The 117,102-nt window shown below is 42.8% G+C and overlaps 5 protein-coding genes across 10 annotated transcripts; 3 read left to right on the top strand and 2 right to left on the bottom strand.

Annotated features, from left to right (window-relative positions):
• Window positions 1–671: 671 nt before the first annotated feature.
• On the bottom strand, window positions 672–8,895 carry pnisr (PNN-interacting serine/arginine-rich protein). Of its 5 annotated transcripts, none has more exons than XM_064945299.1 (12): window positions 8,808–8,895; window positions 7,870–7,991; window positions 7,517–7,699; window positions 6,893–7,143; window positions 6,622–6,784; window positions 6,161–6,420; window positions 5,807–5,959; window positions 4,219–4,318; window positions 3,498–3,551; window positions 2,766–2,951; window positions 1,469–2,675; window positions 672–1,002 (listed from the first exon to the last, which is right to left on the bottom strand). In XM_064945299.1, the coding sequence occupies exons 2-12, from the start codon at window positions 7,955–7,957 to the stop codon at window positions 972–974; spliced, it is 2,676 nt and encodes an 891-aa protein (XP_064801371.1). In that variant the 5' UTR covers window positions 7,958–7,991; window positions 8,808–8,895; the 3' UTR covers window positions 672–971. The 5 variants fall into 5 exon arrangements, 4 of the variants coding, with proteins under 4 accessions (XP_064801371.1, XP_064801368.1, XP_064801370.1 ...); XM_064945296.1 differs by having other exon boundaries at window positions 1,469–2,678; XM_064945298.1 differs by having other exon boundaries at window positions 1,469–2,678; window positions 8,813–8,854.
• Window positions 8,896–13,515: 4,620 nt separating this feature from the next.
• Window positions 13,516–60,434, bottom strand: LOC135519998 (ubiquitin carboxyl-terminal hydrolase 45-like). Of its 2 annotated transcripts, none has more exons than XM_064945300.1 (18): window positions 60,169–60,434; window positions 59,008–59,116; window positions 58,132–58,301; window positions 57,826–57,926; window positions 57,414–57,514; window positions 32,764–32,915; window positions 31,239–31,334; window positions 30,803–30,933; window positions 22,221–22,308; window positions 19,302–19,383; window positions 18,973–19,064; window positions 18,480–18,536; window positions 18,227–18,352; window positions 17,508–18,141; window positions 16,493–16,590; window positions 16,197–16,283; window positions 15,853–16,000; window positions 13,516–14,666 (listed from the first exon to the last, which is right to left on the bottom strand). In XM_064945300.1, the coding sequence occupies exons 2-18, from the start codon at window positions 59,108–59,110 to the stop codon at window positions 14,536–14,538; spliced, it is 2,397 nt and encodes a 798-aa protein (XP_064801372.1). In that variant the 5' UTR covers window positions 59,111–59,116; window positions 60,169–60,434; the 3' UTR covers window positions 13,516–14,535. The 2 variants fall into 2 exon arrangements, with proteins under 2 accessions (XP_064801372.1, XP_064801373.1); XM_064945301.1 differs by lacking the exon at window positions 60,169–60,434 and adding an exon at window positions 59,491–60,161.
• Window positions 60,435–61,950: 1,516 nt separating this feature from the next.
• tstd3 (thiosulfate sulfurtransferase like domain containing 3) lies at window positions 61,951–66,972 on the top strand. Its single transcript, XM_064945302.1, has 4 exons — window positions 61,951–62,191; window positions 62,371–62,556; window positions 65,898–66,057; window positions 66,659–66,972. The coding sequence occupies exons 1-4, from the start codon at window positions 62,065–62,067 to the stop codon at window positions 66,714–66,716; spliced, it is 531 nt and encodes a 176-aa protein (XP_064801374.1). The 5' UTR covers window positions 61,951–62,064; the 3' UTR covers window positions 66,717–66,972.
• Window positions 66,973–74,122: 7,150 nt separating this feature from the next.
• LOC135521217 (glial fibrillary acidic protein-like) lies at window positions 74,123–80,712 on the top strand. Its single transcript, XM_064947148.1, has 11 exons — window positions 74,123–74,343; window positions 76,738–76,897; window positions 77,346–77,495; window positions 77,693–77,812; window positions 77,905–78,000; window positions 78,671–78,805; window positions 78,903–79,013; window positions 79,190–79,300; window positions 79,508–79,632; window positions 79,765–80,208; window positions 80,379–80,712. The coding sequence occupies exons 1-11, from the start codon at window positions 74,123–74,125 to the stop codon at window positions 80,470–80,472; spliced, it is 1,767 nt and encodes a 588-aa protein (XP_064803220.1). The 3' UTR covers window positions 80,473–80,712.
• Window positions 80,713–90,983: 10,271 nt separating this feature from the next.
• Window positions 90,984–96,722, top strand: LOC135521218 (PR domain zinc finger protein 13-like). Its single transcript, XM_064947149.1, has 4 exons — window positions 90,984–91,157; window positions 92,630–92,761; window positions 92,858–92,978; window positions 95,254–96,722. Exons 1-4 carry the CDS (start codon window positions 90,984–90,986, stop codon window positions 96,720–96,722), a joined length of 1,896 nt encoding a protein of 631 aa, XP_064803221.1.
• The last annotated feature ends 20,380 nt before the right edge of the window (window positions 96,723–117,102 follow it).

Consider the following 117,102-nt stretch of genomic DNA (forward strand, 5'->3'; position numbering starts at 1 on the left):
TGAGCTGGTGGAAGAACAAGGCCTCTGTCTACCCACGTCTTACTAAAGTCATGACAGGGAGACTCTGCTTAGTGGCCTCATCATTTCCCTCTGAGAGGGTCTTCTCAAAAACAGGACAAATAATTACTGAGAAGAAACCACATCAGGCCCTTGAAAGTGAGGCAGCTTGCATTTCTGAATGCAAATCTCTCATAAAAGCAAAATATGGTCAGCATTGCTGTGTGCTGCTGGTTGTATGGCAATAAAGGAGAGAAAAGAGGGTCCATCTGTAACAGAACTGCACATTCAAGAGTGGCCTTTTACAGTACCCAGCACAAGGTGCACCTGTGTAATGATCATGCTGTTTAATCAGCTTCTAGATATGAAACACCTGTCAGGTGGAGGAATTATCTTGGCCAAGGAGAAATGCTCACTAACAAGGATGTAAACAAATTTGTAGACAAGATGAGAAACTTTTATTTCAACTCATGAACCATGGGACCAACACTTCATATATGTTGCATTTTTTATTTTGTTCAGTATGGATGAATTTGTAGTGTTCATATAGCAAAATGTTCATCTTTGCCATTAGAATTAAATACAATTAATAATGGCATGTTATCAATTGCACTTAATCCAAATTACTGCAGGTTTAATGACCCCCCCCCCCCAAATAAAGAAAATACTCAGAACAAGGGATAATTTCAGTTTTATTCAACAATTTACATTAATATGTTTATCCTGTTAAGCTTTTTAAAATGACACATCTTTCCAAGATTCTACTGACTACAAAGCCTCCGAGCTTTGCATGATAGAAGGCAAAAACCTAACATTCAAAATGTCCTGTTTGCCGACTTATTTAAAAATAACATATTTACAAAGATAGGTAGGGGGGAAGTTGAGAGTTCACCTACACCATTGCCTCTATAATGAGACAAGCCTGTTAAACTCATGGAATTTAAAAGTGCACAGATCAGGGAGCCCTGCGCTCCTCAACGCCTACGCCTGGCGGGAGACGTGGACCTGAAACAGACGCAAAGGGGAACATTAATGGTGCTGCACCATTCACACACACACGCAAAATGACACACAGGCTAAAGAAACAGTCACACCCTCACTGGGGCCCTGTTAACATCAGCTCATCACAAGGACAATATATTGCATTGATTTCTGAATGAACTTGGTCACTCTCCTTTGGGAAGAATAGTTACTACATTCACACAAGGCACTAAAATAGATTGATATGCTGCACATGCCCAACAGGGGGCACTATGGAGACAGAGGAACAGAAACTTGGCTACAAATGGTTCCTTTTTTTCTCCTTACACATCATGAAAAGATTAATGATTTATCTTTGTAAGGTAGCCTTGATCCCTGACAGAGAACAAGGAAAGTTGTACAAAATAAATATTACTGGGCAGTCCACCTCCAATATGACAACAGAAACATGATACAACAGAAAAATAAATGGTAAAAAATGGAATACTACCTTGATCGTGACTTAGACTTGTTTTTGCGGCTTGCCTTCTTACCAGACTTGTGAGATTTTTCCGTTGATCTTGAGCGACTACGTTTGGATTTCTTAGACTTCTTTTCCTTGCTAAGCTCGGGGGTTTGGGACCTGCTCGACTCCGAGTCGGAGTACCTCTTGCTAGATTTGGCGGAGCCCTTCTTGCTAGCCTTGCTACCCTGATGGGAGTGCTTGTCACCTTGAGGGTCTGTGTGATCGCTGCTTTCTTTCCTTTTCTTGGATTTTCCATTGCTTTCCTCCGCCACCACAGAGGTCACCTCCCTATCCCTCTCTTTCTCCTTCCCCCTCTCCTTTTCCTTCCCTTTCTCCTTTTCCCGCTCTTTCTCTTTGGCTTTCTGCCTCTCCTTCTTCCTATCTGACTCTTTCTCCTTCTCCTTCTTCTCTTTCTCCTTCTTGTCATGGCTGCCGCTACGGTCTTTCTTCCGGTCCCTATCCTTGCTGGAGGCTTTCTGCTTGTGCTTGCTGCTGTGACTGTCCCTGCGGTCCCTGCTCCTCTTCCTGTCTCTGTCCCTCTCCTTGTCCCTGCTCTTGCTGCGGCTGTGACTGTCCCTGCGCTCCCTACTCCTCTTCCTGTCTCTGTCCCTCTCCTTGTCCCTGCTCTTGCTGCGGCTGGCCCTGTCCTTGGACCTGCTCTTGCCTCCCCTGCTGACCCTTCGCTCTCGAGAGTGGCTTCGGTTCCGGTGGCGGGCAGAGCGTTCTGCGCTGTGGTTCCGACTGCCCTTCCTCCTCTCTCGGGCCTTGTCGCCGCTGCGCTCCCCGTGACGTCTATGGGAGCCGCGACTGTGGCTGCGCCGGCCACCGCGGGCCCTGTGCGAGGAGGAGCGACTGCGCCTCCTCTTCCTCCGGGGCGAGGAGGAGGGCGAAGAGGAGCGTGAGGAGGCTGAGGATGATGAGGAGAAGGAAGACGATTGGCTGCTGGCACTGCTGGAGCTGGAGCTGCTGCTGCGTCCGTTGCTGGGGGAACCGCTGGTGCCCCGCACTATGCCACGCTCCTTACCCCGACCCACCTGCCTGACCTCGTTGCTAACCTCAGGCTCACTGCGGGACCTGCGTCTCTCTGCTGTGGGTTCCGCCTCCCTCTCTCTCACTTCCTGTTTGTGGAGGCTCTCTAACTGGCCCTCATCATAATCCCCCCTCTCTCTGCTCACTCTGTCCAGTGCCATCTCTTCTGGAAGACAGACAGAAAACAAAACATATGTTAAAACTCAAAGACAACGTCACCGCTGCTTATTGATATTGCCTTTAGTTCCCTCACCACGTGCGTGCTGCGCCTCCTGCGCTTGTCTCTCCTGCAGCTCCCTCTCCTTACGTCGGAAGGCGTCTATCTTCTCCCGGATACGGTGATGCAGCTCCTCCTCGTCCGTGTCGGAGGACTCGGACGCCTGGGCGCTGTGCTCCTCCTCGTCCTCACTCAAGTCCGAGCCATAGTCGCCAAGTCCACCTGCCACAACAGAGCCCCCAGCTTTTTGAGCAAGACCGCTGCAACTAGCCATACACCCAACCAAGCTTCCCATCAAAGACGAGCCTACTGTCTGTCTGTTTTCAACTGAACTTCATACTAGAAACCCACTGACACCCCACTTACTGTGAGATGGCATGCTCTTTAGTGTTCTGATAAAAAAAAAATGTTGTAAATCTAAGGCTAAGACACTCAAACTGCGCTGTGAAGGATTGCAACATTTCAGAAACATTCCCCAAATTCCCAGTTTTATCAGAAATCCCGGGAGAAGAATTCCAGGTTGGAGGATTCCATGACAGCTAATTCCCTTCCAACCGGAATAAATAAATAACAAATACTTCTGGTAATGTTTGGGGAATTTTGCAACCCTAGCTGTGAGGTGGACCCTTCCCTTCGGCTGCCTCAGTCACTCTTCTGAGCTACTAAAGCAGTGAGGGGACAGGGGTTTGAGCTCTGAATCTTACCCAGCAACACCCCCCCCCCCCTCCCCCCAACCCCCCCGCCTGGAGGAAAAGAAGGGGAACTCACCAATGCCGATCAGAGAAGTCAGTGCACTTGACTGTGCCAGCTGTTTGGCAGGCGCTTTGATTCACATCAACAACAGGAACAACATGTTAAAACACATAGAGCCACCATAGAGACAGCCACCATAGAGAAGTCTCTAGAGAAGGGGGGCACAGATAATGCACTATTCACAAGAGCGGTCTTTGGCAACAACAACAAAAAATTAAAATAAAATAAAAATAATGAGAAAACGGAGAGAAGAGAAGGGGTTAACAAACAACATCTGTCACACACATTCAAAGTCAAGACAGTTGGAATAGGGCAGAAGAACCACTCTGTACTAATGCACTAGTGTCAGATAAACGGGGACAAGTCACTTGAATCTGATCTATAGGTGAGTGTATGTTATAAAGTCAATGGGTTCAGAAACAGTCATTCAGGAGGAACTTCAGGAGCAGCAACCAGGGAAAACAGTTTAGGTTACTGTTGTTTTGTTTTAAATACACCAGCTGCTCGGCTGTCTTTACCAGGGCCATTTTCTTTTTCTTCCGTTGCATTAGCAGAGAATGGTTGAAGATGCATATGATCACATTTGGAAAATACTCCCAAGTTTGCCACTCAATTACCCTGACTTACGGAGATGAATTGAGTGATGTTTTCAGACTATATAAAACAGGCTTAAACATGATGTCTTTGAGACAGGCACAGATGATGCGTGGGCTCGAGGAGACGGGGGTAAGCAGACCTTTGGTGGCTTTGCGGTGAGTCTCTTTGGCCACAGTTTGGATCTCTTCGTTGGTGACCTCCAGCAGGATTTCCGTCAGCAGAGTTTTAGTCACAATCATCTTTGGAGAGAAATGTGAGAAAAGGCTCTGACATGAGTTAATGATAATCATTTGTTTGTTAAAGAGGGCAATTTTTTTGCAATCTTGGATAGGATGTTTTTGTTATATTTTGAAATTAGTGAAAACAGGGACCACTAATTTCAGAGTCGCAATTAGAGCACCAGGGCTCTATAACATAACACAAACAAATGCATAACAAAAGACATCCTAATAGGGCTGGACGACGTGGCCGAAAAATTACATACAGATTTGTTTCAAACTTATAGACGATTCACGATATATACATTGTTGTTTGTTGTTCATGGTTTCTCCAAATAAGCTTTGTTGTACAATTAAAAAGGTCCAATACATTTATCTAATGAAGTCAGGGCTTGTGAAATTATACCGAGGCTAAATGTAAGCCTTCCACAACCCACTAATAATTAAAAATTTTATCAAGAGTTTATTAACCTGCTTTTTTTGCAATAACAACTGATCTGGACTTCAAGTCTGTCTATTAAAATTTCCTTTTTGTTACAAATTTAACCACAACCATGGACAATGCACTTCTTGTAGCAGGCATAGAAAACTAACGCAGGTCAAACAATCTCTCAAGCACAAGCCCACGTGCTAGTGAATAGCTAGCTAATCTTTATATTTCAAGTTAACTTGGATCTATTTGCTAGCTAACAAGACAGAACAGTTGAATTGCTATGAACACACTTCTGTCCGTCTCCAACTGTTTGAACAGCGTGCTCGCCTGTCCATTTTGTTCAGAATGGCATACCTTATTTCTCAGAATGAGAATAATTTGCCAACTCCTTTATAACAGGTGCTTTATGCTTATTGCAAATGTATAAAACACAGACTAGACAGCTAGTATAACGGTCTTTGGCTGAAATGCTGCTAGTGGTACCGCAATGCCACGCCTACAAATTGAGCATAAATTTTCCTGAATTTTCCTGTTTTTTATTACAGTAAAAAGTATAAATGTGTTTCGGTGTCCATATGACCGATTCTGTTAGACCAAACCTCAAATCCAAATAGTAAGTTGAAACTGCTTGTCAGATAGGAAGTGATCTCTCATCTTTGTTGTTGTGAGTGGCTTGGTGTGTAAACACAGAAGAAGAAGCGAAGCGAGAGGTTTCGCTCTCGCCAAAATCTATCCAAATTTAGCCCAGTGCGTTTCTATGGTCATAAGTTTGTCGCCTGTCATCCCGCCTTTGGGACGATTCCCATTGTTAGGGAGGAGACATGAGCATCTCATCATTATATACAGATCCCTGGTATAAATGGGAAGGTACACACAGAACAGAAGGAGCAAGACTAAACAAAAAGAGACGAGACAAAAAAAAAGACACAAGTAGCCTACAAGCCAACAAACGCTAATTAAAAAAAAGTTGACTCTTGCGATACAGGCATTTAGAATATCGCGCAAGAATTCGATATATCGCCCAACCCTACACCCACCCCAACGTGTCAGAATGGCAGCTGTAAGCAAAAACTGACCAGCTGGAACTCTCTCTCCTCCTCAGTCATCTCTGGTTCGCTCTGGTCCTCAGGGGGAGGTGACGGGCTCCTGCTGGCCAGCTCCTGCTTCCTGGTCAGGACCCGGTCCTCATCTTCCCTCTCCTCTTCATCACCCTCTTCATCATCACTGTCCTGTTACAGGGGAGGGAAAGGGGTGGTAGGTCAGATATACAAAGATACGACAACAATACGACAACAGGACCTCCTGAAAGCTCACTAGTGTCACAGTTTTACAGGAATATAATGAAATTATTTGGGGGATATTTCAACCCACTGTTCATAAGGTTAATGGGATTCATGACGCCATGGAAACAAAAAGTGATTGATGCTTACAAATTTACTCTTGCGGGGTAAACGAGGCCCATCTCCTCCCTCGTCCACCGCGTCGCTCTCTTTGTCTTCATCTTTAGCCATTTCGGCACGCTGTTTCTCCATGCGCTCCTTCTCCAGCTTCTTCTGTTTCTCCCTGTCCATCTTCTCCAGGCCCTCTCGGATCCAGGCCGGCAGGGTGCGCCTCTTCACAGCATCTGAGAGGAGAGCCAGGTCATTGGATGCTGTGTGTGCGTGTCTGTTTTCCTGCGTGCCTGGGAAAGCTAATTGAAAAAAGTAGAGATCAACACAGACACAACACATGGTGAGATACAACATTTAGGATGTTGTGGGTATTTCAAGGCAAAGAGAGTTGAAGCAAGTCTCTGCCTCTCTGACAGCAGAAAGTGTCCAGGGATGAAATCCTGATCAGCGGCCATTTAATGAGGACGTTTTTGTACCAAGGTGTTGGTGAAGATGCTCACCGAGGGCGGCAGCAGGAGCATCTTGTTTGGGGATCTGGATGGGGGACCTCTGGCGATCCCTAAAGCCAGGGGGCCTGTCCCGTCTGTTCTGTGGGGGACCCTGTTGCCAGTATGGAGGGTGGAACCCTGTGGATGTGGGGCCGTAGGTGGAAACCGCCCCATGCTACAGAGAGAGAAAATGAGAAATGAGGACCATCCAAACTAGTTGAATGACGGAGAGACCCTATACAACATCAGCCATGGAACTCTAATGTAACTGTGTGGTGTATACCTGATAATCAAACTGGTTTATGGCCATTGGGTTCATGGCGTAGTTGTCAGGCTGACCCCCGAAGCCGTGGCTGTTCTGGGGGTAGACCCTGTGGTGGCCTTCAGAGAACTCCAGACTGTCCTGGCTGTTGCTGTCCTCAGAGGGAGCCACCACATCCATAGGTCCAGTCCCCATAGGTCCTGTTCCTGGGGGGATCCACACCTGGTCTATGGGAGGAGGAGGAGGGGGGGGCTGACTGTGCATCCCCCATTCTGTAAACAACAAATGTACATTGTTATTGTTTATTAGGATCTCTTTAAGCCCACCAAAAGGCTTGTCTTTACAAGAGACCATTCAAAAATCAAAAACATACACTTGCAGTCATGCTATTCTAACATTAAACTACTGGACTGCAGGGGAACTAAGTTGATTGGGGCACAGCTCTGTTAATGTGGTGGATGTGAAATTCTCCCATAACATGTTCGCTGGAGTACATCGGTGACATCACATCATCCCTGAGATATAATGACAAATTATGTACAGACTGAGTATAGCAAGCATGATTGTCTTGCAACGTGAGAAAACAGATCACCGACATAAGCCTTCTATATTCTCCATCCCCAGAAAATTATGCTTAGAGTTTACCAGGTTGCCACAATCTGCCAAAATTGGCGTCGCCCTGGAAGGAGCCATGGTTATTGGGCATCACAGGATCCATGCCAGGGATGTCCTGTCCATTAGGATGAATGTTCTGTTGGTCTACTGTAGGGCCTGTTGACTCTTTCTGAGCAATCCAGGCCTGGGCCAGTGCTGCCCAGTCCACTTGGCCTGCAGCACACAGAGAGAGACAAGAGAAGCGTTGTTTGGGGTGTCATTTTGTAAAATTGTATATAATGCAATGATTGAGCTGTCATTCTGCATGGTCAAAGCAATGTTACACCAATCCAATCTTGGATAATTTCCACTTGTACAGTGCTACATGCATACAGGTCACCCACTTGGATCTTGCTGGTGCTGGAAGGACTGCATCCACTGCTGCTGGTTCATAGGCCATTGCGGCCAAGGCTGTCCACCCTGGTCCCACATTTCTCACCCTGTAGTTCCTACGCCTGTAGCCTGCCTAGGTGAGACAGAAGCATGATATGACATTACTGTAATTGAATAGTGATATTCTCAGTGTGAACCGTCCATGCGAACTGCACGTATGATGACTGGCCAGGGCAGGACGTCATTGCGAAATAAGATTTTTTCTTAAGTGACTTGCCTAATTAAATAAAAGGTTCAATAAATACAAATAAATGTGTTAGCAAGCTAGTTATGTAGCCTCAGTTATGTAAAGTTAGCTACATGAGGCGGTTCACCCAAATGGCTTGGATCAAACAAGTAGCGTAAGCATCGATGCAGATGCTTTTTTGACAGTGCTAAAGCCAACGAAATAAATAAAGGCAAAGCTAAATTGCTAACCTTGATAGCTAATTGAGATCTGCGTAATTGTGGCTAGCTAGTTAGCTAGCTAACATTCACGCCCCTAAGTTAACTGAGGCGGACATGGATGTTTGCTGGTGGCGCTCGCTAGCGAACGTTTACACTTCACGCTACAAGTGGATTTCATTTACATTGCATGCACTTAATTTGTGATATCTAGGTAGGTAAACACTCGTTATATAATTTTATATAAACTACTGTGCATTATCAGTCAATTTTTTCCCCCGAATTCCCCAGGCTCTGTGCGAAATGCAGCTGGCTAACAGTTAGCCAGCTAACAGTTAGCTATCGTCAGCTTGCTCGTTTTCCAAGATTCGGGTTGGAAAGTTAGAAAATAGCTAGCCGTGGTTTGGACACTTCAAAGATCAGTCACTAACATCGCCCACTGTAACATCTGCATGATGAGAATGCACACAAACGAAACATCATAACTAACGTGAGCGTCTCCCACCTCACCGACTTGGTTCTTCGCCGTCGAGCACTCAAAATGGCTACGACCTGGAAGTAGTCTGGCCGGCAGCCACAGGAGGCGACCTCACCACAACCCTCTATGGGGCCAAAAGTAGGCCTGCTGATTGTAAATTATGGCCAAAAGATCATGAAAAAGTGACAAAACAATCAACTTAACAATTCTGCATAAATGATGTACTGTCATTCTTCTGGTACATATTACAAGCTATTTCCAAATGACAATTTGTAGTAATTGTGGCCAAATTGTATTTATTAGAGTAATTGTAAATATTTTAAAGTTAATCTTTTCATGATATAGGTATGCTAAATCTAACTGCCTTATATATGTTTTTTAAGGGTAGCATTAGTGTAGCTTAATTTCTTCCAGTGTGAAGTAATTGTTAGCTTGGTACACTATATTTTCAGAGTAGCTTCCCCAACACCGGAAGACATATTCCCTTGAAATTAACATTGAGAGGTATGGATTGGAATAGATCAATAAAGAGGAGATGGGGGTGGAACCGTATCGTGAGTTTTACACACACACCTATGGCCTGATTAAGACCTATTCACTTGAAATGAACACTGGAGAAAAAAAGTCATGGTGTAGAAAAAAGAGGAACGGAGAACAGGTACAAGGAGACAGAGCTGTGGGAAAGAATGAGCGTCTTAGAAGAGGAGAGAAAGCGTTTACACGCACCTTTTTTCCACCTCTTTCACCTCTACTCCACTTCTTTTTGTTTGCATTCTTATTTGTCTCTGTATTCTCTGTATTCCTCTTTGCCTCAGAGTGGTTTCACGATGATGCTCCTCGGAGCATCTGCCAGGGTGCTCAACAACCTAAACTCCTCTGGTATTGCCTACCCTTGTCATCTCAATGACTACAGTGGCTGTTTTATATTCTCTAGTCCTGGACTAAAAAATGTGCATAACTAAGAATCTCTGTGTGCGTCCAAAATGACACCCTATTCCCTAAATAGTGGGAATATGTCTACACACCTCACAAGCTACAGACAACACTCACTCACTCACTCACACACAGATGCACTGCCACACTGACAAGTGCGATTCTCATCTGAGTTCACTCCAGCCAGGAGAACATGGGCGTGTATTTTTTTGCTCAGATGTTCAGCAGTATCTGACCCCAAACAGGTGACGATTTGAGACTGAATTTCTACGTGAAATATATGTCCAAGGCCCCTGCTATAGTGTCCTGTACAGGGATTGAACTTGTATATCGAGCTGCCATAGGCTACAGAAGATAGGCTCTGACAAGGCTAATGCAGGAATCCTGTGATGGCCCTCTATCTACAAATCTAGCTGTGAGTGTAAAATGTGTTGCATATATCACAATAGTTACAATCCATAAACAGCTGCCCTACTACATGGAATTCTATGGCTAAGCTTCTAACATTCTAATGTCAATGGCATAATATGGGCAATTTTTAAATAATGGTTGTAGCTGGGGCTTTCAAGGTTGGTTAAATTATATATAATTTAAAAGGTAATTTCATGACCTTTCAGAACCACTTTGAAACTAATTTTGAAATGAACCAGGAATTATTTTTTAAAGCAATTTATAGAGGTAATTCTGATATGTACCCGAGGCTCAAGGTCAAAGTTCTGTTGACCTGAAAATTCTGAAAATCTGTCTGATAGATAGTTGGGAATCTAAGCTTTCTAATGATATCTGATGAAAGGGTATACGTGAGCAATATATAATGTATATACCACTATTGTTTGCCAAATCTTACATTTTTTTCTACTAATAATTGCCTATCAGATTTGCCACCAATGCTCCTTATAGGACACATCACTGCACTCTATACTCCTCTGTAAACTGGTCATCTCTGTATACCCATCGCAAGAACCACTGGTTGATGCTTATTTATAAAACCCTCTTAGACCTCACTCCCCCCTATCTGAGATACCTAGTGAAGCCCTCATCCTCCACATACAACACCCATTCTGCCAGTCACATTCTATTAAAGGTCCCCAAAGCACACAAGTCTTTTCAGTTCGCTGCAGCTAGCGTCTGGAACGAGCTGCAAAAAACACTCAAACTGGACAGTTTTATCATCAATCTCTTCATTCAAAGACTCAATCATGGACACTTTTGCTGACAGTTGAGGCTGCTTCGCGTGATATATTGTTGTCTCTACCTTCTTGCCTTTGTGATGTTGTCTGTGCCCAATAATGTTTGTACCATGTTTTTTTTGCTGCAATGTTGTGTTGCTACCATGTTGTTTTCACGTGGTGTCGCGACCATGCTTTGTTGTCATGTGTTGCTGCCATGCTATGTTGCTGTTTTATAGGTCTCTCTTTATGTAGTGTTGTGGTGTCTCTCTTGTCGTGCTGTGTGTTATGTCCTATTATTCTTATCCCCCGTCCCCGCAGGAGGTCTTTTTTTGAGGCCATCATTGTAAATAAGAATTTGTTTTCTTAACCGACTTGCCTAGTTAAATGAAGGTCAAATAAAATAACATAAATTGTCTCATCGTTTTTAAAGAATGACATGAAAATATTATTTTTTCACATTTCTTTCATTAGACTTGTACACAGTGAATTGTCTTCAAGTGGAGAGATGAAAGAAAAGATGGAGATGAAAGGGTGATAACACACAGAAAGCTCCCATTGCTGCACTGCTGTCACACATTTCCAGCTCTAGGGACAATGACCTTCACGAAAATCACTATGAGACATTGTCACCCCAAGTGAGCCTTCTAGTAAAAACAACAATTTTTACTAGAAACCTCTCAAAAAATTACATTAGAAGATTTTATATATTGTTATACGATGTAATGTAATCTATTTTCAGGGGGAATGGTTTTGTTAAAATATTTCATCAGTTTGTAAGATAGACATTATGCATTGCTTGGAAAGAACATTAAAGGAATAAAAAATCAATATCAATAATTATTGCATTCAAATTCTTTGGGACCTGAACTTATTTAGCAAGATTTAGCAAGCAGCTGAGGACAAGGGGGTTTAGAAATACGAATACAAAGAAATACGCATCGTAATTATAGATGGACATACATTTAGAATTGAATCTCCCCATTCAGTTCCCTGTTTCGGTAGTGCACCCAAATTGAGACCATGACCAGAGGGGAAAGAGAGAGTGGGAAAGAGCCCAGTGAGCACCGACAGACTCATTGAGGCTATTGGCATGATCTTTATCAATGAGAGAGTCAATGCCATTGGAAAGTATTTTTTAGTTTTTTCCCCCAGGTTAGATGGAAGTCATATTATACAATCTGTGTCTACCCTCTTTCCGTAGACCTAAGCTCTTGGTTGCATTCGAGACAAGGTCATTTTTATTGATCTCAGTCAAGATCTGTAGCCTGTCATTTCTGTAATTCTTGTGGTTGGCTATTAAAAAGATGGATGTTTCCCTACTGCACGAGGCACTGTTCAGTTCCAATGGCAAACAGCTGTCTGTATCCAGTAAATGCAGCCATCTGGTGGACTGTCTGGGACAGAGCACATCTATCTATCCAAAAATCCCCTATCTTCAATTGATTGAATTCCGTCCAGTACTGTGATTCTGTCTAAAACCTCTGAAATAAACATTTGAAACACAAGACGGCAACAAGTCAGGACAATAATGCTATAGACTAAAATAAACACCCATGTACTGTATGCTGCCTAACACAGATGCTGACGGAAAACATGGCAAAGAACATGAGAAACAAACCCTTGGTACACGTGACCAGTTTCCTGAAAGCAATACGCTTCCAAGCTTTAAGGGGACACACTTCGATTTCCGCCTTCCATGGCAGTGACTAAATGTTACGCTGAGCCTGAGCACTGTCCCTTTGTACTGTACTGTTGTAAGAGATGAACACTGCAGCGGTCCCTTGTCACTGGTTTCCATGACCACCGTGACAGAGGAAAGAGGACCAGGCCCTTTCATTAACTGAGATTAAAATCATATCTGATCCTTCAAGAGAACGTCCCCAAGCAAGAGCCCCTGCTTTTAAAAATAGACCAAATACATGAAAAAAGAAAAGAAAACCGTGCTGTGTTGTTGGTGGGTGGCTTGACACTCTGCTTTAATGTTTTAACAGCGTGATTGGGATGTCAGTGTGTACGGGACCAGGAGGGTGGAAGATGGGATACTTTTAGACGTTGCCCTTTTCTTGATTCCACACCCACCTCCTCTTCACCAGCTCGCGACATGTTCCTCAAACAGCACTGCTTTGCACCCGTCACGGCACATCGCCGCCACCGACAGAGTGAATATGGCAACTATGGGATTCACTGTGACAGCCCCTGACTAATGGCCAGCACCGTCTTCACACAGTAAAGAGGGATGAAACAGGTTCCAGTGTAAAAACAACAGCCGTACTCATCCACTATCAAGTACTTTCCGTGGCGGAGGAAAAAAAGAGAGAGGATTCAAACATCCACCCAAAATAAGAACATGCAAGCTGAGCCTTGTTGGTTTCCCATTTCATAAATTAGATTTATTCTTTATATATATGATTTCACATGAGCCAACGGTGTTCCGAGTTCCTTACTGAAATCGATTGGTATTTTCAGAAGGAAAAGAAAGCCTGAAGAAAAACCCTGTAGCACCATATCCATATATGGCTTAGTATTGTGGTAATTCACCAAATTTACATTTCACACAAGCTGTCTGTATGCAAATATGTGTTCACCGTAATTATTTGTTCTTAACATGCAGAAGCATAATAATCCAAGAGTGTAGGCACTGAGTATTTATTTGTTTTTGGGGGGTGGGTGGGGGGGGGGGACAAAAAAACATATTTTTAATTACAGAAATCCTTCACTTGACCAGAATAATTTGGCAATTTCCCAACAATCGACAGATTAAATATCTCCATTTCATTCCCCACAAAAAAAATGTTTGCAGAACAACTAAACATAAATGGTGAGACACATTTGAATCCCAAGATTGATCAACACACGTTAGTTTAACTACAGCAGAACATATGAGGATAAAAAGACTAAATTAAATGAAAACAATCGTTTATTGTCCGGGGAGCTGGCATTCATATATGTAGCAATGTCCCTTTGTTAAACGTCACAATGTGTTTGTATCTGTGTGGTTAGAGATTGTTTGTGCACCCGTGTGCATATTTAATAGAACTAGGATTTGAAAAAAACAGTGCCGACCAACACAGTAATGTATTGGTCTGAAACACACTCGGATGGCCTGCCACATGATGGACCTCTCCTTTCAGGAATAGTTTGAGATCACATTCTTTTGGTACTTTTGTATATGTTTCCCATAATTTTATATCATTTCTCTTACCAAAACCTATTTTGGCAATCACCATTTAATGATAGTCACACATTCGCATGTTATACAAAAAATACAATTCATATTCACCACAACAGGCTGTAAAATATAAATAACACAGCATTTTTTTGGTACATTTAATCAAACATACTATTCTGCCACTCTCTCGCTCACTCTCTCTCTCTCTCACATACAGAAGTATGAGCAATGGTATGGGGACGTTCAGTAAGTGGACCAGCGTGGTGACCCTTCAATGCAGAGCAGTCCAGTAAACATCACAGTGACTTTATGTCCCTGACGAACTACCAATCCCATCATGTAGTACGTGCCATGTTTCATGCTCTTGGGAGTCAAAGTTTAGAGAGAGGTATACATAAAGCAGGTCTCTCGCTCTCTTTTTCCCCTCTTCCTCTGTCTCCTGAGACACCAATGACTGTTGGGCAGCTCCGTGCTCTGGCAGTCACAGCATCTCCTCGTAGAACAGCAGGTAGGCTTGAGAGTTGAGGACCCTGGACTCTGGTACCGCATGGACATTGGTGTCACTTACATAAACCCACTGACCCTGTGTGGCACTGTTTGCTTCCCTTGGACCTGAAACACAGTAAAGACATGTTCATAGCAACACTGGTATGTAGGTAAGACAAATTAGACCAAGCATGTTTCATAATCATAACAAATCAAATGTTATTAGTCACATGCGCCGAATACAACAGAATACAGGGAAATGCTTACTTACAAGCCCCTAAACTCTTACTGTTTGCACTAAGTCTATATTAAACTTAAAGTGGGCAGACATTACAGGTTTTTAACCTGATCTACAGGATCCTGGCACATTTTTCAAAATCGTAGGAAATCGGAGCAAACCGTAGGTAAAACATAACGCCACAGCCCGTAAAGTGTAAGCGCATACCCAATTTGCGGTTGAAGGCTCTCAAGGGCACTAACGGTGTCCCGATAATTTGAAAATATATAGAATATATTCGGCCGTAAATCAGCCAAGTGTGAGTTCTCCCACTGTACCGCCGTGGAGGCCGCCAGGTGTACACTACGATTTGACTGAATTGTTAAATGCGAGAGGTTCTCTGATGGTTAGAGCCCGTAGACCGGGCAAAAGCCGTGTGGTGTATTTCAGCCTTTACCTGACGGAAGGTTACAGCAGGGTGAGGAAAACATGTATTGAAGCGAAAGAGAAAAGCAGTGAGAAGAAAATAAAGAGGGGATAAAAAGATGAGCATTGTAAGAAGGGATGTGTTGACACGAGGAGATGGATGGTGGACGACAGCGGCGTTGCCATTTGATGGAGGCAGACGAACCGTGGTTACCGAGGTCCCTTTGACCTCTCTACGGTGGCTCACCAATGCTGCCAAGACAATGTCACCTCAAGTTCTATACTAGTTAATTACCAGCGAGGACAACTGCTCACACAGACCTCGGTCACAAAGACATTTTGATTACAGTTGAGCGTCGCTGAATGGCAGGCGCTTTCCTTGAGTATGGAAAGGAGAAAATACATCTATATAACGCTGGATATCTATACACACTACAGCGCTTTTTCTCTCATAAATGCCGCCTTCAAGGTTACGCAGAGTGAGGCCTTCACACAAATACAGTGCGTTTGTATGTGTAAGCGACACATACTTTTTTTACAATCATAGAATTCCATGCTTTGGTCAATATATATATATATATTTGAAATGTAAACGCATTGACAGACTCTTAAGACAAAATTGGTAAAGGAATAGAGTGTATTTTATGGACAGAAAGATAGCGTTTTTACCTGCCATGTTTCTGCGGTGTGGCTGCTCGGTTCTCCTCTGGGGCCAACGGACCTTTACGTATGCTGTGTAGTGGCCCCCGCGCATCGACCCGCTGTGTTCCACGATGCCATACAGGCTGTAGAGCACACGCTCCCCTGCCACCAGGTTCTGCCCAAATAGAAACACACACATCAATGCACTCAGGATGAGACATTGAGCAGTGCCAAGCGCTCAGACAGAAACAGGAACAAGCACAAATACTTATCATTTGAGCTACAGTGTCCAAGGACCCATATTCATTTCAGTGTGAGTTTTTTTTTAGTAAAGATAATGTCCCTGTTTTCACGTGAAGAAGAGTGAGTACCTTGCAGGATGCCGAGCAGAATGGCGCCAGGTCCAGGATGAGAGGGAAGTTGACGTGACGGTTGACTTTTCGTAGGTTCATCCCTGCCTTCACACACATACACACACATACACACACACACGCACGCACACACACAATCAACCCCAAAGATATCAACACACAATAAGACACAGTAATAGCCTACACCATGATCACAACAATTTAGATAAACAGGAGAACACAACGTAATTCACATGAACATGATATATCATGTACTATGATGTAAAGATGTGTACAATAATGCATAATATGCTAACTTGATGGAAGCGTTTCAGGTGCAGAGTGACCACCGGGGGCAGCGAAGAGATCAGCATCTGTTTGCGAGCGCTGGTGTACACCTTGTCAGACTTCTTCTCTGTAAGCAGTGTTGCAAAAGGTACACAATTGTCATACTTGGGTAAAACTACCTTAATAAGAAATGACTCAAGCAAAAGTCATACAGTAAAATACTACTTGAGCAAAAGTCTAAAAGTATTTGGTTTTAAATATACTTAAGCATCAAAAGTAAATGTAATTGCTAAAATAAAAAAAGTATAAAACATTTCACATTCTTTAAAGTAACCATTTTCCAGTCCTGCTAAGCATTTGAAATGTAAAGAGTACTTGTGGGTGTCAGGGACAATGAATGAAGTAAAAAGTACATTCTTTTCCTTTGGCATTTAGTGGAGTGAAAGTTGTCTAAAATCTAAATAGTTAAGTAAAGTTCAGATTCCCTAAAAAAAACTACTTAACTAGTGCTTTAAAGTACTTGTACTTAGGTACTTTACACCACTGTCTGTAAGCACATATAGACACCACAATGTCACTTTGTGAATGGGAATTTTTCAAATACATGATTGCTCTGCCTGATACAAGTCAGCGTAGCCTAAATGTCTGCATTTGAATATCTGTGTAAATGCATGACATGGATAGGTGCTGAATAGCCATGCATTTCCATAACACCTACTGCTGTCACTATCAGGTCAGAATCACAACAAATTGTCTTTAACAACTGTGGATCTCCAGGGCTCCCGAGTGGTGCAGCGGTCTAAAGCACTGCATCTCAATGCAAGAGGCTGGTTCGAATCCAGGCTGTATCACATCCGGCCGTGATTGGGAGTCCCATAGGGCGGCACACAATTGGCCCAGTGTCCTCCGGGTTTGGCCGGGGTAAGCCGTCATTGTAAATAAGAGTTTGTTCTTAACTGACTTGCCTAGTTAAATTAAAAAAATACATTATATCTTTCAAACCAGAACAAGTTCTCTATCAAACTGTGTATGTATTTTACTAACCTACTGAGGTGCTCTTCCGCAGTTGTTTCTGCCGGCGGTCCGTGCAGCTCTCGCACAACAGCTTGTTGTTGCCCATCAGAAGCTCCACAGAGGTGAACTGGTGAAGGCAGGACTGAATGGAGCACTCCTTGGAGCAGGGCGTGTAGCTGTGGGACAGTGCCTTGAATGCCCCCTGGTGATTGGAGTGAGGAGACTGTTGAGGGTGTTGAGGTTGGGGCTCCCTCTGGTCCTCAGGACAGTGTGTGGAGAGTGAGTACCCTGAATCAGGGCCCAGGTTCATCTTATGCACTGCACTGACCAGCTGCTCCACAGCACCACCCTGCTGGGTCCTGGGGGAGAGGGCAGGCGGGGTGGGTGACTGGGTAGGAGTGGACCCTCTGCCACAATGGCTGTGGCCCGAGGGATGCCGGGGGGTCCACTCGCTCTCCGAGGCCTCGCTGTCGGCGTCGTTGCTACTGTCCTGAGGGCCTGAGTCTTTATCGCTGCCATCCGATAGGCTGCTGGTGGCGGCCATTTTGGAACCTCCTGCGGCACGGGCCATTACGGAGTGGGACTCCTCCTCGGGGTGGTCTGAGGGGCTGTCTGCCCCCTTCTCCTCCACAGAGCCAGGGGACTTCTGGCCCTGCTGCTGCTTCTGAGGGAGGTAGACACACACAGTCAGCAAAACCCACCCACGGACTCAAACTACACTTACAGACAGACACAAAAAACACACACACCTGTCCGCTAAGTTTCCTGCTGTTCTTATTGAGCACTGCGGAAAGCATCTCGCCACCGTGGGAGACGTGAGCTTCTTGCTCCCGACTGCTCTTCCCAGTCCTGCCCGGGTTGGACGGCTTGGACATCTGAACAGCACCAGGACATGACACAAAGATAGAGATGAAACCAACATACTATACACTTATCACGTATGACCAATATGGCAGAAGCAGACTGGACACTATTGCAAAACTAATGCAAAGACATGCTCACCCGCTCCTCAATGACGGGCAGGGAGATGTCAATGAAGGCTTCCTTCACTGTGGAGATCTGTGGGAAACAGAGGACAGGCACCCATAACACTCACAATCAATGTACGTCCTGGCTTTCAGCTGGGAGCAACTACAGTCCTACTGAAAAATGAACGCTGCTCATTGAGGAGTGGTTTAAAATGGTTTAATTGTGTATGACACACACAAAACATATGGCTCAGCTGGTAGAGCACGGCACCTTGCAACACCAGGACTGTGGGTTCGATTCCAAGGGTCAGCCGTACATAAAATGTATTTAGCGTGATTGTAAGTCGCTTTGGATAAAAGCATCTGCTAAGTGGAATATATTATAACTATAGTTCTATGATTAATCACCATTTAGTAATAAGGAATACAGCCACACTATTCCGTGGTTGACCACACACACCTAAATGCACCTAGATTCCAGTAACCATAAACAGAAAGGACAGACAATGAATCAATGAATCACTTACATGCTCACACTCCTCACACATGATGGTGTTGGTCAACTCCCCCACAAAGATGCGATCCACAAAGTTCATCGTCACACCCTCCTTCCCGTATGCTGAGATAAGAGGAAATAAAGGTGAAGCAAATAAAAACAGCAAAGTTCAGCTACAATCATGCAGAATAAATGGACTTCAATCAATGCCTATGTTTTATCATGAAACATGCTTTGTGGTTCCTTTGGCTGAGGAATTTTTCCATAGTAAGTAAGCCATTGAACAGTACATCAAGCTGCCACGAGATGGCGCTATCGATTTAGGTCAAAACTAAATGAGGGTGCGAATGGAACAGGAACCTTTGACTTGGCGTTTGGTCTCATCATCTGCAGTCTTCTCTGTGGGGTTGTTGAAGGATTTCAGAATGCCCGCCTTGATCCGCTGGGAATGTCAAACACTACATTGATCTCATAGAAATGCAACTTAAGTAGATAGAAAATTGGAGGACTACAAAATGGAGGTTTTACACAACAAAGGGTGATTTATATAAGAGCTACCATGGGAAGCCAAGGAATTGAAACCACTACAAAAATGATAGTGGGTTTGAAAATACACATTAGTAAACGAATACACACTTCTTCCAGAGCCTTCTGTGTGTGTGTGTGTGTGTGTGTGTGTGTGTGTGTGTGTGTGTGTGTGTGTGTGTGTGTGTGTGTGTGTGTGTGTGTGTGTGTGTGTGTGTGTATGTACACAGCGGCCGTGTGTATACTTCGTATGTGTGTACTTCTCCTGTGTGTGTTTGTGTGAGTAAACTGCGCATGCGTTTGTGTGGAGCGTGTCAGCCAGCCGTCTCTGACACTCTCGGTGGCGGGGCCGTGGGCAGTGATTGAAGGTGACATGGTCAGCGAGTGTGTCGGCTAGTAGAAGAAGAGGCACCAAACACAGTAAAGCACCAATCAATAGATAATTGGCCGTGGTCTGTGGACCCGACTAGTCGCCCCCTATTGTCCCCGGACCCACACACTGGACTGGCTATTTAGGTCAAAAACCTGGTTAATCCCAGCTCTGCAGCCCCCCCTGCACCCCCCTGTACTCCTCTCCCTAGTCAGTCAGACCCTGCTGAGCCCCACACTAATTAATCACCAGCAGGACACCCCCATCTGCCCCCCCCCCTCCCCACCTGAACCCCACTACCCAAAGTAACAGTGTGTAGGCTCAGGTTAAGGGAAGCGGGGTGAGGAAAGAAAAGGTTGGAGGGGTGTAAACTAAATTAAGATGGGCCAAGAAGGACAGGCCATGCCCTGAGAGGGAGCATTACCTATCGTCTCAGCTAATTGGTGATGATTGACTGTGTGCAATTAGCATATTTAGACTTCTGAAACTAAATGGCCAATCAACACAAATACTTGGGCCTCCTAGGTTGGTGTTGACAGGCTATGGGAGAAATGGCCAGTCACTCAGAGTGTGTGTGTGTGTGTGTGTGTGTGTGTGTGTGTGTGTGTGTGTGTGTGTGTGTGTGTGTGTGTGTGTGTTTTGGCACGTTTGTTTGGGCTGATTCTGTGCAGTTGAGGACATTTGAGTTGGTGCAAGCTAAACACGATGAGTGTACCTACAATTCCGTTTTGAGTAAATAAAACGTGTAAGTGTCAAGATGATGTGTATACAATATTTATTGGGTTGTATATGATGTGCAGGTCAATTTATGGCAGATGAGTGGCAAACCTGATTAGAAGCAACTGCTTCACATTGGCTGTTCTTTACAAATGCTGATTTGAATTAAAAGAAAATTGGTACCTAAACACTGTAAAGCTGAAAAGTCTGTGTACGCTATCCCTGGTGCAGTGAAACGTCTGTGTACGCTATCCCGGATGCAGTGAAATGTCTGTGTACGCTATCCCGGATGCAGTGAAACGTCTGTGTACGCTATCCTGGATGCAGTGAAACATCTGCGTACGCTATCCCTGATGCAGTGAAACGTCTGTGTACGCTATCCCGGATACAGTAAAACGTCTGTGCACGCTATCCCTGATGCAGTGAAAATAATGTAAGAAATCCAATGAAGCATGCTTCACGCGACATCTTTTTGAGTGCGAACCCATTACACCTTTTTGCAGGTAAATGTATTGTAAATTCATCAGACAGTAGATGTAAAATGCATATAAGCGTATGTTTGAAATGTTTTTATTTTATTATTTCACCTTTACTTAACCAGGTAGGCCAGCTGAGAACAAGTTCTCATTTACAACTGCGACCTGGCCAAGACAAAGCAAAGCAGTGCGACAAAAACAACAACACAGAGTTACACATGGGATAAACAAACGTATAATGAACAAACCTATAATGTATAATGAATGTATGAATAGGGCCAGCTCCCCACCCTTCACCCCTCCCCCCCGGACTCCCTGATTTGAGCGGGGGAGGTGACCCTCAAGCACAATGGGGCGACCCACAGCTGCGTGTTTCCCAGATCACACAATGACGCCCGTTGTGCCACTTGCAAGTCCAGTAAGTGGCACAACTGTCAGTGTTCACAAGTTTAAAAAGAACCAGGGGGGAGTCCCAGCCTGTACCCTTGTCCCCCTGTCACTGGCCCCGGGCTGACCACTCCACACCCGCTACTCTCCTCTCTTTTTGGGGCTGGCTGAGCCGCTGGTGGGGTCGAGGGGCCAACTGACTCAGCACCGGGCCGGGCCCACAGTGATGGTGGGCTCCCCCTAATTGCTGAACGGGGGGGAGACTGTCTGCACTTGCCAGAAAATATGGTACCATAAGGTTAAAAGACAATGGCTGGCCGAGGAGCAAAGGCAAAGACCAGACCCTGCACACTGTCATCCACAAGCACACAGGTGAATGTCTCCCACGGCTTTCAGTCTGCTCTCCGTTGGCGATTGAAGTGTGCTTCTCAATTGCAATCAAAACATTGGCTGTTCTTTTGCGTACTCCTACTAGCTTGGACACCACCCTACATGTAGCTTGGCTGCTGGTATCATAGACACCGTTCTCATAGAGAGTAAGGGGGCTTTATGTCACCATGCTCATACTTCACAAGTCACAGGGTGTGTTGGAGAGCATACATTCTGCTCAGTCACTTGACTGATCTACAAGAAGAAGAAAAAAAGGCATCCTAAATAACTACTCATTACAAACGATTCGTAGATGGGTCAGTCTGCTCAGTCAGTGTGGATCTCAAACACGGCCTCTGGCACAGAGCGGGAGCCATGGTACTAGGCCGAGTGGAAGAAGGATGTGGTGTTTGTAACGTGGGTCTATAGTCTCACCTTAGTCTCCTCTACTCTCATGGAGTCCAGTAGGTAATGGAGCAGCTCCTGGCTGTCCTGCTGCTGGTAGCCCTTAAAGCGTGGAGCCCTGGTGAGACGGAGAGAACACAGTCAGAACATATACACTCACACAGAAAACCATGTCAAATGCGTACACATACGCACACTCTTGTGTAAACATAATTCTGTATTTTATTGTTTTGTTTTTCTCTTCTCTTTTTTACAGAGATTGACAGATCTTGAGAGAGGGAGACAGTTGAGATGGATGAAAGTTAGAGGTGGATGGCGGATCTCTAGGGCCAGTACATGTGGTCTGAAGTGGGCAGCTCTACTGCTAAGCTAGACCAGTCACATGTATGTTGTTGATAATGGATAATAGTTTATAAAAAATGAGTAAATCTAGGACAGGCAAACACAAATCAATTGGTACACCAACACTCACCAACCTACACAGGCATGCACAAAGCAATCAACCACATGCATAAAGCAATCGGCTGTATCACTAGTGCATACAGAGACATCAATGAGAGTGGAGAAAGGCCATTATTTTTTCTCAAGGACTTTTCGTTGGTTCATCCATTCAAATTTCCTCTCCTCTCTGCAGCTTTCTGGTGCTTAAAGGCAGCCTTTGTTTCATTCCCACAGCTTTCATTAAACCAGTTACGGTCACACACACATATATACATGCATACCCAGACAATGACCTCCTTCTGCCTTCGGGTGTTAAGCAAGATTCCAAGTAAAGACGATGACAATGACATACATTCATTACTTTATGGTGTACATGAGAATGTCTTTCTTTTCGTGGCTAATTGTATGACCTGTGCAAGTATTTGCAAATTAAATTTGATATTGCAGGTGAAAATGTCTGTTGGGCTTACCAACGGCCTACTGTGCAAGCCAATTCAGAATTTCTTCAATAGAAAGCACTTTACTGTCTAGAGTACACATATCTCCCATCATCATCATCATTCCCCAGCAGCACATGTAGTTAAGGGTGAAAACGTATGGCGATGGTGCCAGTGGACATCCTGCGTGTTCACGCCTCAGCACTCGTAGAGGGAACTCTCCTTGAGCCTGTCCCTGGCCACAGCAGGACAGATGTAGGGACAGATGCTACGGCCAGATGGGCGTCCAGGGCCAGAACCACCACCACAACCTGTTGTGCAGCGCCAGCCACAGAACAGGTTGGCAGGAAAACATGCAGCTGACCCGAGAGAAGCACTGACCACTCCTGACCCAACACTATCGGAGCGCACAGGGTGATAGAGGGTGGCAAGTACATTCGTTGCCTCTTTGATCCCAGTCTGGCGTCTGACCATCTACAGTGGCCTGGGAAAGTATTCACCCCCCCTCGGCATTTTTTCTATTTTTTGCCTTACAACCTGGAAATTAAATGTATTTTTTGAGGGGTTTGTATCATTTGATTTATACAACATGTCTACCACTTTGAAGATGCAAAATGTTTTTTATTGTGAAACAATCAAGAAAACTTGAGCGTGCATAACTATTCACCCCCCCCTCCCCAAGTCAATACTTTGTAGAGACACCTTTTGCAGCAATTACAGCTGCAAGTCTCTTGGGGTATGTCTCTATACGCTTGGCACATCTAGCCACTGGGATTTTTGCCCATTCTTCAAGGCAAAACTGTTCCAGCTCCTTCAAGTTGGATAGGTTCCGCTGGTGTACAGCAATGTTTAAGTCATACCACAGATTCTCAAATTGGATTGAGGTCTGGGCTTTGACTAGGCCATTCCAAGATATTTAAACGTTTCCCCTTAAACCACTTGAGTGTTGCTTTAGCAGTATGCTTAGGGTCATTGTCCTGCTGGAAGGTGAACCTCCGTCCCAGTCTCAAATCTCTGGAAGACTGAAACAGATTTCCTCAAGAATTTCCTTGTATTTAGAACCATCCATCATTCTTTCCATTTTCCCAGTCCCTGCCAAATAAAAACATCCCCACAGCATGATGCTGCCACCACCATGCTTCACTGTGGGGATGGTGTTCTCGGGGTAATGCGAGGTGTTGGGTTTGCGCCAGACATAGCATTTTCCTTGATGGCCAAAAAGCTCAATTTTAGTCTCATCTGACCAGAGTACCTTCCTCCATATGTTTGGGGAGTCTCCCACATGCCTTTTGGTGAACACCAAACATGTTTGCTTATTTTTCTCTATAAGCAATGGCTTTTTTTCTGGCCACTCTTCCGTAAAGCTCAGCTCTGTGGAGTGTACAGCTTAAAGTGGTCCTATGGACAGATACACCAATCTCCACTGTGGAGCTTTGCAGCTCCTTCAGGGTTATCTTTGGTCTCTTTGTTGCCTCTGATTAATGCCCTCCTTGCCTGGTCTGTGAGTTTTGGTGGGCAGCCCTCTCTTGGCAGGTTTGTTGTGGTGCCATATTATTTTCATTTTTTAATAATGGATTTAAATGGTGCTGCGTGGGATGTTCAACGTTTCAGATATTTTTTATAACCCAACCCCGATCTGTACTTCTCCACAACTTTGTCCCTGACCTGTTTGGAGAGCTCCTTGGTCTTCATGGTGCCGCTTGCTTGGTGTTGCCCGTTCCTTAGTGGTGTTGCAGACTCTGGGGCCTTTCAGAATAGGTGTATATATACTGAGATCATGTGACACTTAGATTGCACACAGGTGGACTTTATTTACCGAATTATGTGACTTCTCAAGGTAATTGGTTGCATCATACCTTATTTAGGGGCTTCATAGCAAAGGGGTGAATGCATGCCACACTTTTCTGTTTGTTTAAAAAAAAATGAAACAAGTTATTTTTTTCATTTCATTTCACCAATTTGGACTATTTTGTGTATGTCCATTACATGAAATCCAAATAAAAATCCATTTAAATTACAGGTTGTAATGCAACAAAATAGGGAAAACGCAAAGGGGATGAATACTTTTGCGAGGCACTGTATATAACAATGATCACCGTCTCGATCACTGGAATACCTGTTCGAAGGGCGTTAGCCAACATGTCTGTACGTCCTATTTTAACGCCCCTGAGCAGCTCACCACAGAGAAATGTGTCCTCCTAAAAGGCATTGTAGGGGCTTCATTGTCCCAGGTTTGGCATCCTGATCCGATGTCATATCCTCTCTACATACAGGTAAATGACCCATCCAGATTGGCCTGCAATGCAAATGAAACCAAACGATTTACCCCTTTGAACCGGTGAACCATTCTTCCTGGCGTGCTCCCAAACCCAATCAGAACAGAGGTATTCATCCTCTAACTGGCAGCAAGTGGATGGGCCTACAGTCTGGGTCATCTCTGCCATGTGCTGATGGATGTTGACGTCTAGCCCCGGAATGGGTGACGGGAGCTGGGGGAGAGATGAATGGCCACCTGCCCCCAACACAGGTCATGAGTAGGAGGTCTAGTGGACCAACTCAGCCCCCCTTCTCTACCTCTGTCCCTTTGCTCTCTCTGCCACACGCAAGAGGGGTGGAGGGGGGGATCACATATGTCCCTCATTTCATTCCCTTTAAAGATGCCAAAACATATAATGGAATATCTTCCTTCAAATGTGTACAAAATGAGTGTTGGGTTTTAAAGCATGTTTTCTTATCATATGACCAACTTGTCTGAATACTTGAGCTGTTAGCTTGCCACCTCTTTTGTATCCTGTGTAAAGGAAGTGTAAGAAAGTAATTGAACGCAAATGGGAATTACAATGGGGAATTTGGCTTTCTATCAAGCAAATCGTGTCTTGCATGCATGCCAAACACACTCATCCCCAACTCGGCTTATCTAACAGCTCAAAGACAAAGCGGGTTGGACTGGTGCAGGATCTGGTCGGCACACAGTGATAATCGGGATTAAAAGACAGACAGAGGCACGCAGCAGTCTTGGGGTATTTTGTTCCGGGAAAGGAGCACGGAGCAACGACGGGTGAGAGGCAGACGAGCAGCTCCAATGGGATCAGTGGGAACGGGGCAGTCTAGAAGCTCATCCCAGTGGAAGAGAGGCAGAAGGGCCCTGTAGCGCTGCTCCCAATCTGGCCCTGACCAATGCAGACAGCTGCGGTGCTAATACAATTAACAGCGGATGAGTTAGTACCAGACGCAAGGCAACCCCGGCACGTTGCACCACCTCGACAGGCAGAGGGGCGCCTACACACTGCCACACACACATTCAAACACCTTCAATACAACAAACTCAGCAAAAAAAAGTAATGTCCCTTTTTCAGGACCCTGTCTTTCAAAGATAATTCTTAAAAATCCAAATCACTTGACAGATCATTGTAAAGGGATTAAACACAGTTTCCCATGCTTGTTCAATGAACCATAAACAATTAATGAACATGCACCTGTGAAACGGTCGTTAAGACACTAACAGCTTACAGACGGTAGACAATTAAGGTCACAGGTAATTTAAAACTTAGGACACTAAAGAGGCATTTCTACTGACTCTGAAAAACACCAAAAGAAAGATGCCCAGGGTCCCTGCTCATCTGCGTGAACGTGCCTTAGGCATGCTGCAAGGAGGCATGAGGACAGCAGATGTGGCCAGGGCAATGAATTGCAATGTCCGTACTGTGAGACACCTAAGACAGAGCTACAGGGAGACTGGACGGACAGCTGATCTTCCTCGCAGTGGCAGACCATGTGTAACACCTGCACAGGATCGGTACATCCGAACATCACACCTGTGGGATGAACATATCAACAACAACTGCCCGAGTTACACCAGGAATGCACAATCCCTCCATCAGTGCTCAGACTGTCTGCATAAGGCAGGTCCTCACCAGACATCACCGGCAACAATGTCACCTATGGGCACAAACCCACCGTCACTAGACCGGCAAAAAGTGCTCTTCACTGACGAGTCAAGGTTTTGTCTCACCAGGGGTGATGGTCGGATTCGCATTTATCGTCGAAGGAATGAACGTTACACCGAGGCCTATACTCCGGAGCGGGATCGATTTGGAGGTGGAGGGGCGGTGTGTCTGGGGCAGTGTGTCAGAACATTATCGGACTGAGCATGTTGTCATTGCAGGCAATCTCAAAGCTGTGCTTTACAGGGAAGACATCCTCCTCCCTCATGTGGTACCCTTTCCGCAGGCTCCTCCTAACATGACCCTCCAACCCTCTTTCAACCCTCTGTTCTGTGAAGGGAGTCGTACACAGCGTTTTACAAGATCTTCAGTTTCTTGGCAATTTCTCGCATGGAATAGCCTTCATTTCTTAGAACAAGAATAGGCTGACGAGTTTCAGAAGAAAGGTCTTTGTTTCTGGCCAGTTTGAGCCTGTAATCGAATCCACAAATGCTGATGCTCCGGATACTCAACTAGTCTAAAGAAGGGCAGTTTTATTGCTTCTTTAATCAGACAACAGTTTTCAGCTGTGCTAACAATTGCAAAAGAGTTTTCTAATGATCAATTAACCTTTTAAAGTGATAAACTTGGATTAGCTAACACAACGTGCCATTGGAACACAGGAGTGATGGTTGCTGATAATGGGCCTCTATACGCCTATGTAGATATTCCATTACAAATCCGCCATTTACAACATTAACAATGTCTACACTGTATTTCTGATCAATTTGATGTTATTTTAAAATGGACAAAAGATGTCCTTGTTTTTGAAAGAAAAGCACATTTCTAAGTGACCCCCAAACTTTTGAACGGTAGTGTACATTGAGTCGCTTTCCCATTGACACACACGTTCGCATAATAAAAGCCACTTATCTATCCAGCACAAGCATGTAAAAAAAACACTAATCTATTATCCATGTAAAAAAAAACACATCTTTAACATAAAAAAATCAACACTTATCTGACTTATAGAACACCCTGGCTCATATGTAATTACATTCACAGTGTCACAGCGCCACAAGCAATAATTTCAACAAAAAAAAAAGACATTCCTTTTAATAAGTGTAGGTCTATTTCTTAGCGACGTCTCACTCTTCTGCCATACTCACATCACTGAATGCAGCTTTTTATCTACCTCCCTACACGTATGAGTGCATTGAATCCTTTTCATATCATTCACGTATAGACTACTCCTCACAAGGACAGACAAAAGCATGATATGGAACATCAGAAATGGAATGAATGCCCTGTATAGGCAGCTGCAGCTCTGTGGACATTATTTATCAGGCATTGTGAGACCAGCTGAATGTGACCTTCCTCTGCGAGAATGCCTGGTCTTCAATGCTTCACCGGCAGGGGATCGTCCATGCATGTACAGACCTGTGTGGCCATGTACCTTTGTGTGGCTGCCTACTAGAGATGTGGCCCATTGTTGTACCCTGCTATTTTCCTAATGCGTTGGACTTACACACAGGTTGGTAGAAACAGCCTACAAGTAATGAAAGAAGGTCAGTCAGTGTGCATGTGTGTGTGTGTGTTTGCGGAGTGCATTTGTGCAATTGTGTGTGTTCGTATTGTGTATGTACAATTTTATAACTGAATGCTAGTGTAAGGAAAATGGGGGGTAAAAGTGTTCCCGTGTAAGCATACGCAAGCTTTGCTGACAGCCCAAAGTCGTATGACAATTTACATCAGAATAAATTGTAGCGCTTTTTCCTCTCATGCACCATACACACATCCCCCACCACAGCAGCATAGGCCCAGTTGGCGGGTCTGGGTACAAGCTGAGTCTCTCACTGGCACCAGATACAGTGTGTGGTGTTGACCTTCCAAACCGCTGGGCCTGGCGCTGGTCCGAGCCTGACCCGTCCAGCTGGCGCAGGAGGCCTGGCTTTGGGTATAGCGGGGCAGCCAGAAGGAAGTGACTCAGCTGGTCAAGGGTGAACACAACACAACACACACTGGGTCTCAATCTTCCTTAAATACCAAGGACAAACACACACCGTGGGGTCCTATCCATGTAGCCAGTTTAACAAAACAGTGTGTTGTTAAGCAACTAGGGTGCACATTCCCAGGTCAGGGCCGTCAACACGCCGCTGAGCTACGAGACCTCTGATAATAAAGACGAGGATTGGACATGCACACAGCCTAGTGTGTACATGGCTTCATCCATCCCGAAGGTCAACACGCCGCGGGAGAAATATCATAAAACAGCATCAGGAGAATGTTCCTGTATAGAGGAGCGACTCTTGACCCTGCCCCACTGACATGCAGTTACAGACAGAATGAGGAGGGAGGTGTAGAGTTTGTCTGTTAAGGACGGGAGAGCGATGGCAAGTCATAGGTGTGCGTGGAGACATGGAATGAGGTGTGTAGCATGTGCATTTGATTGTGCCGAGTCAATTTGTGCATGGAAGAAGGGTTTGAATAAAGGCATGCGTCGGTGTCATGTGCATGTGAGTGTGAGGAATGAAGTGAGGTCCACTGGATGAACGTGTGTTGGTGCACGTGCATGCGTGTTGTGCCTATGTGCACGCCCGGCTGAGTGCATGTGCGCTGCAGGGTAAGGTGGCACCAGGTGAGGGGTGGCGTTGCTCTCACACTCACACACACCTGGGCAGATGAAAAGGCCAGGTGCTTGGACACACCAGAGGCACCCAGCCGGCCGACAGTCTCCGCGCTCCAGCCACCCGAACGTTCCCCATCCCACCCAGACACAGCCAACTGTACAGAGCCCGGTCCTACCTAACCCAACAGGCTCCACACACCACAGCCAGCCTGGGCCAAACCAGCCGTTCAACATGTTCCAACAACAAGAGCCAACCAACCATTCACCACACGTTTAAAGAGAGACCTAACCAACCGTTCAGCATGTTCAGAGGGGACCGTGTTCATAAGCTTTCGCCATGAAACTGGGAGGGCTGCCTGGGCCAGCCACTCAGCCGGTTTACCATGCTCAGGTTCAAACACCTACACAGGTGGTGCGGTGTGTTAAAGAGAACAAGGACATGCCATGCTGTTTTGATTGCAGCTGAAAGCAGAGTGCACCAGAGCCATTTTGTGCAGTGAGGTCTGTTGTTCGTTTCGTGTGGAGTGCGTTGGTGTTAATGGGTTTAGTGTTGAGCAGCGTTGGGTGCACTGAAGACTGGATGGACCAGGTGCTGGTAGGGTCCAGCAGGTTGAGACATCCTCTTCTCTGAAGTGGTCGCCATGGCAGCTTGACAACAGGGCAGGTAAAAGCTGTGGCCCCTGCCTGTATTGTGTGGTTGACTGTTGCCACTGCAATGGAGAAGTGCCAGACCAGTTGGGGCACGCTGACCTCGATCCTTGGGAGCAGGGCAGCTTGTCTGCATATGAGGCTGTGTCCAACATTGATGCATCGCCAACGCTGCAACCACAGTGCAATGTTTCTGCGCAGCGGTGATTCCATCACTCAAGTAAGGAAGAATTGATGGCAACGAAAGCTATTGATATCTCTTGGTGATCAAGTTTGTCATTAGTACACAATGAAAGAGAACATAATTATGAAAGCTTTAGCCAACCTTTTACAGGTCTGTAGTGCCTCCTCTGGCACCCTACAGGGCAGCCCTCATATGTTCTTTTCATAACATATATTTTAGGATGGACCAGCACAGGAAGCAGGTTAAGTCCACACCCATGGCTATACAATAGCCTGTACTGGGTTCCGGCACCATCAACACCAATGCTGCGAGATGGCCAAAACATAAAAGACAAATGTGTAGACTCTTACTTCTGGCAGAGCTGGTTGAAAAGGATCTTGGGGTTGACAGGGCCCTTCCCAGACTCCTTCACGCTGTGTAGGAAGAGGAACATGGCCGAGGTCAGGGGCTCTGGGCTGGGCAGAGTCACCGTCAACGCCCCCTGAAGGACGACCCCAGGAAAGGAGAGAGCGAGCGAGAGAACATATGAGTGTTAGACAAGGCATGTATTTCATACATTGTTGCACTACCATGGAAAGGCTGAAGGGGCTCGACTGCATTTTACAGATGACTGGAGACGTGGGGGGTGGGCTACAACATGACTTAAGGGTTATTTACGATAGCCTGTATGCTAATAATAAAAAGAACCACCCATATAGACAGTAATAAGTGGCTTCCTGTGCCATGTACAGTAAAAGACTACAGTGGTGGACTGGACCACACCAAGCGGATGAGGGTGGAACGTACCACGTTTGACTCGGCAGGGGGGCAGATCTTCAGCTTGTATCCCTTCTCCTTCACATCCTGTATCAGGTCGTTCAGCATGTGAGTCTGGGACAGATTCTGATGGACAGAAATCAGCTGTTACAAACGATTTACCATTAATTTAGTCATCATCGTTTTCCCCTGCATGGACAGGACAGAATAATTTCTGATCAGTTAGAAGAATCATGAATTAACATCTTCCTGCACTTCTTCCTTTTTATTTCATCATCCCTTCACACAAAAAATGATAAAAACTGAAAAATATTACAAATGCAAAAAAAACTGGAAAGTCTACAATTGAAAAAATCTCTTAATTCTGAGAAACTGGCAGGTGTTAGCCTAAATACCATTATGCTAAAGAAGCCCTTTCCAAAGAAACGATGAGCTGTGACTGAAACACAGAAAGGATTGCCCAGAGCCACCATTGTCCCATCATATTACTGCAGCATCTCTTTTCTTCCCTTTCAAGCGACAGTTGTTTTGTCACATCCTGGCAATGAAGACAGTTGCTATAGAAAAGACACAATGACTTCAGCAGTGTGAGCTTTCTCTCTGACAATTATGTTGTTTCACCAGCAAAATTGCAATTTTGAAGGAGACAATGAGAATAGAAAGAGACAGAAAAAGAAAACGTGTAAAGAAAGAATGTTCGGTCTGGTTTCAATCACAAGAGAGCTCCAGAAGGTGATTAACAAAATGGCAGAAAACGGAAAGGGAATGTAAGTTTCAAATCCCCAAGACCAGACAGCCAATACGCACTGCAACATAGAGAATGTGTTCCATACCAGTCCTATTCTCCTGTGGATAGATGAGCCACACATATGCATTTAAAATACCCTTGTACGATATATGCATAACTTGACCTTGTCTATACAGTTGTATTGTAAAGACATTAAAAAAATATGACCGATGGCATTATGGCAGAACCTGTTTATATGTGTTGCCGATGCCTGGTATGTTATGGTATTTTACTGTAGGGAGGAGCAGCACTTGACATGGCAGTTGGTAGTTTGACCAGCCGCCATGTTTACAGTACACCGTTCCCTAGACCAGGGCTTCCCACGCCACATCTATTTCTAAGGGCACAAGCCCTGTTTATGACACCTCTCTTGTTGAGGGAGACAAAATGTTGCAAGTTTAAAGCTCATTTCCAGCAATTCCACATATTTTGTTATGGGGTGCAGACAACATGTTGCCGTTTTAAAGCTAATCTTCTTGCAATTCTATACATTTTGCCATGCTTAATGTTTATTCATGTGATATTTGAGCGACTCAAACATTAGAAAAAAAATCTACGGGCTAACAAACCTAGCAAGAAAGTGTTAGCGGACATGAGCTAGTTGATCTGGACATTTTTGACAAGTTATAAATAGCTCTGTAAGGTATGCAATGACTTTCATTACACCATGACCTCGACATGACCTTATCCCTATGGTTGCATTCCATAAGCAGCCGCACCAGTGATGTAATGTTTACGGTATACAAACAAATCTCATAATGACAGCACCTGCATAACTGCGTTAAAGAAGCAGGTGTTTCCGAGGTTGTTGATGCCTTTGACCAGGACCAGTGTGCTGTTGTTGACCAGACTCTTCCCTCTGGACTGGTCTGCATAGTCGCTGGGCTCCTCTTTAAGCTTGATCATTTTCGATGTGGTTCCTGCAAGGCACAAAGAGGAAGGATTGTTTAACTCCAATACACAAGGTTTTTGTCATTTTTAAACTCTAGACTGTACTCGTGCCTAACTCAAGGTTTTGTATTCGATTACTAATGAGTGCCTGACATTTTCAAATGCAACTATTAAGCAGGTGAAATGTACAGTGCATTCGGAAAGTATTCAGACCCCTTGACTTTTTCCACATTGTTAAATTAGTCTTATTCTAAAATGGATTAAACAGTCCCCCCCCCCCATCAATCTGCACACAAACCCCATAATGACAAAGCAAAAAGGCTTCAATTTTTTTGGGAGCAATATCACATTTACATAAGTATTCAGATTCTTTACTCAGTACATTGTCAAAGGGTATGACGCTACAAGCTTGGGACACATGTATTTGGGGAGTTTCTCCCATTCTCCTCTGCAGATATTCTCAAGCTCTGTCAGGCTATTTTCAGAGATGGTCAAATCAGGTTAAAGTCCTGGCTCTGGCTGGGCCGCTCGAGGACATTCAGAGACTTGGCACGAAGCCACTCCTGCGTTGCCTTCGCTGTGTGTTTAGTGTCGTTGTCCTATTGGAAAGTGAACATTCACCCCAGTCTGAGGTCCTGAGCGCTCTGGAGCAGATTTTCATTAAGGATCTCTATATACTTTGCTCCGTTCATCTTTCCCTCAATCCTGACTAGTCTCCCAGTCCCTGCCGCTGAAAAACATCCCGACAGCATGATGCTGCCACCACCATGCTTCACCGTAGGGATGGTGCCAGGTTTCCTCCAGACGTGACATTTGGCATTCAGGCCAACGAGTTCAATCTTGGTTTCATCAGACCAGAAAATCTTGTTTCTCATGGTCCTTTAGGTGCCTTTTGACAAACCCCAAGCGTGCTATATTTGTATTTATTATGGATCCCCATTAGCTTCTGCCAAGGCCATATCCACAATGCAAAATCCATGAGTACGTGTGTGTATAGTGCGTATGTTGTCATGTGTTTGTATGCATGTGTCTGTGCCTGTGTTTGTGTTACTTCATGATTCTACTGCTTGCATCAGTTAGCTGATGTGGAATAGAGTTCCATGTAGTCATGGCTCTATGTAGTACTGTGCGCCTCCCATAGTCTGTTCTGGACTTGGGGACTGTGAAGAGACCTCTGGTGGCATGTCTTGTGGGGTATGCATGTGTCTGAGCTGTGTGCTTGTATTTTAAACAGACAACCATTTTGAGCCATGAGAGATTGACATGCATGTCATTAATGTTAGCTCTCTGTGTACTTTTAAGGGCCAGCAGTGCTGCCCTGTTCTGAGCCAACTGCAATTTTCCCAAGTCCCTCTTTGTGGCACCTGACCATACGACTGAACAGTATTCCAGATGTGACAAAATCAGGGCCTGTAGGACCTGCCTTGTTGATAGTGTTGTTAAGAAGGCATAGAAATGCTTTATTATGGACAGACTTCTCCCCATCCTAGTTACTGTTGTATCAATATGTTTTGACTATGAAAGTTTACAATCAAGGGTAACTCCCAGCAGTTTAGTCATCTCAACTCGCTCAACTTCCACATTATTCATTACGAGATGTAGTTGAGGTTTAGGGTTTATTGAATGATTTGTCCCAAACACAATGCTTTTAGTTTTGGAAATATTTTTTACTAACTTATTTATTGCTACCCATTCAGAAACTAACTGCAGCGCTTTGTTAAGTGTTTCAGTCATTTCAGGTTGCTGTAGTAGCTATCATGTATAGTGTTGAGTCATCCGCATACATAGACACACTGGCCTTACTCAAAGCCAGTGGCATGTCGTTGGTAAAGATAGCTTTTTTCAATGGGCCTAAAGAGCTACCCTGGGGAATTCCTGCTTCGACATGGATTATGTTTGAGAGGCTTCCATTAAAAAAACACCCTCTGTGTTCTGTTAGACAAGTAACTCTTTATCCACATTATAGCAGGGGGTGTAAAGCCATAACACATATGTTTTTCCAGCAGCAGACTATGATCGATAATGTCAAAAGCTGCGCTGAAGTCTAAAAAGACAGCCCCCACAATCATTTTATCATCAATTTCTCTTAGCCAATCATCAGCCAATCATCATTTGCGTAAGTGCCGTGCTTGTTGTGTGTCCTTCCCTACATGCGTGCTGAAAGTTTACTAAAGGGTTGGTAACATACTGATAGGTAGGCTATTTGAGCCAGTAAAGGGGGCTTTACTATTCTTGGGTAGCAGAATGACTTTTGCTTCCCTCCAGGACTGAGGGCACACACATTCTAGTAGGCTTAAATTGAAGTGGCAATATCATCCGCTATTATCCTCAGTAATTTTCCATCTAGATTGTCAGACCCCAGTGGCTTGTTATTGTTGATAGACAACAATACTTTTTTCACCTCTTCCACACGGACTTTACGGAATTCAAAAGTTAAATTCTTGTTTTTCATAATTTGGTCAGATATACTTGGATGTGTAGTGTCAGCGTTTGTTGCTGACATGTCATCCCTAAGTTTGTTTATCTGGCCAATGAAAAAGTGATGAAAAGTAGTTGGCAATATCAGTGTGTTTTGTGATAAATTAGCCATCTTGATTCAATGAATGATGGAGCCGTGTTGGGTTTTTCCCCAAAATTGAATTTAAGGTGCTCCAAAGCTTTTTACTATCAGTCTTCATATAATTTATCTTTGTTTCATAGTATAGTTTCATTTTATAGTAGTCACATGATTTCTTAATTTGCAGTACATTACCCAATCAGTTGGGCTGTCACACTTATTTGCCATTCCTTTTGCCATCCCTCTCAACCATACAATATTTAAATTCCTCATCAATCCAAGGGGTTTTAACAGTTTTTACAGTCATTTTCTTAATGAGTGGGTGCTTATTAGTATCTGGAATAAGCAATTTAATAAATGTGTCAAGTGCAGAGTCTGGTTGCTCCTCATTACACACCACAGACAAGCAAATATTCTTTACATCATCAACATATGAATCACTACACAACTTATTGTATGACCTCTTATACACTATATTAGGCCCAGCTTTTGGAACTTTGGTATTCCTAGATATGGCTATTATATTGTGATCACTACAGCCTATGGATTCAGATACTGCTTTCAAGCAAATTTCTGCAGCATTAGTAAAGATGTGATCAATACATGTTGATGATTTAATTCCTGTGCTGTTTGTAACTACCCTGGTAGGTTGACTGACAACCTGATCCAGGTTGCAGGCACTGGTTACAGTTGGAAGTTTTTTCCTGAGTGGGCAGATTGATGAGAGCCAGTCAATTTTTAAAATCACCCATAAAATATACTTCTCTGTTGATATCACATACATTATCAAGCATTTCACACATATTATCCAGAAACTAACTGTTAGCACTTGGTGGTTGTCAGGAGAATTCTATACTCCTGTTCATTTACCAATTCAATTAGATTACCCTTCGTCTGTTATATCAGGATTTGTAAGATACTAATAGAAAAGAAAACAGACTGAGGCCCAGTCTACCAAGGTTAAATGTTTATTCACGGAAAGTTCTGACGTATACAGTACAGGACCTTCAATTTATAGTGACACACATACTTCCACACCAACCATCAAATCCGCCCGCCAATTGAGCCTAGGAGAGTACGTGAGAATAGTGTCTTCCTACCCTCCCCTAAGATAGGGAGAGACCTGGGACTGGGAAGTTCTCAGTGTCCCAGCCAAGGTCGCCCCGGATCTGGGCGAATTGAGCCCGCAGCAGCGCTCACAGCAACTAAGCCCAACAGAGCCACAGGATCCAAAATAAAATAAAAGTATATAGAAACACTGTCAGCTTGACAAAAACAATAAACCGAAGTCTAACGTTCAGCGTTTAACAACAAACATACTTCGCGCACAGATGACATCAGGGATAATCCACCCCCAGAAATATTAACACATCTAACAGGGACAAGGTATTAAGGTCGAATACTGTAAAAGGCTGTCATGTGCCTTTTACTGAGGAGTGGCTTCCGTCTGCCCACTCTGTCAGTGACCCCCCCCAATTGCTCAGTTTTGGTGGTGGTTCCAAACTTCTTCCATTTAAGAATGATGGAGGCCACTGTGTTCTTGGGGACCTTCAATGCTGCAGACATTTTTTGGTACCCTATGCCTTGACACAATCCTGTCTTGGAGCTCTACGGACAATTCCTTCTACCGCATGACTTATTTTTTTTATGAGGGATTTTTTTATTTTAGAATAAGGCTGTAACGTAACAAAATGTGGAAAAAGTCAATGGGTCTGAATACTTTCGAATACACTGTATATGCACTGACAAATGTTTTCGCTAAGATGCGCTTACTGTTCATTTAGTATGTCAAGTGCAGTGAAAATGTGTTACGTTTTTTTTGCATGTTCTCACCTTGCAAGAGTTTGTCCATATCAATGTAGCAAAGGCATTTTGAAACTTTAATCTGCATGAGCTACATACGAGTCACGTACGAGCCAAGTTCTCTGAGGTCGCCAAAGAAAAATCAACACCTAAAGTGTATCTCAATCTCCTGTGAGACCAGAGCCTAATAGTTTGTTCAGGGAGCCAGGGGTTGCATTCAACCCATTATGTGCTGGGGTGGCGTCTTAGTGGGGGCCAGTCCCGGTCCCAGCAGCACACAGACACACACACACCAGAGCAAACTGGGAGCATGGTCTCCTGCGGTGGAAGTGGGTTAACGTGCGGCAGGCCAGGGCGGCAGCTGGAAAAAGAGCTGGGTCATATGGGAGAGAGCAGATGACAGCTGGAGAAGTTTCCGCTGTTTAGGGAGAGATGGCTCTCTGGGCCAGCTGTTACTCCTTCATGACCGTCCCAACTCGGCAAGAGGGAGGCAGTCGTCAGTGCAGAGCAGGCCAGCAGGGACAAGCACAGAGGGTTGGGGAGTACTTAGGAGACTGACAGCTCTGTGCACTAGTCTAACACTCAAACCATGGGGTGTGGCTGGCTGAGACAAACTAAGTACATCTCTCTATGCTTAGAAATAGTTGAAACACAGGGCAAATCAGGGCCTAAGAGGCGAACGAGTGATAAGATACTTCTTCTTGACACATCTTACATCATTAAATACACATGGTTGTCTTGATGAAATCAAACACAAAACACACACACAGAAGATACACTACACTACAGGTATGTGGATACCTGCTCGTAGAGCATCTCATTCCAAAATCATGGGAATCAATATGGAGTTGGTCCACACTTTGCTGATATAACAGCCTCCACACTTCTGGAAAGGCTTTCCACTAGATGTTGGAACATTTCTGCGGGGACTTGATTCCATTCAGCCAAAAGAGCATTAGTGAGTTTGGAAACTGATGTTGGGGGCTTAGGCCTGGCTTGAAGACGGCATTCCAATTCATAGGTGTTCGATGGAGTTGAGGTCAGGGCTCTGTGCAAGCCAGTCAAGTTCTTCCACACCGATCTCGACAAACCATTTCTGTATGGACCTTGCTTTGTGCACGGCGCCATTGTCATGCTGAAAGAGGAAAGGGCCTTCCCCAAACTGTTGCCTCAAAGTTGTATGCACAGTATCATCTATAATGTTATTTTATGCTGTAGCGTTAAGATTTCCCTTCAATGGAACTAAGGGGCCTGGCCCGAACCATGAAAATCAGCTACAGACTATTAGCCCTTCCACCAAACTTTACAGTTGGCACTATGCATTAGGGCAGGTAGCGTTCTCCTGGCATCCAGTGGTGGCAAGCTTTACACAACTCCAGGCAACGCTTCACATTGCGCATGGTGATCTTAGGATTGTGTGCGGCTGCTCGGCCATGGAAACTCATTTCATGAAGCTCCCAATTAACAGTTATTGTACTGACATTGCTTTCAGAGGTTGTTAGTAACTCGGTAGTGAGTTTTCTAACCGAGGACAGACGATTTTTACGCACTATGTTCTTCTAAACTCGGCGATCCCATTCTGTCAGCTTGTGTGGCTGTCATTGTAAATAAGAATTTATTCTTAATTCTTAGGGATAGCCCCCTGTTGTTTTCAATTTTTGCCTAAATATCATAACCAAATCTAACTGCCTAGTTAAATAAAAGGTTAAATTTAAAAAAATTATAAACAAAAAAACAAAACAAGATATACCATTCTACTGCCAATGTGTGTCTATGGAGATTGCATGGCTGTGTGCTTGATTTTATACACCTGACAGCAACGGGTGTGGCTGAAATAGCTGAATACACTAATTTGAAGTGGTATCCACAAAAGAAACGCCCTCTCACTGTCAACTGTGTTTATTTTCAGCAAACTTAACGTGCAAATATTTGTATGAATACAACAAGATTCAACAACAGACATAACTGAACAAGCGCCACAGACATGCGACAAACATATATGGAATAATGTGTCCCTGAACAAAGCAGGAGTCAAAATCAAAAGTAACAGTCAGTATCTGGTGTGGCCACAAGCTGTATTAAGTACTGCAGTGCATCTCCTCCTCATCGACTGCTCCAGACTTTCCAATTATTGCTATGAGATGTTACCCCGCCCTTCCACCAAGGCACCTGCAAGTTCCCAGACATTTCTGGGGGGAATGGCCCTAGCCCTCACCCTCCGATCCAACAGGTCCCAGACGTGCTCAATGGGATTGAGATCCGGTCTCTTCACTGGCCATGGCAGAACACTGACATTCCTGTCTTTCAGGAAATCACGCACAGAACAAGCAGTATGGCTGGTGGCATTGTCATGTTGGAGGGTCATGTCAGGATGAGCCTGCAGGAAGGGTATCACATGAGGGAGGAGGATGTCTTGCCTGTAACGCACAGAGCTGAGATTGCCTGCAATGACAACAAGTCAGTTTGATGATGCTGTGACACACCGCCCCAGACCATGACGGACCTGATACCTCCAAATCGATCTTGCTCCAGAGTACAGGCCTCGGTGTAACACTCATTCCTTCGATGATAAAAGCGAATGCGACCATCACCCCTGGTGAGACAAAACCTCGACTCGTCAGTGAAGAGCACTTTTTGGCCTACAAGCCCTCAGTCCAGCCTCTCTCAGCCTATTGCGGACAGTCTGAGCACTGATGGAGGGATTGTGCATTCCTGGTGTAACTCGGTAGTTGCTGTTGCCATCCTGTACCTGTCCCGCAGGTGTGATGTTCGGATGTACCGATCCTTTGCAGGTGTTGTTACACGTGATCTGCCACTGCGAGGACGATCAGCTGTCCGTCCTGTCTCCCTGTAGCTCTGTCTTAGGTGTCTCACAGTACGGACATTGCAATTTATTGCCCTGGCCACATCTGCAGTTCTCATGGCTCCTTGCAGCATGCCTAAGGCACGTTCACACAGATGAGCAGGGACCCCAGGCATCTTTCTTTTGGTGTTTTTCAGAGACAGCAGAAAGGCCCCTTTATAGTGTCCTAAGTTTAATTGCCTACCGTGTCTTTTTCCACAGGTGCATGTTCATTAATTGCTTATGTTTTTTAAATCTTTATTTAACTAGGCAAGTCAGTTAAGTTACAAATAAGTTAACAATCAGTTAACAAATTCCTTATTTTCAATGACGGCCTAGGAACAGTGGGTTAACTGCCTTGTTCAGGTGCAGAACTAAAAAACATTTTTTACCTTGTCAGCTCAGGGATTCGATCTTGCAACCTTTCGGTTACTAGTCCAATGCTCTAACCACTAGGCTACCTGCCGCCCCGGTTCATTGAACAAGCATGGGAAACCGTGTTTAAACCCTTTACAATGAACATCTGTGAAGTTATTTGGATTTTTACAAATTATCTTTGAAAGACAGGGTCCTGAAAAAGGGAAGTTTTTTTGTTGTTGCTGAGTTTACATGCTAGGACCTAGTACAAACATTACAAGCAATAAACAATTAACAATTCTTCCAGCAGCCCAACATTTCCTACTCCGTTGTCATCAGTGTCATTTGTGAAGGGAGAGACAAGTGGTGTTCCGTCACATTAGGCATTAATGAACAAAACAAGTGAGAGGACCCAAGGCTGACGAGATGAAAGAAAGCACCCTCTGTGCCTGTTTTCCTTCCTGCCCCTCCCCCCTACCCTAAACCATAACTCACACCATTTACACAATTTATCCCTTTTTTCATGCTCCGGGAGAGAGCAAGCTGCTTAACCGTGAACTAACACACACTTCTCACGAGTACCTTAATCGGTGTTACAAGACTATCAGATAGGAAAAGGTGGGTGCCGTGCTAGCTACCTGATTGCCATTTTGCTTTACTGCCTGTCCGTCTCTCTCTGTTCATTTGTGATTTTCTAAATGGGAAGACATGAGAAATGTGATCATCTTAGGTGCTCAATGTCAGTATGTGACATCTTTATGATTATAATTATGTGACATTGTTAATATTTGGGTGACAGTATATGGGGCTACCTGCAGTACCGATTTCATCATATAAATGGTATCAAACGGAGATTGCCATAGCTGCATGTACCATAAGTATACCAAACCAGCATGAGCTTGGTTAGAGGTTAAGCTACCTTTGAGGACTTCACTCTGACCAGACAGACAGACGACTCAGTTAGCAGTGGACCACTTACTGCTGCCCTACTCCCCAAGCCAATGAGGCAGTCCTCTTCTGGCTCTGACCCAGCATTACAAGGGCAAGGTGAGAGAGACATGGACGAAATGACCCTTAACCCAAGGTTATCGTTGTGAAAACAATCAAACCTCCTGCCCACCCTTTCCCTGCTAAAAACAAACACATAGGCCTTGCACATGCTCCCTGAAGAAATCACTCCTTTGTAAAAAGGTATTTTAGGCTCAGCACAAGATAAAAAGCTGTGTTCAATGAGCAGCCAGTCAGTCCCACCACTGGGTTCTGCCCAACTGAGGGAAGAAGGACCTTGACAAGCGTGACCTGGCCGTCTGATGTTCAGACACATAGCAGAGTGGAACCTGAACACTTTTAACGCACACTCAGCGTAAGTACTGAAAACATGTTGGGTCACTTTAAAAAGATGGAGAACAAGCTATAGGATGAAACATTTTGGCGCAGGTACAGACGACTAGCGCTAGCTACCGCTACCAAGTATAAATGTATTTTACAAATGGATACTTTGAGTCAAATATCAATACCATAGAGTATGACCCAGTTTGTAAACCCACAACAGAGATCAGGACAAGTGTGTAACTATGGCAGGCTGAGGATGTAGACGGTCTCGCCCCAACCCTCCCTGCTAGATCTACTCTACTGCGACAGAATCAGTTAGTGATCCTGCTAAAACATCGACTGAGAATGTCAAACATCAAATATTGATGATAATTACTCTGATTTATGGCAGATGGATATCCTTTGCCTGGCACTATGATGGTCTCTGTGACCAAGCGGGGCGGGGTTCCGCCTTGGGACCATTCAATGGAGTGTTGGTCCACCCCAGTCCAGCCAAAAGCATCTGTCCCTCCAGCCGCCACACTGGAAACATCTGGAGGCCTGTCTGTCTGGAACTAAACAGCCATCAGGGAGGGGCCCATATGTCCACACTACACAACACATTGCAAACAAGTGTGTACAGGGTAGTTCCTGGTAGAAAGAGAACGAGTCAGAGAAATACGATACGTTTTTTCTGGAATCTGTATGCGATGGGGAAAATGTGACGAGATGGGTTTGTAGCTTTGTGAGAATGTACCTGTTTATACAAGTGTGTGTGTGTGTGTGTGTGTGTGTGTGTGTGTGTGTGTGTGCGTGCGTGAGCATTCCGACCAGCTCCTTGGCTAAGGAGAGGGGGGAAAACTGGGCGGAATGGGAATGCCTATGGACACACTTCATCTAGGACCGCCACTCAAGGTAAACAATGTTCAGGGAGCCATCTGCCCAGGAAGGGTGTGCGGAGGGGGGGGTGCAACGAGCAGAAGCATATGGAAAAGCAGATTTTTCCTCCCCCTGCAGCAGTCGGGAAGGCAAATGTCAGCATGCGCTGCGTCCACGCTTGACTGTGCCGCGCTCGGCACCACCACCTGGCCCTCCTTGCTCAGCCACCGAATATGGGCAGCAGTGACACTGTGGAGCTTGTCCCCAGGGCAGACTAAACGATCCCAATGCCTGCCTTCCCCCCCTCCTGCTGACTCCCTCCTCGACTCAAAGCTCTTTTTCACACAAGCGAGAAAGAAAAACGGCTATTGTTTGCTTTCTTTATGAAAAAAAAAACCCGTATCTCCAAGAACTTGAAAGCAATTGGACCAGAAAGCAGGCAAGCCTGAAAGTTGCATTCATATTGAGACTGAGGTTTCATTTATATCTGAATTTGTGGAATACTAATCGCAATAATTCAGCAGCGCAAATCTAAGTCCATAATTTAATGCAGGCAATACATGAAACAACAGTTGGACACACTGTGCGATGTGTGCTGTCACTAGATGCCGAAAAGGCTTCTGACAGGCTCAAATGGCAGTATTGTGGGCGGTCTTAAGGAAATTTGGTTTGGGAAAGCATTTTATCGATACGGTTCGTGGATCGTATGCTAAACTTTCTGCCATGATGTCTACAAATGACATACAATCAATATTTTTTTGTGGATGTAGACAAGGGGATGGTTTATCCTCGACATTCATTCTCTCTCTGGAGCCGCATTTGTGGCAGAAGGTAATTGCTTCTCCTATAGCGATTCAATTATCCTCTCATATCTCTAAACACGTATGACATCATCTTAGATATGATAGACATTGAGAATTCAGTCTCATCTTTATTATCCACATTTGAAGATTGGTGTCAGGATATACGTCAGCATTAAATGTCACTCAATGAAGCAGACAATAAAGTTTCACTTCACTCAATAAACCCTGTTAAAACTCAGTCCACTTATTTGGGCATTAAAGCTGCAATATATAACTTTTTGGGCGACCCGACCAAATTCACATAGAAATGTGTGTTATAGATATGTTCTATGTGCGCTAATTCTATGCTTGCCATTCTTAAGTTTAGTTTTTGCGTCTTTTATTTTCAGTTTTGTACACCACCTTCAAACAACTGAAAATACAATTTTTTGGTTATGGGACAATATATTTCACAGTGGTTTAGATGATACAATGATCCTCTACACCACATATGTCAGAGTCAAGGCCCGCGGGCCACATCCGGCCCGCGAGAAGGTTTTTTACGGCCCCTGGGATGATCTTGATTTATTATTAGAACCGGCCCGCAGACCGCAGCAAGCCGGCAGCCCGCAGATCTTTTACACGCACCAATACTACATTTCCCATAATGCAACGGTGACGCACCGAGCAGTAGGCTGCTTCATTTCAATATTTATTGGCACAGCAGTCGTCAGCATCACAGTAAAATTAACTTTCAGATACCCATCAAAAATGGCAAAACGGAAGGTGGACACTGAGAACCGGGGTTTCAAACAAGGTGGGAGTCGGAGTATATGTTCACGGAGGTAGCTGGAAAACCTGTGTGTCTTCTGTGTGGAGAAAGTGTGGCGGTACTGAAAGAGTATAATCTGAGACGACATTATGAAACGAAACACGCGGACAAAAACAAGAATATGGACATGGAACAAAGGCTACAAAAGGCAGAGGAATTAAAACGAGGCCTCAAATCTCGACAGGCTCTGTTCAAAAAAGCCAAATCACAAGGCCAGGCTGCTGTCAAGGCCAGTTTTATTTTGGCAGAAGAGATCGCTAAATCAGCCCGGCCATTTACGGAGGGGATTTCATCAAAAACTGCATGATTAAAGTTTGTGACGAAGTTTGCCCAGAAAAAAGGCAACTCTTTTTAAATGTGAGTCTGAGCAGAAACACCATTGCCGAGAGAGTAGACCAGTTGTCCATCAATCTAAAAGAGCAGCTTGTGAAAAAGGGAAAAGATTTCATTGCATATTCCTTGGCTGTGGATGAGAGCACCGACATTTCTGACATTGCCCAGTTGTCAATTTTCATCCGCGGAGTGGACTCCAGCCTAAGCGTGACAGAGGAGTTTTTGGCTTTACGTCCTATGCATGGCACAACTACGGGGCATGATTTGTATGAAGAGGTGTCAAGATGTGTAAATGAGATGGAGCTGCCTTGGGAAAAACTCGTGGGTTTGACAACCGACGGAGCACCTGCGATGTGTGGACACAGGAGCGGACTGGTGGCGAAGATACGGGAAAAGATGCAAGAGGAAAACGCGACAGGTGAGCTGACAGCTTATCATTGTATCATACACCAGGAAGCGTTGTGCGGTAAAGCCTTGAAAATGGAGCATGTAATGAGCATCATCACGCGCACAGTTAACTTTATCAGAGCCAAAGGTTTGAATCACCGCCAGTTCAAGGCATTTCTGACGGAGTTAGAAACGGAGCATGGTGATTTGCCTTATCACACAGAGGTGCGATGGCTAAGCCAGGGAAAGGTGCTTCAAAGATGTTTCGAGCTTCGTGAGGAGATTTGTCTGTTCTTGGACAGCAAAGGAAAGACACAACACAACTCCGAGACGAAATGTTTCTGTGTGAAATGGCTTTTCTGTGTGACATTACGAGTCATCTGAATGCAATGAACTTGCAGCTGCAGGGTCGGGATCATGTCATCTCTGATATGTACAGTACAGTGAAGGCATTTAAAACCAAACTGACTCTGTGGGAGACGCAGATGCGGAAAGAAAATTTGAGCCACTTTCCCAGCTGCCAGACCATGAAAGAGAAGCTCTCTACCAGTGCGTTCCCGAGCGCACAGTTGGCTGATAAAATAGGTATGCTTGCCGCTGACTTTCGACGCCGATTTGCTGACTTTGAAGCACAAAAAAGCAGGTTGGAACTGCTCGGTAACCCATTTGCTGTTGACGTGGAAAGCTCACCACCAAACCTCCAAATGGAGTTGATTGACCTCCAATGCAATGATGCACTGAGGGCAAAATATGCGGCAGTGGGTGCTGCGGAGTTCGCCCGTTTCCTCCCGACACAATGCCCCAGCTGCGCATCCAGGCTGCTCAAACGTTGTCTATGTTTGGCAGCACATACCTGTGTGAACAACTTTTTCTTTGATGAACCTGAACAAAACATCACACAGAAGTCGACTTACTGCTGAACACCTCCACTCAATTCTGAGGATTTCCTCAGCTCAGAGCCTTACCCGAACATTGATGAACTTGTGGAAAAGATGGGACACCACCAAGTATCACCCTCAACCTCAAACAAGTGAACATTACTGTGCAATCACATATTTAGAGTTTTTACTCAGTTCAAGTTTAAAAGTTAAAGTTTAATATTTGTTTTCACTGCATGTTACTTCTCCTTAAACAAAGTGTTGTTTTTGATTAATAGATTTTTGCACTTTATTTTATTGTATTTCAATCCAATTATATTTTAAAAATATTTCAGTTGAGTGGATGATAGAAAATTGCTATTATTGTTTTTTTCTTTGAAGTAAATTTAGCCCACTTTTGCTAAAATAGAAAATATAGGCTACTGATGGTGCCTTGAATACGGTTTCTTTCATTTAATGTTCATGTTATGGGGATTTTTATATAAAGGAAATTTGTCTTTTGTGTCTGTTGAAAATTAAAGATTACTGACAGAGCCATAAGAAAATATTGCTTTATTTATCTGATCATATTGGAATATATTTGTTAGGTTTTCAGTAGGTTCAATTAGGTTCACTAGACTATATGCGTCATTTAAAAATTTTTCAATGAACATTCGAACAGTCCGGCCCTCGGCTTGTAGCTAAATTTTTTATTTGGCCCTCCGTCCATTTGACTTTGACACCCCTGCTCTACACTATACTTGCTTGTTTTGTCACAAACTGAAACTAGGTGAACTATTAGAATTTTAGCAACCAAGAAATGCCAATTTCGGCATAGTGCATCTTTAATATACAAAACATCTCTGCATGGTTTGGTGAAGTTTAATTATGAGAACATTTACAAAGAGGTTGAACGAGATCGAAACATTTGGGAGAAGATGCCTGCTTCCTTACCAACAAGGGTTGCTTCCATAAAGATGAGTGTTGCCACGTAGCAATGACAATTCCACTCTTTCCAACACTAGGTTATTGGTTAAGGATTGATAAACTTGTACGTAAATACCTTTGGAATGGAAAACATCCAAAGATCCGGTTTGAGGTACCGGATCTTGCCTTACCAAAATGTTTATATTTCCCACCAGTCCTTCCAGATACGCCTACTCATGGTTAGATCAGTCTACATCAGTCTCTTGGAAAGCTTTTGAGGAGGAACTCATTTTTCCTATTAGATTACAATACGTGTTATTTTCTGGTATAACTATTAAGAAATGCATGTTAATTCTATGGTTCCATTATCTCTAATACTAAATATAATTTTGGGTGGGTTGAGAAGTGAATAGGTGTAACTGGAAGAGGCATCTCCATACCCCTCTGTGGCATAACCAGGCTGTTACTTCAGGTAATAAAGAATTTGAGTCAAAAGTCTGGGCTGCAAAATGGGTCAATAATCTAGAGGAAATACATGTATTTAACTCAGAGGGTCTCCTTAGTTTTCAGTTTGCCAGGGTCATCGTTCTTTCTTCATCTTAGACTAGGGTCAGCACCTATGGGATCCCATGGGGTACGCGTTTGGGAAGGAACCCTGTGATTGGATGGGAATGTTAAAAAAAATTCACTGAGGTTGTGTCAGTTATTTACTCTCATCTTCAATTACTAAAGCGGAAAGATCTTTCAATTGTTAAAGCGTGGACAAAGGATATGACTATTGATGATGAGGCTATTGATTGGGAGAATGTCTGAGAGAATATACACTGCTAAAAAAAATAAAGGGAACACTAAAATAACACATCCTAGATCTGAATGAATGAATATTCTTAATAAATACTTTTTTCTTTACATAGTTGAATGTGCTGACAACAAAATCACACAAAAATGATCAATGGAAATCAAATTTATCAACCCATGGAGGTCTGGATTTGGAGTCACACTCAAAATTAAAGTGGAAAACCACACTACAGGCTGATCCAACTTTGATGTAATGTCCTTAAAACAAGTCAAAATGAGGCTCAGTAGTGTGTGTGGCCTCCACGTGCCTGTATGACCTCCCTACAACGCCTGGGCATGCTCCTGATGAGGTGGCGGATGGTCTCCTGAGGGATCTCCTCCCAGACCTGGACTAAAGCAACTCCTGGACAGTCTGTGGTGCAACGTGGCGTTGGTGGATGGAGCAAGACATGATGTCCCAGATGTGCTCAATTGGATTCAGGTCTGGGGAACAGGCGGGCCAGTCAATAGCATCAATGCCTTCCTCTTGCAGGAACTGCTGACACACTCCAGCCACATGAGTTCTAGCATTGTCTTGCATTAGGAGGAACCCAGGGCCAACCACACCAGCATATGGTCTCACAAGGGGTCCGAGGATCTCATCTCGGTACCTAATGGCAGTCAGGCTACCTCTGGCGAGCACATGGAGGGCTGTGCGGTCCTCCAAAGAAATGCCACCCCACACCATGACTGACCCACCGCCAAACCGGTCATGCTGGAGGATGTTGCAGGCAGCAGAACGTTCTCCACGGCGTCTCCAGACTCTGTCACGTCTGTCACAAGTGCTCAGTGTGAACCTGCTTTCATCTGTGAAGTGCACAGGGCGCCAGTGGCGAATTTGCCAATCTTGGTGTTCTCTGGCAAATGCCAAACATCCTGCACGGTGTTGGGCTGTAAGCACAACCCCCACCTGTGGACGTCGGGCCCTCATATACCACCCTCATGGAGTCTGTTTCTGACCGTTTGAGCAGACACATGCACATTTGTGGCCTACTGGAGGTCATTTTGCAGGGCTCTGACAGTGCTCCTCCTACTCCTCCTTGCACAAAGGCGGAGGTAGCGGTCCTGCTGCTGGGTTGTTGCCCTCCTACGGCCTCCTCCACATCTCCTGACGTACTGGCCTGTCTCCTGGTAGCGCCTCCATGCTCTGGACACTACGCTGACAGACACAGCAAACCTTCTTGCCACAGCTCACATTGATGTGCCATCCTGGATGAGCTGCACTACCTGAGCCACTTGTGTGGGTTGTGGACTCCGTCTCATGCTACCACTAGAGTGAAAGCACCGCCAGCATTCAAAAGTGACCAAAACATCAGCCAGGAAGCATAGGAACTGAGAAGTGGTCTGTGGTCACCACCTGCAGAACCACTGCTTTATTGGGGGTGTCTTGCTAATTGCCTATAATTTCCACCTGTTGTCTATTCCATTTGCACAACAGCATGTGAAATTTATTGTCAATCAGTGTGGCTTCCTAAGTGGACAGTTTGATTTCACAGAAGTGTGCTTGACTTGGAGTTTCATTGTGTTGTTTAAGTGTTCCCTTTATTTTTTTGATCAGTGTATTTCACTCAAAAGAACCCACACCATCAGTTAATTCATTTGAAGCTCATAGGTCATACTTGACACCACTTGTAAGATTTCATGCGAAACAGTCTCCAAGTCCAAACTGTGACCTATGTTCCCTCAATGAACTTGACACATATAAACATATGATATGGGATTGTTCTGATGAGTTCTGGAGGACAGTATTCTCTCTGACACGATTGATAAAACCGTGCCCCTTGAATCAATCTCTCTGTTAATGACAGATCAGGTATGCAACTGAATGACAAACAGCGCAAGGCTTGGCTGACTGGTGCCAAAAAACGTGTTCAGCACTGGTTGCCACCACATGACCTTCATATAAGGAAATGGTTGGCTTATTTTCAGGACATTTTTATGTTGGGAGTTAAACATTTGTTCTAGTATGCATTGTTAGGGATTTGGGAGGGTTGGGTTAAAAAGGAGGCAAATTATTTTTTATTATTTTTATTGTACTGCCTTTGTGATCTACTAAAAACAATTGTTCACAAAAAAAACATTTGAAAACCTGACAAGACGATAGAGGTTATTCATATGATCAAATGTACCGCCATTCCACCACAAACTACTTTTTTATTATAAATTGAATTCACAAGAAATCACTAGATTGATGCGGTGAATGAAACATATTTGGGATGTTGACATATGAATATAAAATAAATCACTACAGTCGTTATTGTTCTTGAGCAGACTAACGTAACAACTATGGTTGAAAACTTGAATACACCAGCCACAGCATAGGGCAAGGCTAAAGCTAATAAAATGGATATCCAAAACATATCAAAAGACAAGCTAAACGCTACTTGACCTCTCGTTTGACATACTTCCTCAAAAGCCTATGAAGCGTTGTCATCACATTAAAACATTGAAGCAGATACTTGAATAGAGCATTTATCAAGAGGCTTGTTTGATTAATTTCACCATTTAGAATGGGACCGTAGGAGAGCCAAGGACAGCTCTCGTCATGCAGCAGAGAACAGGCAGTCAAGGGGAAGGCTGGGCAACACCAAATGTCTTATTAATTTGTTGCGACTGCAGGGCATGAAAAGCCTGCTTTCTTGCCATCTGAGGCCAAAAGAGCCCACTGTCATGGGCTCACAAACACACACGCAAATATACACACTTTCCAAGCAGTTGCTTGCCTACATTAGTGTGCAGTGGTGGAAAAAACTACAGAAGCACCCTTGATTAGCTTAATAAAAAGGGACCACCAGGGTAAAAGTTTTTCTCTTATGGATATTACCCACTGACTGACTGTAGACCAACACTATATCACATGTAGAACAGGAACCCTGGATTTAAACAAGTGTCTTGTGGGCTGACCAGGGCGCCCAAGAATAGAACATCTAGCCAGCTGTAACGCTAAAGGGTTTAGAGAGTTATCCAACATGTCACATGGTACGAGTTGAGTTGTATCCTTTGAGAGATGCCATTTAAATGGACACAACAAATACATTGTTTTCTCACAGTTGAAGGGCCTAGATGAAAAAGGCTGAACACATAAAACCAAAATGTCAAAAAGAGAAAGAGTGCCTAGCTCCATGGTATAAATGGAATGCATTGCACAAGATGGTCTCTTTTAGGAGGGAAATATTTCTATAGCACAAATGTGTTTATTTGTCAAGAGAGAGAGCGAGAGAGAGAGAGAGAGAAAGAAAACAAAAACTTTTGCTTTCACCAAGTACAGCATTCTGTTCCACTGTGGCGAGCATCTTTCTAAATACACAAAATGCATAACACCAGCAACAAGAAAGGTAAAGTTCTCGCTGAAACAGTAGAATAAGGTGATTAAGGTGGGAGCAGCCATATTAAAGCCCCTATGCAGTCATTTTCATTTTCAGTGGGTGTTTATTTCATTAAAATAACTCAATATATATATATATTTTTTTTTTTTCCTTGAGCCTCCTTTGGCCATTGAAATGCTCAATCTGATCTGATTGTGTTGATACAAATTTCAATATTTCTAGTCTAGAGCCTACCCCTTCAAAGTAGGAGGATACACTATGCAAATAAATCGTGACTGGTTATTGGTCAGAATAATACAATCAGATTGTGATGTCATGCGGTGAGCCAAAAACTCCATCCCACCTAAACATGCTTAAATTCAAATACAAAAAGCTCTTACACTAGTAAAATGGCATTATCATAATTTTTTACAATTTCAGAGTTATTTCAACCTTATAGTGGAGAAATATCAAGAAAACATGAAAATCATGTTGTCTGAACTGCCCCTTTAACAAAGTTGACATGAGTTCTCTCATTTAGTTTTGAAGAATCCCCATTTCTGTGTCATCAGCCTTGGATATCAAGCTATGGTTCTTATACTTCTAAAAATTCTATTGAGCATTAAATACTGAAATATTGTGGTCATAGAGACGTTATGAGATTGTGTGCTGGTCTTAAAAAAATGTCATTTAAAAAAGTACCAGCTCAAAAAGCACAAGCAATCTATTAAACATATAGCCATTGGTTTTGGTATATGAGTAGGAGAGGTGGAAGAAAAATATAATAGTTTAATAGTAATAAGTAATGATTCGGTACAATTATGTGCGTGTCCTTGCTGCTGCAAGTACACTAATATCAAAGAGGGGGGAAAATTACTCACTTGGATGGATGAAAATCAATACCAGAAAATAATGGGCAAAACGCAGCGAGCGCCAAGCTCTGATGCCTTTTCAAAAGAAACATTTTAATTTCCTCCACAAAGACACCCCAGCTGTGTTACAAGCCGAAGACTAGCTCCCTGAGGTCAAGTCTCCTTTTAGTGGGACTCTGGTACTTGAGCTGAAGGCCTTGTTGGTGAGAGAGTACGGTTAATAGATTTTCTTTCTTCCCTGAGCTGTTGTTGTACAAAACTATTATGGATTCAGAAAAATTCTTGCTGGGGCTCTTTTGTGCCTGGGGTCTATGGTAAAAAAGAGAATACAACAACAGACTTTGCCTAAAAACCTGGCCTTCAAGCAGAAATGCAATTCACCAGCTCCCCATCTGACAGCAGCAGTTCATTTTCTCCGCAACAATGGCCGCCCGTTTTCTGTCCCTGTTTCGCCAGCCGTTGTGAAACAATCAGGTGGGAAGCACGGTGACAGGTAACGTAGAGTTAAAGGGGAAGGGATGTTGGCTGTTGGTGCCCAGCAATGTTCACACTCTGTGACCCCTCAACACTGGACCCCTGCCACCCCCACAGACTCAAAGGGACTGATAAACAAAACAAAGGGATCAGCAAAACAAAGGGATCAGTTGTCTATTCCACTGAGTGAGTGGATGGGTGACAGGAAGTTATCTAGAGAGCACACCATGTTTCATGAAAAGGAATGGCAAACTCTGCCATCACAATCACAACATCGTCATTTACGAGGGAACAAGATGGAATTTCAGTTCTGTGTAGTCCTGTACGCTTTGTCAAGGCTGGAGTGAGAGGAGGAATGGAGAATCTAATTGGATAGTGGTATGTTCAAACCGCAGTGCCCTTGAAGCTGGGGGAATAATACCGGAGGCTACAGCACCATTCTGTGATTTCTAAGACACAGGAAGAGAAAAAGCCCAACACAAACTCATATACCAACAACAACAACAAAAACATGATGTACCTATTCACACAATCTATACAATTCAAATCAAAATGGATTTGTCACATACACGTGTTTAGCAGATGTTATTGCGGGTATAGTGAAATGCTTGTCAATTGAAGGAATGTTTGTGTGTGTGTGTGAGTCCAGTCATTGAGACTGTTCGTCCCTGGGAATGCGCTGCAGCTGTTGATCTCCAGCACTTCGGACTCGTTGTTGGACCCTGGCTCCCACAAGCATGCCCCACAGGCCCTTCCCAGAGGTGCTGCGACATGCATCATGGGACAGAGGGCACAGTGAGCTGAGGGGACTGTGGGGGGGGGGGCTCAGTGGCCGGACCCCACACAGCTGCTCTCGTTCTTCAGAAAACCCAGCCGGGGAGCGTCGCTCAAGCGCCTAATGCCACTAATGAGTGCAGTCATACGGCAGAGGCGGGGAACTGGAGCATCACTCCCACATCACTACAGCCTGCCTGACTGACTGTGGTGGACCAGCCTAAGCTTAGGCATGAACACGGGGCAGGCGGGAGGATGTGGAGGTGGGGGGGGGTCGAGGAGAATGTGGTGGCCTGGTTGAGGGTGGCTCAGCTGGCTGGGGCAAGGTGGAATTGGCTTGGTCTGTACAGTTTGGGAAACGCATGGCTAGGCTACACAACCACTTTTGTGAAGGGGCAGAATCATGAAAACAGTCATGGCAAGTGCAGGAAAGGCAGAATAAAGAAATATTTACTTGAAAATTCAAAGGAAATGTATCCTGTACAAGCCCCTTCACAAAAGCATTTACCAAATTGCTTATTACATCTCACTTCAATAGGAGAAAAAGCTGTACAATGAACCATCTTATCTTTACGAGTTTTCAGTTGTCACCTGTGTGGCCTCCAAACGGCAGCTTTTCATTTCAGTGATGTCAACAGTTAAGCCATAGTGTGGCCCTGACCAACATGAATGAGGAGGTCATCACAGCTTCCGTCAACTTAAAACACACCTCAGTACGTCTTTTAATGCAGAAACGTTCTGTAACAAAGCTTTGGACATTCTTGAACCTGAAGCAAATTACGGCAAATGATTAGTTGACATATTTGCACAGCAATACCGGTCATCACACGCAACATTCTCAGAGGATTATTTTACTGATACGAAAAATGATGGTTAACAATAGGGATGTAACGACTCACCAATAAACATTTGAACCGGGTACTGATGCGTAAGATATGAGTGCAGCACAAACCGATCCAAATTAAGCATGCATCGGTCAGAAAACCGATTCAAATGTTAAGAGTCGCCTTCACTAATGGATGTTTTTTACTCATATTGTTGTATTCCAAAAATGATTTCTTTGTTGCGACTGAACTGTTGCGTCCTCTCCTTCAGTTCAGTAGCCTACCAAACTTTTAGGCATGTAAGTGCATATGACTGTCAGATAACAACTGTGCACACTGTGCTGTATTAGTTGAGTGACAACCATTGTAGATTGTTGGGTTATTGTTACCAAATGCACTGCAGACAATTGTGTTTTACCAGAGTTGTGTAGCCTATGGGAGTGGAAGCAGCAACTCAGATCCAACTGCTGATTGGTGTTTTCAATCATTCAGATTTGATTTAGATTGTTCAGGTTCCTCATAAGAAATAGTTTTGCTTTAAAGTGTCAGTGTATTTGGTCATTTTTACGTGAACAGGGTCATTTCATAAAGGACAGCAATCATTTCGTATTCATTGGTCTGAGCTTAAATCCAGGGTTCCCCAACTGGCACTCCCAAATTAATTCTGAATATTTCTTTCATTTAAAAAAATGATATACATTATTTTAAAATCTCAGACCTGAGATGCAAAAACTCCCAAATGCAATGTCTCAAGAAGGAAGTTACCCTATCTAAATAATGCAAAAGTTACATTTTAACCTAATTCATGCGGAGAGAGAATGCAGGAGACAATCAACTAAAAGCAGACTGCGGGAACATTTTGTTGTGCTGCTGAAACGTAAAGCCACAACCGCAGCGATCAATAGGAGGTGAACAGTGCCTGGTGCTGATAATATAGCTAACATGTTATGTAAGTGTTGCACAACAACATATGGAGAAAAACAACACCAGTCGAGTAATTGATTTCAACAATAATCTTCATTTTAATTTGACTTTACAAAACAACAAGAGTGCTTTAATTGGAGTCTATTTCTTCCCGAGCCTATGCCTATATAAAATAACTTAACTGGCTGAGGTAGGCTTAAACTGTGAGGCTTAACAGCATCTTTCACAATCATTTTTGTTGTTGTTGTATATTGTTGTTCTATATTGCGTGAGGTTATATTGCGTACATACAAGAAAATGAGGACTAATACAGGTGTAAGTCAATCTAAACATTGTTAGCACATAAAACGCGAGTATCTTTATTGTGCTGTATTCCTCTGAGCATGCCACCCAAAACGCACACAAGGACTCGGCGTTCCTGAGCGCATCCCTGATTTGGCTCGATGTCTGGAATTCATTCAGCTCAGTTTCAATTGCGGCCTCATCCAGAGAGGGTATCGTTTTCTTAGCAAGGGAGGAGTATTGTCCACCTGGGCGGACTGTGAGAGGATCAAGTACAAATGCAATATCTTCGGGCATGCTGTAGTCTTCAAATCTGGTGGAGAAGTTGTCCCTCGGCTGCTTGATGAAAGCTTCCATCACCTCTGTGACTATACTGCGGCCTGGTCCCACTGCCTGTCGTTTCTTCAGTGTGCTGAAGTGCAGTAGCCTTCGGGATGACAAGTCCGGAAAGCTACAAGTTTTTCCACCATGTCCATGAGTTTTCCTCTTCCTTGTAACTACAGATTTAACCTGTTTAAGTGACAAAATATGTCCGCCAAAAAATGCAGTGTGTGTAGCTTACAGTTAAGGCTTCAATGTTTCTGCGTCTGGCCTCTGTCTGGGGCGGGAAGGCCACTTTGAAAGTTCCATGCTTAGATTTATGACGTCTGAGATTGAATTATTTCATTGCAAAATAAGACACTGGCTTGGCATTGGGAAAATACGGTAAGATGAATGCATATCTTCTTACATTCTTCCCTGAAACTTCCATTTTCACTATCCACCTTTCTTTTGATACTTTTTGAGAGCGACATATTCTCTTGCGACCAAGCTAATTGTTCTGAACAAATGTTGACGTTAGAAAAAGTAGTGTAGTCTACAATAGGCTCCGTAGACCTGTTTTCCCCCACCAATCAACCCACAGAGAAAGACTAAAATAAATGAAGAGGGTCATGGTGATTTTATGAGCGTAATCAGATCAAAATGATTATGATATTGTCACTGAATTTATTATGTACTAATCAGATGTGTTAGAAATGTTGTTCAATTCGTAGTGTAGGCCAATTAATTGTGCTAATATTATATACAAATTATGTTCTGGCCCGCAGACTTAGCTCAGAAACAAAAATTGGCACAAGGCCTAACCTAGTTGACGAACCCTGTCTAAACCATTCACTTTCAAGACAGGGTAAAATCCAAAGCTGCATAATATTAATTGGCTAAATACCATGCTAATTTACAAATATAAATATTGACATAGTACTAGCTCAAAACATGTTGAATCTGTAAAAATGACAAGTTAATCAGTGGGTGATGTCATTTCAGATACAAAGTTGGGGGGGGGGGGGGACAAAAAGCATACATTTCCACCACCCCTAATCTGATAGTGGGGTGGTAGATGCTCAGTCTGGGCTCAACTGCCTAATGCACACCTTTGACATGGTCTCTCACACACACACACACACACACACACACACACACACACACACACACACACACACACACACACACACACACACACACACACACGGCCACTCAGCTTAGAGAAGTAACCGCAGACAGATCCAGATCAGAGAGGCCCAGTCCCTGAGCTCCCTTCAGCAGCAGATATTTAACTAGAAATGTGTTCATGCAATACATTTTAGTGCATCGAATCGCATCACATCATTTTGTTCCCCTAATCAAACCGAAACGCACCGAATCGTTTAAAACTAAAACATATCTTTCCTGAATCATATCGGAGCCCATGCAGCTCGATGCGTATCGAATCTTTCATGAAAGAAGAGATGCACATCCTTAGCTAACAATTTTATGGCCCACAGTTTCAAAGAAAAAGGTGTCTGGATTCTGGAATCCAAAAAGCCTTGGCCACCAGGGGGAGTTGGTGTGTTGCACTCAACTCCACACCTTCAGGTGAACATCAATGGAGTTACAGGCACCAATGTAAGTTTATAGAGGAGAAGAGTCTCCACAGAGGGTTTCTGCATTCAGTAATAACCTATATCTCTATGTATTAGCACATATTGTAAAAACCAATAGCAATTGCACTCAAAATACATAGAAGTGAAAGGAAGCTGAAATTGCTTCTTGGAAATCTAGGCTCTAGCCTAGAAGATAGAAGAGTTTTTTTGAATAGTGGTTCTCATTTATTCAATTCTTCAGCTTTTCATTCAGTCCAGCGCCTTTGTCAAGGCCAAGAAACGTCAATAATTCAATTTTAAAAAGAAGTGTGAGTTGTAGCAGCACCTTGTGCGGCATCACTGTTTACCCACCCTTTTTCATTTCAGGTGGTCGGTAGCCTGCTGTTCTCTTGGTCTACACATAAATATACCTCAAATGTATCACCCTTCATTGAGTGGCTGGCCTTGTCAGGTGTTGAACGTGTTACCTGAGGCTGCCTTGACAGAGTGCTTTTGTAGGAAGTCCAGGGTCTGGGCCAAAGCCTTCTTATTGCAGTGAGTGGAGAGCTCTTCGTTACATTCAAAACACCTGTGAACAAATTGGAGAGAGAGCGAGAGAAAAAGCAACAAACACAGCCATCAGCTTACTGATATGAAATTGTCATTATTTTAGGTGGTGTGAATAACTATCGCTCACAACATTTACTGGAGATTCTGAGGCAAAATGTAGGCAAAATGTAAATATTCAAATAACTTTTCAGTTCAAGATCCTCTGCCTACAGTGAAGACAAAGGGATAGTGCTACATCAGCCTATTTGGAATGGCAGAATTGCTGTAAAAAAAAAAACTGGTCCTCCTGTTATAATCTGTATGTTCCATGTGTTGCTGTAGGGTCCTCACCAGGCCTTCCAGGTGCCAAGGCTAACGGTGATGCAGTGGGACTCAGGGTGGAGGGTTTGGTGATGCTGGGTGGAGTGCTGGCTCTCTGACTGGCTACAGCCCTGTGAAAGGGGTAGAGATCACTGGATCACCATTTCTTAGATAGGCTACCACCATCCATACTCTTTGCCGGTCAGATTGTTACAAATGAATTGAACAGTGTTTCATTTCCGAATCGTATGTCAAGTGCAGCAATTCATATATCAACATACTGATAGAACCTTCATCCTCCCACCTTAGATAAAATATTTCAAAGTCCAAGCTCACCTGGAAGCCACACTTGAGGCATACGAGGATGTCGTGGCCACTGGCTGGCTCTCCATCTATCATAGTCCTTTCCCTCAGGCAATCTGAACACATCGACCACATGCTCGAGGTCACCGCCTTCTTGACTGAGCTCAGGTCCACCGCCTTGCTGACATGCTGGCAGGTCAGCCCTGAGGAGCAAGAAGTCACATTGATGTTGCTCTCTAACCCAGCATCTACAAATCCCTTAATGACCATGATTTACAATAGATGTCAAATAAAGGCATAATCTGAACTACATGAGTCCCCTGCCATTGAATTAATCAGACATGATTGGACTATCCATTACTAGAGCAGAGACTTTTATCCCCCTCACCAACTTTAAACATCTGCTATCTGAGCAGCTAACCGATCGCTGCAGATGTACATAGTCCATTGGTAAATAGCCCACCCAATTTACCTACCTCATCCCCATACTGTTTTTATTTATTTACTTTGCTGCTCTTTTGCACACCAGTATCTCTACCTGCACATGACCATCTGATCATTTATCACTCCAGTGGTAATCTGCTAAATTGTAATTATTCGCCTACCTCCTCATGCCTTTTGCACACAATGTATATAGACTTGTTTTTTCCCACTGTGTTATTGACTTGTTTATTGTTTACTCCATGTGTAACTCTGTGTTGCTGTCTGATCACACTGCTATGCTTTATCTTGGCCAGGTCGCAGTTGTAAATGAGAACTTGTTCTCAACTAGCCTACCTGGTTAAATGAAGGTAAAATTTAAAATTAAAAAAGAACATATGGAAGGCTTATTGGGTCAATAAAACTTTTTTAGGCAGCCTATATAGAAACATGTTTTTTTCCCCATCACAACAGGGAGCATGATCTTACCGCTAACTTCGTCCGACGACTCCTCATCTCGAGGCTTCCTTGGCTTGTTAGTCCGTTTAGTCATGCCGACGACTTTCAACGAGAAGGGATCCTTTAGCCGCATCTGTAGCTGTAGATTGGAGAGACATAGGAATATCAGTACCACTCTGGGGTTTAAGCAGTGCCCAAAACTGACCGGTCCAAGAGAAAACATTGAAGGCAAATCTAAGAGCTTTGCTGCATGATTTAGTATAGGGCTGGGCAACTCTAACCAACTCAGTGGCCTTGTGATTTGAGTGTCCACCTGAGATTGGAAGGTTGGGATTTCGATCCCTGACCGAGTCATACTAAAGACAGTAAAAATGGCACCCAGCATTAAGGAGATAGATTGGGAGTAAGGACCTGCAATAGACTAGCATCCCGTCCAGGGGATATACTTGTTCATTAAGCTGCCTCACGCTACAGAAACAGGAGATCTGCTCCAACTCGCGCAAGGTTACTTACTTACTGGGCATCTCTGGCATTGACGGTCTGCTGTATGTGCAGGCTTTTGTTTCCGCCCAGCCCAACACAACATCAGATTCAAAGAATCACATAGTAATGGTCTTGAATGGCCGCCACAATTAGAATTAGTTGAATATAGTGTGGGTAAGAGCTGAAGAAAGGCAAGACTGATGATGCCTGGCCTCCACTGAACTAACGTTTGGAGGGCACAGTCACACACACAATAATCTAAACGACAATAGCTGAAATATTTTGTTCTGTAGAGATATCGACAATGGTTCATTCAACTAATTTATAAAGTCACCAACTTCAACATGATGCAAAAGCATCTGACACAGCTCTATTTTATAGAAGGCCATAGCTACAAAAACAGACAATAATACTTTTAATTGTGTTTTGCAAATCTATTTTAACTGGGTTACACTTAATATAACAATATAAAACCAAGTTAAGCCACCGTGACGTTTAGCTAACGCAGTACCTGACAAGTTAACTAACGTTACAGGTAGCTAGCTAACAGTTACTAGTACTGTCAAATGGGTCGCCATATAGACTAACGTTAGCTAGCTAAGTTAACTTGGGAGTTCGTGGTTTTAAACGCGTTTTGCTACTAGCTGGCATACCACATTGCCTCTGATGATTTTAAAAATATGTTGTTGCTAACGTGAAACAACTCACCTATTTTTGTTTTGCCCTGAAACTGGCCAATGAGCTAGCAAGTTAGCTAGCTAGCTAATATGTCAACACACTTCAGTGTCGTAGTTTATTTCAAACGATTGAGAACTGTATTGTAATGTCATACAAATCAAGAAACTCGAAAGTCCACAGAATACTTGTAGCTTGTGTTCAAAACTCTAAATACAGTTTCAGTTATAAACTTGAATTTCTAAAACGATTGGGAACATCGAGAACTACCATCTGAACCCACAAAAAGTCAAATTGGTGAACTCAACATGTGACGCAATATGGTGGCTCGTTCAGGTTAAACACAGCTAGCAGGAAAAGCGAAGTTATGATGGTAGTAAAGTAAATTATGGAGCTATATTCTTAATAAAATGTGTATGCTTGTGTAAACATACGACAGATTTGATTTGAGAAGTGCGTTTTACTGTCTTTGGTGTGATATGTACACTTCGGTGCACGCGCAATGTTGCGCATGCCAGTCAGAAGGACGGCGCTTGATTGTTTTGCAGTTGAACACGTTCTGGGATTGAACGATTTTGCATCTGAAGAGGTACATTTAGCTAAATCTAACTCTTTCCCTAACATTATCCTCATTATCGTAACCTGCCACGTTAATTATCCTCAACGGCTACATTCATTCTCATAAGCTGCTACATTAGTTATCTTAACCTGTTTTGTTAATATTTGGTTATTCCGATATTCATTACAGTTTAAAATGTTCAACAAGTAAAAATTCTAAATAATCAACTATTCAATCTATAAGTAATCAATTAAATTAAAGCAAACCAAATGATCATCCAATCAAACAAAAGTAAAGAGAAAAAAAAGCAAAGAAATCAATTAATAAAAAAAAAAAAGGAATGAGACAAATCTGCCAGTCAATTCAGTCCACAATGTGTCTTTGGGGAGGGGAAGGTTGCGCTGGCAGTTGCTGGATGAAGGTGGAAATTCTGCTTGGTCAGTGCTGTGTCCAGGGTTGATGCTGGTGTTGGGCCTGGGAAAAGGAAAACCTGGGTTGGTGTTGGGGCCAGGTTAGAAATGGTGGTGGTATCAATGTTGGAAAACCAGGGGTTGGTGTTGGGACTGTGGTTCTCTGAGAAAACAGGAACCCAGCACCGGGAACTGGGGCGGGGTCGGGATCTGTAGAGGGGAGGAAAGACAACCTGAAGAGCAAGCAGACACAAGGGAGCCCTAGACCTGGAGGTCAATTGTGGCCCTCCCCTGTGGTCTGCTTGCTCCGGGTGAAGGTCTGGTGTTTGTTCCCTCCGCACTTCGTCGGGTGGTCTGGTACTGGTTCTGGATCTGCAGAGGGGAAGAAGAACAACCTGAGAAGCAAACAGGCACAGGAGCCCTAAACCTAGGGGTCAGTGATGGCATTCCCCTGTGGTACGTGTTTGAATTTACACCCATAACAGTACGCTCGCTCCGGGTGACATTAAGCCATGGTGCACCTGGCTATGGCTGGTCTAACCAGTAATGAAGTGCTGATGTTACGCTCACCACTGTTGATCCACCAACTGATGTTTTTTTGCAACACCCACTTTCAGGCACACTCCAAGTATGCAATTACCCATACGTTCTCTGCCTGAGTAGGGTATTTTAGTTTTTGAAGGACTGACGGGTTGGGAAAGTATATATTTTTGTTACTTTTTTTGTTGATGAAGTGCGTGTGGATCAATGTACATTTTCGCCTCCCGTGTGGAGTTGAATTTTCTTTTGTAAACATTTTACCTCCGTCCAGTTGGTGGCGCAATACACCTTTTGGGTGTTGTTCGTCATAAAAACCCAAAGAAGAAGAAGAAAACGACAGTGCTGTCGCAGTCAATACAGTAGTGTCGTTTTGAGTTTTGTTTTGAAACCTTTGATTTAGTTTCATGTGTACATTTTGACATGGCTCAGAAAGCTTGTTCGAGGCTTGCTGCAGCTATTCCATGGCTTTTAGCAAACCGAAATGTCATTCCAGCCTCACGAAGAGCGCTGTCAAACACATTCGGTACTCACTCCCGATGTGCATCATGTAAGTCTGCTTGGCATGGGTTGAAATGAATAACCAGTCTTAAGGCACTGTAATCATCGAAGTTGAAAACGTGAGGCTTAACTGTAAACTTTTGTAGTGAGTCTTTTACATTATTAAACTCATTCAAAATGTGTTTTTTTCTGCTCACTAGTAAACAACCGTTGTTTTATATCTTTCAGATATCCATGCCACCCACAAAGTGTACGTGTTACGTAGTTTCAGCTCATCCCCATTGTCAGAAACTGATGTCTCTTACGAACAATTAAAGAAACTACTCGCTACCCGAACAAGTGTGGTAATAGATGTCCGGGAGCCGTGGGAACTCCGAGAGTACGGAAACATCCCGGGGTCAATCAACGTACCTCGTGAGTTTTTCATTTTCATTATGACCTATCTCATGACATAAACCTCTATAAAGAACAAATCTGCATATTGTAAAATGTGCTGCAACATGGTACAATATGACGTAGAGTTTGATCTGAAGGCATTCTTGTGATTGTGTTTTTGCTATCCATTCTAAATAATGTTTGTGGGCCTATGTAGCCAAATTACATCTCAAATCAAATGTTATTTGTCACATGCACCGAATACAACAGGTAGACCTTACAGTAAAATGCTTACTTACAAGCCCATAACCAACAATGCAGTTTTAAGAAAATACCAACAAAAAAAGTAACAAATAATAATAACAAATAATTCAAGAGCAGCAGTAAATAACACTAGCAGTGCTATATACAGAGGGTACCGGTGCAAAGTCAATGTGCGGGGGCACCGGTATTGAGGTAATATGTACATGTAGGTAGAGTTATTAAACAGAGAGTAGCAGCAGTAGCATAGAAGGGGGGGGACAATGCAAATAGTCTGGGGAACCATTTGATTAGCGGTTCAGGAGTCTTATGGCTTCGAGGTAGAAGCTGTTTAGAAGCCTCTTGGCCGTCCTCTGACACCGCCTGGTATAGAGGTCCTGGATGGCAGGACGCTTGGCCCCGGTGATATACTGGGTTGTTCGCACTACCCTCTGTAGTGCCTTGCGGTCGGAGGCCGAGCAATTGCCATACCAGGCCATGATGCAACCCGTCAGGATGCTCTCAATGTGTAGCTGTAAAACCTTTTGAGGATCTGTTGACCCATGCCAAATGTTTTTAGTCTTCTGTGGGGGAATAGGTTTTGTCGTGCCCTCTTCATGACTGTCTTGGTGTGCTTGGACCATGTTAGTTTGTTTTTGCGATGTGGACACCAAGGAACTTGAAGCTCTCAACCTGTTCCTCTACAGCCCTGTTGATGAGAATGGGGGCGTGCTTGGTCCTCCTTTTCCTGTAGTCCACAATCATCTCCTTTGTCTTGATCACGTTTAGGGAGAGGTCCTTGCACCACTCGGTCAGGTCCCTGACCTCCCTATAGGCTTTCTCATCGTTGTCGGTGATCAGGCCTACCACTGTTGTCATCAGCAAACTTAATGATGGTGTTGGAGTTGTGCCTGGCCATGCAGTCATGAGTGAACAGGGAGTACAGGAGGGGACTGAGCACGGGCCCCTGTGTTGAGGATCAGCGTGGAGGATGTGTTGCTACCTAACCTTACCACCTGGGGGTGGCCCTTCAGGAAGTCCAGGATCCAGTTCCAGAGGGAGGTGTTTAGTCCCAGGGTCCTTAGCTTAGTGATGAGCTTTGAGGGCACTATGGTGTTGAAAGCTGAGCTGTAGTCAATGATTAATGTTCTCACATAGGTGTTCCTTTTGTCCAGGTGTGAAAGGGCAGTGTGGAGTGCAATAGAGATTGCACCATCTGTGGATCTGTTGGTGCCGTATGCACATTGGAGTGGGTCTAGGGATTCTGGGATAATCGTGTTGATATAAGCCATGACCAGCCTTTCAAAGCATTTCATGGATTCAGACGTGAGTGCTACGGAGCGGTAGTCATTTAGATAGTCCCTGTACCCAAGAACACTAAGGTAACCTGTGTGGGTCTGCTTAAAACATGTTGGTATTAGACTCGGACAGGGAAAGATTGAAAATGTCAGTGAATACACTTGCCTGTTGGTAAGCGCATGCTCGGAGTACACGTCCGGCTAATCTGTCTGGCCCTGCGGCTTTGTGAATGTTGACCTGTTTATAGGTCTTACTCACATCGGCTGCAGATAGCGTGGTATGATCACACAGTCGTCTGGAACAGCTTATGCTCTCATGCTTATTTCAGTGTTACTTGCCTCGAAGCGAGCATAGAAGTTATTTAGCTCGTCTGGTAGGCTCGTGTCACTGGGCAGCTCTCGGCTGTGCTTCCCTTTGTAGTCTAATAATGTGCAAGCCCTGCCACATCTCACGAGCGTCGGAGCCGGTGTAGTACGTTTCGATCTTAGTCCTTTATTGATGCTTTGCCCGTTTGATGGTTCGTTGGAGGGCATAGTGGGATTTCTCATAAGCTTCCGGGTTAGAGTCCTGCTCCTTGAAAGCGGCATCTCTAGCCTTTAGCTTAGTGTGAATTTTGCCTGTTATCCATGGCTTCTGGTTGGGGTGTGTATATTTTTCGCTCTGGTTGCACATTTAACTTGGAGATGGAAATGAGGTAAAACTGATTTAAGTTTCCTTGCATTAAAGGCCCCAGCCACTAGGAGCACCGCCTCTGGATGAACCTTTTCCTGTTTGATTATGGCGGTATGATCACATGTAATGAGTCATGCTTTTTTATATGTTCTATTTTATCTGTAAATCCACCAATGAAGTCTAGCCTCAGCCAGCCATGATTACAGACACCTATGTGTGTCCTTTCAAACTACTGTATGCATGTGCACTTTGTGATGGGGGCCGTAAAAGGCCACTCTTAAATGTGCAGTTTTGTCACACAATGCTACAGATGTCTACATTTTAAGGGAGTGTGCAATTGGCATGCTGACTGCAGCAATGTCCACCAGACCTGTTGCCAGATATTTTAAAGTTAATTTCTCTACCATAAGCTGCCTCCAACGTTGTTTTAGAGAATTTGGCAGTACGTCCAACCGGCCTGACAACCGTAGACCACATTGTAACCACACCAGCCCAGGACCTCCACATCCGGCTTCTTCACCTGCGGGATCATCTGACCAGCCTCCCAGACAGCTGATGACACTGAGGAGTATTTCTGTCTGTAATAAAACCCTTTTGTGGGAAAAAGTCTGGGCCAAGTGGATGGGCCTATGTCCTCAAAGGTCCACCCATGGCTGCGCCCCTGCCCAGTCATGTGAAATCCATAGATTAGGGCCAAATGAATGTATTTTAATTGATTGATTTCCTTATATGAATTGTAAACATAGTAAAATCATTGAAATTGTTGCATGTTGTGTTTTTATATTTTTGTTCAGTGTATATATAAACTCGTGACCCGCTGTGTCATCCTGATGGAGACAGCTTTGCTGTTAAAACGTTGGTTATTCAATTATTGCATCTGCACTCCTAGTGTGTGCCCTTTTCACCTTTTCTTTTACTATATGATTTTCTGGCACAAAAACAAATACATTTCATAGCAAACAAACACTTTATGATATGGCAACTTCTAGTAGCTCTCGTGGACTTCCACCAACCTCTTTGACATTCCTAGGACACTGTTAGGGACATAGGCTACTGAAAGAAGATTTGCAGATAGAGATGATAAACATAGGACACAATTGTGTAAAAAAATAAGTCTGCTCTTTATGCCTCAGTTCTGTTGTATACTGTTCTTTTCCATTCCATTGCAGTGGGACAAGTGAACCTTGCCCTCCAGTTGAACCCTGAGGAGTTCAAGGAGAAGTATGGTGGAGACATGCCCCAGCCGACAGACCACATTGTCTTTTCATGCCTGGCTGGGATCAGGAGCCAAAAAGCCCTAGACCAAGCAGTCTCTCTAGGATATAAAGAGTGAGAGACTGCATTATCCACACTACTAGTAGTACTATACATTGCAGGCCTATATCATATTGACATAAAATGCATAGGCTAGAAATAACTTCTCACTTTAGAGATTTCCTCATGTCATGCTTTTTCATGCTATAGAAAATACAATTCAGCTCTTGACTTAATTTTGTTTAAGGCCCTTATAGGGAACTCCCTGTTTTATTTAACTTTCTTACACAACAGTGCTTTACCCAGCATGCTCAACACCATGGGGAAGTGCCACATACAGTACCAAAACATCTGATCAAGTACATGGAAATATTTTTTTTTTTTGCTGTAGTTGTGAAAAACAGGGACTGTTTCATTATATCAGTTTTTATTTAACCTTTATTTAGCGAGGCAAGTCAGTTAAAAACAAATTCTTATTTACAATGACGGCCTAGGAACAGTGGGTTAACTGCCTTGTTCAGGGGCAGAACGACAGATTTTTACCTTGTCAGCTCGGGGATTCGATCTAGCAACCTTTCGGTTACTGGCCCAATGCTCTAACCACTAGGCTTCCTACTGCTCAGTTATATAAACATTAATCACTCACTTATTCTCTTCTTTTTCTCTCTCTTTCTAGCGCACAACACTATGCAGGTGGATGGCAAGATTGGGCAAAATGTGAACAGGAAAGCTGATTGTCTGGGAGGCTCAAGAATTGTGCCATTCTTGGAAGTCATTTTGCTTAATCATACCAGAAGTTTCAATGTTTTATTTAATCAATCAAGATTGAGCTGACATTTCAGATTATTATGGAAGGTAATCCATAAATAGACAATTTTGCTTTATATCATTAAAGAGGGAATGTACACAGCAAGTTGACCTCTGTTACTTGTTGATTCAAGAGTGAAATTGACTGTGGTTTAAAATAAACCCATTGTTGGGTGTTAATAACCAGTTTCAAGTGTGATTGTGTCAGTTTCTCTGTGGAACGTAAAACATTACCATCAAATTCACGCCCATCATTCTTATTTCCCAGCATGCTCTACTGCAGCAAAAAAATAGGATTGTTTAATAGTGTTTTTGTCTGTACATTGATTCATTTCGATAGCTTATGCTACATAAAGATAAATAAACAAATTAAATTAGTTTGATTTATTGCACCTATTACTGAAATGGTTGTTCCAGGTTAAATGGTAGTCTCCTTTTATTAATGTTCCTAACCCTAACAGTCATTCTGAATAAAGGTTGCAGGTGATTAAACATTCCAACTGTTGGATGTCCTAACACTGGCTAGATTCGAATAGGACTTCACTTGGTTAAGTCCACAGGACTGAAAATGAACAAGTTCAAAAACCATGTCTTGAAAATGAAAAAATTCAACAACCACTAACAAATTCTGTCATGGGTGGTAACTCTACAATTCACTTCAAAATACAAGTCACACTGGAAATTATATATATTGCCATGGGTATTACTAGCAAGCCATGCTAATATATCCTCCAAACACCAGCTTTGAGGGCATTATCATTTGTATACAATGGGTTACCAACATTCAAATAATGATTGACATATTTTCATTAAAAACATGATTTTGATGAATTTATTCATACTATTAATTATTCCATGAGATATAGTCCGACACACATCTAGGGTTACTCCCCAAGTCGGGTAGCCGTTCGTTCTATCGGTTCGGTTGCCAGAGTATCGACCCAGTCGTTAAGTCCTTTTGTCTATGGATGCGACCGAGTCATTCATTCTGAATGTTCCGTTGCCATGATCGCTGAAGAGCTTAGTGACTTTCAACGTGGCACCGTCATAGGAGGCCACCTTTCCAACAACTCAGATTGTAAAAGTTCTGCTAGAGCTGCCCCAGTCAACTGTTGTGCTGTTATTGTGAAGTGGAAGCGTCTAGGCGCAACAACGGTTCACCCACGAAGTGGTAGGCCACACAAGCTCACAGAACGGGACCGCCGCGTGCTGAAGCACGTAGCGTGTAAAAATCGTCTGTCCTCGGTTGCAACACTCACTACTGAGTTCCAAACGGCCTCAGGAAGCAACGTCAGCACAATAACTGTTCGTTGGGAGCTTCATGAAATGGGTTCCATGGCCGAGCAGCCGGACACAAGCCTAAGATCACCATGCGCAATGCAAAGTGTCGTCTGAAGTGGTGTAAACACGTTCTATGGAGCGTTGAATCACGCTTCACCATCTGGCAGTCCGACGGCCGAATCTGGGTTTGGCAGATGCCAGGACAACGTACCTGCTCGAATGCATAGTACCAACTGTAAAGTTTGGTGAAGGAGGAATAATCTTCTGGGGCTGTTTTTCATGGTTTGGGCTAAGCCCCTTAGTTCAAGTGAAGGGAAATCTTAACGCTACAGCATACAATGACACTCTAGACGATTCTGTGCATCCAACTTTGTGGCAACAGTTTGGGGAAGGGCCTTTCCTGTTTCATCATGACAATGCCACCGTGCACAAAGTGAGATCCATTCAGAAATGGTTTGTTGAGATCGGTGTTGAAGAACTTGACTGGCCTGCACAGAGCCCTAACCTCAACCCCATCAAACACCTTTGGGATGAATTGGAATGCCAACTGCGAGCCAGGCCTCATCACATAACATCAGTGCCCGACCTCACCAATACCCTTGTGGCTGAATGGAGGCAAGTTCCCGCAGCAATGTTCCAACATCTAGTGGAAAGCCTTTCCAGAAGAGTGGAGGCTGTTATAGCAGCAAAGGGGGGGGACCAACTCCATATTGATACCCATGATTTTGGAAGGAGATCTTCGACGAGCAGGTGTCCACATACTTTTGGTCATGTAGTGTATTTGCTCTCTCACCAGGCCACTGTGAGAGAGAGAGCTGTGAAACGTTAGCCAACTAACGTAATCACTTCAAACTGAAGCTGCAATGACAGCAAACCAGCTCCATTTTTTTTCTATTGACATTTCTTTGTATATATCCATAAACATTGTGCTGATTCATGATTTTGAATGGCTGAGAAAAGACGCCAGCCTGTATGCCTCGTCCTTACCCCCGACAAGTTCAGTACTGTGGTACAGCTGGAGATCAAATTTCAATATTGAAACAATGTTGCGAATGCTGGAGATATAGACAGCAAGGTTAATACAAATATCTGCTGTTAAAAACCAAATGCTAGTCTAAAATAAATGGGAGATAATGTCTAGATGCTTTTTACAGTGTAGATCTAGTGTATAAATTGTGTGGCTGGGCTGATGAGACAGTGGATTGCATAGTCAGATGGAACAGAGTAACTTGTGGAATAGACTCCGGCCAGAATGCAGTTTTCACCAATCAGAATCCAGGATTAGATCCACACGTTGTATAAGTAATCAACTCCAAATGATGTTTTTATTGGTGGAGTACGTCGCTGTGAACCTTGTACTTTGTGCAGGGTACCGTAGGTAGCTGATATGGTAATATGGGATATGTTTTGGCTTCAGATTGTATCTGAGCTGCGTTCAACAGTGCACAACATTGTGACACATTCAGATAGAAATATATTGTGTAGGACAGACCTGATTCTCTGTTTGCTTATCCATCAGTCTTACAAACACTATGAACTGGAAAAACAATCAGGCCTTAAATGTATGTGCTAAAAATCTCTACCTGGTACAGCCAGAAGAGGATGGGCCCAACCCTCTAAGCTGTATTTTTCTCTAGGTTTCTTCCTAGGTTTTTTCTGTCTAGGGAGTTTGTTCCGGCCACTGTGATTCACTTCTGCTTTGCTTGCTCTTTGGGATTTTGGCAGGTAACTGGTAAAGCACAATGACAACTGCTGTTGTAAAAAGGGCTTTATAAAATAAACTTGATTGACATGCAGAATAAAGAATGACATCTATTCGTGACATTTCTATCTGCAGCGTTCCACAATGTTTGCCTACTCAAAGTGTTCCAGGTCTCTGCTGTCAAGTAAATATGAGCATTGGTGAATACAACATGCTGTGTTGAAGGCTAAGTTATTGGATATAATATAGATAGGTAGGTTGTTGCTGCATACACTGATCAAATACACAATATGTTATTTAGCTTCGGTATGATATGAAATAAACACACATTGATTTAAAATGTCTCTTAATTGTCAAGAAGGTTTTCTGAAGATCGAGCAGTGGAAACTAGGCAAAATCTATAACAAGGTACAAAGAACATTATTTACTAGGGAAATACATGTTCTCATGAAATAACAGACACGGCCATATGATATGCTATATAACTGAATTAAATTAGGATATTTGTCTGCTATGAAAAGGGTATTGGTAACTTAATCCCTGCCATGTAGAAAGCTGGTGCACTGGGGTGATATACTGTATGTAATAACCACTTGAAATAACCAATACCTCTCCATATGAATTTGCCACATAACCTCCAGGAGGCATTCACAAGTTTGTTTGTCATCAATGATAGATGTGTCAAGTTTTGTTGCTAAATTCAGCAGTCCTTGTACACAAGTACATAGCCACAGGCATCTATTCACCTCGTGGTTCTCTACTTCATCCAACTAAAAAACACACCATAAACACATTCCAGGTCCCAATAACGAGAGGCAGATCTTTTAGAATGGCTTCAGAAGCAGCAATGTCTGTGTCTTCTTCATTTTCCCGGCTCAACATTCTCTGTTTAATTACTTTGCCATCCTGAACTATCGTATGACCAGGGTTGGGGTCAATGCCATTTCAGGAAGTAAATTGTCATTCCAATTACACATTTTTCACATAGACGTCCTTTGAGGCAAATTGGAATAAGAATTTCAGTTTACTTCCTGAATATACATGGAATTGACCCGCACCCTGTTCATGAAAGGGTACATAGCCAAAAACAGAAAGTAAGAAATATTTTTGGACAAGTTGACGCCTTCTCTAGGACAATGCAGAGCCATAGTAATTTACAGTGCCTTCAGAAGGTATTCGTACCCCTTGACTTAATTAACAGTTTGTTGTGTTACAGCCTTAATTAAACATTGATTAAATAGATGTGTTTTCTCATCTAGACACAATATGCCATAATGACAAAGTGAAAACATGTTTTTTGAATTTTAGCATGTTAATTGAAAATGAAATACAGAAATATCCAATTTACATAAGTATTCACAACCCCGAGTCAATACATCTTAGAATCACCTTTGGCAGCGATTACAGCTGTGAGTCTTTCTGGGTAAGTCTCCAAGAGCTTTGCACACCTGAATTGCACAATATTTGCACATTATTCTTTTAAAAATTATTCAAGCTCTGTCAACTTGGTTGCTGATCATTGCTAGACAGCATTTTCAAGTCTTGCCATAGATCTTCTAGCAGATTTAAGTCAAAACTGTAACTCGGCCTCTCAGGAACATTCAATGTTATCTCTTTCAGCAACTCCATTGTATATTTTGCCTTGTGTTTTAGTTTATTGTTTTGCTGAAAGGTGAATTTGTCTTCCAATGTCCGTTGAAAAGCAGACTGAACAAGGTTTTCCTCTAGGATTTTACCTGTGCTTAGCTCTATTCCGTTTATTTTTATCCCCCAAAAAACTCCCTAGTCCTTGCTGAGGACATGCATACCCATAAAATTATGCAGCCACCACCATGCTTGACAATATGAAGAGTGGTACTCAGTGATGTGTTGTGTTGGAATTGCCTCAAACATAACACTTTGTATTCAGGACCTAAAGTTTTGTCTTTGCCCAATTTCTTTTGAGTTTCACTTTAGTGCCTTATTGCAAACAGGATGGATGTTTTATGTTTTCTATTCTGTACAGGCTTCCTTCTTTTCTCTCTTTAATTTAGGTTAGTATTGTGGATTAACTACTATGTTGTTGATCCATCCTCAATTTGATCCTATCACAGCCATTAAACTCTGTTTTATAGTCACCATTGGCCTCATGGTGAAATCCCTGAGCGGTTTCCTTCCTCTCCGGCAACTGAGTTAGGAAGGACGCCTGTATCTTTGTAGTGACTGGGTGTATTGATACCATCCAAAGTGTAATTAATAATGTCACCATGCTCAAAGAGATATTCAATATCCGTTTTTTTTACCCATCTACCAATAGGTGCCCTTTGTGAGGCATTGGAAAACCTCCCTGGTCTTTGCGATTGAGTCTGTGTTTGAAATTTACTGCTCCACTGAGGGACCTTACAGATAATTATATGTGTGGAGTACAGAGATGAGGTAGTCACTAAACAGTTATACTAAACACTATTATTGCCCACGGAGTGCGTCCATGATACTTATTATGTTACTTGTTAATCAAATGTATACTCCTGAACTTTTTAGGCTTGCCATAAAAAAGGGATTGAGTACTTATTGAATCAAGACATTTCAGCTTTTCATTTTTTTATGAATTTGGAGAATGTTCTAAACAGATAATTCCACTTTGACATTGTGGGGTATTGTGTTTGTAGGCCAGTGACACAAAATCTCAATTTAATCCATTTAAAATTCAGACTGTAATAGACCAAAATGTGGAAAAAGTAAAGGGGTGTGAATACTTTCTGAAGGCACTGTATATCTCTCTATATATGGCTCCGGCACTGTGCACCCTTGTGCAATGGAGCGAGTATGTTATGGATGAGTGATGTCAGAGTTTGATTAGATGTTGAACTGCGCTGGTGGGCATACTTAGCTTCTGTTCTCATCACTGAGATATGCAGAGCAGACTCCTCCACATCCCACACGCCTGCAAGGTCTGAGGTAAATGGAAAGAATCTTACCAATGGAAAATTCAGTGAATCTCTCGTAAAAGTGTTGACACCATCACACAATCTTACAATTTTGGAGTTTTTCAGATCAGGCAAAAGGCCTATAGGACAAGAGTCTGTATTTGAGGTAACACTTTAATATGTGATTATTATTGTCAATCAATACCCATTGTTTCGCTGTACTTAAAGGGGCAATCTGCAGTTCAAACAACAACAAAGCCTACACTACGCCACTGTTTTGGTAAACAGCTGAGAGATGGCCCCTTTATCGTGAATTGTTTTACTGCTATATGTACAGTATAACAATGAGTATTCATTACCTACACTGTATGTACAATAATTATCATAGTAATAACACTGTAAAATAAAGTGTCACCATTTTTTATATTTTTATGATTTTGGCAGTGGCTCAAGAAAATAATGGGTGGGAACCATAATATCCTGAGTATAGCACGTAGGCCAGCAGTAGGTTTGCTATCTTCTATATACAGTGCTGGCCTAGTGTAGCTCATTCGAGAAGCCTGACTTCAGTGGTGCATAGGTAGTAATAGGGAATACACATATTGATGCTGTCTGTACAGTATGTACTTACTGTCTATTCTTGTGAGTATGTTTGGGGGTTTTTGTTTGTTAGTGGTCAGTTAGGGTTTAGGATCAAGGCAGTATCTTGTCAGGACCATGTCTATTTGCTGACGCCCTGGCCGGCTGAGTGGCCTTATAGGTGTTGTAGTAGGAGCTACTCCCTGTCTAAACCAGACTATCGTTTACTCCATTCACATCCTTCTGCCTCATCAAGCGTGAACTTCAGACCAACCCCCCTGCTTCTTCATTTTCCCTGATTCTCTCTCAAGCAGTTAATTCCATTTTCTTTCTTTTTTTCTTCCTGCATATCCTTTATTTCATGTTAAAAAAAACAGACCAGACTAATAAGTACTAATTTATGTCAAATCTCAGGCAGCCCCTTGTCCTGTCCCTCTGAAGCCAGCCTGACCTCATCGGGTCACCCCCTGGCCCTGTGCTCTGCATGCAATTAAAGCCCCCCTGCCCCATCGGAGCAGATTACATCAGTGACTGCTGTTGGACTAACCTACTGCTGCAAGCGCTGCCTCTGTTCTATCTGCCTTTCTGTTTCATAGCCCCTATTCAGCTCCTCGCAGGGTGCTGGCAGATGTCTGAATGTCATGGCAGGTCTGGCCCACTGTGGTGCTGAGGTTAGAGATTCCAGAGGTCTTGGCTCATGTGTTGGGTTGGGCCAGGCCATGCCTTTGGGCAGGGCTAAGCCAGGCCGTGTGGACTATAAAGAGTCTCAGGCGATGGAGCTAGTGCACATCAAAAGCAGCAGAGGTCCCATAGGTGAAGACTAACCAACTCCAGAGAACAAAGGCAAACCCAAGCAACCGCCAACATGAGTCGCAGCCCTGAGAGGATTTCGTCCTACCGACGCCACTTTGAGGACAGCAGCAGCTCATCCTCCTACCAGGTTAGGGTGTCCAGCCCATCCCCGACCCGGAGAGTTAACCGCCACCAGTCAGCCAACTACTCACCCAGTGCCGGAGCCAGCAGAATGCAGGCCCAGACCATGGGCAGAAGGACTGTCTCCACCTCACGTAACGCCCGCATGGCTGGGTAAGATACTCACTCCACCCTGTACACCAAGTACACTAATAGCCTTTTCACATAACTAAGCCAAACTGAGCTGTACTGAGCTGGCCTGGTTCTGCATCCACCATAGTTGCTAGAGCTATACCAAAGATCTTTATAACTAACCCAAGATAGAGCAGAGCCTGCCGTTTCCAATGGGAGCAAATTTATCATAGTGGGCAGAACAAGCAAGGAGGTGGGCAGAGTCAAGCATGAGCTAGCGAGATCCTACTGGCGCATTTTAGCATTTATTTGCATATATCAGGGAACGCCTACTCTCTGAAGTGCTTATGTGCAATACTGTAACTCAATTGGCCCATGCACTCCTTCTAAACAATGCCATTTTTACAAACTTGGCCAAAGGATAAAGTCTACAAAACGTGGTCCACTCTGTTTGTTACAGGTTCTAGTTTTGGAAACAGAAAACTGCATTAAGATCAAATGTTTCATTGAGGAGAAAATGTGTAGAATGTCAAAAAGAAGTGGTTAGAGCGTCGGGCCAGTAACCGAAAGGTTGCTGGATCCAATCCCCAAGCTGACAAGGTAAAAATCTGTCCTTCAACCCCTGAGCAAGGCAGTTAACCCACTGTTCCCCGGGCGCCAAAGACATGGATGTCGATTAAGGCAGCACCCCCGCACCTCTCTGATTCAGAGGGGTTGGGTTAAATGTGGACACATTTCAGTTGAAGGCATTCAGTTGTACAACTGACTAGGTATCCCCCTTTCCCTTTCATCACCATATTTGGTAGTGAGTGGAAACGCCGACCGGATGCTACACATTTACACATCCTGTGAAATATCTGATTCATTGTCCAATCTGTGGCTTTACTCAAATGTTCAAGCCCAGTAAGGCACAGTATGGTTCGGTTTGGCATAGTAGTGGGTAATAGAGGTTATATAGATACAGCTAATAAAATATAGGTAACATCTTAAAGAGAAAAGTGCGAGATTACACACTGTTGATACACCACAAGTATTCTATTTGTGAATTTACAGAAAGCGACTTACATTACCACCAAAACACAGGCAGTTATTACAGTACAAGATAGATGATATGTTGCTGTCAACAGTGTATGTACCTCCCCTCCTCTTACTGCTCTTCTAGGCTATAAGCCACTTTGTCTCCTTACTGGCAGATGACTCAAAGACGACTTCCTGACAGACATAACACATTGAATTCTCCTTCACTCTGTGAAATACATTTTCCCGTCTAATAGCGCTAGAGACAAGCCTGTCTTTCAGAGTTGATGGGCGACCTTTATTGTTATCAAGCAATTAAAAACACCATCAAGCAAATGAACTCTTAGATAGTGGAACCACAGACAATTTATAATCCACCACCTCTCCCTCTCTTACACAAAGCACAGTTGTAATTGTTTCTTATTGTGCAGCACCAGCCTATTTCTGAATGTATTTTTGATGCAAGTCGAAGGCATCAGTTGATTAAAACGAATAGAGAAACTTTTAGTTGTCAAAAAGTAAGGCCTGTGTCAATTTCCCACATAACAATTAGCCTACAGGACTAGCATCTAAATAATTTACAACTCTTTATATTATTGTGAATTTGAGGTTTTAAGGATCAATAAATAAATAAGTAGGTAGGCCTAAACACTGGAAGAGACTAAATTCAATACATTTCAAAAACAGCAAAATAGCTCACATCCATGAGAACAACATTTTATTCAAATGAATTATTTTAATTTGTAACAGCTGTAGGCCATAGCTGTGGGATTTGTGGGTGCTGCAGCACCCCCTGAAAAATCTGAATTTTAAAAAATCTATAAATTACGGTTTGTAAAAATAAAAAAAAGACAAAAAAGTTGTATAATTAAGAAAAGTATTTTGCAGGATTCAATAGTGTAAGAGTTGTTGCCCTGCCCCTTTCTCTGCAATTGTCATTCTAATGGAATCAATAAAGAACAAAACCCTATTCATCAAACATTTACATCAAAAGGTGCAAATTTATGGGAAATACACAAACAAATAATCAATAACATGGAAAACAACCACTTTTTGTGAAGTATTAATTTACCATCTTTACAAACTACTTAATGTCAATGTACATTACTGTATTGTTTTGTTTGTTTTTGTATCACAAAAAGTAGGCCTTTTCTAGTCCAGTATTAGCGGATGGATATAGACGTCTTCAGCCCAGCCAAAACATTGTTTTGCATCTGACATCAGAGTAGGAACAAATGTGGCACCTGGAAATTAATAAAAGATTGTGACAAGCCATCGATCAACCATGTGGCTCTGATATGACATGCAAGTGGCAATAACATTTAATGTTGACGTTATGTCTTGACGTTCACAGAATAACAAAGTGATGTCAGTTATCTCCAGGTCAAGCGGTGAGTGTTGAACTGTCTGTCGTTTTAGCGGGAATGTGGGAACATTGGCATGTGTGGGCTATGGCAACGGGGCCCCGGTGGACCTGGACGCATCTGCTGCCGAGAACAAAGTATTCCTCAGCACGCGCAGTGGTGAGCGGCAGGAGATGGTCGTATTGAACGACAGACTTGCTGTTTACATTGAGAAGGTAAGCACTCACCACGCTTTGCTCACACACAAGGCGCACAGACTAATTGACACAACATATGGGGATGAACTTGCTGTTTTTGTGCCTTTCATATTAGAGATAGACAACTTTCTAGTAAGCCATAGCCTATACATAGCTGTTCTTCACACATGGATGTGCTATTGTGTGTGGGTTCTGGCCGGATACATTGCCTCAGTGCCACAGCCAATATTCTTTAACATCTGTGCGATATTCTGCCGCCCATAAGTAGAGGAACAATGTTTATTTGATGGAATTTGTCCAATTAGACTACGCTTGCTTGAGTGTGCCATACAGGCATGCAGACTTCTGGCTGTGGAGACGGAGTCGCTCATTATTCTCACGTATTTGGGCAGCGAGCATATTCAAGTGAGGAGCCCTGGTGAATTTGATGATAATTCATACCCTGCCATTGTCATTCTCTTAAAAGGTTCGGTCCCTGGAGCAGCAGAACAAGTTGTTGGAGATGGAGATTGACGGCATCCAGAACCGGTTCGTGAAGCCGTCGGGCCTGCGCAAACTCTATGAGGATCAACTGAGAGATCTGAAGAGGATTGCAGATCAGATGAGAATGCAGCGGGTGAGACTGAATGGCTTAATCCACACGTCATCACTGTCACCTTTTTTATTGTTTACCTCACAGAAAACACACACACAGAGGAGGAGAGAGAGAATTGGAATGAGTCCAATATGGTGACACGGCTGACACAGCCAATAAGTTATTATCGGCTTGTTACCTTTATACCACAATAAAGGTTAATATGTTTTGGTTTACAGGACCAAGCCTTAGCTGGCAAAGAGGCCATGGCAGGTCAACTGGAGATAACCAAAGTCAAATACGAGGAGGCAGTTGAGCTGAGGAGGCGGGCCGAGATGGAGATCGAAGCATTCCGTCCGGTAAAGAGGCTGTTTAATCACTGTTAGCCAAAATTGCCTAATAAACATCAACGTGCCATTGACGCCATTGTGTGCCGCTATATGGTTTTCAGGATGTGGACAGAGCCACCTCTCAGCGCATCGCCCTGGAGAAACAGCTCGAGCAGTTGGAGGTGGAGATTGAATTCCTTCAGAGGGTGCACAAAGCGGTAGGTCGCGTTACAGCGCGCACTGATTGATTTGGACCGACCTATACCAACTCTAGCTAATATACAAAATGATAAACAGTAAATCAAGGATAGTTGAAATCACAGTGTTACATTTTTTGAGGGGGAGGAGTTATCTTAACCCTCAAGAGAGTGATATGCTTCCTGTGCTGATAACTTGAGTTTGTTGGGATGGAGTACTTTTAACTCCATTAAGAGTAACCAGAGAAAGGGAGTTAAATCTATGGAGTTTTCCACAGATGTGGGAGGGGCCTCATTGTCATATTTCCCAGCATGCGCTGTTGCAGGCAGATTTTCTTTTATTTATATTGTTTCAATATGTGTTTTTGCATGTACATTGATAATAAACATACATTTTTTCTAAACAAATTCAATCTGTAAAGAGTTTAATTAACTCTTGCGATTTTACTGTGTAGGCCGATATCATCTTTTTTATTTAACGAGGCAAGTCAGTTAAGAACAAATTCTCATTTACAATGATGGCCTAGGAACAGTGGGTTAACTGCCTTGTTCAGAGGCAGAACAACAGATTTTTACCTTGTCAGCTCGGGGATACGATCTAGCAACCTTTCGGTTACTGGCCCAACGCTCTAACCAGTAGGCTACCTGCCGTCCCCTTTAACCATTTAATTGAACCTTTTTTCTTTCTCAGGAAATTGAAGAGCTACTGAAAATGATATATGCTGCCCACTCCTCAGCCCAGAGTGCTTATGACCTCCCCGACATCTCAGGCGCTCTCAAACAAATCCAAGCTCAGTATGACGAAATTGCGGCAAAGAATTTACAGGTAGGCCTATTTATAATTAACTGGAGTCATTCATTTCAAGGTGTGAATGTGTTTAATGACCCCAGAATATGTGTTTCATGGCCCCTATATGTTATAGGAAATGGATTCCTGGTATAAAAGTAAATTTGAAGACCTGAACAACAAGACGACGAAACATGTGGATATAGTTCGAAGTGTCAGGGAAGAAGTTGCTGGCGCCAAGAAGGATGTAAGTTAGGCTATTTGATAAAGATATTCCTACATGGTTGTAAAATGTGACACGTTAACTATTATTATCGAGTCTATATCCAAATAAGTGTTGTAGCCTATGGCAATGGATATTTTCCTCAATCAAAATATGAATGAAAAAGACATTTGTATTGTATTTTTCCTAACCTTTTTAAGATCCTAAACAAAGAGCGTGGCCTGGAAGCTTTGAAGACCAAGAATGAGGCTCTGGAGGCACAAATTCGTGAAGCACAGGAAAAGTACAAGAAAGAGCTGGAGGACCTTCAGGTGAGCACGTTCGATCAGAAGGTGGGAGGGTCCAGTTATTCATGACCCTTACCTTAGTCCGGTTTACTACAGAACTCAACCATTAAATATCTGAATTGATTGTACACAGTTCAAATCCAAGTAGGGTACATATGAAAGGTTGGTGTTAAACCTTTCATCTGTAGCCTACTAAGGTGCAAACTCAAGCTGGCTCTTTTGACGTCACAGGCAAGAATTGAGGCCCTGAAGGAGGAGCTGAAATCCACCAAGTCTAAAATCGCTCTGCACCTGCGTGAATACCAGGACCTTCTGAACATGAAGATGGCTCTGGAGATTGAGATCACAACTTACAGGTGAGGTTTAGTGCAATGGATTTAGATAGGATCATACAGAGCATGTAAATAACCTTTAGAAGAGCAAATTTGTGGTAATGTCATATATTCTTGATTCTGATCCATTGATACGACTTTTCTCTGTTTCCATAGGAAGCTGATTGAGGGTGAGGACTTGCGACTCACAACCATGGTTGGGACCATGTCCATAATGAGTAGCAGCTCAAGCTCCATGAGCGCTGGGATGAGTGTGGGCATGGCTGGAGGCATTGGACCTGGAGGCAGTGGTGGAGGAATGGGTGGAGGAATTGGTGGAGCTGGAAGCTTAGGTGGAATGGGTGCTGGAGGGATGAGTGCCGGAGGGATGGGAGATGGAGGCATGGGTGCAGGAGGCAGGGGTGGAGCTGGAAGCATTGGTGGAGGAATTGGTGCTGTAGCCAATGGTGCTAAAGGCATGGGTGCTGGAGCCATGGGTCCTGGAGGCAATGGAGGAGGCATGGGAAAAGGTGCAGGTGATTATGGGTACGGCACCTCCATGGAGTACTCCCACGAGGAGCAGGCAGTGGAGATGACGGAGAGGAGGACGGTGCTCATCAGGTAAAAGTAACCTGCACTTAAACAATAATGTGAGTATTGTAGGTTTATCATTGACCATTGTTAGGACAGAACATTGTTAGGTCAGAATGTTTAACACAATGAAAATTCTTCACACTGTGTCTTTTGTAAAGAAACTTATTCTAACCAGGTAATTTTTTTATTTCCCTTAGAACAGTTAAATCGGAGGATGAAACACTGGAAAGCGACACAAAGGAGCAAACCTACATAATCTCTGGCGCTGCCGACGACTCGGACGAGGAATAGGCGTAAATGTCCATGTGACCTCCTCTCACCCCTTAACCCCTCATGCCCCTGGAGCTTTGCACTGACGGCTCATGTCTGGTCTCTGACCTTTGACCAAGACATGAGACCATGAATGACCCTGCAACCTAGTCAAGCAGTACCCTTCAGCTCTTGTGATGTGCCTTTGAACCACATATTCAGAAACTCTGTGTGCCTTACACAGCTACTCAACAAGCAGCAAATAAAGCTCTTGGCATTCAATTCCTGGTGTTTCATTCATTACATTGTCTAGTTTGGTTTAGTTATTAGGCTACATAATGTTTTTGTGCACAATGAATCATAGGAAATGTTATCCTGAAATGCATTTCCATATAAGCTTTTGTGACATCCCCCTAAGGCACAATGAAAACCACAATCGATATGGTACCATGGAGAAGTTAAATTACACACATTCCATGTTACACAAATTCTCACTCGCTCTCCCACTCACATTGAATATATGAGGTGGTCCTTGCTCTGCACACTAGGCCTATGGGTTGCATGAGCGTGTGGAGAGGCAGGGTGCGATAGAGCAACAAGAGAGTGAAGGAGAGGTAAAGTGAAGGGTGAGTGAAGAGAGTCACCCGAGGGGTCCTTCGCCCTGACATCCTCTCGAGGGGCCATCATACAGCTTCAGTCTTGCAGCGAAGCGAAGGCACACAGGCGTCCCATGTCCCCATTCCATCCATATCCTCACCTTTTCCATCTACCACTGATCGGGAGCGATTGGGTCTCGTCAGCACATGCCAAACACAGTTAGGGTCCCATGATGGAGAGGACCAACAGCATGAGGCAGATCGGAGCATCTAAAGGTCATGCAACACCAATCCACTCAAATACAACACAACTGAGATGAGAACACCGGTAGTACTATATCAGAATAGCATCATGATTCTAGTCATATATGCAAATACACCTGGGGTCTTTTGTGTTATTGAATTGTAGCATCAGTGGATCTGGAAGTACTCACTCACCTACTATTAGTTGTGTTCAAGATAAACGTAGAGACCCATTGCTGGTTTTGATACAAGCCTACATTGACAGGGTGTGTTTTGACATTGCCATTCCTTGAAGCCTATAACATCAATGTGGGAGTGAAGGAAAATAAAGAGTTGCCACTGTTTGTGGAGAATAAAGAGTATTTTGCCATGATTTTAGGTAAACTACAAAAGATAAATATAAGTAAAATGTTCAGAGGAAGATTTTTTGAGAAGGTGAGAAGGTATGGAGCAGATTTCCAGGCCTATGGGTATAGAAAAAACATCTATTTTAATATATAGTATTTGCCTCTCAATGCACCTCTCTGATTCTGTTTCTCTAAAGAAAAATATACATTACATAAAAAATATACCAATTACCTGAAGAACAAGGCCTGTGGTAGCTGAGATCAATCGATACTTCGCTTTGTTCTCTCAAAGTGATGTATTTCATGACACCATGTGTGAATGTAGTAACTTGTAATCAGGAACGAAAATATGTAGCATTTTTGGATCACTTAGGGGAGGGTCTAATTGTATTTATATTTTTGTAAAGTCAAGCACAAATAAAAACCTGCTGGGCCTACATTAATACGCAAATGCATCTGTAAAATACGAACGTCAGCTATGTGTAGGCTATTAGGTTCCAATCCAGCTCAAATCATTTTAATGCAGCAATTATCCGGATGATTCAGGAGCATCCAAGAGATGGCATATATCGAATTAATCAATAGCCGCCTATGTCCCTTGGTCATCATTTCCACAAGCTCATCCCACCCGAAACACAGGCGCAATTAATAGCCAGTATACAGGACTCTCTCTCGCTCTCTCGTTGTTTCCCGGTAGAAGTGCACAGGAGATTATAGTTGAACCTAGAACTGTCAATTCCGCGCTCTAATGAGAAAGAGAGCTAGACAGACGTTAACTCTGATTGGCCTTGATTCATATCATTAGATTACATTTTCTTCGCTCCTTAATGTGCATTGTGAAATAGAAAAACGGCGAAAAATAGCCTTCATCAATATGATGGGATGCAGTGTATCATCAATATAATTAAGATATAAGAAAGAGCCATAGGCCTGCAGGCACAATCGGGAGCTAGCCATGGTTATGTCAAGCACATTCCATCGTTTGCTGAAAATCGAACATATTAAACATTCAGCATATATACTGAACAAAACTATAAACGCGACATGTAAAGTGTTGGTCCCATGATTTATAACCCGAAATAAAAGATCCTAGACATTTTCCATACACACAAAAAGCTTATTTCTCAAAAATGTTGTGCACAAATATGTTGACATATCTGTTAGTGAGCATTTCTCCATTGCCAAGATAATCCATCCACCTGATAGGTGTGGCATATCAAGAAACTGATAATTTCACAGGTGCACCTTGTGCTGGGGACCATATAAGGTCACTCAAAAATTTGCAGTTTTGTCACACAACACAGATGCCTCAAGTTTTGAGGGAGCGTGCTTGGCATGCTGACTGTAGGAATGTCCACCAGAGCTGTGGAATGCTATTTTTTCTACCATAAACCAACGTCGTTTTCGAGAATTTGGCAGTACATCCAACCTGCCTCACAACGGCAGACCACGTGTATGGCGTCGTGTGAGAGCGGTTTGATGATGTCATTGGTGGTGGGGATATGGTTTGGGCAGGAATAAGCTACAGACAACGAACACAATTGCATTTTATCGATGGCAATTTGAATGCACAGAGATACCATGACGAGATCTTGAGGCCCAATGGCGTGCCATTCATCCATCTCCATCACCTCATATGTTTCACCATGATAATGCACTGCCACATGCTGCAAGGATCTGAACACAATTCTTTCTTCCATGGCCTGCATACTCACCAGGCATGTCACCCATTGAGCATATTTGAGATGCTCTGGGTTGACGTTTAAGATGATGATAGTGTACGACAGCGTGTTCCAGTTCCCGCCAATATCCAGCAACTTCGCACAGCTTTTGAAGAGGAATGGGACACCATTCCACAAGCCACAATCAACAACCTGATCAACTCCATGCGAAGGATCTGTGTAGCACTGCATGAGGCGGTGATCCACACCCCTACCGCTTTTTAAGGTATCTGTGAACAGATGCATATCTGTATTCCCATTCATGTGAAATCCATAGATTAGGGCCTAATGAGTTTATTTAAATTGACTGATTTCCTTATATGAACTGAAACTCAGTAAAATCTTTGAAATTGTTGCATGTTGCCTTTATAGTTTTGTTCAGTAGAAATAGCATAAAATAAATATTAGTCCACTAACAACCAGTTATTGTGTAGAATGGCAATGAAAAAGTAGACTAAATCTAATAAATTGAAGTAGCCTATACGTATGCAAATTTACTGCAATAACTTTGTTATAGGCCTATAAATCATGCTCTTGGAATAAAGTCCCCTGAATTTGACCGGCTTTGAGAAATGTCTGAAAAATAGAAAAATAAAAGCAAAAGCCCTTTGATATTAATCGAATGTCTCTGAAGTAGAATAAATACTTTAGGCCTTACTATAGGCCTTGTTACACCCTTTATATTGACACGTGCATGTTCAACTGAAATATATAATATCCCATGTAGACCTAATCCATTTAATAGGGCAAAGGTAGGCTATATTGACGTTTTTCGAAATGTACCCTAGTTGTTACTCGAGCAAGGAAGAGGGTTCTCATTGTGAGTGGAAAAATAAAGATCCCACTTTTTTGTAAATACTCATATTTCTCCCCAAATTATGTCTTAACAATAGACTCGATGGATTTTCTATTCATTAATTATTTTAGGCCATACGCTTGTGTCCACAACATAAAAACGGTTGTTAATAGTCCTTGTACGATAAATTAAGAAATGAATGTCAGTCAAATCAGTCAAATGTAGGCCTATGGAAACTAAACTAACATTTAGGCCTTTGGAAACTAAACTAACATTTAGGCCTTTGGAAACTAAACTAACATTTAGGCCTATGGAAACTAAACTAACATTTAGGCCTATGGAAACTAAACTAACATTTAGGCCTATGGAAACTAAACTAACATTTAGGCCTATGGAAACTAAACTAACATTTAGGCCTATGGAAACTAAAAACTATGGAAACTAAAACATTTAGGCCTATGGAAACTAAACTAACATTTAGGCCTATGGAAACTAAACTAACATTTAGGCCTATGGAAACTAAACTAACATTTAGGCCTATGGAAACTAAACTAACATTTAGGCCTATGGAAACTAAACTAACATTTAGGCCTATGGAAACTAAACTAACATTTAGGCCTATGAGAATAAAATAATAACATAATACCTGTAGGCTACTCAGACGCACGTTCCTTGTTGATTTACAATTCCAAGAATATATCATATTATTCTGACTTCCTCTATACCTTCATTGAGAGCCTTTATTATTTCCCCAATAAGAAAATGCTGAAAATATACATATTAAATTCCTAATATAATTAGTGGTGTTATTTTTAAATTCGCAGAGAGCAGCAAGTGAGTGCAACTTTTTTTAAATGAATGCGCTTTAGTTACTACCTTTGATAAGCAGCCAATGTTACGACACACGTTACACATCATGCATACAGCGAAAAACGTGCATGCCCAACATAGGCTACAGGATATTCCACACAAAACATTCAACAAATTCCATAACGTTTCATAATTATACCCTGAACATAAAGCTATGAGTGTGCCGGAAGGACAAAGGTTTGACTTCTTTGAAACGTGTGAATTTCTGTCACTTTCTGAATATGTTTTAAGTGCCTTAATCCCCATTAGGGGCGGCTGACACGCCGAACTATTCATCGGGAGCCCTCCCTGAATACGTTTGCCTAGGAATGAACTTCACAAACAGAGCTCGTACTAAATGCGCAGAGAAAACCGAATAGAGTGACAGTTTCATTCTGAGGCGGTCGAGTGAGAAAGGGTATGAATTTATAAGGTACACCGAAACAAATTTTCAATTCAAACAACTTTTTACCCCATTATCCGGGTCTCCTCAACCGAGACAAGTGAGTTAAAGTCAGGGAAATTTGGTTCAAAACCCGGCGCTAACTTTGTTGAGGACTGAATACTGAAATGGAGCGGCCCTCTAAAAAGGGCGTTTAAAAATGAGAGCACGCATGATCAGCGTCGAATCAGTTGCCACTTATTTCGCCACTCTTTAATGCGATTTTGAATATTAGTCTGGGTTAGAATCCCTATCATGTCATCTGGTGGGACTCCCATACAAGCATAATTAGGCCTACTATTCAAACGAGTCAGTATGTCCCACCCGCATCCCCTATCAGTAAAGCAGCTGGTCCACCATTTTTGTGCAGCATGCATTTTCCAAGTTTTAGATGGCAAAGCAAATTTAAATAAAGCCTGTGGAATTTCCTAAAAGTGAAAAACATAATCATGATAACATCATTATCATTAAAAGGCATAGGCTATGCCTGAGGTGTGCAATTACGAAGGGAAATACGTTGCTCAATTCTTTAAAGCATGCTCTTTGTGAAAATGCACTTGTTCCCCAAGTGGACCTGGCTATAGTCCATGCCAGAGGTGCCCTACCCATAGGGGACACAGGAGCATTAGATTTGTCCTGTAAACATGACAAATATATATATATATATTTTGCCTTGATGACAGCTTTGCACAGTCTTGGCATTCTCTCAAGCAGCTTTACCTGGAATGCTTTTCCAACAGTCTTGAAGGAGTTCCCGCATATGCTGAGCACTTTATGGCTGCTTTTCTTTCACTCTGCAGTCAAACTCATCCCAAACCATCTCAATTTGGTTGAGGTCGGGTGATTGTGGAGGCCAGGTCATCTGATGCAGAACTCCATTTTTATTGACTTATTTTTATTTAACCTTTATCTAACTAGTCAAGTCAGTGAAGAACAAATTCTTATTTACAATGATGGCCTCCATCACTCTCCTTCTTGGTCAGATAGCCCTTACACATCCTGGAGGTGTGTTGGGTCATTGTCCAATTGAAAAACAAATGATAGTCCCACTAAGCACAAACCAGATGGGATGGCGTATTGCTGTAGAGAGTGCTGCAGTAGCCATGATGGTTAAGTGTGCCTTGAATTCTAAATAAATCACTGACAGTGTCACCAGTAAAGCACCCCCACACCTCCTCCTCCATGCTTCACGGTGAGTACCACACATGCGGAGATCATCCGTTTATCGACTCTGTGTCTCATAAAGACACTGCAATTGGAACCAAACATCTCAAATTTGGACTCATCAGGCCAGAGGACAGATTTCCACTGGCCTAATGTCCATTGCATGTGTTTCTTTGCCAAAGCAAGTCTCTTCTTATTATTGGTGTCCTTTAGTAGTTGTTTCTTTGCAGCAATTTGACCACGAAGGCCTGATTCACATAGTCTCCTCTGAACAGTTGATGTTGAGATGTGTCTGTTACTTGAACTCTGTGAACATTTATTTGGGCTGCAATTTCTGAGGCTGGTAACTCTAATGAAATGATCCTCTGCAGCAGAGGGAACTCTGGGTGTTCCTTTCCTGTGGCAGTGCTCACTAGATCCAGTTTCATCAGAGTGCTAAATGGTTTTTGTGACTGCACTTGAAGAAACTTTCAAAGTTCATGAAATTTTCCCCATTGACTGACCTTCATGTCTTAAAGTAATGATGGACTGTCATTTCTCTTCGCTTATTTGAGCTGTTCTTGCCATAATATGGACTTGGTCTTTTACTAAATAGGGCTATCTTCTGTATACCAATCCTACCTTGTCACAACACAACTGATTGGCTCAAACACATTAAGAAGGAAAGGAATTCCACTATTTAACTTATAACAAAGCACACATGTTAATTGAAATGCATTCCAGGTGACTTCCTCATGAAGCTGGTTGAGAGAATGCCAAGAGTGTGCAAAGCTGTCATCAAGGCAAGATGTGGCTACTTTGAAGAATCTGAAATATAAAATATATTTTGATTTGTTTAGCACTTTTTCGTTGTACATGATTCCATATGTTATTTCATATTGTTGATGTCTTCAGTACTATTCTACAATGTAGAAAATAGTAAAAAGAAAGAAAAACCCTGGGATGAGTAGGTGTGTCCAAACTTTTGACTGGTACTGTGTATATATATATAAAATACTACTAGCCACCTAGCACTTTTATGAAGTTGGCCGTAGCTTGCCCAGATAGGTTCCCAAGGTTGGTAGACTTTGGAAAAGTAACCAATTACCAAATGTTCTGAATAAAAAAAGTTGTTAATTGAAAGCTGTTGAATGAAGGCTGTGAAGCAGATTTCAATATTTTACCCAAATTTTAGCAGAGATGCAGATAACCATATTTATTTTCTCAAGATGTATGGTTAGATATGAAGAAGAATTAAGCATAATAATTATTGCTATAGATTGCAGGAAATGTGTGTTTCAGGTGTTTGAAAAATGCTAAATTTGCCACTTCATGGACGTGGCCTAGCCCCCGTTCAAACCACCTCCCAGCCATCCTCACATGATTTAATTGTGCCCCCTCAGATTTGTGTGGTGCTTGACACCCCTCGTGACACCTCTGCTACACTATAAATGAAGGTCGGAAAAGTATCAGAATGCCACCATATTTCACAAAATGTCCTTATTTCAGTTAGCCGAACATGGGGCCAATAATGTGAAACTGATGATGATATGAAGTATGAAACTTGGTCTTATCTTTGCACTTTTGCCCACTTTCCAACGATATTACATTGAAAATGCTATAGTAAACGCAATACGCATCAAAGAGACAATCTAAATAAAGGTTAAATAACAAAATATAAAAAACATTGTGCGTAAAATGCAATGCTACCCCCTCTACCCAACACATACATGGGAGAAAAAAAGACCTATCAGGCTAAATTTAAATGGAACAATGATTTGGTCATTTGAAAAGGCCCGAGCTAAGTTTATGGTCTACTTATTTTTCCTGGGAGCCCGGTGGGACTGAAACGGTATTGTAACCGGTCCAGAAGAATGTGTGTTGAACCCTTGGCACTCTCGGGTAGTTAAGGAGCATGAATTGAGTTCCCTGGTGGGGCATTGGTCCCCGTAACCGCGCAGCTTTACACACTGGTTATCCCTCTACATTCATGGCTCATTAAGGGCCAACATGTTAAATCAAAACCCCACATTACGATGGGATTGTAAAATTGAAGTGCTGGCACTCTAATCTGGAGGACCCGGGCAAAGCGAAATAGGCCAATCCTATAAAAACGTCTCCCTCCACTCAAGTTCCAATTCTTCAATGGCGGTTATTTTAAATCATTAAAGAGATGCGAAGTTCGTTAAGAGAGTAAGTAAGGTTTTGTGGAATATTGTGATTGACTACGCAATACTGTTCTCGAATAAAGCTGAGACCATGTAATTAATGTGTCTTTTAAAAAGAGGAGGACAATACCGACGGTCAAGCTATTTAATTTCATTTAATTTTCCATCCCATTTGTTTCGAACACTGCTTTCACGTCTGACACCGAGCCTTTGACTGTTCACCGTGCTTCAGTGCGCGCATTGGAATGGGATTCACCCTTACTTTTCGAGGGTTAGCAAACAGAAAGGAAATGTCTCCCGTTCCCCCTCTGAGAATAATTAATTTCACTTTGAGAACTTCGACGTTGAGCCACAGGATGAGAATGAGAATCGGCCCGACTGGTGTGAGAGATTTGGAGGACGGACCCGTTATTCCCGGGTGGATGGGAACCAGTCACAAATGGCAACATTAATAAATAACCCTCCGCACAGCCGGACTTTGCATACGCCTATTGATGAAATTGTTCGCGTGTCGTTCACGCTCGTTGACTCGTGAAGCTGCGAGAAAGGAAGCCTTACAGAATGGAGCAGTAGGATACCTTTACGTGGCTAGAGAGAGACCCCATCGCTGCCCCCCTCAATTATGGCGCAGTGTCATCCCAGAGTCGCCAGGGCAGAGGTTAGCAGGTCATGTTCATGGCCTGAATTTATCGCCCACAGGTTGTTGTTCTCACTATCTCGCCCTCTGTTGAGACTTCCACAACAGATGATCAAGGGCAGTTTTAAAACCTGCGGTGAAAAAGCGACGGAAGGTTTCTTTCACTTTTTCGAGATCACATAACTTGACTTCGTGAAATTAAGTAGGCCAAATAATGATAGGCCTATACATTTTTGTTCCATCGTCTATGGAATTTAGGCTGTACAAAATACTGAGCAGGCCTATACTCAGCCTAATATACTAGTATTTATAATACAGGCAGGCCTATTGTAGCTTACTCAGCCTAATATACTAGTATTTATAATACAGGCAGGCCTATTGTAGCTTATAAGTAGAACTAGTGAAGTTTTCCCACGTAAAACACTGAAAGTTAATTCAGAGGATTTGAGCATCCAATAGTCAGTAATCTAATACAAATAGTAGGCTAACAAAAACACGGCATAAATGAAATGGTTTATTGCCTAATGTATTGATTCGTCTTTGAAGGTATCAATAAAAAGAAAACAAAATGGAAGTTTATAACATGTGATGAAATAATAATGTAAAATATAAAATATGCTCTTAAAATATCAGGGCTCACTTGAAAAAGAGATACCAGTCTCAACGTCACTTCCCTGCTTAAATAAAGGATTAATTAAAAAAAACTTTAATCATCTTAAAATAAGGTTTATTTGAAATAAATAATTGGATGAAATTTAATGATCAAACTTAAAACTGTGGCAACTTAAACTCAAAGTTACGAAGGTCTGAGTTGTGCCATGTCACAGCTGAATGAAAACGTCCAGATTGAATTCGTGACAAGAAAACCACAAGTGTGAAATTATAAGATGGTGGTTATTTTGAAAGCTGTTGCTATTTTTCTGGTGGTTCTGGTACCTGCCCGATCTCAACCCGGCACACGCCGGGAGTCAATAGAAGTTAACAAGTCTTCCAAGCATTCCTGCTCCTTTTGTTAAACTAGGGACACACAATGCAGCCAAACGGAGATAATAAAGAGCTTTGAAGTATATAAACCCAAAATAACGCAACCAAGTAGATTTAAAGTAGTGACTGATTTCCAAAAACTGGTTTGTAAAAGAACAATAAAAAGGGGAGAATTTATGGAGAAATTATACAGTGGATTTGTCAGTTAAAATATCGGAGCTGTCTGGGGTACAAAGCCACATGCTGAGGATTAATGGTAGCTCCAGACCTTTGATTCTGCACTCTTTTTTCTCTGCCCTTGACAAATTGGATTTTGGGGATGGGAAGGTCGCCTGGCCCATTGTCTCCTGGCCGTTTTTGGAGCAATTCATTATGTGCAAGAAGTGAGGGAAAGTCTCCATGTGACCATCTCAGCCCGTTTTCTCCCCACAGCTGCCGAAAGAGCCAAACTCTCTCACACCGCGCGCATACTGTTCGCCCTTGCGCGTTAATGTGTCGAGGGGGTACCTTGCTGCTCCATTAGAAAAGCCTGATCACATACGCCACCGCATCACTTTGCGGGCGGAGATTGGCCTGTCCTCATCTCTGTGACTCCTTCTTGTCTCAATCAGTCACTGCGTGGTCTTCATGGTTCTCAAACCACTGCACGGAGAGCCAGCCATGCAAGCAACTCGGGCATCCGCTATCAGTGTGTTTGCAGACTGCAGCATCCCGGCCGGCCTGCGGATAGGACCGGTGCCTGGCGTCTTCAAACTAGGGAAATACGTTACTGATCGCAAAGAGGTCGTAACCAAGAGAAAGGTACGTTTTTATCATGGCATTAAATAAGATTTATTCCTAATTATTTCTATCTTCAAAAATTCATTTTTTACAATTCTGCTTTCGTAGGATGATCTTTGCAGGCTTCCGAATTGAATTACAAACTAACGGAAGAAAAAAATGTCTACAGTGGCATTCTAATAACGATGATCCTATTTTAATGACAAATTGTTCCATTAAAATCATTATCATTTTTAGGCCTATATTAATATTACTATTATTATTATGTATAAGACTGATATGAATAATGGATGACTTTCAAAAACATTATTTTCTTTCTTAATAAGGACCTACATTTAATTATCAGGGCAGGTAAAGGAGACACAGTGATCTTTTTTATAACATTTTGAACCAGACCTGTCAAAGTTCATTGGGCCTTCGGTTATTAATTGGTTCGTGCTGTCAGGTTGGAAATAATTGAGTTATATTAGTGGGACGACTTGTCACTCTGTGCCTTTACTTAACCGCCCTAATAGGGCGACCTGGGGTGCTATATGAGATTTCATTTCCTCCTCCACTTTAAATTTCACAGGCTAGTAGGCAAGTTATTCAAATTAGCCATTTCATTTTAATGCACTACGGCCGTGGAATTATGCTAAGGCATAGACCGCAGCCTCGAGGTATAAAATAAGAATATGGATAAGAAATGCTCAAATATATAGAAATGTATATAGAAATGGATAGAACATCTAAAATAAAATTCGTTAATAATACAATATGGAACTACCAGAAATGGATGCTATTTCTATTTTCATTTCATGTATATTCATAATTTTTTAAATACAGGCTAATTGTTTATTGGTGAGTTTATGGTCCTTAACAAACCAATAGATAAGTACCCTACATTATAACTGCATTATAAATATAGGCATAGGCCTACACCCTGCTGTCGTCGTTTGTGATTGATGCGGCTAAATGCATCCCCCTGGGCGTCATGTGATGCATCAGGTGCAATCTCCGTGTCAAATGTCACGCTTCAATCTTTAATTTGCTTGAACAGTTTAGGAACCCTTTGACACTTCTCAAATTCGTTTCCCATATCAACTCAATTATGTGTCATTCTCCCTGGTAAATTATCACCGCTGGTTAACATAGCGGATAAAGACGCATTAAACGCATTGGCACACCTCAAGGTAGGCTATGGCCTATCATTTAGCCATTGGGCATAGCAACAATCATATTTACAAACAATTAATTCACTATTTAATAAACCAATATTTCTAAAACTAAAGCCTTGAATGTGCTAAGCCTATGCAAAAGAAACACAAAGCTTTTCTTGCGCCAATTGCAGTCATGCGTGACGTCACAATATCAAATATGAAACTCTGTTTATGATTTATTCATAAACTATTATAAACTGCGGCTGCCGGCCTTTTAGCGAGCTGTGATTTTATCGAATGCTAGGTCTTAGTATCATCATTTCTAACGTTGAACTATCCATGTTGTGGATCTAGATTCGGCTGCTGAGGGGCGAAATCGTGGATGAATCAGGTTGCCCTGTGCCAGACTGGATTGGGTGTATCCGGGCGGCAAGAAACAGTCAAGAACAGAACTTGGAGGCTATCTCAGATCTACCTAGTGGGCAGGTCAGTACTGTGCTTTATTTGAAAATGCATAAAGCTCAAGTCATTTGATTTAAAAACAGTTAGTTGCATGTATCGAACGTTGCTCTTTTACGTTAGATTTTCTATCGTGTGCTGACGGAGATCCCAGCAGGCGAGGAGCTGAGTGTGTGGTACTCCAACACTCTGGCTCAGTGGTACGACATCCCTACCACTGCCACTCCAACACACGACGAGAAAGGTAAGAACACTGTAGAATGACCCTGTAATACCATACAGAACAATGAAAAAAATAGCCAAAAATAGATCATGGATATTTGTTTGCGGCTGTTTCAACGCGCTTATTTATGCACGATCGAAATCCACATGTATCATTATTTATTCTTATTTAACGTGGCAAGTCAGTTAAGAAAAAATTCTTATTTACAATGTTAGCCTAGGAACAATGGGTTAACTGCCTTGTTCAGGGGCAGAACGACAGATTTTTATCTTGTCTGCTCCGGGGTTTGATCAAGCAACTTTTCGGTTATTGGCTCAACGCTCTAACAACTGTGCTATTGTCCAAACAAAGTTTAAATAGACATGGATTAGGCTACAGTATAGTCCTGATGATGCTGCTTACTGCCATTGACATTTTGTGAGTTCCATCATTGCACAGTTAAGTGACTGTCCAAACCTTGGCGTCCAGCTATTATAATCCATTTCTGTGGAAAGGTTGCAGGCCTATATTTTCACGGTTGACAAATGTGCATCCCCAGAGCATACATTTCGATTACGGGTTAATTTGATGGTTTTATTTACATTAACATTTTAAATGGTATTGTTAAATAAATAGGCTTGACAGAATTTCATTATAAACAATTCAATAATGAAATGTAAATGTGTAAAACAGCCAGCAATAGTCCTAACCACCAACTACTAAGCTTCGTTGTGTAATAAACAAGAAAATTACAACAATAATAATAATAACAACTTTCCCCCCCAAAAAATATTATCTGGATATTCAAACAGTGGCGTCGACGCCATGGGTTTGTAGGCTTGTCGAATTATAGCCTAATCATATGGTCACCAGCAAAATATTCCGGTTTTAATCAGATTACACCTAACGGATACCGACTACTCAGGAAAATTCGATAACGGTGTTTAGATTCAATTATAATGCCTTGTCTAAATTCTTTCACAGATTTGCAATTTCATTCTGTATTATGTTTCATGTTTTGTGTGAGCCCCAGGAAGAGTAGCAACTGCTTTTACAACAGATAATGGGGATCCTAATAAAATACCAAATACCAATACCGATCTACATTAAAAAGTTAAAATGTACTTTTAGAAAAAAAAGGTTCTGGATAGAACGAAAAAGGGTTCCATGGTTGCTGCATATATGGTACCCCTTAAGGGATGATATATAGAACCTTTAGGGGTGCCATATATGAAGCAAGCAATAGTACCCTATTTGGATCTATCTATAAAAAAAAATCTAAGAGTAATTACTCTGTCTGAGATGAATTGGCCATGATAAATGGAGGGCCTGACAATCATTTTCAAGATATAGCCTACCAAAATTATATTCGACTGTTACACCAATTACAGTGACAGGCACATGGAATAAAACCCGCAATTTAAAAGCAGGGATAGGCGTGTTTTAACAATCATCAAAGCAGATGATCGTAATTCATATGGGGACAGAGGTTAACAAATGTCATCGCCTCATTAATATTCATGTACTCAAAAGCAAATGAATTTAAAAAAAAGGTGCTTTACGGTAAATTAGCTCGCTACATACGGTATTGTTGCCTAATGAATGCTAACTTTTATGTGGGATGTTTATTGCCCTGATTTGTGCCGAAGCGCTTTCTGCTGCTCTCAGTCCAATACACCGGGCGCTCCTTGACATACGCGTCCTATTATTTGCCGTTAACAGATGGGCCAGCCTTATTGTCTATGGCGATTTGCGATTTCAAGCAACAGCTGCTGTCACTTCTACGGGAAAGAGCACAGAGAAAGTCCCCCTATTCAACGTATTGGTTTCGGAGCGACAGATTGGACGGGGCGTTTGCTCTTTTGATGGCGATGATAAACAACAGCACTATAAGGATTACAAAATCATTACATCTATATAATTGACCTCCCATTGTTCAACTTGTGTCATTGCTCACGTTTGATGAGGTGGATAGGGTTAATATACTCTGTCGCCTATTCAAAACATGAATCCCATTGGAAACGAGTAGATTCATCTCAACTTAAAACATTAAAATAAGAAACGGTAAAGATGAGCATGTGGCACAAAATAACAGTACAGTTTGAGATTACTCTAATAGGCAACTGGGAGCATTTGCAGATGGAACATAAGTCATAAAGCACCAGATAATAGGCTTCTACACTCACAAAGCAATAGATAGAAATGTGTAGTAACACAAAATGTTCAAGATTGAAAGTGCTTTATTGACAGAAGTGGGGAGATTCAGGAATATGGAGACCCATCGATGTTAACTTCGTGTCTCTCTGCTTCTCTACAGGTGAAGAACGCTACATTTGCTGGTACTGTTGGAGAATATTTAAATATCCCAACACACTCAAGGCTCACGTCCATTTCCACTGCGCTCTGAGCAACGGGCGGAGCTTTGTGAACAGCGAGCAGGCCAGGAGCACAGACAGCTTCAGCAGGTCACCCAAATCCGGGGACATTCCCTACACCTCCGCCTCGCCCAGGAACGGCCACAACACCTCCATCTCAGACTCTGTCAGACGGACCGTGTCTTCCTCACCTTTCCTCAACAAAGTTGGCGTATCAAAGAAACCCAGCTCTGAGGAGCAGGACAGAGCACTTGACATGAGCGTTACCTCGGCCAGAAACCACGGACATCTCATGGGCCATGGCGCAACGTCTTCAATGTTGAGCAACATGGGGTTCCACCCAGGCGTGCGCTCTGCATTCAAGCCCATGGGCCAATCCAAGGTCCCCACGGCTGACGTCTACAGAGAGGAAACTAATGGGAAGCATAATGGACTAGGCTTCAGCAAACTCATGGGGAACATGAAATCAACGCGAGCCTTGAATGAACCTTTGACCGGAAGCCATCCCTCCAAGTGCGTCCATCCATTAGATTCTACATCTCCCGTGGTCCCGTGCGCAAACACCATCAGGGGTTTTCCGTTAATACCTAATTTTGAGGAGACATCGGCTTTCAAGCACGTGGAGAGCCGAATGCACTCTGGACTGTCCCCCTCGCGCTACTCTCAGATGTCCTCCGGATTCCATTTTGAGAGGTTTTCTCTGCCTCAGTTTGATGGCGTCAAGCCATATAATGGAGATTGCAATATCCCCCTCATGCCATTCACCGTGTACAATGGCGAGCTGCTTTATAGTTCACCATACTACCCACTGAAATTCCATTTTAGCAATCTCCTAAAATACCCGGAGACAATGTCCTACTTTGGCGCACCTGCACTCAACCAAGACCTGGGTTCAATTACCAACATTGACAGGGAGATAGCCATGCACACTCAACAGTTGTCTGAAATAGCCGTTGAAAAGAACCGAACCAGGCTCGACTCTATGCCCACTACTAACACAGGCTCAGGGAAGCCCAAAAAGGGACACTTATGTCTTTACTGTGGTAAACTGTACTCTCGGAAATACGGACTCAAGATTCACATGAGAACTCACACAGGGTACAAACCGTTGAAGTGCAAAGTTTGTTTTCGGCCTTTCGGTGACCCCAGCAACCTGAATAAGCACATCCGTCTGCACGCGGAAGGGAACACCCCGTACAGGTGCGAATTCTGTGGCAAGGTGCTGGTGCGCCGGAGGGATTTGGAGCGTCATGTCAAATCAAGGCACCCTGGACAAACAATCAAAAAAGCTGAGGACAAAACCGAGGGCATATTCGAGGATCAAGAGCAAAAGAGCGACAATGACAGCGACGTTGATGTATGCTTCACCGATGATCAGAGCGACCAAGAATCCAGTAAAATAGATGATTAATTGAGATTTTGACACGAATATGGCAAAGGCGGCATAATGTTTTGTGAAACTGTTACAGATTACCTGTACATATTTCTGCGTAACTTATGATTTCCCCAAGGAGCGAAAGTTATTTATGTATGTTTTAAAGCTATTGAAACTGTAATTGTTAATACAAAAAAAAAAATCAGATTAGGACTAGACAATTTTCAAATGAGCTTTTTCTTTTACAACAATGTCCTATTCGTTTCAGATGGAACAAAGTATAGGCAGTATGATTTCAGAATTGTATAATATCACAGCTGATGATAGTGAATTTATTTTTGTATACGCTAATTGGTAGCCAATATGTTCCCCGAATAGAGGTCGGCTGCACTTTAAAACACTTACTGCTATTTCTTTTTCATTCATTTCAATTACAATTACTTAAATGTTGCACTTTCTTGCGAGGGCATTTAATTGTTTTTAGGGCAAAGTTGAAAAGGCTCAGCAAATATTTATAACAGTTAGTACCAATCCATTATTTAAGGATCTTGTTTATAGTAAAAAAATAACATCTGATTTAAACACCATATCATGTACAAATCTAAGAATATGATATTTCACTGCTCAGTGAAAAAGTGTTGTATGTTTGTTCATAAGTGATACTGTATATTGACAATGTTTTCCTCTTGTTCATTGAGTTGTTCCTTTTTAATAAATGTAATTTAAAACTTTGAAATGGTTTGTAACTTGACTCAAATATATAGTCTAAACTCAAGCCTACTGATTTATTAGGCTTTCCCCCCACTTTTAACTGCCATGGTTAGTGCACTAATGAATAATTCGATATTCCACTTTTAGCCTACATTGTAGACAGGGTTATCAGGATGTCGTCTCTATATTTCCTGTGCAGTTGAAGTTAAGATTACTTCCGTTTGAAGACGTTTTTCAAATGGGGTGTCCTCTGAATTCCTCTGAGGACGCTATCGCACCCGGACAAAACGCTTGGCTGTGCGCATTACAGTAAATCCGCAATATATCTCACCACTGTAGAGCATGGTGTAGCCATTAAGAAGAATGACTTGACTAGTCGACGAGCGTTGGGTCGTTTATAAAGTAGGCCTACTGGGTTCTTACCTTTGTAAAAACAATATTACATTTGATTAAAGAGGTTATATATATATATATATATATATATATAATATCATCATCATCATCAAAATGGTCTGATCCAACAAGTAAGAGATTCAACAAAATCCAGGTACATTGAAAACAAACAAAAACGCGTGGTCTGCAACAAGTAGGCTTCTAGATACATTTTATTCAAACATTTTAAAGAAAATAAATAAATATGGTCTGTTTCCAACACATTCATAAATTTATACAAATGTGTGCTGAAAGGCCTGGCTGGAAATTAAATCAACCTCAATTTTGATAGAGAGCTAAACCTTCGACAACATGCACTATTCACGACATAAAGTCAACTTCTCCCTATAGAGATAAGGAACAGTTTTAACCGTGCAGTGAAAATGCTTCCTTCCTACATTGTGTGTAAAAGTGCAGTTTCAGGAAGGTGTCTTGTTCCGTGGAAAGAGCAGATATAATCTTAAAATAACAGCAGGTCAGATTTATGGCTTGTTGTAAAAGGAACATTTAAAAGGGCAAAATACGTTTATTTGGGGGAAAAAGGTCCGATCCAGAAAAGGGTTAGAACAAAAATATTGATGCATTTCAGATTCAGATAGTTCTAAAATAGTATAAAGTGAATAACACCCATTAAAAAAATCTATAAAAAAACACACCGGTTTTCCCAGTTTGAAACAAAAGCCTTGCAGACTTTTTAACAATTCCCGTTGTCTATTTTGTCCTTTGCTAAAGGGCTTTGGGTCTCGTTTCCAAGTTGCAATATAACTAAAGCATTATGATGATCGTACCAGATACATAACTATTTCCAGACAACTTTTAAGAGCGTTTCCCAAACAAACATGCATAGAGAGTGTTCGCCAAGTTCGTCGCTAGACCATGTGTTGATACTGATAGAATCGAAAGAAAAGCAGCGCTGTTCACCCTATCAGCTTTCTCCATTAAAACTTAAATTATAATTATTCCACAATACTGATGACGCTCAAACTGCACCTAGAGAGATATTACCACCTATGGCTGGCCTACTGGTGCTCTTCCATGCCGTCTCTAAGAGGGTTGCGTCACTTGAGTGGGTTGAGTCACTGACGTGGTCCTCCTGTCTGAGTCCCCCCCCCCACCCAATGGGTTGTGCGGTGGCGGAGCTCGGCCTTGTCTCAGGATGGTAAGTTGGTGGTTGAAGATATCCCTCTAGTGGTGTTGGGGCTGTGCTTTGGCAAAGTGGGTGGGGTTATATCCTACCTGTTTGGCCTGTCCGGGGGTATCATCGGATGGGGCCACAGTGTCTCCTGACCCCTCCTGTCTCAGCCTCTAGTATTTATGCTGCAGTAGTTTATGTGTCAGGGGCTAGGGTTAGTCTGAGTATTTATCCTGTCTTATCCGGTGTCCTGTGTGAATTTAAGTATGCTCTCTCTAATTCTCTCTTTCTTTCTTTCTTTCTTTCTTTCTTTCTTTCTTTCTTTCTTTCTTTCTTTCTTTCTTTCTTTCTTTCTTTCTTTCTTTCTTTCTTTCTGTCTGTCTGTCTGTCTGTCTGTCTGTCTGTCTGTCTGTCTGTCTGTCTGTCTGTCTGTCTGTCTGTCTTTCTTTCTTTCTTTCTTTCTTTCTTTCTTTCTTTCTTTCTTTCTTTCTTTCTTTTCTTTCTCGGAGGACCTGAGCCCTAGGACCATGCCTCAGGCATGATGACTCCTTGCTGTCCCCAGTCCACCTGGTTGTGCTGACCTGTTGCATCCTCAACAACCACTGTGATTACTATTATTTGACCATGCTGGTCATTTATGAACATTTGAACATCTTGGCCATGTTCTGTTATAATCTCCACCCGGCACAGCCAGAAGAGGGTGGAGTTTTTCCTAGCCACCATGCTTCTACACCTGCATTGCTTGCTGTGTGGGGTTTTAGGCTGGGTTTCTGTACAGCACTTTGAGATATCAGCTGATGTAAGAAGGGCTATATAAATACATTTGATTTAACATGGCTGCAAATAGGCTATTGAGGCAGCTTATCATTAAGTCATATCTGATGTAGGCCTAATTCTCCTGTCTTATCTGGTGTCCTGTGTTATCTTATGTATGCTCCCTCTAAATCTCCCTCTCTCCCCTCCTAGAGGTTCATGCTTTAGGACTACCTGGCCTGATGATTCCATCAGCGGTGCGAGAAGGGTGCAATTGCTGCCAGCTATTCAGGGCGTTCCTGCATGTGGGCATTCCTGCATCTACAGGAATGTATGCTTCTATTGGTACACAGTAGGTGGTGGAAATGCACAATAATGCTGGATGCCAGCCGATGACAAACCCAACAGAATAAGGGGCGGTGACAATAATGGAAGCAAGCTAGCTCTTCACCGGTAGACAGTGTCCTTCTTCCCTGCCTGTCTGCACTGTTTTCCCGCAGTTCTGTTAACGACGGCAAGGGTAGGTGTTCGGCAGCAGAGAGCAAAGGACACTGTGCTAGCTTGGTCAGCTAGTCCTGTACACAGTAGGCGGGAGGCAACACTGTGTGCTAGCTAACTAGCATGTTAGCTAGACAGGGTGTCCCTAAACATCAAGCTAGCTAGTTAGCTAACACACAATTTCACCCCAGCCTCCTGTCTGCTGTGCAAGTGTCGGTAACGGTGTCGGTAACAATTCTAGCTCGTCAGCTAGCACATGGTGTCGTTCCAGCCTCCCGCTTGCTGTGTTAGCGGGAGGCGGGGCGACCTGAAGACAGTGTCCTTTTCCCACGCCTGTCGGGCACTGTTTTCCTGCAGTTCTTTTAACATGGTGAGGGCAGGTGTTCGGCAGGTGGGAGAGAAGGACACTGTCTACCTGTGTCGCTCCCGCTAGCTAGCATTCATGCAGGAGCCAATGGGGTGAACGAGGTGGGGCGTTCATGCAGGAACCAATGGGACGTGCGAGGGGGGTTGTTCCTGCAGATGCGCGAATTGCTACATGCAGGAATGCCTTGAATTGCGGGCTGCAGTTGCACACTATTGGGTCATGCTGCTGATCCAGTTTCTGTGGTTCTGCCTGCGGTTATGAAACCCTGACCTGTTCACCGGTCGTGCGACCCTGTCCCGGACTTGTTTATGGTGAATGTGGGAACAATGTCAAGGTTAAATGTTGTAATTGTGGTGGGGAACACAGTGCAGAATTTGGTGTGGATGCCAGGTGCAGAAAGAGGCCCAAATATATAAAAATCATTCATATGGTCTCTGATGCAGAGGCTGCAAGGCAGATTGGTGAAGATAATAGGGCTACTCCTGGAATAAGTGGACCTACTGTAGGAAATGTTGCTTATGTTGGTCCAGACACGGATACGAGACCTGTTCAGAAATCTTGCTCTCACAAATGTGTCGTTTCAAAGGACATCTGAATAGTTAATCAGATTTACTTTATAGCCTTCATTGGAAAGGTTACCAATCTGACTGCGTTGGTGGAAGGAAGATCTGCCATCATAATACTAAAGATGGAATGCCTCAGTATGATGATAATTAGAGTAATGGTTCTTGTTATCCTTCAGTGGAACGCCAGAAGCCTTGTTAATGGTCAGGAGTTGAAGTAACAGATTTAGAGCTCAAACCTGATGAGATATGTTTTCAAGAAACATGGCTTATACCACATCTTGATTGTATGGTTCCTGTCACGGGATTCTTCTGTTGAAGGAGAGGCGGACCAAAATGCAGCGTGGTTATTTTTGTACATCTTTAAAGATGAAAATAGAACAATCTACAAAACAAGAACCGTGAAAACCAGAAACCAGCCCTATCTGGAACAACAAACACAAAGACAGGAACAATCACCCACAAAACCCAACACAAAACAGGCTACCTAAATATGGCTCCCAATCAGAGACAATGACTAACACCTGCCTCTGATTGAGAACCATATCAGGCCCAAACACAGAAACAGACAAACAAGACATCCAACATAGAATGCCCACTCAGATCACACCCTGACCAAACAAAACATAGAACATACAAAGCAAACTATGGTCAGGGTGTGACAGTTCCTGGTTATTGTTCAATCAGATCTAATAGATCAACTGGACAGGGTGGTGGGGGTGCTACGTTCATAAGGGAAGGTCTTGCATATCGTAACACACCTGTCCCATCTGAATATCAATGTGTGATGGTGGAAATCTACAGTGCAGGTAGGAATATTAAGTTACAACATTTTTACAAGCCTTGTCACCAACTATCTGTAGCGATATTTGATTAAATATCAGAGGAATTGGGCTCTTGAGAGATATTTTGGGAGACATTAATGCAGATAGTAGTTTCTGGGGAAGCACACATACAGATGCTCATGCTACAATTGTGGAAGGTATGATGGAAACAAGAGCATTAGTATGTCTTAACAATGGATGTTGTACAAGAGGTGATATGGTTAGAGGGGTTACATCCTGCCTGGACCTCACACTGGCTCCTAACTCTATTGCATCTACGTGTGAATTCAATGAATGATTCTACTGTTGGAAGTGATCATTTCTCGATTTTGTGTGCCATGGACTTTGATGTTACTATTCTAGATAGAGTACCATTAAAAATGTGGTGATTTCATGAAGCAGACTAGGAAAGTTTGGTGATCATCGCTTAAAGGCTGTTGGACAGTTGTCTTTAGAGAGTCCGGTTGATGCATGTGCTGCCTCTGTGACCTCTTCGATTTTGAGTGCTGCAAATATGTACCAGTGAGTGAAGTGGGAGAGAAAAGGAAGGTGGCGACTTGATGGACTGAAGAGTGCACTGTGGCTATTCGAGAACGAAATAGGGATTACAGAGTATTGCTTAGGAGTATGACACTGGGAAATCTACTTGATTTCCAAAGAAAGAGAGCTTTAGTACGTAGAGTCAATAAGTCTGTTGAAAAAATGCATGGAGACAGTTCTGCTCAACAATAGGCAGGGGTACTGAGCTGGGGAATGTACACTACCGTTCAAATGTTTGGGGGTCACTTAGAAATGTCCTTGTTTCTGAAAGAAAAGCACATTCCCCCCCCCCCCATTAAAATAGCATCAAATTGATCAGAAATACAGTGAAGATATTATTAATGTTATAAATGACTATTGTAGCTGGAAACGGCAGATTGTTTTGTGGAATATCTACATAGGCATACAGAGGCCAATTATCAGCAACCATCACTCCTGTGTTCCAATGGCATGTTGTGTTAGCTAATCCAAGTTTATCATTTTAAAAGGCTAATTGATCATTAGAAAACCCTTTTGCAATTATGTTAGCACAGCTGAAAACTGTTTTTCTGATCAAAGAAGCAATAATACTGTCCTTCTTTAGACTAGTTGAGTATCTGGAGCATCAGAATGTGTGGGTGCGATTACAGGCTCAAAATGGCCACTAACCAGAAAAGAAAGAGGAGTGGGAGGCCCCGGTGCACAACTGAGCAAGAGGATAAGTACATTAAAGTGTCTTGTTTGAGAAACAGACGCCTCACAAGTCCTCAACTGGCAGCTTCCTTAAATAGTACCCGCAAAACACGAGTCTCAACGTCAACAGTGAAGAGGTGACTCCGGGATGCTGGCCTTCTACTGGCCAATAAAAATAAAAGATTAAGATGGGTAAAAGAACACAGACACTGGACAGAGGAATTCTTACATAACACAACACGCTGTCACACCCTGACCATAGTTTGCTTTGTATGTTTCTATGTTTTGTTTGGTCAGGGTGTGATCTGAGTGGGCATTCTATGTTACATGTCTAGTTTGTCTATTTCTATGTTTGGCCTGATATGGTTCTCAATCAGAGGCAGGTGTTAGTCATTGTCTCTGATTGGGAACCATATTTCGGTAGCCTGTTTGGTGTTGGGTTTTGGTGGGTGATTGTTCCTGTCTCTGTGTTTGCACCAGATAGGGCTGTTTTGGTTTTTCACATTTCTTGTTTTGTTAGTCTATTCATGTATAGTTTATTTATTAAAGAACCATGAATAATCACCACGCTGCGTTTTGGTCCGCCTCTCCTTCGACTCAAGAAAACCGTTACACACGCACACATTGTTTTACTTGAGAAACTGCACCAAACACCTTATATGTAAAATTGCGCAAATAAAACATCCTACAAAAGTAGCAAAATGAATTTCAGATTTCTTGAGTTAGATTCATTCCGGGATTTAAAAAAAGTGAAATGGGCTCCTCATGGTGGACAAACTTCATTAACCAAACACAGAATTGGTCAGGAAACACACCTCTGAGACTGAAATCTTGTTTTTCTAATGAGCGCCAGAAAAATACATGTGCCAATCTGCGTGTTCAGTTGATCTTTAAAAAACTCAACCTTACGAAAACACATCTACAAGTGATCTAGACCTGGATACCCAGCCTAAACTTCTTGATTCTGTTTAGCAGAAATCTTCTGTGAATAAAGTTAGGCGGAAGGGCAAAAACCATCTATTATTTCACCTTGGCTGCTTTTCGAGTGGTCTGGATTGGGATCAGGTTGGGATCACTCATCCCCCCGGCGGGATGGTTTAGCTAACGTAGGCTAATGTGATTAGCATGAGGTTGTAAGTAACATTTCCCAGGACAAGCTTACATTCTTTTTAATCTATCTGCAATGTGTAATTTACAGTAGCTATTACAGTGAAATAATACCATGCTATTGTTTGAGGAGAGTGCACAATTATGAACTTAAAAATGTATTAATAAACCAATTAGGCACATTTGGCAGTCTTCATATAACATTTTGAACAGATATGCAATGGCTCACTGGATCAGTCTAAAACTTTGTGCATACACTGCTACCATCTAGTGACCAAAATCTAAATTATGCCTGGGTTGGAATAATACATTATGACCTTTCTCTTGCATTTCAAAGATGATGGTGTAATCTTTTACCAGATCTAATGTGTTATATTCTCCTACATTAATTACACATTTCCACAAACTTCAAAATGTTTCCTTTAAAATTGTATTAATAATATGCATATCCTTGCTTCAGGTCCTGAGCTACAGGCAGTTAGATTTGGGTATGTCATTTTAGGCAAAAATTGAAGTAAAGGGTCAGATCCTTAAGAGGTTGAGTAATGTTACTGACAAAGGCTTTGGGGAAAAAAGATTGGCTACGAAAGATACATCGTAAGATGGTGCTAACAATGATTTTAACCCTACGACGGCTCTGGGAAAGAAGGCCCGGTGCGGTGTTTGACGGTTCTCTCCTGAATCTGGCCTACACATTTCAACTCATCCACATATTGCCTGCAATCACAAAACTCGAGGTAAAATAAGAACATGATGGCCATTCAGACTAGAGGCAATTTACAGTATGTACCATTATTGACCATTTTTTACTTGTATTGTCCTGGCCATGATATTGTGTTTTCTGTTTTTTACAAGCCCTCCTCTTGTGTCTACTGCAGTTACATTGTAGTCTTTACAAAGAAATAGCCTACCCACAAAACACATATGTCATAGAAATGTGACGATAGGCTTATTTGACTATTTTACTGGAAATCTAAAGTTTTAGAAATATTTAGCCTGGAAATTTAAGGCTTTCAATTATTTTCCCAAAGTCATTTGTTATCTTCCCTCAGTCTGTTTCTCAGTCTGAACACCCAGCTCTGTCTGTCTCTGGCTGGCCTGGCACACAAACACAGTGTCTTCAGTCTCTTTCAGTCCTCTGTGGTTACAGTCACATTTGGCAGATTGTCATGGTAGTGACATGTGAAACACTAAACCATAGCCATGGCCATTCCATTTCTATGGGCAACATCTTCAATGTCTTTTTGGTGCTGGTTTCAAATGACTGTGATCGACCGTATTTGCTTTTGAAGTTGGAGTGCTTATTTTTCTGTCTGCGTGTGCATATGCGTGTTGTATTCCACTATTATATATGGCATAGGTGTGCATTTCTGTGCATACCTAATCTCTTTGTGTGCCTATGAGGTGGTGCATGTTGGAGAGTGCCTCTGTATCTATTTCCATTCCTGTTAATTTGTATGCAAACATGCTCTCTGTACACTGGTAAGCTCTCCTTTTGTTCAATAGATGTGCCATATATTCGGGTATAATGTTTCACTGAGTTCACAATACTGTACGTTTCCCCGTCTTTCTCTGTGCTGTGGGCCCATCGGTCTGGAATGAGGCCAGAGACCATATTCACCCTCCCCAGCCCAACACCCTTCCAACACCCACCCCTTCCCACCAGCGTTCCAATCGATTAGTGTCGTTCATTAGTGGGGACACTAGAACAAGTTTCATTGAGAGAGTTTGACACTCGGCCCTGGAACCAAAATCCAAATCCATGTGGCTGTCCAGTCCGACCGACCGACGAACCTGAAAAACAAGGCCCTGTAAAACCACTCAGAGAAAATGATACGTTTCAGACTTTAAAAAAAGGCTGTTACGTACATAGAAATATAATGACATTGGAAGGTACAATTGAAAAACTCTCAGAGAAAGATGTGCATTCAATCAATACCATGTCTTCAGTTAATCCGAGGAAGACGTATTGTCATGAAGGAGAAAGAAGGAGGAGTACGGTGAGAGAGGAGAAAGTACAGGTACAGAAAAAATACCCCCATCGGTGGAACCATGGGAAAACACAGAGGGTCAATAGTTCCGACTGTGAATAGGAGAACCGTGTATATAAACTCAGCAAAAAAAAGAAACGTCCTCTCACTGTCAACTGTGTTTATTCTCAGCAAACTTAACATGTATAAATATTTGTATGAACACAACAAGCTTCAACAACTGAGACATAAACTGAACAAGTTCCACAGACATGTGACTAACAGAAATTGAATAATGTGTCCCGGATCAAAATCAAAAGTAACAGTCAGTATCTGGTGTGGCCACAAGCTGCATTAAGTACTGCAGTGCATCTCCTCCTCATGGACTGCACCAGATTTGCCAATTCTTGCTGTGAGATGTTACCCCACTCTTCCACCAAGGCACCTGCAAGTTCCCGGACATTTCTGGGGGGAATGGCCCTAGCCCTCACCCTCCGATCCAACAGGTCCCAGATGTGCTCAATGGGATTGAGATCCGGGCTCTTCGCTGGCCATGGCAGAACACAGACATTCCTGTCTTTCAGGAAATCACGCACAGAACGAGCAGTATGGCTGGTGGAATTGTCATGCGGGGGGGTCATGTCAGGATGAGCCTGCAGGAAAGGTATCACATGAGGGAGGAGGATGTCTTCCCTGTAGGCACAGCATTGAGATTTCCTGCATTGACCACAAGCTCAGTCCGATGATGCTCTGACACAATGCCCCAGACCATGACGGACCCTCCACCTCCAAATCCCGCTCCAGAGTACAGGCCTCGGAGTTACACTCATTCCTTGACTCGTCAGTGAAGAACACTTTTTGCCAGTCCTGTCTGGTCCAGTGACGGGGGGTTTGTGCCCATAGGCAACGTTGTTGCCGGTGATGTCTGATGAGGACCTGCCTTACAACAGGCCTACAAGCCCTCAGTCCAGCCTCTCTCAGCCTATTGCGAACAGTCTGAGCACTGATGGAGGGATTGTGCTTTCCTGGTGTAACTTGGGCAGTTGTTGTTTCCTTCCTGTACCTGTCCCGCAGGTATGATGTTCGAATGTACCGATCCTGTGCAGTTGTTGTTACACATGGTCTGCCACTGCGAGGACGATCAGCTGTCCGTCCTGTCTCCCTCTAGCGCTGTCTTCGGTGTCTCACAGTACGGATATTGCAATTTATTGCCCTGGCCACATCTGCAGTCCTCATGCCTCTTTGCAGCATGCCTAAGGTACGTTCACGCAGATGAGCAGGGACCCTGGGCATCTTTCTTTTGGTGTTTTTCAGAGTCAGTAGAAAGGCCTCTTTAGTGTCCTAAGTTTTCATAACTGTGACCTTAATTGCCTACCGTCTGTAAGCTGTTAGTGTCTTAACGACCGTTCCACAGGTGCATGTTCATTAATTGTTTATGGTTCATTGAACAAGCATGGGGAAACAGTGTTTAAACCCTTTACAATGAAGATCTGTGAAGTTATTTGGATTTTTACGAGTTATCTTTGAAAGACAGGGTCCTGAAAAAGGGCCTTTTTTTGTCGTTGTTGCTGTGTTTAGGATGAAAGTGCACAGGTCATAGGTGTCATCCACACAGGAAGATACAAAATATAGATAGCTCTTCATGGTCCCACAGGTTTTGTGCAGCCATAAAAATATAAAACTATTACTCATTGGCTACTGATAGAACAAGAGCACTTGTAAGACTATCTTCAACATTTATAGTGGAAGGCTAAAGTGCTTGATCAAATTCAAGACCCTTTCATATCAGTTATTTTAAAGGTATTTTAAGGTATTTAAGTTTCTTCTAGATGGATTGTCACTTCACAATTTTCCTAGAGACCAAATGTTTTTCCAATGCCTGAAAAAAATCAGTCTATATATGCTTTATAGTACGTTATAATGAACTCTTCATAAGCATTGCATAAATCCTTCACAAATGATTTGTGTGTGTATGTCTGTATGTGTGTGTGACAGGCAGCATATAATAAGCATCAACTCTGCTCCCTTATCGGAGACTTATCTGATCTCTCTCACTGAAGCCACTGCACATCCACCACCGTTGCACTTGCAAAGCATCACTGCCTATATCTACTATCAACAGTTTAAAAAAAATATATTGGTTACGTTGAAAATCTCTCCTTCACCCACTAAGTCTGTATAATACAGACACATAATGTCTGCTCTTTCAAAAATAAGTTGATTAAATTCTCTCAATTTGCCCACTGCTGGAGTTACACCTACCCAGCCCACAAAAAGTCCCGAAGACATCAAACATATTTTTTTTGCTAATTAAATCAGATAAGTATAATTACAAAGGAAAGTAATAGGCCACACAGACCTAAATTAAAAATTGCAATTTTAATTTGTGAAGCAACCTTGAGCTTAGAGTGAGACAAAGCTCAGGTGAATTAAAACGATTCTTTGTTGTCTCTTTCATTTGATTTCTCTGTAAGGTATAATCACATTGGCTTTGTTGAACTGCTCCTATTGAGGGAATCTGATGGAGAAAGAGGAAGTAACAGTCAGAGAGCATTACAAATACTCTGCAACAGCACAGGACCCCAGGTATCTGTGTGTGTGTGCGTGTGAATGTGCGCTTTTGTGCACAAGAATGTGTGTGTATGTAAGCATGCCTGCCTGTGTGTGTGTGCATAGTGCTTTAAATCTGTCCATGGATGATACAATTTGATAGTGATGCTCTGCGATGCCAGCTAACACAACTGCCTGTACTTTGGTTGAAGACATGTCTCGTTTCTAGGGCAACTGGGAAGTCAGCACCTATCAGAGTACATACACCAAACTCGTCAGGAGGGGATGTGAATTACACGTCTTTTTGCTTCAGGGGGATGAATCTTACTATTTCATTTAAGTAGGATACAGCTACGGTACTGTATTACCTGCTTCTAGAGGGGTCACAGCACATCAGCCCTTACGAAGTGTTTATCAACAAGCTCCATTAACAGGTTAATGGATCTCAATCTCTAAGCCATAGAGATAGGCTACATATGGGCAGACAGCAATGCATCTCGATGTGCATCGAATCGTGCTTGAAAGGAGAGATGCACATCCCTAGTACACCATAATGTGACTGGTGAAGGGGCCAATCGATATTCACCTCATGGATGAATTTATCTCGAGGTCATATTTGACAAAGTATCTCTCTTCACTGCAATTGTTGATGTGTGGTGGGCTTTGGGTTAGAGGGTTGGAGTAATAATAACCGAAAGGTTGCAAGATCCAATTCCCGAGCTGACAAGGTAAAAATCTGTCGTTCTGTCCCTGAACAATGCAGTTAACCCACTGTTCCTAGGCCCGACCTTGAAAATAAGAGTTTGTTCTTAAAACTGACTTGCCTAGTTAAATAAAATAAAAATGATTGTGCACTATGCAGCACCCAGCTACCGATTTTCTCTCTTAATTGGATCACTCTGTGATCAGGAAATGCAAATCGTAGTGTATTTATTCAAGGTTTAAAAATGCTTAAAAAAAAAGAATTCCAATAAAACAATCCGGACTTGATTTGCACTAATGAAAAATGCATCAACCCCTACAAAATGTCCATGAACTATAATCCATATAATAATTCACATTTCCTGTTGCTGCAGGATTATTTTCCTGCTGAGAGAAGCAGGGTCAAATGAAGATAGTGTATCGTAGGAGGGTGTCATTACACATTGGGGATGGGCACAAGAACAGAAAGGAAGTGCTACGTACATCCCCAAACCACCATTATCCATGATGATCAACGTTGACCTACAACCTCAGCGTATCCTCAGCGTCTCTCATCAACAACATCCTGATTCCTGGGTCATGTTCACTAGGCACGGAACACAAGAAAATGGTCTGAAACTGAGGATAACACGGAGGTGCTATCAGAACTTGTCCAATAAGAAACTGCTGCACAGTGTTTTGAAACCATTTAACTCATGACCATGACCCTAAAAACATTATATGAACACAGAGAAGAATTCTGTTTAATCATTGTACACATTCATGTTTATACAGTGGCTGTCAACAGGTTCAAGCCACTTGAAAGACGAAGGCGAGGTGTGATTCTGCACCTACCTCACCACCATAAAGAGGATTTGTGTTGGAGTTGTGTGTGGGACTTGCAGTTCAAGTGCACCAAAAAAATGAAAAGGTTGTATACTGACATATTGGAATAGACTAACTAGGAGGATGTCCGAGGTTAGCCAGAATTGCATGACAACCTTGACCTGCCTCGTGGGGTGATCATGGGCAGACTGGCAGGCAGACAGGCACATAGTGATTGAAAACACAACACATAACACACACGCATTAATGCACACAGGCATGCACGCACCGACACACATGCGCACGCGAGTACACGCACACAAACAGAGGCCGTGGTGGAGACAAACACAATTGGCAGGGAGAAAGGGACATGTTGCTGGAAATACAGCAGAGCAAGGACAAGAGAGCACAAAGATAACAATCACCCTGCACTGGCACAGAGTCAGAGACAATCTCCTTCAGAGGCATTCAGTAGCACCAGTATTGGTCCACTCTCAGTCAAACCAGGAAGGCCAACCTTGAACCTTACCTGCTGCTGTATCAACAGAATGTCTACTCTAAAAAAAGGAAGGACAGTTTATCTCTCAGGAAAGAACACCTCTACTAAAACTGTGGAAGTAAAGTGCCCTGTTCTGCATGTGTGGGTAGATCTGCAACCTTTTGATAAAAAAAACTGTTTTATTTGTATTTGTGGTTTAACTGTCTTTTCCCAGCTGATGTCTCAGGGTGAACCACAGAGATAGATAGAGGACTCATATTTGCATCTATGCTATTATGGCATCTGTGATAGCAGACCAAAAAGATCATCAAGGACAACAACCACCCGAGCCACTGCCTGTTCACCCAGCTGCCATCCAGAATGCGACGTCAGTACAGATGCATCAAAGCTGGGACCGAGAGACAGAAAAACAACTTCTATCTCAAAGGCCGTCACAGAGAGGCTGCGGCCTACATACAGACTTGAAAACATTGGCCACTTTAATAAATGGATCACTAGTCAGTTCAATAATGCCACTTTAATAATGTTTACATATCTTGCATTAATCATCTCTTATGTATGTACTGTATTTTATACTATCTATTGCATCTTGCCTATGCCGCTCAGTCATCGCGTATTCATATTTTTATATGTATATATTCTTATTCCATCCCTTTACTTAGATGTGTGTGTAACGGTTTTCTTGGTGTGAGAGAGAGTCGGACCAAAATGCGGCGTGGCTATTGATATTCATGTTTAATAAAAAACAAAGGAAACACGAATCAATACAAAACAATAAACGTAACGTGAAAACCGAAACAGCCTAAACTGGTGCAAACTAACACAAGACAGGAACAGGAACAATCACCCACGACAAACTCAAAGAATATGGCTGCTTAAATATGGTTCCCAATCAGAGTAAACGATAAACTCCTGCCTCGGATTGAGAACCACTTCAGACAGCCATAGACTAAGATAGAAAACCCCACTAAGCTACAATCCCAATACCTGTGAAAAACCCCAAGACAAAAACACACCACATACCAAAACCCATGTCACACCCTGGCCTGACCAAATAAATAAAGAAAACACAAAATACTAAGACCAGTGCGTGACAGTGTGTGTATAAGGTAGTTATTGTGGAATTGTTAGATTACTGTTAGATATTACTGCACCTACGGAACTAGAAGCACAAGTTTTTCGCTACACTCGCAATAACATCTGCTATGTGACCAATACAATTTTATTTGATAGCATGGGCAGGGCCACTGAGGCTATCTCCATTTTAAAGTAGTACATTTTCTTCTTCTTTTGTGTTTGAATAAAGTATAAAGCTAATATTGCTGAGTCCTAAACCAAATTGTGTGTGTCATTCATTTATTGTGGCCCCTAGGTTGTGGTGATATAGTTTAAAGCCACATACAAACCAGAGGCAACCAAATTTAAAGGAGAAGACAATGGTCTGATCTTGGGCTGATCACTCCAACTCTATAGGAATCCCTACCCAGTTCACTACATTAAAAGGGTGGAAGCCCTCGATGGCAATGTCCATGCTAAAACGGGTTATATCCATCTAGAGTCCTCTATCTCTATGGGGTGAACCTGTCCCTCTCAGTGGAGCAGTGAGCTCTCAGCCCAGTGTTCTGTCTATCTGAGGTCAGAGAGATAGGATGGGATGTGACTGCTCTCCTGCTGCTGCTGTCAGACTGGCTTTCTTGGAGCAGGTTAAACAGAAGAGGAGTGCAGGTAGAGTAAACATACAATGCTGGTCAAACACACACACTGGATACACTGCACATGCATACTTTTAGCGAGGATCTGAGGGTCTATGGGCACACACACACACACACACACACACACACACACACACACACACACACACACACACACACACACACACACACACACACACACACACACACACACACACACACACACACACACACACACACACAGTAGTCAACAGTGGACAACAGTGGACACACATTTCCATGTTGTTTTCCTCTTCTGATTCAGTCTAAAATTCTTCTATTACCATGATGTTTGTGCTTCTCATAGCACGCATGCCAAGCACACCTGCCCCATCCTCACTCACATAACTAATGTCACTCATTGTACCTCAATGGTCTAAGGCACCGCATCTCAGTGCTAGAGGCGTCACTACAGAACCTGGGTCGATCACGGACGGTATCACAACCAGACGTGATTGGGAGTCCCATAGGGCGGCGCACAATTGGCCAAGTGTTGTCCGGGGTAGGCCGTCATTGTAAATAAGAATTTGTTCTTTACTGACTTGGCTAGTTAAATAAAGGTTAAATAAAAGGTATGGAGGTGACAGCTAGTCTGTGTTAAGGTAATCCCTAGTCAGACCTGATGCACCAGCAGGTAGGGGCGCGGCACACACCAGCTGTAGCTCACTGGTACCCTCTCCTCCTCTATCCCATGGTCGCATCCGCAAACAAACACATGCTAAACAGAGCTCCATCCCCACTGCCTCCCACATTCATCTGCAAATGAGCCGGCGTATGTGCCTCACTACCCCTGTTTGATGTGGGGAATAATGAGAATGCAATTCTTATTCGTCCAGGCCTGAAACGCTAATGTGCATTGTGTGTCCCTCACACAAAGCGTGATCTAGTCCAAACACATACAGAATAAGCAAGCAAGCAGACAGACAGACAGACAGACAGACAGACAGACACACAAGCATGTCCCCCCCCAGTATTTGGAGAATCCATCTCATAGAGACATGTTTGTACCTTATGTCAGTGTTGTGTCCATCTGAGGTCTGAGAGATGGGATGTGATGTGACAGCTCTCCTGCTGTTGCTGATGCTGACAGGCTGGCTCTCCTGGAGCAGGTAAACCAGGAGAGGGCAGGTAGAGTAAACATACACAACTGGTCACCCACTAGATACACTGCATACACGCTCACATAGACTCACAAGTAAGGGATATGTCTTCCTCAACACAAAACAGCACTGAATTGTGCAAAGAATACACAGTTGCAGTGTTCAGAACCAGCCATGGAAGTACCGTTCCATCTAATTTGATGGTTACATTAACTTGGTACACTGCATATTGCTTTCCCCCCGAATCGTTTCCTTTTTAAATTTTGTATGTAGTATTGGATAGGACAAGAAAGATAGAGGAGAGAGTGTGCTGAAAAAACCTTTTCACTCAGGCCCCCCGCCCCAACATCCAGCAGCAGATTACAACAGGTAATAGACCTTACTTACTTACGAGCCCTTTACCAAAATGCTTACTTACGAGCCCTGAACCAAAAAGCTTACTTACGGTACAAGCCCTTAACCAAAATTCAGACTTTTTAAAAAAAGTACGAAAAAAATAGCTAAATAAACTAAGGGAAAAACAGTACATAAATGCAACAATACAGTAACAGAAAAATAACATTAATGAGGCTATATATATATATATATATATATATATATACAGTTGAAGTCGGAAGTTTACATACACTTAGGTTAGAGTCATTAAAACTAGTTTTCAACCACTCCACAAATTTCTTGTTAACAAACTATAGTTTTGGCAAGTTGGTGAGGACATCTACTGTGTGCATGACACAAGTAATTTTTCCAACAATTCTTTACAGACAGATTATTTCACTTATAATTCACTGTATCACAAATCCAGTGGGTCAGAAGTTTGCATACACTAAGTTGACTGTGTCTTTAATTAAACAGCTTGGAAAATTCCGGAAAATGATGTCATGGCTTTGGAAGCTTCTGATAGGCTAATTGACATAATTTGAGTCAATTGGAGGATTACATGTGGATGTATTTCAAGGTCTACCTTCAAACTCAGCGCCTCTTTGTTTGACATCATAGAAAAATCAAAAGAAATCAGCCAAGATCTCAGAATAGAAATTGTAGACCTCCTCCAAGTCTTTCCAAACACCTGAAGATACCATGTTCATCTGTACAAACAATAGTACCCAAGTATAAACACCATGGGACCACGCAGCTGTTATACCGCTCAGGAAGGAGACACGTTCTGTCTCCTTGAGATGAGCGTACTTTGGTGCGAAAAGTGCAAATTAATCGCAGAACAACAGCAAAGGACCTTGTGAAGATTCTGGAGGAAACAGGTACAAAAGTATCTATATCCACAGTAAAATGAGTCCTTTACCGACATAACCTGAAAGGCCACTCAGCAAAGAAGAAGCAACTGCTCTAACACCGCCATTAAAAAAGCCAGACTTTGGTTTGCAGCTGCACATGGGAACAAAGATCGTACTTTTTGGAGAAATGTCCTCTGGTCTGATGAAACAAAAATAGAACTGTTTGGCCAAACATCATTATGTTTGGAGGAAAAAGGGGGAGGCTTGCAAGCTAAAGCACACCATCCCAACCGTGAAGCACGGAGTTGCAGCATCATGTTGTGGGGGTGCTTTGCTGCAGGAGGGACTGGTACACTTCACAAATTAGATGGCATCATGAGGCAGGAAATTTATGTGGATATATTGAAGCAACATCTCAAGACATCAGTCAGGAAGTTAAAGCTTGGTTGCAAATGGGGGGGCTATGGGAGGGGTCTTGAATGTTTGAGGGACAGCTATTGGGGAACTGTGGGGGGGATCTTGGAGGGTTCAGGTTTCACAAGATTGTGATCATGAAAAAGGAAACTATGACAACAATTTTATATCACTATCATGCACAAAAGGCTGATACATGTTTGATAGTGTCTTGATGCTGTATTGTTGTCCTTCATGTTCTAATACTTTAATGTTACCCCTTCCTTGTGTTTTTTTGTAATAAATAATAATACATGAATAAATAAATACTTATATATATTTACCGGTACCTCTTAAATATATAAGGGGTACCGGTAGCGAGTAGGTAGGGGTAAAGTGACTATGCATAGATAATAAAGAGGAAGTAGCAGCAGCGTGTATGAAGAGTGTGAAGGTGTGTGTGTGTGTGTGTGTGGCGTCAATATGCATGTGTGTTTGTGCTTTGTGTGTGTGTCCATATCAGTAGAGGCTCCTCAGAGGAGGAAGGGGAGGACCATCCTCCTCAGCGAATTTCATAAAAATACAATTGTAAAACATTGAATCTAGTACTGCAAGCATAAGCTACAGTTAATTAGCATTGTAGTGCACACATGTGGTGAGTAGTTGACTCAAAGAGAGAGAAAGAATAATTGAACAGTTTTGAACAAATTAATGTCTTCCAAAATGAAGGAGAAGCAAGAGAAAGATATAGAGAGAGATTTTGTATTTTTTTTCACTTTCAGTTTCACTTACTTAGCAAGCAAATGCAGCTATCTAGTTTAACCTACTCAAATACCCTGCTCAAACAGAGGGATGCTATGTTAGCTAGCTGGCTTTGACTATACAACACAACACACAACAGAACACAACACTTCCAAGTCAAGGTAAGCTTTTGGTTTTTACTAATGTATTACCACCGGGGTCTGCCAATTTAAGTGTTAAAGTGTACACTGTAATATTACTGCATGAGTGTAGCGGGTTTACTAACATGTTAGTTCTATATTCTAGATCAATTAGCTATGTTGACTATGACATTACTTTAGCTAATATGGTGACAATGATGTAGGCTGTGTGTAGCAGTTATGATACGGTTTGGCTTGGATTTTTTTTGTTGCTTGGTCACATACAGCTGATGTTTTGTGCACTGAAGTCCACAAGTGAAGGGAAAAAGTCAGAGGAGAAGACCACATAGATGTGAGAAAGAATACAAGTGGCTGCTATGAATGTGAACTGTGTTTACGCATGATCAGGGGTGTATTCATTCCGCCAATACGGTTGAAAAACGTTTCTTAAAAGGAAGCAAATTAAACAAAATGGGGATAAAACATACCTGAATTCGTCGTTTGCAACTGTTGGACTAATGATTACACCCTATATCAGCTAGATGCATGCAAGGGTGTGCAAGGCGGTATTGAATGTGTCACTGTCTGTCACCTCAAAAACGTTTCTCGACCTGTGCGCACCTACGTTGTAAACTTTCATTCATAGGCTAAGTTGTAGCAACCTCATGATGGGTATAGGGAAAATTAGAGTATCATGTAGTAGTCTAAACCTATCGCTGTTACATTGAACTGGGTGAATGGAATATGAATGACAGTCATCCAATATGCTGTAATCGAAATTAGGCCATGCTCACAAACAAACAAAAATATACTCATTCGTCTTAAACGGCACTGGCTGCCACTGGTCCATATGTGTGTGTTAGAGTATCAGTGTGGTTATAGTCCAGTGAGTGTGTGCAAGAGAGTAAGTTTTATTTTACCAGGCAAGTCAGTTAAGAACAAATTCTTATTTTCAATGA

This window comes from Oncorhynchus masou, chromosome 29, assembly GCF_036934945.1.
Source record: "Oncorhynchus masou masou isolate Uvic2021 chromosome 29, UVic_Omas_1.1, whole genome shotgun sequence".
Classification (NCBI taxonomy): domain Eukaryota; kingdom Metazoa; phylum Chordata; class Actinopteri; order Salmoniformes; family Salmonidae; genus Oncorhynchus; species Oncorhynchus masou.

Bases quoted from the DNA above. Each gene is read 5' to 3' on its own strand.
- pnisr (XM_064945296.1), bottom strand. From the start codon at position 7,957: ATGTGGGACCAGGGTGGACAGCCTTGGCCGCAATGGCCTATGAACCAG. The intron at 7,700-7,869 runs GTGGGTGACCTG...TGTGTGCTGCAG, and splicing joins CCAGCACCAGCAAGATCCAA to GCCAAGTGGACTGGGCAGCA. The intron at 5,960-6,160 runs GTAAGCATCAAT...CCCCTGTAACAG, and splicing joins TACCCCGCAAGAGTAAATTT to GACAGTGATGATGAAGAGGG.
- LOC135519998 (XM_064945300.1), bottom strand. From the start codon at position 59,110: ATGCGGCTAAAGGATCCCTTCTCGTTGAAAGTCGTCGGCATGACTAAA. The intron at 58,302-59,007 runs GTAAGATCATGC...CTTGCTCCTCAG, and splicing joins GTCGTCGGACGAAGTTAGCG to GGCTGACCTGCCAGCATGTC. The intron at 30,934-31,238 runs GTACGTTCCACC...GTCGTCCTTCAG, and splicing joins CCCCTGCCGAGTCAAACGTG to GGGGCGTTGACGGTGACTCT.
- tstd3 (XM_064945302.1), top strand. From the start codon at position 62,065: ATGGCTCAGAAAGCTTGTTCGAGGCTTGCTGCAGCTATTCCATGGCTT. The intron at 62,192-62,370 runs GTAAGTCTGCTT...TATATCTTTCAG, and splicing joins TCACTCCCGATGTGCATCAT to ATATCCATGCCACCCACAAA. The intron at 62,557-65,897 runs GTGAGTTTTTCA...ATTCCATTGCAG, and splicing joins GGGGTCAATCAACGTACCTC to TGGGACAAGTGAACCTTGCC.
- LOC135521217 (XM_064947148.1), top strand. From the start codon at position 74,123: ATGAGTCGCAGCCCTGAGAGGATTTCGTCCTACCGACGCCACTTTGAG. The intron at 77,496-77,692 runs GTGAGACTGAAT...TTTGGTTTACAG, and splicing joins ATCAGATGAGAATGCAGCGG to GACCAAGCCTTAGCTGGCAA. The intron at 77,813-77,904 runs GTAAAGAGGCTG...TATGGTTTTCAG, and splicing joins AGATCGAAGCATTCCGTCCG to GATGTGGACAGAGCCACCTC.
- LOC135521218 (XM_064947149.1), top strand. From the start codon at position 90,984: ATGGTTCTCAAACCACTGCACGGAGAGCCAGCCATGCAAGCAACTCGG. The intron at 91,158-92,629 runs GTACGTTTTTAT...TTGTGGATCTAG, and splicing joins AGGTCGTAACCAAGAGAAAG to ATTCGGCTGCTGAGGGGCGA. The intron at 92,762-92,857 runs GTCAGTACTGTG...CTTTTACGTTAG, and splicing joins CAGATCTACCTAGTGGGCAG to ATTTTCTATCGTGTGCTGAC.